At 41.3% G+C, this 106,686-nt stretch overlaps 2 protein-coding genes across 6 annotated transcripts in view; both read left to right on the top strand.

The window, feature by feature from the left end:
- CHMP5 (charged multivesicular body protein 5) overlaps positions 1 to 10,673 on the top strand; it is a 14,409-nt gene extending 3,736 nt beyond the window's left edge. The window contains exons 4-8 of the mRNA XM_059411503.1: positions 963 to 1,056; positions 1,191 to 1,262; positions 5,172 to 5,280; positions 7,606 to 7,718; positions 9,963 to 10,673. Of these exons, the coding sequence (XP_059267486.1) occupies positions 963 to 1,056; positions 1,191 to 1,262; positions 5,172 to 5,280; positions 7,606 to 7,718; positions 9,963 to 10,013 (439 nt within the window). The 3' untranslated portion in view covers positions 10,014 to 10,673. The remainder of the gene's footprint in view (positions 1 to 962; positions 1,057 to 1,190; positions 1,263 to 5,171; positions 5,281 to 7,605; positions 7,719 to 9,962) is intronic.
- Positions 10,674 to 20,569: 9,896 nt separating this feature from the next.
- NFX1 (nuclear transcription factor, X-box binding 1) lies at positions 20,570 to 102,439 on the top strand. 5 transcript variants are annotated; one of them, XM_059411501.1, is made up of 24 exons: positions 20,570 to 20,663; positions 24,799 to 25,800; positions 37,645 to 37,803; positions 40,904 to 40,981; positions 45,858 to 45,963; positions 47,952 to 48,023; positions 50,166 to 50,305; positions 58,003 to 58,102; positions 58,189 to 58,406; positions 64,140 to 64,237; positions 67,911 to 67,941; positions 71,851 to 71,930; positions 72,843 to 72,951; positions 79,436 to 79,555; positions 82,668 to 82,747; positions 86,313 to 86,543; positions 87,603 to 87,676; positions 89,165 to 89,266; positions 90,205 to 90,246; positions 97,636 to 97,734; positions 98,517 to 98,583; positions 99,750 to 99,895; positions 100,856 to 100,960; positions 102,156 to 102,439. In XM_059411501.1, the coding sequence occupies exons 1-24, from the start codon at positions 20,639 to 20,641 to the stop codon at positions 102,226 to 102,228; spliced, it is 3,357 nt and encodes a 1,118-aa protein (XP_059267484.1). In that variant the 5' UTR covers positions 20,570 to 20,638; the 3' UTR covers positions 102,229 to 102,439. The 5 variants fall into 5 exon arrangements, with proteins under 5 accessions (XP_059267484.1, XP_059267483.1, XP_059267482.1 ...); XM_059411500.1 differs by having other exon boundaries at positions 71,848 to 71,930; XM_059411499.1 differs by having other exon boundaries at positions 67,911 to 67,983.
- The last annotated feature ends 4,247 nt before the right edge of the window (positions 102,440 to 106,686 follow it).

The following is a 106,686-nucleotide window of genomic DNA, read 5'->3' as shown; positions in this document are numbered from 1 at the left end:
ACTTGTGATCTCTCTGTCAAATAAATAAATAAAATCTTTAAAAAAAAAAATTTTTTTTTTGAGCACCACATATTACATCAGGCCAGATGAATTATGGATACAAGATTAATAAAACATAATACCTATCCTCAAGAACTTCAGTCTACTGGAAAACTGGTTTAGTTATATGTATGAAAAGCCTTAAATCTTGTCTTATCCTGGGGCACCTGAGTGGTTCATTCAGTTGAGTGTCTGCCTTTGGCTTGGGTCATGATCTCCGGGGTCCTGGGTTTGATCCCCTCAATGCGCTCCCTGCTCAGCAGAGGGTTCTGCTTCTCCCTTTCCATCTGCCTCTGCCCTTGCTTGTTCTCTCTCTGTATCTCTCTGTCTCAAATGAATAAATAAAATCTTTAAAAAAAAATCATCAAGGCACCTGGGTGGCTCAGTGGGTTAAAGCCTCTGCCTTCAGCTCAGGTCATGATCTCAGGGTTCTGGGATCGAGCCTTGCATCAGGCTCTTTGCTCAGCAGGGAGCCTGCTTCCTCCTCTCTCTCTGCATGCCTTTCTGCCTACTTGTGATCTCTCTGTCAAATAAATAAATAACATCTTTTTAAAAAAATAAAAAATAAAACAAAAATCATCTTACCCTGTGCCCCAAGAATTCCACTTTTGCGGATTGATCATAGGAAATCACTTGAAACATCATTAAGACACAATGAAGTTATATAGTAACATAGATAACAGCAAAGGCTACAATATTAAGTGGAAAATAGTCTCATAATTAAGATACAAAGACAAAAGACTGCCAGGGTACATCAAATGATATTTGTGTTAGAGTGATTGCATTGTTTTTTCTAGTTTTTCTGTATATTTAACTTTTTAAAGTTTTTTTTTTAAAGAAAATTCCTATTTAGTGTTAGAGATACTTTCTTCCTGAGGATTTCTATCTTTCTTACATTTACCATTCTAATTGATTCTAAAAAGGTATGAGCAGCAGCGGGACAATCTTGCCCAACAGTCATTTAACATGGAACAAGCCAATTACACCATCCAGTCATTGAAGGACACCAAGACCACGGTATTTCCATATCATTTTTTCCCATGATTTTATTTTATTTTCTTACTCTTTTGTTTTTTTTCCCACAATATTTAAAAAACAATTTCACGCACATGGCTTCTGAAGACATTTTATTCTTTTTTATCTTTTTTTAGGTTGATGCTATGAAACTGGGAGTAAAGGAAATGAAGAAAGCATACAAGCAAGTGAAAATCGACCAGATTGAGGTGAGTTATATACTGGTTTCTGCAAGAATGTACACGAGTTTGGAAAGAGTCTAAATGAATGTGTATGTGATGTAAATAACACAGAAGACTATTTGAATCTTGGGCTTGCCATTTACTAATAGAGTAACTTTGGGAAAGGGTACCAAATGTCTCTGTTTCCTTGTTAACACAAGGATCCTAATGCCACATATGGTTATTATGAGAATGAAATAAATGAGCTGGTGTGTCTATGCACACAATACCTGGCAAATAATAGACACTCAGTAAATAAACTACCAGTTTCCCATTACTTCTAATTCACTTAATGATTTTGAGTCTGTTTCCTCAGTTGTAAAGTAGTGATGTTGCTGCCCATCCCCCAGGATTGTCACATGTATTAAATTGAAGATGTATATGTCAGGTGTTTGACACAGTTCCTGGAGCAGAGCTAGTTCCCTTTTCTAGTAATTCTCTTTAGATATTTAATAATAATGCCATTATGTTCTTAAAATTAACATGTCTTTTTAGATCATGCTTTACCTGGGAGATGAGCCCAGTGCACTTAGCTCCTCACCTCTGTCAGGTGGACAGCCTAGATGGCAGGCAGGGATAGCAGAGGGAGTGAGCGGGACCGATCAGAGGGAAGAGGCCTTTCTGCCAGAATGGTAGTGGTCTTTACTTTACCACCCTACTCTGGTAGAGTGTCTCTTTTTATGACAGCAGGGACTTGATTTTGTTCACTGTCATGCCTTGAACAATGCCTGGCCATAGCTGGTGCTCAGAAAGTTTTTGATGGATGATGAACAAATGAAAAAGAGACTATTAAAGGAGCTAAAGCATTCCTACCTGATTCAAGTTGTATTTGTTGGTTATTTACTATCTTCCTGGCATTTTACTGCCTCTGAAGAGGTAGTCTCCGAGAGTGCAGATCTAGAAGTGAGGGCATTCCTCCCGTCTTACTTTTTTCAAGCACCCTGCCTTGGACTGCCCATGGCTGTCTTTCTCTAATCCTCCACAAGTCTCTGCTTACACGGAGTTAGCTCAGTGACATGTTCCAAGTACATTTGGTGTACTTGGTGTACAAGTACATTTGTCTTATTTGTACAATACTATTTAATAATATAATGAAACTGAATTTTGTTTTCTGTTTATACGGTTCCTTATGTTTTAATTAGAGCTATTTAATGTCAGCAAGATAGAAATTGTGGTCTTTCTGGGATTTTTGAACGTCTCTCCATCTTTTATCTGTAGTTGTCTGTCTGGTTCTCTATCTAATTATCCTTTTCCTGTCTCCTCGTAGATTTGCCCGTATGGCAGGTAGAGAGCTCCTTTCTCTCTCCCTTTGGGCCTGTGTGTCTGTCTTTGTGTGTCGTCGGATGGGCTATCCCTTTTGAATTTCATTTGTTTTCCTAAAATACTTTATAAAACATTTTCATTATTTTATAATTCTCATGTTTTTGGGTTTTGCCCGTGTTCTCTGTTTCTAGCCTCCCTGTTTTTCAGTTTTTGCACATCAAGTCTGTTGCTTGTGTTTGTTCATACTACTTTTATGTTACTTATCTAATACTGCCTGTTAATTCTTTGTGTGATAAGTGTATGTGTGTGTGTGGGGGGGGGTCTTTCACAGAGTCTGTTGTGAGGAATCATGTCCACAAGGATACTTGTTCTGATGTGTGATAGCATGCAGAAACTGACTTGATTAGCTTACTCTGTGTTTTCACTTCTGTGTGGTTTTGTTTCAGCCGGTGCTTCTCTATACAGCAGAATGTCACATGCGTACAGTGTGGTAGTTTGGCACTTGAAAACACAGAAAAGCATATTGTTTTCTTTTTCTTAAGGGTTTTTCATTTTATTTTCTGTCTTGTCTTCTTTTAAATGGAAAAAACAAACCTCCAATTTGGGGGCAAGGAGGAGTTCTCAGATGTTTTGCATTGCTCTAAATATTCGGATAAAGGGTGCCTATTTGGACTTCTGCATTATCAACACTAGTCTGTTCCCTTTCTGTGGGAATTTAAGTTTATGACAAGCACATTATTACGCTGCATATCCTTTTTTTTTTTTTTTTAAGATTTTGTTTATTTATTTATTTGAGAGAGAGAGAGCGTGAGCAAGAGAGCATGAAAGAGCACAAGCAGAGGGGGAACTGCAGAGAGAGAGGGAGAAGCAGACTCCCTGCTGAGCAGGGAGCCCTACATGGGGCTCAATCCCAGGACTGACCCCAGGATCATGACCTGAGCTGAAGGCAAATGCTTAATCAACTGAGCCACCCAGGCGCCCCTCTCTGCATATCTTTAATACAATGGAAGATATGTAGTATTAAGTGCTTATGTTTTACATTTACTGCAGTAAAGCCTTACAGAACCCTCTGACTTAGGCCTATTAGTAATCTCATTTTACAGATGAGAAAACTGTGGCTTAGGCTTTATTTCTCATTAAGTAAGGCAAAATTTGAGCTTTTATATGACTGATTCCAGAGTCTGTGCTCCTAGCCATTATATTAGCTGCCCTATGTTATGTTGTTGCACTTCTCTGACTGACTTTACATTATTTTTGGCCTTGTAGTCTTCCAATTAATCATGGGTAGATCATTCACAGATGACTTAGGCTCTCAGTCAGATATTTTCACCAGCCTGGTTTCTGATATCAAGCCTGTCCTGATTCCATTTCTGTTTCTCCAACCAGGGTGGGCCCAGGCTTAGTAGAACTTTTAGTACCACCCAGTTGTTTCCACTACTGTATTTTTCCCCTGTACAGTGTAGTCAGTCTTTAGCTGACTTGAGATGAATTTGCTTGTTTCTATTACCTGCTTTTCTCCATAAACTGGAAACATGTTGATAGTGTAGATGTTGCTGGAGTTAACGTTCTAGGTAAACTTTCTGTAATGACAAAGTGCTGATACGCATCTGTTCTTGCAATAGGACTTTGGATTTCCATGAGGCACCTTAAATTCAAATACAAGAGCACCAATTTAATTATTTTTCTTAAGTTTATTTATGTTTTTGTACTCATCTCTATACCTAGGTTGGTGTTCAGACACCTGAGTGGTGTTCAGACCCAAAACCCCAAGATCAAAGACCCACATGCTCTTTGAGCCAGCCAGGTCCCCCAATTTAATTCTTTTTCTTTTTTTTTTGAGTTTACATTTTTATTACCAAAAAAGGAGGATTATTAGCAAAAAGGGGTGCCTCGGTGGCTCAGTGGGTTAAGCCTCTGCCTTCAGCTCAGATTGTGGTCTCAGGGTCCTGGGATCAAGCCCTGCATCGGGTTCTCTACTTGGCGGGGAGCCTGCTTCCCCCCCTCTCTCTGCCTGCCTCTCTGCCTACTTGTGATTTCTCTCTCTGTGTCAAATAAATAAATAAAAAATTTTTAAAAAGGTTTATGTGGATTATTGGCATTCACAGTTATTTTTAGGGGAATCTTCAGTTTTATGATTTTTTATATAGAGCTTTTATTAAGCTCTCATGTACTTTTAATTGGAAAGGACTTTCAGGAGTTACTGAGACCCATCCTTTAGAGGAACACGTGCTCCATTGTTGACTAAAAAGAATCAGTAGGCAAGGACTGGAGTAAGGGAAGGGAAGTAATAATTATTAAGAACTGATATGTACTCAGCATTTTATGCACATTATCTTTTTAAAAATTGTTTCTAAGATTCAGAGGAAAGAATAGGGTGGAGGGATAGTTAGAGGAAAATAGTAAGAAATGAACAGAAGGGGGCGCCTGGGTGGCTCAGTCAGTTAAGCGGCTGCTTTCCGCTCAGTTCATGGTCCCAGGGTCCTGGGATTGAGCCCCACATCGGGTTCCCTGCTGAGCAGGGAGTCTGCTTCTCCCTCTCACTCTCCCTCTGTGCTTTCTCTCTCTTAAATAAATAAATAAAATCTTTAAAAAAAAAAAAAAAGAAATGAAAGTTGTCATATGTATTTCTATAAGGATTTACAAGACCAGCTAGAAGACATGATGGAAGATGCCAATGAAATCCAAGAAGCGCTGAGCCGTAGTTATGGCACCCCAGAATTAGATGAAGATGACCTGGAAGCAGGTATGTTGTGGGAAAAGCAATTAGGGGGGAAACGTTTCAGAGTCTGAAAGGAATGACTTCCTGGGACCTTTTCCCAAATGCTAGAGAAAATTCCTGTGATGGTTCTGTGAGAGTTAGTTTATGGCACAGTCTCTGGGCAAAGAGCTTGGGAGGCAGGCCTGTCAGATTTGCGTGACTCACCAACAACTCCAGGAAGAAAAAGCTACAGAAGTAGGGTGGGGCAAAGGTCTCTGCTGACCTGGTTCTTGATATCTAAATACTGCCTTTCCCTGCCATTTTTCTTTGGATTTTATTCTCCCTCTTATTAGAGTCCTCTCCCTTAGAACAGCAAAGCAGATCAAGAAATAGCCACAGGCAAATACTTAGTGTGCATCTACCGAATGCTAGTTACTATGTTAGGTGCTAGGGGGTTAACGTTGAAGAAAGCGGATACGATCCCTGCATTCATGAAGCTTCTCTAGCCAAGGGTAAGAAACTGCTTGTTTCAAGTAATTCATAGCAAGAACACAAACTGTTGGGAAGGAGAATTATGGGGTACTGTGGAGCACATAGCTGGGGAATTTAACCTGATTGGAAGTGGAGACAGGCATGGTCCTGAGGATGAGTAGGGATTAGCAGGAAAAAAATGGGAGGCGATGTTGAGTGGCCTCAGGGAGAGGAATCTTTACCCGGAGAAAACAAAAACACTGATTTGGAAAAATCCATACACCCCTATGTCTACAGCAGCATTATTTTTAATAGCCAAGACATGGAAACAGCCCAAGTAAGTGAAAATAAGTGAAGTAAGTCCAACAGAGAAAGACATATACAATTTCACTTATATGTGGAATTTAAGAAACAAAGAAACAGACTTTTAACTATAGAGAACAAAGTGCTAGAGGGGTGGGTGGGGGGATAGGAGAAATAGGTGAAGGGGATTAAGAGTATACTTACCCGTGATGAGCACTGAGTACTACACTGAGTAATGTGTAGAATTGTTGAATCACTATATTGTATACCTGAAAGTAATATAACAGTTAATTATACTGGAATTTAAAAAGTAACTAAAAATCTGAAAAAATGATAGTGGTTAAGACTAAGTTGGTAATAGCAGAAACAGAAAAGTGAATATGAAAAGAGGGGGAGGTCAAGGATGTATGTCAGTGTCAGCATGAGTAACTAGGTAGATGGCAAAAGCACCTCACACTGATTTTCTGTCACAGGATTGCCGTGTCTCAGTTGTTCTCCTCCTCCTCCTCCTTCTTCTTCCTTTCTTCTTCTTCCTCCTCCTCCTCTCTCTCTCCCACCTTGTTCACCCACCCCATTCCTTCTCTTCCCCAATTCTGTTTTTGCAGTATTTTTTTTCCCCATTGATTTCTTTATTTTCCATCCTGAGTTTGCCCTGATGAATCTCTGTCTGGTATTGTCATTCCTCTTGGTCACTTCCAACTCACTTTACTATAGACGTGTTTTTCTTTTCTTTTTTTTTTTTTTAAGATTTTATTTATTTATTTGACACACAGAGATCACAGTAGGCAGAGAGATGGGGGGGTGGCGGGGTGCGGGTTGCCAAGGAAGCGGGCTCCCTGCTGAGCAGAGAGCCTGATATGGGGCTCAATCCCAGGACCCCGGGATCATGACCCGAGCCTAAGGCAGAGCCACCCAGGCGCCCCTACTGTAGACGTGTTTTTAAAGCCTGATTTCATATGATGGTTATCAGTAGACAACAATCTCTTGCCTCCTTTCACTGCCTCCTTCAAGTTCATTGATAAATGAGAGAGAATTTTATATATTTGTTGTTGTCCAGATGTTCTAATTTGATTTGGCCAAGTGATAGCTATAGAATCTTCTCATGAAGACTAGGACCTTTAAACCTGTGGGGAATGGTTGTTTTGTTTGTTTTATTTTGATTTTTGTTTCTCATAGATTTTACCATATCAGTTCCCTTGAAAGTTTCTTATAATGGTCATCTTTTATTTTTTATTTATTTATTTTTATTATTATTTTTTAAAGATTTTATTTATTTATTTGACAGAGATCATAAGCAGGCAGAGAGGTAGGCAGAAAGAAAGGAAGGGAAGCAGGCTCCCCGCTGAGCAGAGAGCTGGATGCCAGGCTCTATCCCAGGACCCTGGGATCATGACTTGAGCCAAAGGCAGAGGCTTTAACCCACTAAGCCACCCAGGCACCCCAGTCATCTTTTATTTTGAAAACAGAAATTAATAATCCTTTTCCCTTTGTTTTGAAATTTTTATCTTATAGCAAATAATTTGGCTAACTTTCTTAACATTCGCTGCCAGTTTTCTTGTATAAATTTTACTGAAATATTGACTATTTCAATCTCAGAGTTGGATGCCCTGGGTGATGAGCTTCTGGCCGATGAAGACAGCTCTTACTTGGATGAAGCAGCTTCTGCACCTGCAATTCCAGAAGGCGTTCCCACTGACACAAAGAATAAGGTGAAAGCTTTTTCTCTTTCCGTTAGCTCTGCAAAAAGGTAAAGGGTTTGTGCTTGGTCACCAGTCTGGGAATCTGCAAGGTAGTCTTAAGTTAGAACAAGGAAAGACTGTCTCAGTCATCATTTTGGGACCCTTTGCATTAAACTGCGGACCGGCTGTGTACATTGTGTCACTGAGGCCCGGGAGTGTTTTTATACATTAACAATTTGTATAATCAACATAATTACTCTTGTGAGTTTGCACTGGGTTCCATTTATAGGTTTTAGACCGTGTTTCCTGGAAGAATATCACTAACACATGAACCATGCTAGGCAACGGCAAGGAGAGTCTGTTCTCCATACACACTGCTTAGTTGCAGGGTGAAATTTTTAAATTTCAATTTATATGAGGATTAAGAATTTAAATATAAAACTTAATGTAGAAAGGTTCTTATTTAACAAGGTAAAGAATCAGGACACCGGAGTTTAAGTCTCAGCCCCATGACTGACTGACTGTGAGGCCTTGGCAAATCACTGTTTTGAGTTCTTCTGTTCCTTGTATCTCTAAAATGCAGATAATTATAATAATCTCACATAACTGTTGTATAGACCCAAGTTAGACCTTATAATTAAAAGGACTTGGCGAACTGAAAGCCCTGTCCAAAGCTTCATGGTTGTTATTATTATAAACAGATACAATTTTGTTACTTATGAAATCCTGTTCATTCCATCTTAGTTCCTGGTATAAATGTCATTTTTTTCTATTGCCATTTGTCCTGTGTTTGTATTATCTCCCAGTGTGCACACTGAGTGTACAGAATCCTTGAGTGAGAGCCAGTCTCAGCTCTGCCTTTATTCACTGTGTGACTTGGAGCACAAAATATATATAATATATTATATATATTATAATATATATATATTTTGTATATATATATATATTTTGTGCTCAAGTCACACAGTGAATATATTCACTGTATGGATATTTTATATATATGAATATGGATATTATATATTTATATATAATAAACTTATTTATTTATTTATTTATTTATTTATTTATTTGAAAGAGAAAGCGGGGTTGCGGGGGTGGGGGCAGTGCAAAGAGAGAGAGAATCCCGAAGCAGACTCCTCACCACAGACTTGGACAACCCTGAGATCATGTCATGACCTGAGCCGAAACCAGAAGTCAGATGCTCAGCCTCCAACTGAGCCCTGACTTGGAGCAAATTAGAAATTCTTGTTTTCTGTCTGAACCTCATCAGTTTTCCCACCTATGAAATGTGTAGAGCAAAAGGTAGAGAGTAGGTAGTTTCTCAGGTCCCTTCTAGCTAATTTTTATGAATGTGCATCTTCTCCTGCTGTACTCCTCCCTTCTTGAGTCTAGAGTAATCTTACCTTTCTCTACCAGCCATTCTACCCCACCCCACCCCTGCCTCTGACATTTCAAGGTTCCTGGAGCATAGGTTGCTTTTTCTCAACATATCTGAAATAATTTTTGTTAATGCTACCTACCACAACTCAACCTTTTCAATCATTTATATTTCCATCTTCTATTTGTCACAGATTCCGGAGTTAAATGTGCTGTTAAGATGTGATTTCTTAATTGATAGTGGTTTCACTGCCTGTAAGTTTGTAGTAAAGTATGATATGGAAGTAACTGCCTGTCCTAGGGCATTGCTCCCTTAAAGATTGGGAAAGCTACAAAAGGTAGTGGTTCACTTTAGGAATCAGAGTGAAAACGGGAATCTGGAGGCAGGGACTAACTCCTCAGCCTTTCCTCCCAGACCTCCCAAGCCCCTACTTCCCCTTCCTAGGTTTACCTTTTTTTTTTTTAAGATTTTATTTATTTGAGGGAGAGACAGTGAGGGAACACAAGCAGGGGAACAGCAGGCAGAGGGAGAGGGAGAAGCAGGCTCCCTGCTGAGCAAGGAGCCCGATGCAGGGCCTGGGATCATGACCTGAGCCAAAGGCAGGTGCTTAACCAACTGAGCCACCCAGGTGCCCCACCTTGGTTTACTCTTAAGTCTATTTCTCTCTCACTCTTCCTTTACCCTGCAAACAACCACCCATTTTGAGTTTGTCCAGTCTTTCCTTGGTTTAATACTTCCCCCTTTACCTTTCATGAAAATGCTTTTTCATCTTCTTAGGGGTATTTCGGTGTTCATTGGTTAAACACTCAGAAAAGAGTTTTGACTACTAAATATTCATAATCATTTGCTTTATCAGTTGAAAAACAGTGGCACTGAACATTGCTTTCTTTTCACAGGATGGAGTCCTGGTGGATGAATTTGGATTGCCACAGATCCCTGCTTCATAGACTTGCATCATTCAAGTACATCGTGTAAAATAAACACATATTGTGGGACTAGGAAATATTTATCTTTCCAAATTTACCATAACAGATTTAGGTTTCTTTCCTTTCTTCAAAGGAAAGTTTAATTACATTGCTCTTTCATTTTTTTCCGTTAAAAGATTCATTGTTTGGGGGATGCTTTCTTCATACTAAAATTTTATTTCCTTTCTCTTACGAAAGACTAACTTACTTAAAAGTATCAGTGACTATGTATGACTTGTTTTCATTTATTAATAATAATTTGAAATAAAACCAAGGAAAGGGAATCTTTAAATCCTGGGATAGTGTAACTCCACAATCTCAAACTGACCTTACAAATTGATAAGACAAAGATGAGATTCTTAGGATGGTTCATACTATGATTCAAAACCATTTTCTATTGTGGTATTATAGGTTGGTTAAAGTGATAGCCTTTTTTGATGGGTTTTGTTGTGTCTTGTGAGTAATTCATTACTATGTCTGATATTGGAATGGAATTATCACTACTGTATCATGAGTGGATATTTTGATTCTGTGGTTCCCTCAGTATTACAGCCTGACTTGTAATCAATAATGACTATTTCTTGATATTTAATGTATAGGACATTTATTTATACTCAATAAATATTTTTCAAAAGGATATAATTTTAATAATATCACTTCAGCCTAAAACCTCTAGAAAAAAACTTAACATAGTTAAGTTTTAACTTAACTCATAGTTTTAATGTTGATTCACCTAAAAACTCCACTATAGTAATCAAGTTTAAGTGTTAGCATCAGAGGAAGGAACAAAGAACAATCCAGGCCTGGGCCCTGATTTACCATCTAATAACTTCTAAGCAGCCTACACACTTCGTTAAACTTCTTTTTTCTTATTAGTACAATCATGCTTACCTCAGAGGGCTTTTATGAGGAATAATTGAGGTTATGGTCATGAGTACAGTTGACCCTTAAATAACACAGGTTTAAACACAATCCACTTCTACATGGATTTTTTTACAGTACAGGATTGTAAGTGTATTTTCTCTTCTTTGTGATTTTCCTTTTTTTTTTTTTTTAAGATTTTATTTATTTACTTGACAGAGAGAGATCACAAGCAGGCAGAGAGGCAGGCAGAGAGAGAGAGGAGGAAGCAGGCTCCCTGCCCAGCAGAGAGCCTGATGTGGGACTCGATCCCAGGACCCTGAGATCATGACCTGAGCCGAAGGCAGCGGCTTAACCCATTGAGCCGCCCAGGCACCCTTCTTTGTGATTTTCTTAATATATTCTTTTCTGTAGATTAATTTATTGTAAGAATACAGTATATAATACGTATACAAAATATGTGTTAGTTGCTTATGTTATTAGTAAGGCTTTTGGTCAACAGTAGGCCATTAGTAGTTAAGTTTGGGGGGAGTTGAAAGTTATTTGCAGATTTTCAGCTGTGCCCTATTCCCCACGTTGTTCATGTGTTAACTGTATTTTGCAACTTGCTATTCTCATATATAGGCTATTAACAACGACAAAAAAATAGGAGCTTCATTCTTTTCTTGGAAGTTTCCAGAAGTGCTACAGCCAGTGCAAACTCCTGCCCAATTTCAGGGTCTTTAATGATCCATTAGCGGGGACTAATCTCACCCTCGCAAGAAACCTTCCAGTCAGATCGAACATTGTGCTGTTCATCATTAACTTCTTGAAACCTTCCTTGGCTTCTCTACAGTTTCTCACTCAGCTCTTTAAATATTTCTTCCACTATAGTTTCAATCTTGGATTTGAGATATATCAAAAGATATATCCCTGAAATGTATCACACCCAAGATTTTAAATGACTCAAAATAACTGTCACTAGCCTAGACCTCTTCCTTCATTCTTATTTTCAGTCCTGGGCTTTACTAATTAAATGTCCCACCATTATCTAAAATCTGATATCCAGAGGCGCCTTGGTGGCTCAGTGGGTTAAGCCTCTACATTCAGCTGAGGTCATGATCTCAGGGTCCTGGGATTAAGCCCCACATCAGGCTCTCTGCTCAGCAGGGAGCCTGCTTTCCCCAAATCTCTGCCTGACTCTGCCTACTTATAATCTCTCCCTCTGTCAGATAAATAAATAAAATATATATTTTTAAGATTTTATTTATTTATTTGTCAGAGAGAGAGGAGCTAGAGTGAGCACAGGCAGACAGAGTGGCGGGTAGAGGCAGAGGGAGAAGCAGGCTCCCTGCCAAGCAAGGAGCCGGATGTGGGACTCCATCCCAGGACACTGGGATCATGACCTGAGCCGAAGGCAGCTGCTTAACCAACTGAGCCACCCAGGCGTCCCAAATAAATAAAATATTTAAAAAAATTTTTAATTAAAAAAAAAATAAAATCTGGGGGCGCCTGGGTGGCTCAGTGGGTTAAGCCCTCTCTGCTCAGCAGGGGGCCTGCTTCCCTTCCTCTCTCTCTCCCTGCCCCTCTGTCTACTTGTGATCTCTGTCAAATAAATAAATAAAATCTTTAAAAAAATAAAAAATAAAATCTGACATCCAAATTAAGCTTATGATCGTGGGATTCACTCTTAGCAAATATTCCCACTCTATTTCTTACCTTGCTAATGTTATTAGTGTGCCATATATTGCCAGTTGTAATGGATGATATTTAGTCCTCCAACTAGACCTCTTTAGTGCATTGGATACTTGTGAGCAATCATTCTGACAAGATTTCCACTGCCTTGGTTTTTGTTACAACACTCTCTGGTTTTCCTTTTCTTCTATTTTCTCTAAGACTCCTTTCTGAAATCCTCATCTCTCCCAAATCTGTAATGTTAGTGTTCCACAGGATTCTAACTTTTTATTTTATTATTATTATTATTATTATTATTATTTTTAAGATTCTAACTTTTATCCACCATACTTTCTCTGATCACTGATATTTACTGAGCTCACTATTCTCTTGGCTTTAACTTCTGACTTTTTTTTTTTTTTAACTTCTGACTTTTAAATCTATACTTCTATCCCAGATCTTGCCCCTGAGTTTCAGGGTCCTATTCACATGCAGCTATTTGCCTAGCAATTATTTGGAGGTTTCTGAAGCCAACAAACACATGCATTCAAATGGCTAAGACAACTATTATCTTTTCCCTCAGACCTGAACCTCCTCTCCAGTTTTCCCTATCTCAGCTAATGGAACCATTATTCTCCATCATTCAAAACAGAAAGCTCCTGAGTTATCCTTGATGCCTATATTTTGCCTCCACTACACATTCAATTAGTCATCAAACCCTGCTTTTTTGGAATTAATGACTTGCTTTCTCTTCATGCATAGTCTCACTTCCTTGAGTCAATTCATCACATATAGCTATATTTATCTTTTTAAAATACAAATCTGACCTAGTCACTCCTTAAAGTGACTAGGGAACCATAAAAAATGGTTCCCTGACACCTCTAGCAAGACACACAAAGCTTCCTGTGACTTGGCCCCTACCTCTCTGTAATAGTTTATTGCTTAGCCTTTGTAGAACAAGATTCTCTGGGGTGCCTGGCTGGCTCAGTTGGTAAAGAATGTGACTCTTGATCTTGGGGTTGTAAGGTTGAGCCCATGTTTGATGTAGGGATTACTTTAAAAAAAAAAAATCTTGGGCGCCTGGGTGGCTCAGTGGGTTGGGCTGCTGCCTTCGGCTCAGGTCATGATCTCAGGGTCCTGGGATCAAGTCCCGCATCGGGCTTTCTGCTCAGCGGGGAGCCTGCTTCCCTCTCTCTCTCTCTCTGCCTGCCTCTCTGTCTACTTGTGATCTCTCTCTGTCAAATAAATAAATAAAATCTTTAAAAAAAAATCTTAAAAACAAAACAAAACACAATAGGCATCTGGGTAGCTCAATAAGTTGGGCATCCGACTCCTGGTTTCAGCTCAGTTCAGGAGCTCAGGGTCTCAGGAGTGAGCTCCACATTGGGCTCCATGCTCAGTGGGAGTCTGCTTGGATGTTCTCTCCCTCTGCCACTCCCTATTCATTCTCTCTCTCTCTCTCCTCTCTCTCTCTCTCATATGAACAAATCTTTAAAAAAATACATTCACTTTTTAAAGATGGAGATATTTTCTTTTTAATTTTTTATTTATTCATTTAAGGAGTCTCTACACCCAGTGTGGGGCTCAAACTCATGACCCTGAGATCAGGAGTTAAATGCTCTTCTGCCTGAGCCAGCCAGGTGCCCCAACCTTCTCTTTTCTTGTACAGAACTGCCTCTCCAATATAACCACATGATTACTGCAAAAATACCAAATAGAGTAACCCGACCCTTATTCTTCCAGGCCGTGAAAGCAGGCTTGTGACCCAGCTCTGTCTGTTGGAAGTTCTTCCCTTGAATTTTCTAAATGGAAACTTAAGGGAAATAACTTTATTCCCCTACCCCCCAAATTTTTTGTCAGTATGAGAAGCTTAAGATATTGAGGCCAGAGAGGAGACAAGATGAGAGGCCGAATGAAAGAATCCTCATGGCACTGAGGTCGGACTTCTGATCCTTGAGATTCCCAGAGGGCTCCAAGTCTTGGCAACTCTTCCTTTAATTCTGTGAACCCTCTGAGAATTCTACTAGCACACCCCTTCTTCTGCTTAAACTAGTCCTGTCACCTGCCAATAAAGGTCAGCAAAATTTCTCTGCAGCCTCTCTCTGTGCTATGTCCCACTTTTCATTGTTATGTTGTACTAATTGCTTCCAGTTCCCCCACTTCCATCATAAAGTCATGATTCCCTGCCTCTAACCATATCTTTCCCTGGAGATTCCTTAACACCTTTATCATTCTGCTAATTCTTGCTGTACTTGGAAAAGACCAAAAGCCAGGCCTTGGTCTGTGTCAGTCTTAGTGAATTTAAGGAAAGTGGAGAAGATGACTCCTGTGATAGAGTCAGTCCCAGACACAGCATAGTCTTTGCTGATCAGTCCTATAGCTGCTACCAGTCAGCATCTCTGAAGCAGAATTGAGTGCAAGTAGTCTCCTTAAGTTGTAATCTGTCAACTTTAGCAAGGGTGGAGATTGGAATGATCCTGTAAGAAAGTAAAAGTTTGGCACTTCAGCCTCTATTCATATCCCATAGCTTTCCTTTTATATTTTCTCTCCCGATAGATTCTAGTATAATAGATCTGAATATGGTGTGAGCACTTGGATTTTTAAAAGCTCCCCAGGCTGTTTTTATGTGTAGCCGGAAATAAGAACCACTGCCCTAGGATGCCTGATCAGTCTGACTCTGTTTTCATGGACAAGGAGTCTGGGCATGTTCCCATCATTTTCTACAAATGGAGAGCTAGGCACTGATTACCCTAAGGCAGTTTTCATCCAGAAACTGAGTTGGGACATACTCCCTTCTCTTCTATTTTTAGGGAGAGTTTGTGAAGGATTGGTGTTAATTCTTTAAATATATATGTGGAATTCACTGGTGAAGCCATCTGAGCCTGGGTTTGGGGGGAAGCTTTTTTTAATTACTAATTAAATCTCTTTACTTGCTATAAGTGTATTCAAAATTTTCTGGGTTGGTTTGTTTTTATTTAGTCCATTTTGGTAGTTTGTATATTTCTAGGAGTTTGTCCATGTCATCTAGGTGATCTAATTTGTTAGCATAAAGTTGTTCATAGGACCCCCTTTTAATTCTTATTTCTTTAAGGTCAATAATAATGTCCCTTCTTTGATTTCTAATTTTAATAATTTGAGTTTTTCTTTTTCTTGTCCGTCTAGCTTAAAGTAAGTCAATTTTGTTCTCGTTATTTAGTGAACCACTTCGTTTTGTTGATTGTTTTCTATTTTTATTTTATTTCTGTTCTAACCTTTATTGTTTCTGTCCTTCTACTTGTTTTGGTTTAGTTTGTTCTTCTTTTTCTACTTTCTTAAGGTGGAAAGATATGCTGTGTCTCCACACATGCACAACCTCCCCCACTATAGACATCCCTCCCCTCAGTGGTACGTTTGTTACAATCCATGAGCTGCACTGACACTTTAGTATCACCCAAAGTCTATAATTTACATAGAGTTTACTTTTGGTGTACATTCTATAGATTTTGACAATGTAACCACCATTGTATCATAAAGAATAGTTTCACTGCCCCCAAAATCCTCTGTGCTCTGCCCATTCATCCTTCCCTTCCCCCTGAGTCCTGGAAGCCACTGAGCTTTTTACTATGTCCATGGTTTGCCTTTTCCACAATGTTATATCATTGGAGTCATATATAATATAGGCTTTTCAGATTGGTTTCTTTCACTTAGTAATATGCATTTATATTTCCTCCATGTGTTATTCATGGCTTGACAGCTCATTTCTTCTTAGTAGCGAATAATATTACAGTGTCTGGACTTTATTTTTATTTGTTTAAAGACTTATTTATTATGGAGAGGTACAGAGGGAGAGGGAGAAAGAATCTTAAGCAGACTCCATGGTGGATGTGGAGCCTGATGATGGGCTCAGTTTCACAACCCTGAGATCATGACCCGAGCTGAAATCAAGAGCTGGGTGCTTAAGCAACTGTGCCATTCAGGCACCTCTGGACTTTTTTTTTTTTTAAGGTTTAAATAGACTTTTTTTTTTCTTCGCATTTCCTTTTTTTTTTTTAATTAACATATAATGTATTATTTGTTTCAAGGTTGCAGGTCTGTGATTCATCAGTCTTACACAATTCACAGCACTAATCGTAGCACATAACCTCCCCAATGTCCATAGCCCAGCCATCCCATCCCTCCCACACTCCTCCCCTCTAGCAACCCTCAGTTTGTTTCCTGGGATTTAGCATCTCACATGGTTTGTCTCTCACTCTGGTTTCATGTTGTTTCATTTTTCCCTCCTTCCTCTATGATCCTCTGTCTTGTTTCTCAAATTCCTGATATCAGTGAGATCATATAATAATTGTCTTTCTCTGATTAACTTATTTTGCTTAGCATAATACCCTCTAGTTCCATCCACATCATTGCAAATTGCAAGATTTTGTGGTTTTTATAGCTGCATAATATTCTATCGTGTGTGTGTGTGTATTTTTCACATGTTCTTGATCCATTCATCTGTTGATGGACATCTGGGCTCTTTCCATAGTTTGGCTATTGTGGACATTGCTGCTATAAACATTGGGGTGCATATACCCCTTCGGATCACTGCCTTTGTATCTTTAGGGCAAGTACCCAGTAGAGCAATTGCTGGGTCATAGGTAGCTCTATTTTCAACTTTTTGAGGAAATTCCATACTATTTTCCAGAATGGCTGCACCAGCTTGCATTCCCACCAACAGCGTAGGAGGGTTTCCCTTTTCTCCACATCCTCACCAACACCTTTCATTTCCTGACTTGTTAATTTTAGCCATTCTGACTGGTGTGAGGTGGTATCTCGCTGTGGTTTTGATTTGTATTCCTCTGATGCCAAGTGATGTTGAGCAGATGTCTTCTTTGCTGAAATGTCTGTTCATGTCTTCCGCCCGTTTCTTGATTGGATTATTTGTTCTTTGGGTGTTGAGTTTTATAAGTTCTTTATAGATTTTGGATATTAGCCCTTTATCTGATATGTCATTTGCAAATATCCTCTCCCATTCTATCAGTTGTCTTTCAGTTTTGTTGACTGTTTCCTTTCCTATGCAAAAGCTTTTTATCTTGATGACGTTCCAATGGTTCATTTTTGCCCTTGCTTCCCTTGGTTTAAATAGACTTTATTGGGGTGCCAGGGTGGCTCGATCATTAAGTGGCTGCCTTCCGCTCAAGTCATGATCCCAGGGTCCTGGATCAAGCGCCGCATTGGGCTCCCTGCTTGGTGGGAAGCCTGCTTCTTCCTCTCCCGCTCCCTGTGTTCCCTCTCTTGCTGTGTCTCTGTCAAATAAATAAAAATAAAATCTAAAAAAAAAAAAAAAAGACTTTATTGTTACAAGGAGAGCCCTAACGAGTAGGGCCTTATACACCAATATATGTGGTCTGAGGATGTGACCATGGAGAAATTGAGAGTTCATGATTGCAGAAGAGATCACTGTAATTGAAAGACATGATCCAGGGATGGCTGGCCAGGAATTCAGTAGACGGGATCAGGAGAGGGCAGGGGTGATAGGGTGAGGGTGAAGACAGGGCGAGGGACAGGACACCCCCATTCACTTCTGCTTCTTGTAGCACTCCAGATGTGACAGGACCCAACCTGATGGCAGGAGGAAAACGGAAGCAGGCAGTGATCCTAATGGTGACATCCATGGTCCCGAGCTCCTCCCGCAGTGGCTTGGAATGGATCTGGGCATGCTGTAGGGGGGCAGCTAGGTGAAGCCTGTGAGGTCCCTCACCAGCTTCGGTGTAGGCACAGACATGGCCACACAGAATGGCTGCAGACAGTGACCAGCAGTAGTAGTCTAAGGTCGGGAAGCCAAAATGGCCACACTGGCCAGAAATTCTGGTGCCAGGGGAGCCCCTGCACTTGTTTTCCAATGCAAGTATATCATAAGTTTTGGTATATTGTATGAAGTACTGTTTGTATAGGAAAGACAGGATAAATGTTTGCTTCCAGTTTTTATATGTTTTAAAAAATAATGGGAAGATTCCCTAGTATTCCATTTATGAATATTTCCATTGTTCCAAATTTATGCTTTTTGCCTGCTCTGTGAAATGATTAGCACCCTTTTAAGTTATCTTTTATCAGCTGGCAGATATTAAGATTTGTCAGTAGGGGGCACCAGAGAGATATTGCAGGAGGAAAAGGTTTTGTTTTCCTGTTTCTAGTGTTTCAGTTAGGCAAGCTTTTGGGCTTGGGCAGTTTCTCCAGTATTTGGCTCCTGCAACTTACAGGGCTTCTTCAGGGCCTGGCCTTTTCAGTCTGTGGTGGCGAACAGCCACAAACTTCTCTTGGCACCCTCTTAGGTGGTTTGCAGTAGAATGCCTCTTCTGAGACACCTCCCCAAGAAGGACTTTCCCCTACAGAAATCTACTGCAGCACCACAGCCACTTCCCTACCATCTAGTGAGCCAGGGCCACATGCTCTCTGACAAGGTCTGCACTTCAGCTCTGGGGTGATCTTCATTAGATAGTTTATCTTAACCATAGAGGTAGTGGCTGTTCCTTATATTGCTAATCCTGTTTTATTTGAGTTCATTTTACTTTTTTATTAGTCAATTCCTTAGTTTTTAAAAGATTTTATTTATTTATTTGACAGAGATTACAAGTAGGCAGAGAGGCAGGCAGAGAGAGAGGAGGAAGCAGACTCCCCAAGGAGCAGAGAGCCTGATGTGGGGCTTGATCCCAGGACCCTGGGATCATGACCTGAGCTGAAGGCAGAGGCTTAACCCACTGAGCCACCCAAGCACCCCAACATCTGGTAATTTCTAAAGGTAACTATATGGTTGGTTGGTTGGTTTGGTGAACTGATCTGTCAAAATTAATGATTTATGTTATTTCTTTCACAATGCTAACATAATCTGAAATTATTTAAAACGTATTAATTTATAAATATTAATTACTTAGTTCTTAATCTCCTCTACTAGACAATCCACTTCACGAGGGTGGGGACCATGTTTGTCTTTTTCACCATTTACTTCCAGCACTTAAAGCAATGCCTAGGAGAGTATGCATTAAAACGCATATGAATAAATGAATCTATTTTGTATTTGGGGGGAAGAAGCCTGGACCAGGGAATTAGGTTACAAATACACATGCTTCACGCTTACATGTTGTGCTCTACTTAGTAATGCAATAACAAACTACATACATTCATTTAAAATTTTGTTACTTTTGAGGTGCCTATCTGCCTTTAGCTCAGGTCTCGATCCCGGAGTCCTGGAATCCAATCCCACATAGGGTTCCCTGGTCAGTAGGTGGCCTACTTCTCCCTCTCCCACTCGTGTTCCCTCTCTCGTCATTTCTCTGTCAAATAAAATTTTGTTGCTTTTTCTTAAAGATCTTATTTTATTATTTATTTAAGGGAGAGAACATGAGCAGCGTGAGGAGCAGAGGAAGAGGGAGAAATGCCCGCTGAGCAGCGAGCGTGAGGCGAAGGCCCCTAAAATTTTACTTTATAAATTATTGGTGCCTCCAAAGTTTCCCCCTCACGTTTTTATTTTATTGTCATCTGTCCGTTCAAGTTCTTTACCATTTCTAATCCATGGTTAATCGGGGTTTTTTGTGGGGGGTTTTTTAGGTTCTTTTGACTTAACGTTTTCTGATTTTTAAGCATTCTCCGTATATTAGCCCTTTATCGGGTTTTTGTTTGCGCGTATTTTTACTCAGGTTCCCTTTTGACTACTTAGCGGGGTTTTTTGTTGCTTTCTAACCCCAAAGCCACACTACTCCAGGTAGAAAGTGACGTCTGAGTTAACTGCGGAAGGCCAGGTGAAGTTAGTTGGGTGCCAGAACAAAAGAGCACAGTAGCAAAAAAAAACACCGTGAATCTCAAAACGAAAAACAATGACTACGCAAATTCCTGCCAGCACACAAACGTGATCCTCCCCACCTACAGCCAGCCTCTAATCTCCTCCTCCAGGCCAGCGCCTGGCGCTTATGTCTGACGTCACGGACGCACCTCCCAATTCTCTTAGGCCGCGCAACCTCCGTGGCCATCCACCCCGCGCGCAGATGCGAATATTCTTGCGGCGCCGGAAGTCGAGGACACGTGACCGGGTGACAGCCCTCTCTAGGTTGCAGGGCTCGCTTTAGGTGTTGCGGCACGGGATGGCGGAGGCGCCTCCTGTCTCAGGTACTGTCCCGGCCCGCGCGGGACTGGGCCCCTCTCGGGGAGCGGAAGTTGGGTCAGTGGCGAGTCCTAGGGCTCCGGCCATTCATACCGCGAGAGTGGCGGTCGGGATAGTGAGAACCAGGGCTCGGGATAGTGGAAACCAGGGCTCGGGATAGTGGCTCGGAAGGGCCAAGCCACGCGCGTCGTGGGTACCGAGACCTCGACCGTCCTCCACTGGGTTGTGAAGCCCCGCAGCTGGGTTTCCAGGGAGAGCGGGTTTGTCCCGGCGCCCAGTGAATCGATGTGGGCGTCCCGCCTTCAGCCCAGCTCTCCTGGGGCAGAGGCCGCACTAATCTCCAACAGGCGGGCGTCGGCGGAGTCACCGCCCGTGACGCCCGTGACGGTGGCGGGCTCTCGATGCGTGGCGGGGTGGCGCGTCCTGGGGCAGCAGAGCGAGCGCGAGCCGAACACCAGTGGTTTCTATTCTCAGAGTGCCACGCAGTGTGGCTGAGTCTCAGTTTCCTCATCCATCGGCTGGGGGTGAATAAGTAAATTCCTGTGAAGGCTCCCGCCCTGTACAGTACCTGTTCCGTAATTGTTAGCTCACTTATCTTGGGGTTGGTTCTGTGTGTAGACAGCTTCGTTTGGCTGTTCATGTAGCATCCATTTCCATTTCCTTCAAGGTGTACTTTAGGTCTTTGTTCTCCAAACTTTTGGGCAGACACCAAAAAGAAACATTTTACATCTGATTTAGTGCACATATGTGTATAATATAAAAAAGAACCGGAAGTTTTAGGAGGTAATCCTTTTTCTTACTAATTGCAATACACTCTATTTTCTCTTTTCTTTGAAGAAATACTTGTCACAACCCACTACATTGATTTCATTTCAGGACCCACTCTTTCTGGAAAAACAGGACAGCGGTTTGCAGCATGTGGTTTGTAAACATTGATTTTAGTCTTAGTTCTGCCACTTACCGGTGTTGGGGCACCAAGAAGAGTATATGTATGTTTGTGTTCTGGGTGGCCACTAAAATGTACTTGTTACTTTGGGTCTTGGTCAGAAAAGTTGCATTTGTCAAACCCTAGTCCTGATTTAGGTTTTAAATCTTGCTGGATGGGAACCTTTTAGGTTAGTGTGGTGTTTTATTATTCTCCCACCCATTTTTCACCCCAGATCTTCTAAACTGGATCCATTGATCTTCCCATCCTCAGGCTCCCTTCTGGCCCATTTGAGGCAGGAATGGGTGAGGCCGGTTGTGAGGTACAGTTTTGGCCTTCCTTGTTGTGTCCCAGGTTTGAGCTACCCACCCCCACATCTACTATGGCATATTTTCCTAGTCCAGAGACCTCTCCAGTCCCTCTCCTGTTCCTTAGTTTACTTTTTTCTTTTCTTTTTTAAAGATTTTATTTACTTATTTGTCAGAGAGAGAGCCCAAGTGAGAGACTGAGTGAGCACAAGTGGGGGGAGCAGTAGGCAGAGGGAGAAGCAGGCTCCCCTTTGAGCAGGGAGCCCCACACGGGGCTCAATCCCAGGGTCCTGGGATCACGACCTGAACCAAAGGCAGACACTTAACCAACTGGTTAAGTGTCTGCCTTTGGTTCTACTCCATGCTCTTAATTCAGCATCATCTTTAGCCCACACCTCCCATCTCCACTCAGGGTTTAGTTCTCTTGCCCACTCCTGTCCTCAGTAACAGGTTCAGGTATGTCTTTCTGCCCATGGGCAGATTCTCCAATGCCAGCTTTGTTTCTTGACTTCATAATCTCTTGGATTTCCCCTTATTCTTCTCCTCTCACCTATTGGACACTTACTATGCTGCTGTGTTATCTTTGATCTAGGGTACCACTTATATTCTATTTACTGAGTAACTTCCAGCTACTTAAAATACTGAGGAGAAAAAGAAGGTATCTCACATCTTTGTGTCTCAGGTGCAGATTCCTGGTTTTTGTGCTCTTTTTTCCCCTTCCTCCTATCTCTCAAGGGTCTTTCTGAAGGCATTACCAACTACCTCATGTCTAGTGGAACCATACTGTGTTTGAATAGTGCTTCCCTGTTTAGACTCCCTAGTTGCATCGACTCCTTCTTGGTTAGCGTGGAACACGTTCTTCCCATCCTTTACTAGGCTGTTCAGACAACTTAACTGACTTTTCTTCTGCCTCTTTCCAACTTTGTTTCTTCAAGAAGGAGCGGACTGTATGACACCCACTTGATCTAATCTACCCATTCCCACCTTTATGTTCTCTCTTAATGTTTCTGGAACATCTCCTTTGCCACCTTCTGAATCTTTATAATCCTCTTTGTTTTGTAAGGCTTTCCACCCAATCCCCAGAATTGCCTTTGTGAATGCTTTCAGGACACATCCTGAATTGAGTGAGAGGTTACCCTATGACCTTTATGATCTCGTTCAGTTCTTCAGTATATGTTTCTATGGTACCCACCTCCCAGCCTCTGACAGTGCAGTGTAAGAGTGTGGTACCTAGGGCCATGTAGCCTGGGGTGGAATCCTGAGTCTGCTTTGGAACACCTCTGTGGCCTTTGGCAAGTAAATTTCTCAGTGTCACCTTTCTCCTCAGGAATGTAAGGATTAAATAGGTTAACAGATACAAAGTATTTAGAATAGTGCCTGGCACATGTTAATTACCTAATAAGTGTTAACATTTATTATTAAACCTGAAACCCACACTCTGCACTGCACCCATCTGAGGTCAGGTCTGTGTTTTAGATAGCCTGTAGTCCTAACTGCAAAAATAAAGCACCATTTTAACCACTTTATGTATGTTACTAATTTGCTTTATTCTTCATAGCAACATGTAGGGATTGTTAATTTCTCCATTCCTTATAAGAAAATTTGGGTTAAGTAATTTGCATAAAGACACAAGTGATGGCAAGGTCATAAACCCATGTCTTCCAAGCCCCACTGATTCGTAGTGTAGTTGACCCTTAAACATCGCATGATGATTTATGATTCCCCAGAAACTTAACAAATAACAGCCTACTATTGACTAGAAACCTTACCAGTAACATAAACAGTCAAGTAACACATATTTTGCATGATATATGTATTATATACTGTACTCTTACAATGAAGTAAGCTAGAGTAAACAAAATGTTATCAAGAAAATCAAAAGGAAGAGAAAATACGTTTACAGTACTGTAAAAAATTGACATATAAGTGGACTTGTATAGTTCAAAACTTGTGTTGTTCAGAGGTCAACTGTATAATCCATATTTTACACATAATTCTGACTTTTCTACTAACTAGTGTTGTGTCCTTAGGCAAATCATTTACTCTTTGGGCTTCAGGGGAAAAAAATTACATTGGGGGAAGGAATTGAGTGGGTTGAAAAGGCATATACTTAATTTTTGAGACTCGTATTCTGGACTATATTATAAAGGTTATATATGGAAAACCTAAAATATATTCCTGGGTTGGGGGAAGAGATGAGAACTAATATACTCATTATGTTAAGTACTATCTATATGAAGTTTTACTTAAACTTCACAATAGCCTTTTGAAATAGTATCATCTTCTGTTAAGGATGAGGAAATGAAGGCTAAAAGCAATCAAATGATATTCCTAAACTCCTATCATAAATTGGAGAGCCAGACTTCAAACTGATTTTGGCTGACTTCAAAACCTGTTTACTTGATATTACACAATGCTACCTCAAGAGTTTTGAAAGACCACATGGAATCTGCTCATTTGATTCTCACCCCCAAATTGTTTGCTGACTTGAATTTTTTGATAAAGTAACTAGATACATAAATCATGCCTCATCAGGATGCCTGACTGGCTCAGTCGGCACAGCATGTGACTCTGGATCTTGGGGTTGTGATTTCAAGCCCCATATAGAGCATGGAGCTTACATTTAAAATGCTAATAATAATAATAATGCTTGGTCACCCAGGTGAGGAGTTTTAGTTAGTAGTTCTTAGCAGTGGCTATTGGTGAGGTTACTGGACATGGAATGGTCAGTGTTCCACAAGCATCTTGAACCCATCATATTCACAGGAAACCTAGGCCTCACTAAGAGCCTGTTGTATTTATACAAGTCTTTAGGAAAGTAATGTTTAGATAATGACTTAGAGTCTTCTGGGTTTCATGGGTGATAATTTATTTCTTCACTGACATGTCTATTTTTTTATGTCCTAGGTACTTTTAAATTCAACACAGATGCTGCTGAGTTTATTCCTCAGGAGAGAAAAAATTCTGGTCTAAGTTGTGGGAGTCAAAGGAGACTAGATTCTAATAGGATTGGTAGAAGAAATTATAGTTCACCACCTCCCTGTCCCCTTTCCAGGCAAGTCCCTTATGATGACATCTCTGCTGTTCATCAGCATGGTTATCCTTTGGGAAGCAAACCTAAAAGTCAGCAGATTTCTTTTCAGTCCTCTGCTTGTAACAAATCACTCAAGAACCATGGCCTTCAGAACCAACCTTGGCAGAAATTGAGGAGTGAAAAACAGCATATCAAAGTCAAGAAAGTACAGAATCTCACTGAGCAGACCTCAGATGCAGCTGGCTTAGAAAGTGTGGGTAGGTCAGAGAGTGGGACAAACCCCAGAGAACACAGCCCTTCTGAGAATGAGAAGGAAATTGTTGGTGCAGATCCCAGGGGAGCAAAACCCAAAAAAGCAGCCCAATTTGTGTACAGTTATGGTAGAGGACCAAAAGTCAAGGGAAAACTCAAATGTGAGTGGGGTAACAGAATGATTCCAAAATCCGAGGATGCTGGACCTGAAAATCCCAAACCTGTGGGGGTTATGCACCCTGACTCTTTGGATACATCCTTTAAAAAAGGAGTATTGGATGGATATGTAGCCAGACGCAATGAGCAGAGAAGATACCCACAGAAAAGGCCTCCCTGGGAAGTGGAAGGGGCCAGGCCACGACCAGGCAGGAATCCACCAAAACAAGAGGGCCAACGACTTACAAATGCCGGACCCAGGAACAACATGGCCCCCATTCCAAAGGATAATCCTAATGAAAGACCAGCTAAATCTGCCTGTGACAATGGGAACTTGGCAGTCGTCAACAAGTCTTCCAGAAGGATTGACCCAGAAAAATGTGCTGTAAGGAGGCAGGATCCTCAAGTAACATCTTTCCCCCGAGGCAAACAGAACCATGTGCTAAAGAATGTGGAAACACACACAGGTAAATCTATCTGGAAATGTTTTGTTTTGTTTTATTTTTAATAGATAATAAATTCACACAGTTGAGGAACCAGAAATCACAGTGAAACAGCTCTTTCTATCCTTGTTCATTATCTGCCTGGGTCCTGCCACCACTCGCTCCTCACCCTAGTAGGTAACCACTTAGTTTATATATATCATAAGCAAATACAAATAGGGAACTTTTTTTCTTAACAGACAAGAAATTTAGTAAGGGTTTTTTAAAATGCAGATATGGGTCCTACAGATGTTTGGTTACAAGATTTTTTATTTCTAATCATGAAAGCACAAGTAGGGGATGATGACATCTCCACTACCTCTCCTCGTTCCAGCCTGCAAGGAACTTGTCTCTTGTCTGCTTATCTGCAGGAGGTCCTGACCACTCTTGCCATCTTCAGTTTCTTTCTCTTAGTTGATCTGTCACACTACATCAGGAGAGGGTAGAGAGAGGTAGAGGGAGAGAATCCCAAGCAAACTCCCAGCTGAGCACAGAGCCAAATGCGGGGCTCGATCTCACGACCCCAAGATCATGTCCAGATCCAAAATCAGGAGTCCCACATTTAACCAGCTGAGCACCCGGACACACCTCTTTCTTCATTTTTATATCCTGTTGCTTAACATAGCTCTTAGAACATAATAAGTACTCAGCTCTGGCTGTTGGAAAGTTCTTCCTTACATTAAACTGAAAACTTCTTTCCAGTAAATACTTTCTATGCCCTGGTTCAAGTTCTGCCCTCTGAAGCAACACAGCAACCAGTCTCTCTCCTCACAGTTCCCCTCCCCCTAATTGCAGATCAACTTTTTTGCGGTATTTGAAGACACTTCTCATTTTCCCTAGGTATGTATTTCATCTAGGCTAACCACCTTTATTCCAGTAGCTTTTCCTCATGGACCTTCACCATCTGGTCTCTCTCCAGTTCAGTGTACATAGCCCAGCCCAACACATGAAGTTACCTCCTGCCTTGGTCTGTTTTCACACTGGCTTAATAGTTCTAGTTCTCATTTGCTTCATTAGGCACTTCTTCCTCTGGGACATCAACCTGTATGTGAACCAAAGTAATGATATACTAGACTTGTTTTTGAATTCGTAAGGCTGGTTAATAGTTTCCTTTCGCTTTATAACAAATTGCCACAAGTGTAGTGGCTTAAGAGAACACATTTATTATATCAGTTTCTTTGGGTCAGGAGTCTGGTTAGGGGTTAGCCAAGTTCTCTAATCAGAGCTTCCCAGGACTAGAATTTGGCCAGGGAGGCAACTCATCTGAGTCATAAGATTCTCTTCTCCTCTCACTGGTTGTTGGTAAGATATAGTTCCTTATGGGTGTAGAATGAGGCCCCCATATTCTTGCTGGCTATTGGCTGGGGGGCGGTCACTGAGCTTTTAGAGGTTACCTGCAATTTCCTACCACATGGCCCTCTACACAACATGGTAATTTTCTATTTCAAGGTCTTTAAGAACACATGTGTTACAGATTGTTCAAATCTCTCTGACTTCTATCTTTGATCCCTAGACTCTTTTGAAAGGGTTCACCTGATTAGATCAGCCCCACCCGTACTCAAGGGGAGAAGATTATACAGGGCACACACACCTGTATGCATATGGGAATCTTAGAGGCCATCTTAAGAGTTCTGCCTAAGAAATCTCTCTTGACCTCACATACCCACATATTTTTGAGAATATTTTATTCACATTTATTGAATAAATATTTATGTATAAGCACTATTCTCAATACTGGGGGTACAGTACTGGTGAAATTCACATTCTGGTAGGGAAGGCAGGCAGAAAGTTCTTAAACCAAAATTTAATATGCCAGGTGATGGGTAAGGGCTAACGAGAATATAAATCTGGTTAAAAGGACAGTAACAGCAGCATTTGTCTAACTAGGTTTGTCTGTTTGAGGAGACACTTGAATAGAGACCAGAAGGAAATGCAGCAGCGCACCATGTGGCTCTCTGAAGAATATCCAAGCAGAGGGAGAATCAAGTTTAGATTCGGGTGGAGGGGAGACATTGTGAGCAACGGAAGAGGCGGGCAGTAGAGGAGGTCAGAGAAGTCACAAGGACTGGATCATGTGAAGCCCTTGGACTTGGTTCTGATTAAGAATATGAGAAGCAGGGGCGCCTGGGTGGCTCAGTGGGTTAAGCCGCTGCCTTCGGCTCAGGTCATGATCTCAGGGTCCTGGGATCGAGTCCCACATCGGGCTCTCTGCTCAGCAGGGAGCCTGCTTCCCTTCCTCTCTCTCTGCCTACTTGTGATCTCTCTCTCTCTCTCTGTCAAATAAATAAATAAATCTTAAAAAAAAAAAGAATATGAGAAGCAGCTCAGGGTTTTAGGGAAAAAGGATGACATGATATTACTAGCATTCTAAAACAATCACTCACCCTGCTGTTTGGAGAATTGGCTCTTAAGTAAGCAAGGGGACAAGTTAGGAGGCTGTTGCGGTAATTCACATAGTTGATGATAGAGACTTGGACTAGGGTAGTAGTGTTGGAAGAGGTAAGAGCGTTACACTTTGGATGTATTTGGAAGATAAAACTCTTAGGATTTGCAAATAGACAAGATGTTGGCTGCAAGAGAGAATGAGAGGGGTCAAGGACCAAGCCAAGGCTTTTGTGTCTGAGTAATGTAAAATTAGAATTGCTGGGGCACCTGGCTGGCTCAGTCCGTGGAGCATGTGACTCTGATCTCTGGGTTATAGGTTCGAGCTCCACATTAGCTATGGAGATTATTTTAAAAATAAAACCTTTTAAAAAAAAAAAAAAACAGAATTGCCAGATACTGAAGTGGTAAAACTGCTGGGAGAGAAAAGGTGTTGTTTGTTTTGAAAACTCTTCAGTTTGAGATAATTTTAATTTATAGAAAAGTTACAAAGATAGTACTGGGAATTCCCATAGATCCTTCACCCAGCTTTGTCTAATGTTAATATCTTATATAACCAACTCTGGCCTTTGGTCAAAACTAAGAAATTAACAGTAATATAAACTAAACTGTAGACTTCATTTGGACTTTGCCATTTTTTCCCACTGCCATCCTTTTTTGTCCCAACATCCAGTCCAGGATACCAGGTTGACATTAGTCACCCATCATGTCTCCTTGGTCTCCTCTCAGTCTTTCTTAGTCTTTTTGTTGGAAAGGTTTTCTTGGTCTTCCCTTGTTGGAAAAGATGCTTTGGGATATGTTTTGTTTTGTCTACTCCTTGTTTAGAAAATTAAGAGAATTAGGGAGTTAAAAATTCAGGCAGAGATCTGGACTGGAGATTTAAATTTGGGAACTTTCAGCACTGAGTCCTCTAACAGACTAGAGGTCTCCTAAGGTGTGAGTGTAGTTAGAGAAGAAAGATTGGAGGGTAGAGCCTTTCTATACCTCAGTGTTTCAAGGTTAGAAGATAGGGACCCATCAAAAGAGATGGGGAATGAGTAGGAATTGAACTAGGAAGTGAACCATGTTTTTGTTTGTTTAAAGTATTTATTTATTTATTTGAGAGAGAAAACATAAACAGGAGGAATGGCAGAGGGAGAGGGAGAGGTAGGTTGTCCTCTGAGCAGGGAGCCCAATACAGGGCTTGACCCCAGGATCCTGTGTTCATGACCAGAGCCAAAGGCAGACACTTAACCGAGCCACCCAGGCATCACAGAAGTGAACCATGTTTTGTTTTGTTTAAAGGTTTATTTATTTACTTATTTGACAGAGATCATGAGTAGGCAGAGAGGCAGTCAGGAAGAGAGGGAAAAGCAGGCTCCCCGCTGAGCGGGCCTGATGTGGGGCTCAATCCCAGGACCAGTGATCATGACCTGAGCCGAAGGAAGAGGCTTTAACCCACTGAGCCACCCAGGTGCCCCAAAGGCTTTATTTAATTATTTGACAGACAGAGAGAGATCACAAGTAGGCAGAGAGGCAGGCAGAGAGAAAGAGGGGGAAGCAAGCTCCCCGCTGAGCAGAGAGCCCAATGTGGGCCTCGATCCCAGGACCCTAAGCTGAAGGCAGAGGCCTAACCCTCTGAGCCACCTGGGTGCCCAGAAGTTAACCATGTTTTAAACACCAAACTGAAAAAAAAGAGCTCAAGGAGAAGGATCAGTTGTGCCAAATGCTGTTGATGAATCCAGCAAGAGGACAACTTCATATTGATTGTTGGATTTGGTGGTGTGAAGGTTATTGGTCTTGATAAGAGCAGTTTTGGTAGAGTAGTGGAGGTGAAAGCGTGATTAGAATGGAAAGAGAGGGTGACCCCAGATAAAAGTCTCCCTGGCTGCTTGAGAGTGGTCTTTGCTTATTCTTGTTCTATACCGAGAGAAACTAGCACTGCTCCTGTTCTCCCAAACTGTCTGGATCCCTCTTTCTCTGGTAATAGGATCCCCTATATCCTTAGTCCATTTCTGCTCTGCTCCTGCTTTTAATTAATCTGTGGCCTTCTCAAGCTCACCCCTTTCCGGGCAGCCTGTTTAGAGCATTCTCTTTTCCTTTATCCCACTTGCCTTAGTTTCGGGAAGACGGGAAGAGCCTGCTCCTTTCTCAGTGTCCTTTCTGAACCCCATTATATTTCTACCTTGTTTCAGAATCCCTGCTCCGGTACATCACTTTTTGGCTACATCACCTCCCATGTCTCTTTATCTTTGTCATGTTTTAGCCCTAGTGTCATTTATTAATGCCTCCTGCCTATATCTTTCCTCTTCCAAAGTGATTCTCAAAGTATAGTTACAGACCAGCAGCTGAAAAGCATATTCTTGGGTCTCACCTCCGTCTTAACAAACAGAAATTCTGGGAGTAGGGCCCAGTAGTCTTATTTTTTATCAAGCCTCCAGGTGACTCTGATTTGAGAACCACTGATTTACCATAAATCCTGCTATTACTCTGCAAGACTTTAGTGATCATATGGATTATACCATTCTCACGTCCTTTGATCTTCTCAGCCACAGTGACCTTCATCTTCATTATCTCTCCATACCCACTACTACTTTCTGACCATAACCTCCTGTCCTCTGGCACTCTGGAGTCTATTCCACCCACTAACTGTATCATCAGCTGTTTCTCATTCTTTATTCCCTCCTCAGGCTGAGCCTTAATGTAATTTTAAAGTATTATCCTTCTGCCAAACCATTTGGCAGAACGCCCACCCTGGGTTGATACTGCAGTCTACCTTTTCTGCTCCATCTGACTAACAGAATGCTGTTCCAGGAAATCATATGATAGTACAGATTTGGTGCTGCTGCAGACTCACCCTCTCAGGGAAGTCTTCCTGATCACCCTCTTTAGAACTCAAGTATTTCCCCCACCACCAGCATTCCCTATCCTTTACTGGTTTATTTTTCTCCGTAGCACTTATCACTATTCAATGATGAATTGAAATTCATACTGTCTATGGTTATGCGTTTTCATATAATTTTAATAACTTTTCATTATTTATTGTTTCCCTTCCCCTACTGGGTAGTAACTTCCTAAGGGCAGTAGATTTTTGTCTGGTTGTTTACCATGTATTCTTAGTGTTTAAACAATGCCTGGCACACAGTAGGTTCTCAGTAAACATTTTTGATTGTGATTCTCCAACTTCAGTTGACTTTCAGTACTGCACATTTCCCCTTATATGGCCTTGGTTAGCTGCCCTTCTCATTTTCATCCAAGACTACTCCAAACCTTTTCCAGGCTTACTCAGACCTTCTTGCCATTCGTCTCCCTCAAACTCAGTGGACCTCCTTGCCTCTTCACAGACAAAGGGGAGATCATCAGGCATAATTTTCTCAGCTTTTTGCTCCCTTTAATGCAAACTCGAGACATCTGTGCCTAGCTTCCTTTTCTTTCACCCATTCTAAAATCTTTGTTTTCTTTCAGCAGCCTTTTCACACATACCATTCCAAGTTTTCAGCCTGAAGCTGTCTTCCCAAGTCTGCACACACTCTGAAAGAAAAAACTTCCCTTGTCATATGCCCCCCTCGCTGTCCCCCACCTCCACCCCGTGTTTCCTTCCATTCTAGTCTAATCAAGAATCACCACTTTATTTCCTTTTACCTATTTTGGTTCACTTCTCAGACTTCTGCCATCACCACCACTTGACTCACAGCTACTGGTAAGTCTTTAATGCCTTTCTATTTGTCACACCCATCAGACAGATGTATTTCAGCCTTTATCCTGGGCTTCCCTTTGAGTTTTAGGCAAAGGGTCTGTTGAAATGTTACTTCCTTGATATTACACATTTCTGATCCTCCTCGTTCTCCTTGGCTATTCCTGCTTATGTCCTTCAAGTTTCTCTTCCTCCACCTCTTTTTTTTTTTTTTTAAGATTTTATTTATTTATTTGACACAGAGATCACAAGTAGGCAGAGAGAGGTGGGGAAGCAGGCTCCCTGCTGAGCAGAGAGCCCAACGTGGGTCTTGATCCCAAGACTCTAGGATTATGACCCAAGCCAAAGGCAGAGGCTTTAACTCACTGAGCCACCCAGGTGCCCCTCCACCTCTTTCTTAAATGTTGGTGTTTCCTAGGGCTTTATCTTAGCCCTCTGTTGTTCTTACTTGATTAAGGTCTCATTGGAAGATTACAGATGGTTCCATTTCTTTCAGCCACTGCCTCTGTGCTGTGCTGACTTCTAAACTTTTACCTCCAGTCCCTAAGCTCTGCCACAAGCTTTGGACTCATATAAATAAATGTGGTATCTGACGAATGCTTCATACTCAACAAAACAATCTTTTTTTTTTTTTTTTTAAGATTTTGTTTATTTATTTGTCAGAGAGAGAGAGAACAAGCAGGGAGAACAGGCAGGCAGAGGGAGAAGCAGGCTCCCTAGTGAGCAAGGAGCCAGATGCAGGACTTGATCCCAGGACTCCAGGATCGTGACCTGAACAGAGGGCAGATGCTTAACCAACTGAGCCACCCAGGAGTCTCTCAGCATAACCATCTTGAACATGTTTACCATATTTATATTGTATTAGCTTCTTTTTTTTTTTTTAAGATTTTATTTATTTGACAGAGATCACAAGTAGGCAGAGAGAGAGAGGAAGGGAAGCAGGCTCCCCACTGAGCAGAGAGCCCAATGCGGGGCTGGATCCCAGGACCCTGAGATCATGACCTGAGCCGAAAGCAGAGGCTTTAACCCACTGAGCCACCCAGGCGCCCCCTTTTTTTTTTAAGATTTTTTTTTTTTTTTTACTTGGCAGGTGCCAAGCAGCTTAAGCAGCTGCCTTTGGCTCAGGTCATGATCCCAGAGTCCTGGGATCGAGCCCCACATCAGGCTCCCTGCTCCATGGGAAGCCTGCTTCCTTCTCCCACTCCCCACACTTGTGTTCCTCTCTCTCTCTGTGTCTCTCAAATAAATCGATAAAATCTTTAAAAAAAAAAAAGATTTATTTATTTACTTTTAGAGAGAGAGAGAGTGAGCACATGGGCAAGAGGGGCAGAGGGAGAAAGAATCTCAAGCAAATTTCGCACTGAGCATGGAGCCCATGTATTAGCTTTTTAAAAACAGCTGCCTCGCGTTAAATGAGGTAACTTAATAAAGTCAGTTTAGTAGGTAACTCACCTTTAGTCCCACCATCCAGATAGAACCAGCTTTAACCTTTTGTTCTGTTTTCTTATAGAATTTTCCAATGCTCAGTTTTACATTGTTGAAATCATGTAATATAAACGTGTTCATCTTTTTGCTTATGTTATATATTTTTCTGCTCATTAAGAAATCCTTGCACTTTATTCTAAACATATAATATGCAATTAAAAATAGATAAGCATTAATATTTGAACAATCTCCCTTTTTTTTTTTTAAAGATTTTATTTATTTAGTTGACAGAGAGGCAGAGCACAAATAGGCAGAATGGCAGGCAGAGGGAGAAAGAGAAGCAGGGGCTTGATCCCAGGACCCTGGGATCCTGACACAAGCCGAAGGTAGCCACTCAACCCACTGAGCCACCCAGGCGCCCCACAGTCTCCCATTTTTTAATCTATTTTTTATTTTTGCTGATTTTAAACTAAATTCCAGATACCAGATTAGTTTTAGTGTACATCTGTTTTTTTTAATGGCTCTTTCTTTCTTTTCAACTTAATCACAGTGTTTTCTTTGATTATTCAAAGCAGGATTGCTTTTGGGTTTTTTTTAACAGTTATTTATTGGTACATCTGAGAAGTCTGTAGTCAGTTAACACTTCACTCCATTCTCTTCTGATTATTTCAGTGGACATATCACCCTCTTTACTGACATGCTTTCAAAGTAGAAGTATAGAGTAGACATTGTTGTGACTGAGTAATTATGGAGAAACCCTAATCAAAGAGAATTTAAGATTGAAGAAAAGCCAGTAGTCAGGAAAGGGCTGGCAGCCAGCAGACAAGTGTCTTGGGCCTGAAATGTGATAGTTTACCAGGACAGAGCTATTCTGGATAAAACTGAAGTATTATTGGTGAAAGGATTATATTGTTTCTCTTCCTGGGTCTTTCTGGAATTTTTGCTATATTTTTATTTCTTTTTATTCATCCATTCATACAAGTATCATTGAGTACCCACTATGTCCCAACCAGCAGTAGTTAAAAACCTCAGCCATCAGGGAGTGTACATTCAAAAAAAAAAGGAGTGTACATTCTATGTATAGAGTTAGGAAATAAGATTAAAAAAGTAAAATACATGCTATAAAAGAGAGGATATATAAGTGGTGTGGAGAAAATAAATGATCTATAAGATTCAAGTGGTGTGGAGGAAAATACATACGGGAAAGTGATAGGGAATGATGAGGGAGCGGGTTGCAATTTTTTAAAATATGGCCAAGGCCAGTCTTCTCATTGAGAAGATCACATTTTGAGTAAACACCTGAAGATGGTAAGGAACTGAGCTATGCCAATGTCTAGGGAGTAGCATTGGGCAGAGGGAGCAACAAGTTATAAAGACCCTCACGCAGAAATCTGCCTGCCAGTCTGGGACCAGGAAGGAGGCCAGTGTGTTCTTAGAGTAGTGACTTAGGGAAAGAGAAATAGGTGGAGACTGGAAGTGATGAAGGCCATTGTGAGGACTTTGGCTTTTATAGACATGTGAAGTCAGAACCATTGGCAAGTTCTGGACTTGAGTTGCATTATCTAATTTGCATTTTAACAGGCTCCCTCTGGCTGCTGTGGTGAGAATAGACTGAAGTAGGGCAAGGGCAGAAGTAGGAAGACTAGTTAGGAGGCCATTTTAATAATCCAGGTGAATAGATAGTGGCTTGAGCCACAGTAATAGCAGCAGGGGTTGGATTCTGGATGAATTCTGAATATAGTACTAGGATTTACTGTCAGATTCAAAATGGGATGTGAGAGAAACAGCCTTTGGAGAAGGCTTAGAGCTTTGTGGGTTATTCAAAGTTGGCAGTTGTTCCCACTTTGCTATATGTATGTGCATTCTAGTGGTCAGTTTCACTGTGACTAGATTTAGAAACATCACATATAAAACAATAATTATTAATATGTTATTAATATAATTATTAACAAGCCAAAACTTAATGAGTAAGAGAAACAATAAAATAAAAAGACAACCTTCAGGGCAAAAATCAAAACAGTAGTCAATCATAGGGTTCTCGTGTATGTTCCCAACCTCACTTACTTTTTTGTGTCCTTCACTTCTCACTTCTGTCCTAAAATAGTCAATAGGCACTTTCCACAAAATTTATTCCAAATGTAATTCTCACAGACTGTTCCTCTGCACAGTCAGGCTCTTGTATGTAGATGACTTACTCATAATCTTACTCTTTAATGAGCTCTCTCTTACTTACCCCTTCAGAATCTTTCATATGTAGCATACTAAATGGTAGGAGTGTAATTAACTTTGTTATTCAGAGACATTAACCAATGCAGAGTAGGGTGTCCCTGCTTTTAAGAAAGAATCTATGTCTGGTTTTTTAGTTTTTTTAATATAATTCAGTTTTTTCTTTTTTAAAGGTTTTATTTATTTATTTGACAGACAGAGATCACAAGTAGGCACAGAGGCAGGCAGAGAGAGAGGAGGAAGCAGGCTTCCTGCTGAGCAGAGAGCAGATTCAGGGCTCAATCCTAGGACTCTGAGATCATGAGCTGAGCCAGAGGTTAAAGGCAGAGGCTTTAACCCACAGAGCCACCCAGGTGCCCCAGTATAATTCAGTTTTTTGATGTGTTTATCATTTACCTAAAGCAAGTAGATTTCTCTTTATCAACCACACAAATCTTTATTCCAGGCTTTTGTCCGAACAAAAGAGCTATTTCAGAAACTACTGGTGCCTGGGGTACCTGGGTGGTTCAGTCGTTAATCGGCTGCCTTGGGCTCGGGTCATGATCTCAGGGTCCTGGGATTGAGTCCCGCATGGGGCCCCCTGCTCAGTGGGGAGCCTGCTTCTCCCCCTCCCTCTGCCACTCCCCCCTTCTCATGCTTCTTCTCTCTCTCTGCGTCAAATAAATAAGTAGATAGATAGAAACTACTGAAGCCTGAAACTTTCAAGGGAGAGAGCTGATACTCATTTATTTCTTCATCCATTCATTTAATAAATATTTACTGAGCACCTGCTAATGGCTAGGCACTGGAAATACAACAGTGAGCAAGGCAGACAAGGCCCTGACCCTGTCTCACAGACTTTATAGTTCTTGTGTTTTGTATTTCTTTTGCCATTAAATTAGACAAACAGAAAGTAATCTTATGAAAGCTAATATTCTAAAATGATTAAAATGTGAGCTTTGTGACCTTAGGTAAGTGATTGAACTACTTTGAGCCTCAGTTTCTTCATCTATAAAATGGTACCTATATTACAGCCTTTTTACAAAAATTAAATATATGTAAAGTGCATAAGCATAGCACTTGGCATGATATATTTAAGGTTAATTAGTTTATTCTTAAAACCTATTTGGACCCAATAACAAATAAAATAGTATTATGAAGTAAATGCTGTAAGTATAGACTGAAAGAGGCGCCTGGGTGGCTTAATAAATTAAGCGTCTGCCTTTAGCTCAGGTCATAATTTTGGGGTCCTGGGATTGAGCCCCATGTCAGGCTCCCTGCTCAGAAGAAATTCTCTCTGTCTTTCTCTCTCTCTCTCTTTTTAAAACACACACACACACACACACACACACACACACACACACACATACATCTGAGAGTACCTGACTCTACTTCGAATCTAAAAAGGCTTTGTTGAGATCGTGTTTGAGGAAAAATCTGGAAGTCAGCGAAGGTAATAAGGAATCCAGCTGGGAGGATTCCTAATGATGCTGATCTCCTTCACCAGATGCTGGGCTTCTGGAACCAGGGTCTGTGTCTCCTTCAGTCTAGTAACCCTACCATGGCATTATAAGAACATCTTTTTTGAGTAGATCAACTAAAGACTTCCATGGAAACTACTAGAAGAAATGAGACTTCTTTTTTTTTTGAGATGAGACTTTCATGGCAACTACTAGAAAGGAGGTAACCCACCCTGGGTTGTTGGAACCTATCCAGGCTTAGGTTTCTTTCGGTTGACCACTGCAGTTTTGTGAGCTTTTTCCAAGCCTGACTTCACGGATCTGGATCAGATTCATAGGAGGTAGGACAGGTGCTACAGTTGTTGCTTCTGAGGAACAGAAGCAACTTGCTGTGTTATAAGGGGCATTTGGCTATTCTGGGCAATTCCTGGGCAGTTTCCGGGGACTGTTTCCTCAATTGTGCAAATCCCCACCTGAATGTCCACTTCCTAAGTCTTCTTCCTCAGCATACTCCTGTTCTTCTTCGCCCCAAACACTGAACAGCCACCTTACTCAGAATTAGACATACTTAAAACCTTTGTGTTTGGAGATTTCCCTTAAATGCCTTGCTGATCCTTGGCTGACTAAAGTAAGGAATGTTTTTCTGTGTTTGAATTAATTTGTTTGTTTGTTTTTTTAAAACAGGTTCTCTAATTGAACAGCTTACTACAGAAAAATATGAGTGCATGGTGTGCTGTGAATTGGTTCGTGTCACAGCGCCAGTGTGGAGCTGTCAGAGCTGTTATCATGTGTTTCATTTGAACTGCATAAAGAAATGGGCAAGGTCTCCAGCATCTCAAGCAGGTCAGTTGTTTCTCTCTTCTGAATAGTTATTCTCACTCATTTGATATGTTCAGGTTTTAAACTTAGCTTTTTTTTTTAAAGATTTTATTTTATTTCTTTTATTTCTTTTTATTTGTCAGGGAGGACGCATGCACAAGCAGGGGGAGTGGCAGGCAGAGGGAGAAGCAGGCTTCCAGCTGAGCAAAGAGCCCAATGTGGGACTCAGTCCGAGGGCTCTGGGATCATGACCTGAGCCAAAGGCAGATGCTTAACCAACTGAGCCACCCAGACATCCCTAAGGTTTTATTTTTAAATATACCCAGTGTGGGGCTCCAACTTACAACCCTGAGATCAAGTCACATGTTCCACTGACTGAGCCATCCAGGCACTCCTTAAACTTAGATTTAAAAATAACTAATTCCTTGGGGTGCCTGCGTGGCTCAGTCATCTAAGTGTCTGCCTTCAGCTCAGATCATGTTTGCAGCGTCCTGGGATCAAGCCCCACATCGGGTTCCCTGCTCAGCAAGAAGCCTGCTTCTCCTTCTCCCACTCCCCCTGCTTGGGTTCCTTCTCTTGCTGTGTCTCTCTCTGTCAAATAAATAAATAAAATCTTTAAGAATAATAAAAATAACCAATTCCTCTTGAATATTTTATCTGTTCTGTTTCCTTGAACACATGTTTCAGATGACTGGTATGAAGCTGTAGATATTGAATAAAGAACTAAGGGGCACCTGATTGGCTCAGTTGGTAGAGCATGTAACTCTTGATCTCAGTGGTATGAGTTCAAGTCCCATGTTGAGCATAGAGCTTAAAAAGTGAAAATAAAATAATTTTTTTTAAAGATTTTATTTATTTGAGAGAGAGAGAGAGCATGAGAAGAGGGAGGATCAGAGGTAGAAGCAGACTGCCTGCCAAGGCAGGGAGCCTCATGTGGGACTCAATCCTAGGACTCCAGGATCATGACCTGAGCCAAAGGCAGTTGCTTAACCAACTGAGCCAGCCGGGCACCCCAAAATAAAATTTTTTAAAGAAAGAAATTTATGTATGTATTTATTTATTAAAGATTTTATTTATTTGAGAGAGGGAATGAGAGAGCATGAGAGAGGAGAGGTCAGAGGGAGAAGCAGACTCCCCGCTGAGCAGGGAGTCCAATGTGGGACTCAGTCCCGAGATTCCAGGATCATGATCCGAGCTGAAGGCAGTTGCCCAACCAACTGAGCCACCCAGGCAACCCTAAAGAAGGAAATTTTTAAAAACAGCTTAACCTAACAATACCAAAGTATATTTGGAATACAAAAAATCAGTCACATTTATTGAAAATGGTAACTTTCATCCAGGTATCAGTTACAGAAAACATTTCCTGTATAGTTTGCTTTAGAAATTTATAGAAAGCAGTTGCTGGGGAGCCTGGTCGACTCATTTGGTTAAACAGGCAACTTGTGGTTTCGGCTCAGGTCGTGATCTCATGGGTTATGAGATCTGAGCCCTGAAGAGCTGAGCCTCTGTGCTCAGTGTGGAGTCTGGATGAAAGATTATCTCGCTGCCACTCTGGCCCCCTTTGTGTTTCCTCCCACCTCCCCTGCCCCCAGCTCCGCAAGCTCATGCTCTCTCTCTCTCTTTCTCTAAAATAAATAAATAAAATAGGGGCACTTGGGTAGCGCATTCTGTTAAGCCTCAGACTTTGGCTGGGGTCATGATCTCAGGATCCTGGAATGTTGCCCTGCCTTAGGCACTCCGCTTAGCCAGGAGTCTGCTTGTTCCTCTCCCTCTCCGCTTGCTCCTGCACACACACACACTCTCTAGTGAATAATAAAAGCTTTTTAAATAAATAAATAAAACCTTTTAAAATTTCCTTTTAAGAAAAAATAACATATGTTTTCTGATCTGTGACTCTTCTAATTTAAAACATCTGAGGGCACCTGGCTGGCTCGGTCGGTAGAGCATACGACTCTTGATCTCTGAGTTGTGGGTTTGAGCCCTGTGTTGGGTGTAGAGACGACTTAAAGTCTTAAAAAAAGAAGACATCTGGGTTTTCCTGAATGTACTCAAATTATTTTTTTGGAAGATTTTATTTATTTATTTGACAGAGATCACAAGTAGGCAGAGAGGCAGGCAGAGAGAGGAGGAAGCAGGCTGTTCGCGGAGCAGAGAGCCTGATGCAGGGCTTAATCCCAGGACCCTGGGATCATGATCTGAGCTGAAGGCAGAGGCATTAACCCACTGAGCTACCCAGGCACCCCTGTACTCAAATATTTTATCCGTTTGTTTTTTCAAGCCAAGATTTAGTTCAGTGTTTACCTCAATACTAGAACCACATAATAAATTGATAATCATGTGAGGGGATTGAGGTGTTAGCTAATGTGACTGTGATAATCTTATTATAGTATAATAAATGTATCAAGCCAGCATGTTGCACACCTTAGTGTTATATGTCAGTTATATCTCAGCTGACATTTAAAAAATGGGTACCTGTTTGATTACTATATTTAAAGCCCTTATAAATATAAGCCCAAATGTAATATTTAAGCAGAGCATTCAGTATTGTGAATTTGTTTCTTAATATCCTGATATCCTTGAGGTGCTTGGGTAGCTCAGTGGTTTAGGCCTCTGCCTTCAGCTCAGGTCATGATCTCTGGGTCCTGGGATTGAGCCCTGCATTGAGCTCTCCACTCAGCAGGGAGCCTGCTTCCCCCTCTCTCTCTGCTTGCTTTCTGCCTACATATGATCTCTGTTGGTCAAATAAATAAATAAAATCTTAAAAAAAAAATCCTGATATCCTTAATATCTGATTTTTTATCATAAAATGACTACTGTTGGGGCGCCTGGGTGGCTCAGTGGGTTAAGCCGCTGCCTTTGGCTCAGGTCATGATCTCAGGGTCCTGGGATCGAGTCCCGCATCGGGCTCTCTGCTCAGCAGGGAGCCTGCTTCCTCCTCTCTCTCTCTGCCTGCCTCTCTGCCTACTTGTAATCTCTCTGTCAAATAAATAAATAAAATCTTTAAAAAAGAAAAAAATGACTACTGTTGCTTAAATATTAAGGCTTCTTTTAGGTTTAAATTTTTAAAAATTACATGTGCTTTTGTAAGGAAATTATTTTGGTTTCTTCTTGTTTTTCTTGACAGATGGCCAAAGTGGTTGGAGATGCCCTGCCTGTCAGAATGTCTCTGCACATGTTCCTAATACTTACACTTGTTTCTGTGGTGAGTTTTTTGCTTTCACTTGAGTCTCTTCCACTTCATGGATTGTAACCCATTTTCTAGCACAGAAGGCGTGATGCGCCAGGCATGTTTTAGAAGTTCCTAATAAGACTTAAAAGTTCAGGAGTCTACCGACACCATCTGCCTGTGGTCCATCACACAGCCAGAGTCACAAGCCTTTATGCTCTTGGCAAGCTGTTCTGGACCTGGCCTTCTCATCATCCCCACCAGGCTAATGCAACTTCTGAGCTGTGGTTCTGGTCTCCTTGATCTTACCTTTAGACCAGAACTGACCAGATGGTGGAGGCAGGCATAGACATGGGCTCTTTCTTACCCTTAACTGTTAACAGTTTTGATACTTCAGATTTGAGCAGTATGAGGAAAGAGTGGTGTTGAAAAATACTTTATTTTTACCTGGAAAATCAGTCATTGGGGTCTTTAAAATAAAGAAAAATTTTCTTTTTACATTTTTACATTACAAACTCTTATCTTCCCTCTTTATGGAATACTTCTTCCTGTTTTTGAAAAACTCAATTCCCCTATGTGTTAGGGAGAACTTTCTGCAGTCTAGATGCCCATTCTTGCTGCTAGTCTGTTATCTGCATGTCTTTTCTTTTACACGTATTTTTTTTTTCTTTCCTGCCTTTTAATGGCTAACCTTCATATAGGTCTTGATTTTTTTCAAATTTTGCTTCTCAACCATCTGTCACCCTTCTTGACCATTGCATTTTTGCTTCTGTCCTCCTCACCTTGCTGAACCTGTTTTCAGAAGTCATCAGTGGTCCCTTCCTGACAAATCCAGGGCTGATTTATAAGTTCTTAACCTTTTTGGCAGCACAGTAGCTCTTGGAGCTTTCAGCCATTCCTTTCTTGAAATGACTAGCTCTTCCTGTTTATTTCTGTAAACTTTAATTTGCTCCTATTTCTTCTTTCCCATTACTTAACTAGCAGTTTTCACAAAAGTTGGTCATGAAGTCTTCAATTTCTAGACTCTGTGTCTTGGTGAACTCAACTGTCTAGAATGTTCTTTCCCATCTTTAAATCTCTGTCACTGACTCATCCGTTCAACATCAGACCCCAAACATTGTTTTCCAAAGGAAGCCTCCCTTTCTTTTTTTTTTTTTTTTTTTTTTTTTAAAGATTTTATTTATTTATTTGACAGAGAGAGATCACAAGTAGGCAGAGAGGCAGGCAGAGAGAGAGGAGGAAGCAGGCTCCCTGCTGAGCAGAGAGCCCGATGCGGGACTCGATCCCAGGACCCTGAGATCATGACCTGAGCCGAAGGCAGCGGCTTAACCCACTGAGCCACCCAGGCGCCCGGAAGCCTCCCTTTCTTATCCCCTCTCCCACTTTAGCCACTCTTTTATTTGGAATTTGCTGATCTTTTATGCCTGATCTTTTATTGCCAAATAAATCTGATCTTTTATTGCCAAAATCTGAGCCTTAAAAGATACTAAAGTAATATTTGTTGAAGGGATGAGTATTTTGGAGGGTACTGTTGGTAATTTTTTTTAAAAGATTTATTTATTTATTTAACACAGAGAGAGATTGAGAGAGAGGTCACAAGTAGATGGAGAGGCAGGCAGAGAGAGAGAGGGAAGCAGGCTCCCCGCTGAGCAGAGAGCCCGATGCGGGACTTGATCCCAGGACCCTGGGATCATGACCCGAGCCGAAGGCAGTGGCTTAACCCACTGAGCCACCCAGGCGCCCCTGGAATGTACTGTTGGAAAGGCAACATGAAGCTGGGAGCAAGAAATCCATATAAATCTATACAAATTGGACCAATACCAAGGCTTAATTACCTTATTTTAAAGGATTTTTAAACATAAAAGCTCCACAATGGAATTAAAAATCTTGTTAAAGCCTTTACTGACAAATTAGATATGAGGCCTTAAGAAGGTAGAAGAATGAGGGCTGAAGGTCAAGATGATCTGAGTAAGGTAAAATGGTGTAGGAGTGCAAATAATGGTCCTATATTGACCTAATGACTTTGCGTCTCTTTGTTCTTTTGGGAGACCATTAATATAATATACTTTATTGAGAACTTAGTAGCAGACATCATGAAGAAACAGGGGAATAAGACTGCTTTTGACTTCCCAGAGCTTACAGTCTAAGAGCTAAGACACAATTAACTTGATGTTCTGTAAGTCCAAAGAACTGTGGGAGATCTTTGGGGTGAATTCTCATTTCGGGCTAGATGATTTAGGGAATCCTTAAAAAAGGAGATACAATTCAACTGAGCTTGAAAACTAGGTAAAATCTTGGTAGGGGAAAGATTTGTTGAGGAGAGTAGCATAAGCAGAAGTTTAAAAATAAGAAGGCTTGGGATCTTTTAGGAGAACGAGAGTCGTTGGTTATGGAGCCCAGGATCTGTAAAGGTGAAGGCATGGGAAATGACTAAAAAGGCAGGGCCAACTGGTTTTTTGTTTCTTTGTTTTGTTTTGTTTTTTGGGAGAGAGAGAGATCCCGTGTGCGCATACAAGGGCAGCAGGGTGGCAGAAACAGAGGGAAAGAGAATCTTAAGCAGACTCTACAGCCAGCACAGAGTCCATTGTGGGGCTGGATCTTAAAACCCTGAGGTTATAACCTGAGCCGAAATCGAGAGTCAGATGGTTAACCAACCAAGCCACCCTGGCGCCCCAGGGCTGACTTCTTGTTGCCAGGCTTAGATGCAGGGACTTCATTTGGCAGGCTGTGGGAAGCCACTGAAGGTGTCAGTGTGATTTTTTATAAAGATTAGTCTGGTGGGAGGGAATAGAGTGTTTGGGGGCCTAAACATTTGGGGGTTTTGTAAGAATCCAGGTGGAAAATAATAAAAGTCTATAATGGGTATTAGAGTGGGAGAGAAAGGAAGGGGGTACCAGATTTCAAAGGTAAATAGGAATTAATAACAGTGGGAAAGGGAAGAACCCAAATGTGGCTCCAAAGTTTCATGCTTTTGAAAATGATGATACCAAGGACAGAAAAAGGCAGGTCAAGAGCAGCAGGACTGATGGGGACAGTGAGTTCAATTTATAAACATTGAATGGGATGAGTGAACAAGGCCTCCAGTAAGAGGTGGTGTTAGGAAAATTTAAAGTTTGGTTTTTTTTTTTAATTACTTCTTGAAAGAGGAAGCATGAGCTGGGGGAGAAGCAGATGTAGAAAGAGAAGCAGACTCCCCACTAAGCAGGGAGCCTGATACGGGGCTTGATCCCAAGACCCTGAGATCATGACCCCAGCTGAAGGCAGACACTTAACTGACTGTGCCACCCAGGTTCCCTGGGAGTTAGGAATATTTAAAGAGAGATGAGGACTTAGGGATGATAGTTGTTGAGAGTAGTGGATAGAAGGGAAAGGAGTGAAAAGAGTCTAATACAGAACCCTGGCAGAAATAAGAAAAACAAAACATCATTTAGAGTCAGGGAAAAAAGATGGAGCCATTGAAAGATGGTCGGGAGAAACCAGGGCACTGTATTAAAGCAAGAAAGCACAGAAGCAGGGAAGTTTTTCTTTTTCTTTTTCTTTTTTTTTTTTTTAAGATTTTACTAATTTACTTGACAGACAGAGTTCACAAGTAGGCAGAGAGAGAGAGGGAAGTGGGATCCCTGCTGAGCAGAGAGCCCGATGCGGGACTCAGTCCCAGGACCCTGAGATCATGACCTGAGCCGAAGGCAGAGGCTTATTAACCCACTGAGCAACCCAGGCACCCTGCAGGGAAGTTTTTCTAATAGACTGGAGATGAGTCTGGCAAATAGACAAGAGTAAAAGTAGCAAGGTGTGAGATACACTGTGTAGGGAAACTAAGAAAATTTGGTGATTAAGTAGATTATGGAAAGAAAAAGAGGAGTTGGGAATGACTCTAGTTTTTAAGTCTGTGACTCTAACAGTGATGGTATTGCTGACAGAAATAGGGAACACTGAAGAAGGAGGGGCTTCAGAGAGAGGATACTAACTTTGACTATAAATGTAGACAGTTTGGGGTGACTGTGACACCTCACACAGAGATGTTCAGCAGATGTTTGGACAGAGAGGGCCGGAACTGAGGATTCAGGGCAGTGCAGAAAGTGTAAATTTGGTGAGGGTGGGGGGAGGAAAAAGAAAAAAATGTAGATTTGGGACTCATAGGCCTTTAGGAATAACAAACCTCTCAACATGAATAAAGCTTCTGAAAGAAACAAGATAGAGCAGCAGAGGCCAAACATTGGGGACTGGCCATCATTTGGATGTAAATTGCCCAAGTAAAGATGAGTTCCTCAAGGGCATGGAGGAGTCCCGTGCCTCAGTTTTACACTTCCTGCCTCTGTGCTAAGTTCATAGAAGTCACTAAAGATTTCCAGATACACACTAATTATAAAATTATAGCCCTCTTATGCCTACTTCATAGCTTTAGATTTGGCAAATTCCTACTGTGTGGGGGATTTTTGTCCTTTCCATCTCTTAGTGCTGCCCCGTCTCCCACCCCATTGTTCTCTTCCCTTCTTTCTTCGTTCTTCTCCCCCGACCTTACTACTTCTCTCAAATCCTTATGGCAGATGTTCCCATATCTGTTCACGGGTCCATTTACAAAAGTTGTGGGGTTTTTTGTTTTAGATTAAATATGTCTGTTAGTCAAAGTTAGTCAAAGTAAAAATGACTTATTTCTCTTTTCCAGGTAATCCAGAATTTAGGATTTATCATACTCAGTGAAGCTTTTGATTTTTGTTTTTTTGTTTTCAGTGAAGCTTTTGATGAGTAGCATTACAGTCATCTTTTTATTTTAGGATGTGGGGTGATATGTTTGTCACACTAATGAAAACCACACTAAAGTTCACGTTGTCTAGCTGTATTGTGTTGTTTATTAAAGTCTAAGATGCAGTTGAAGTTTATACTATTGACTCTCTGATCTGATATGTTTTAGGCAAGGTGAAGAATCCTGAATGGAGCAGAAATGAAATTCCACATAGTTGTGGTGAGGTTTGTAGAAAGAAACAGCCTGGCCAGGACTGCCCGCATTCCTGTAACCTGTAAGTTGGAACACTAGACCGCTGGGGATTCCTGGTAGACACACTTTGCTCATGGCTCTGAGTACCTTTATCTTTTGGTTAGTGTGTAGCAGGATGGGGTGAAGGGCGGTATGGTACCATTTACTGAACACTTAACACTGGGCCAGGTACTCTGCAAGAGTTAACTCATTGAGGGGCGCCTGGGTGGCTCAGTGGGTCAAGCCTCTGCCTTCAGCTCAGGTCATGATCCCGGGATCCTGGGATCGAGCCCCACATCGGGCTCTCTGCTCAACAGAGGCTGCTTCCTCCTCTTTCTCTGCGTGCTTCTCTGCCTACTAGTGATCTCTGTCTGTCAAATAAATAAATAAAATCTTTCAAAAAAAAAAAGTTAACTCATTGAATCCTTACAACACCCTGGTTATGTATAAATATTTATCATCTCCATTTTACCAATGAAGCTCAGAAAGGCCAAGTATCTTGCCCAAAGTCATAGTGCTAGGACATGGTAAAAATGGGATTTCCATGACACTATACTGCTGGCTTTTAAGAATAAATATCCTCCAGTGATATCCAGGTTCAAAAGAGGGAATAAGACAGACTTCTGTCTGTGAAAAGGCAATTGTGGTAGGGTTAAACCAATGTTTAACTCCTGGGGTCAAGTCACTTAACAGTTGTGTGACCTTGGGCTAGTTACTTAACTTCTCTAAGCCTCACTTTCTGCATCTGTAAAATAATAATGATATGAGCATCAGTACTTACAGAGTTCTATGAATATTAATTTAATGCATCTAAGAGGCTTGGTATAGAATCTGGCATATGGTAAATGGTCAAGTAATTGTAACTTGTTTTTATTACCCAAATCTAAAAGTAAAACAGACATCAGAGTGTTACCTTGGTGCTTCTGCTGCTCAGAGCAGGGGTAAATGTTTGGCCAGAGGCCTTGTGGGTCAGGATGTGGGGGGAGGTGCTAGGGAATTGCCTGTGATAGGAGAGCTGCCCAGACAGGGTTACACAGCCTGGCCTGCTGCCTGCTCTTTTACTCCTTCCATGGGTCCTTCCTTAAAACCCAGGGACTCATCTGTTTAAACTTTTCCTTCCTTCAGTTGGCATTTTAGGTAGATTCAATAATAAATTATCCCTGTGCATGAGCCCTCTTTCTGAACTCTTTTGCAGAAATGGCCTCTTGTCATGACTACCAGAGAACGTCTAAAGTTATGCAGATTAGGTGGTCAACACCATGTCTGAAGGGAAAGGAGGCCCTAAAATGTCTCACTAAATGAGCTAAGACCATATTTGGAAATGTCATCTTTGAATGTCAGAACCAAATAAAACCAGTATTTTGACTTGGGCTGTATTTTTCTGGTTAAATATTCTTTTTTTTTTAAGATTTTATTTATTTATTTGACAGAGATCACAAGTAGGCAGAGAGGCAGGCCAAGGCCAGAGGGGGAAGCAGGCTCACCACTGAGCAGAGAGCCCAATGCGGGCCTCAATCCCAGGACCCTGAGATCATGACCTGAGCTGAAGGCAGAGGCTTAACCCATTGAGCCACCCAGGCACCCCCTGGTTAAATATTCTAAGATGACAATTCCACCAATTCTTCCTATATGAAAGCATTGTTGATATTTCCATTTATTTTATTTATTATTTTCTTTAAAGATTTATTTATTTATTTATTTATTTGACAGACAGAGATCACCAGTAGGCAGAGAGGCAGGCAAAGAGAGAGGGAAGAAGTAGGCTCCCCAAGGAGGAGAGAGCCCGATGTGGGGCTTGATCCCAGGACCCTGAGATCATGACCTGAGCCAAAGGCAGAAGTTTTAACCCACTGAGCCACCCAGGTGCCCCTGATATTTCCATTTAAATAGCTTAATCAACTTTAGGCAAATACTAAAACATTCATGGTAGGTTTATTTGTTGGCACATTCCCAATAAGACCCAGTAGGAGCAACTTTGTTCAGGTTTGGATACATGAGTATGATTTACTAATCTAAGCCTTTCTCTTTTAGTCTCTGCCATCCTGGACCTTGCCCACCCTGCCCTGCCTTTATGACTAAAACATGCGAATGTGGACGAACCAGGTAAAGTTAGAACTGCTCTCTAAAGACTTCAGTTTTCAAATTGATGATTTATGTGTGAATTTCTAAAGTAAGAATTAGTAGGAAGATATAAATAAGTGGTAGGCATAAATAGTACTTTTTTTTTAAGATTTTATTTATTCATTTGAGAGAGAGAGCACAAATGTGAAGAGGCAGAGGGATAGGAAGAAGCAGACTCCCCACTGAACTGGGAACCTGACATGGGACTCAGTCCCAAGACCTGGAGATCACAACCCAAGCGGAAGACAGATGCCCAACCATCTGAGCCACCTACGCACTCTTAAATAGTACTTTTTTGTAAATATTAGTTTGCTCTGCTGCCCTAGTCCTTTGCAGTCTTATAAGTGATTAAGAAGTTATTTGCATAGTGAGATTACCCATTTTAGTTGAATGCCAACATGTCAGGGACTTTTTTCTCAACTTGTCTGTGGATGAAAGAATCAGGATTAAACCCAGACCTGTTGGGTGCCTGGGTGGCTCTGTGGGTTAAGCCTCTGCCTTTGGCTCAGGTCATGATCTTGGGGTCCTGGGATCGAGGCCCGCATCAGGCTCTCTGCTCAGCAGGGAGCCTGCTTCCCGCTCTCGATCTGCCTGCCTCTCTGTTTACTTGTGACCTCTCTATCTCAAATAAATAAGTAAAATCTTTAAAAATAATAATAAAACAATAAACCCAGACCTATTAAGGTTCAGGAGACAGGGACCATTTACTTATACCTAGCATTATATCTGGCACCAACAAGGTTTTCTGTGAATATTGTTAAATGAACAAATAAGTAACCCCAGAGCCCATCCTCTTTTTGTTATAATACAAGTTCTCCGTCATCAGGGCAAGGATCACTGATAGTTATGGAATTTTCTGAGGCCCAGTAAGACCCATATGATTTCTGAACCACAAGACAAAATGGGATTCAGCCAATTATCAGTGAATCACATTTGTCTGAACTTAAAAGGATAGTAGTGTGGCCTGAGAATCACATGTAAGGGCTCTGAGTCAGAAAGACCAGGTTGTATCTGGGCTGTGCCACTAATTAGCTGTTGACCTCGGCAAGTTGCTTGGTCTCATTGAGCCTCATTTTTCTTTCTTTCTTTTTTTTTTTTAAGATTATATTTATTTATTTGACAGAGAGAGAGAGAAATCACAAGTAGGCAGAGAGACAGACAGATAGAGAGGGAGAAGCAGGCTCTCCGCTGAGCAGAGAGCCCAGTGTGGGGCTCGACCCCAGGACTCCAAGATCATGACCTGAGCCGAAGGCAGATGCTCAACCCATGGAGCCACCCAGGCACCCAAGCCTCATTTTTTAAATCACAGAATAGAAGTAATAGTGTACACCTCCAGGGGTTGATGTTAGCCATGATGCTAAGCACTGGAAACATCATCTGTGTATGTAACAATGACTTTTTAAAACAAAATACATAGTTGAGATGAAAGTAGGGGATAGAATAAAACTCTTCTTATAGGAGAATAGACTCCAAGCTCTAAACCACTACCTTGGAGAGAAACCTGATGATAGTTGTCCAAAAACCTTCTCTAGCCAATAAGTCAGCAAAATTAAATTAGGATGCTTATTCGAACAAAGCCAGAATGATTTTCCCATCCTGAATCAAAGTCATATACAGTATAGTTCTTAAGTATTATAACTACACAAAATGCTGGAGTACCAAATCCCAGGAGATTGCTGTTGTACTTCCAGTCTTAGTGTATACATTAAAACTAACCCTTCACCACTCCACCCCGCCCCCGGCTTTCCTACTTCCATCTATAAGATACTGTGGGAGCTCCCGGCTCTTTCCCCTCCTGTATGCTACTTGATGGGAACTCAGTGAAGAAATCTACAGAGAGGAACTTCACTTCTTCACTGGTCAGAATATAGGGAGAGAGAAAGTCAGGATGGGAAATAAGGAAAGCAAAGCAGGAGAAAAAAGAGTGGAGGGGAGAAGAGTTATTAAGGAAATAAAGGAAATAAAGATTAAAGGAGGTAAAGAGAAAAGTGAGGGAAATGGGGTCAAGAGAAAGGTTTCATAGTTTTGGGAGGTAAACTTTGGGCTTCATTGTTAGTTTAGCTATCCAGTGAAAACTTGTCCAGCATCAGACCAACACTGTCTATACATCTGTTTTCTTTCCAGGCACACAGTTCGCTGTGGTCAGGCTGCCTCAGTCCACTGTTCCAATCCATGTGAGAATCTTTTGAATTGTGGTCAGCATCACTGTGCTGAGCTGTGCCATGGGGGTCAATGCCAGCCTTGTCGGATCATATTGAACCAGGGTAAGTGGTGGGCACACTAGCCAGCAATATTTGTGTATTTTCTAGAACCTTATTTATAGTTTTCTTGATGACATAGATTGACCTCAAGCCTATAGTTACAAGGCCTCTAGTAGCACTATACCCTGGGTAGAGAAAAGTAAGATACATTAATGTATCTTAAAAAATAATAATAATCTCAGGACCCTGCTCCTCAGTTAGCCTGCTTCCTCCTCTCTCTCTGCCTTGCCTCTCTGCCTATTTGTGATCTCTGTCAAATAAATAAATAAAATCTTTAAAAAAAAAAAAATCTAAAAAACTAAAACTAAAAGTAAGTGTTTGGAAAATTATTTTAAAGAGAAACTTCTTTAAAAGGATCTAGAGGGGTGCCTGGATAGCTCAGTTGGTTTAGTGTTTGACTCTTTTTTGTTTTTAAGATTTTATTTATTTGACAGCAAGAGAGGGAACACAAGCACGGGGAGTGGGTGAGGGAGAAGCAGGCTATCCACCTAGCAGGGAGCCCAGTGTGGAGCTCAGTCCCAGGAACCTGAGTTCATGACTTAAGCCAAAGGTAGATGCTTAATGACTGAGCCACCCAGGCACCCCTAGTGTTGATCTCGGCTCAGGTCTTGATCTCGGGGTTGAGAGAGAGCCTGTGTTAGTCTCCATAGTGGGCACGAAGCCTACTTTAAAAAAAAGAAGAAGAAAAAAGGATCTAGAAAGGCCAAAAAAATCTTGAGAAAGAATGAAGTTGAAAGACTTAAACTGTCTGATTTCAAGACTTAAAAAGTTACAGTAATCATGACAGTGCAGTTATTGGTGTTATTGTTATCTCACTAGATAAATGTAAGAAAATAAAGTCCAGAAATAGACCCACATATGTATAATCAGTTGATTTTCAACCACAGTGTTATTCAGTGGGAAAAGGAGAGTCTTTTTACAGATGTTGCTAGAACAACTGGATGTATACATAAGAAAAAACAAATGTCTTGGGGCACCTAGGTGGTTAAGTCTTTAAGCATCTGCCTTCAGCTCAGATCATGTCACGATCCCAGGGTACTAGGATCAAGCCCCACATCGGGCTCCCTGCTTGGCGGGAAGCCTGTTTCTCCCTTTCCCACTCCCCCTGCTTATGTTCCCTCTCTCACTGTCTCTCTCTCTCTCTCTGTCAATTAAATAACTAAAAACAAACAGAAAAAAGCCCTCAACCTCTGTCTTATTCTTTACACAAAAATGAATTCTATGTGGATCACAGACTGAAATGTAAAAACCCAGAAACACAAAGCTTCCAGAATAAACTATAAGAGAATATTTTCACATGTGTTAGGTAAAGATTTCTTGGACAGAGCAACAAAAATACTAACCATAAAAGAAAAATACTGGTACATTGAACTTTTTTTTTTTTTTTTTAATTTTATTTGACGGAGAGAGCAAAAGAGGGAAAATAAGCAGAGAGTGGGAGAGGGAGAAGCAGGCTTTCTGCTGAGCAAGGAGCCTGATGTGATGCTTGATCCCAGGACCCTGGGATGATGACCTGAGCTGAAGGCAGATGCTTAATGACTGAGTCAACCAGGGATCCCGATACATTGAGCTTTAATCAAAATTTAAAATTTCTATTCATCAAAAGATACCATTGGGGTACCTGGGTGGCTCAGTGGGTTAAGCCGCTGCCTTCGGCTCAGGTCATGATCTCAGGGTCCTGGGATTGAGTCCCACATCGGGCTCTCTGCTCAGCAGGGAGCCTGCTTCCTTCTCTCTCTCTCTGCCTGCCTCTCTGCCTACTTGTGATTTCTCTCTGTCAAACAAATAAATAAAATCTTTAAAAAAAAAAAAAAGATACCATTAACAAAATGAACAGATCACTTGCAGATTTTATCCAGAATATTTGAATTATTACTATGAAACAACAAAAAAAATAGGAACAACTTAAACAATGAACAAAGACTTGAACAGAAACGTCTCAAAAGAAAACATATAGGGGCGCCTTGGGGGCTCAGTCAGTTAAGCGTCTGCCTTCAGCTCAGGTCATGATCTCGGGGTCCTAGGATTGAGACCCACACTGGGCTCCCTGCTCAGCGGGGAGTCTGTGTCTCCCTCTCTCTGTACCCTTCCCCCAGCTCGTGCTCTCTGTCTCTCTGTGAAATAAGTAAAATTTTTAAATATATATATATATATATATGTTATATATGTATATATACATATAACTAATAGACATGTGAAAGTTGCTTAAAACCTTTAAATACTAAGGAAATGTAAATTAAAACCACAATAGGATAATATAGTATAACCACTTTAGAAAACAGTCTGGTAGTTTCTTAAAAGGTTCAGTGTAGAATTTTACCATATGACCCAGCATTTCTACTCCTAGTCATATAACCAAAAGGGGAGAGTATGCATCCGTACAAAACTTGTAAATAAATGCATGTGTATAGCAGTACTGTTCATCATAATCAAAATGTGGAAACAATTCAGATGTCTATCACCTGGGGCGCCTGGGTGGCTCCATGGGTGAAGTTTCTGCCTTTGGGTCAGGTCATGACCCCTGGGGTTCTGGTATTGAGCCCGATGTCAGGTCCCTATTCAGCAGGGAGTCTGCTTCTCCCTCTCCCTCTGTGCTCATGCTCTTCTCTCATTATCTCTGTCATTCTTTCAAATAAATAAAATCTTAAAACAGGACCAAAAAAATGTCTCTCACCTGATGAATGGATAAACAAATGTAACCATAAGGCAGATTATTATTCAGCCATGAAAAGGAATGTAATATTGATACATGCTATGAAGTGGGTGAATCTCTAAAACGTAATGCTGTGTGAGAGAAGTGAGCCACAAAGAAACACATACTCTGTGATTCTTCTGTTTTTACAATAGCCCCTGATCTGCAGGGATCGTGGGCTACCATGTATTGGTACCCTGTAGAGTTTTATTTTACTAAATTTTACTTTGGTGTGATGCTGTTGATCTATGTTGGCAGTTAAAATAATTAACAGCTCTATGAAATGTTTTATGTTGTGTACTATGAGGATTTCATGTGAGGAACTGTGCTGTATATTACTTAACTGTCCTCTTTATGGGTCCTCTTGGGAGAAATTCCTGTCTGGCCTTAGTTCCAAAACTAGTTGTTCTTCCTCAAAGATGATTTATTTTTTTATCTTGGGAACCCTGGGTAACAGACCTAATGTTTGTCTTTGTGGTATACTTTTTTTAGCCATAATTTACTCTATATCTCTGCCATTGTTCTACTTTTCACATCTTTAAATTTATATTCCTTTGTTATATTTCATATATCCTTATATGCTACCCCAGATCCATTTGAGATAAAGCAGGAGTGAAGTATATACTGTCTATTTGGTCTTACCAGTATAGACTATGGTGTGGGAGAGTCCCTTTGTGGACCATATTTAGCACTTTTTTTTTTAAAGATTTTATTTATTTATTTGACAGAGAGGAGATCACAAGTAGGCAGAGAGGCAGGCAGAGAGAGAGGGAAGCAGGCTTCCCGCTGAGCAAAGAGCCCAATGTTGGGCTTCATCTCAGGACCCTGAGATCATGACCTGAGCTGAAGGCAGGGGCTTAACCCACTGAGCCACCCAGGTGCCCCCATATTTAGCTCTTGATGTATATTGTGCTTTTTCTCAGCTAACTCACCCAGGTCTTTTTTGTACGAATTTGTATGGATCCCAGTCTCTGCCTTTTCTGTTTTTGTGTAGGTGATTTTTCAAACCCAGTTGAAAACTTTTTTTTTGTCTGCAGTAAATATCTGGGAGACTGTTATTAGGGCCACAAGTATACTTATTTATCTTCATTTGTAATTCTTCTTGGATCCCTTTCAGCCTTATCTAGAGATTTTTTTTTTTTTTTAAAGATTTTATTTATTTACTTGAGAGAGAGACAGTGAGAGAGAGCATGAGCGAGGAGAAGGTCAGAGAGCGAAGCAGACTCCCCATGAGCTGGGAGCCCGATGTGGGACTCGATCCCGGGACTCCGGGAGTCCCGGGATCATGACCTGAGCCGAAGGCAGTCGTCCAACCAACTGAGCCACCCAGGCGTCCCCTTATCTAGAGATTTAATAAGCATTCCTCCCAGGGGTTCATTCATTTGTTGACAGAAATGCTGAATAGGCTAAAGCTGGCAGCAGAGACCTTCTTCCAGACTGCCTTTGATTCTCTAATAATCTTCAACCAGCAGTGACCAACCAACTCTTCTGTCACCAGCTCATATTGCTGTCTCTTGTGCCTTGGCATACATAACAGGGTTTAATGTTGTACCCAGGTTATTTCCTGATTGATCAGGGGCTCAATTTTGGTTTTATTGTCACAATTTTCTGATCCTTGATTATTTTTTCTATTTTACTGAGCTGAATTAAAAGCATTACATTAGTTTGAGGTGTATAGCATATTGATTTGACAACTCTATACATTACTGAGTGCTCACCACAGTAAGTATAGACTGTCACCATATATTGTTATTGTAGTAGTATTATTGACTATATTCTCTGTGCTGTCCTTTTCATCTCCATGACTTATTTTTAACTGGAAATTTGTACCTTTTAATCCCCTTCACCTGGTTCATCCATCCCCCTACCCCCTTCCCCTGTGGCATCCACCAGTTTGTCCTCTGTATTTAATAAGAGTCTGTTTTTTGCTTGCTTGTTGATTAATTTGTTTTGTTCTTTCAATTCCACATAAAAGTGAAATCATACGGTATTTGCCTTTCTCTGTCAGACTTACTTCACTTAGCACAATACCCTCTAGGTCTATCCATATAGTTACAAATGGTAAGGTGTCATTATTTTTTCTTTCTTTCTTTCTTTCTTTTTTTTTTTTTTTTAAGAATTTTATTTATTTATTTGAGAGAGAGAGGATGTGATGGGGGGAGGGTCAGAGAGAGTAGACGACTCCCCACTGACCAGGGAGCCCATTCATCTGTTTGGACTCTTGAGTTGTTTCCATATCTTGGCTGTTGTAAATAATGCTGCAACAAGCTTAGGGTGCATGTATCTTTGGAATTAGTGTTTTTCTTTTCTTTGGGTAAAGACCTAGTTGTAGAATTGCTCGATCATGGTATTTCTGCTTTTAATTTTTTGAGGAACCTCCATACAGTTTTCCACAGTAGTTGTACCAATTTATATTCCCACCAGCGGTGTACAAGGGTTCCTTTTTCTCCATATTCTCACCAACACTTGTTAGTCCTTATCTTCTTTTTTTTTTTTTCCTTTCAAGATTTTATTTCTTTATTTATTTTAGAGAGGTGGGGGGAGGGAGAAATAGCCAGAGAGAAAGCATGAGCGGGGAGGAGAAGGAGAAGCAAAGCTCCCCATGAGCAGGGAGCCAATGTGGGGCTCAATCCCAGGATCATGACCTGACCAGAAGACAGACGCCCAACAGGCTGAGCCACCCAGGTACCCCATCCTAACCTTTCTGATACTAGGCATTCTAACTGGCATGAGGTGATATTGTGGTTTTGATTTACATTTCCCTGATGATGAATGATGTTGTGTATCTGTCAGCAATGTGTATGGCTTCTGACCCATTTTTAATTGGATTGTGTTTTTGGTGTTGAAGTACATAAGTTCTTTATATATTTTGGATATTAACCCCTCATAGACATCTCATTTTCAGATATCTTTTCCTATTTATTAGGTAGCCTTTTTGTTTTGGTGATGGTTTCCTTTGCTGTGTAAGAGCTTCTTATTTTGGTGTAGTCCCAATGGTTTATGTTTGCTTTTATTTCCCTTGCCTGGGGAGACATATCCATAAATATGTTGCTAAGGGGAATGGCCAAGAGATTATTGCCTATGTTTACTTTTAGGAGTTTAATGGTTTCAGGTCTCTCATATATGCCTTTAATTCATTCTGAGGATATTTTTGTGTATGGTGTAAGAAAATGGTCTAGTTTCATTCTTTTACCTGTAGCTGTTAATTTTTTCTAGCACCATTTACTGAAAAGACTCTTTCCCCCATTGTATATTCTTGCCTCCTTTGTCATAGATTAATGACCATATGGGTGTGGGTTTCTTTCTTTTTTTTTTTTTTTTTTAAGATTTTATTTATTTATTTGACAGACAGAGATCACAGGTAGGCAGAGAGGCAGGCGGGGGGCGCGGGGAAGCAGGGTCCCTGCTGAGCAGAGAGCCCAGTGCAGGGCTTGCTCCCAGGACCCTGGGATCATGACTTGAGCTGAAGGCAGAGGCTTAACCCACTGAGCCACCCAGGCACCCCTGGGTGTGGGTTTATTTCTGACCCTCAATTCTTTTGTTCACAGCTGTCTGCTCATACCCCCCGCCAAAAAAAAAAAGTGCTTTTCTTCTGTCTGAGCAGAAACTTAACAAAGAAAAGCCTCCTTGCAGAAATTCCCAGTTACTAAGATTTATTTACCGGTTTGTTGATACCATAAATATCCGTTGTATTTCCTACATCTGTATTCACTCAGTAAATCTTTATTGAATGAATGAATCAGTTTCAGGACAGGAGATAAAATTGCAAATGTACTTACTGGAAGATGGAATGTGGATTTTAAAGCATCTAGGTCTTTATTGATTTGAGACTTTCCTGCTTCTCGTGTCTTATTGAAAGTTTTTGGTCTGTTCACAACAGTGTTTTACTTATAAACATTTCTAATGTTTGAAGTTAGAAGTATTCTATTTTATTTTTTACTAATATGTGATTTTAAGATGTCATTTATTTTGATACTGATTTTCTGTCCAAGTAGATATCTAAGTTACACTGAGAAAGAGGAAGAGCATCATTAAGTCTGCAAGATTTCAATTAGTTTCTACTCTTTTGGTTTGCATCTATTATGTGGGCCAACTATATTTGCACAGATTGATTTTTAACAAGATAAATTTTTTATTATCAATTGAAAATGTGAATGACACTTAGAAAAAACTATATAAATTGATGAAAATTAATTATCACACCTTGTTACATATTAATACATCAGAAACCTAACTCCTTAAATATAACACATATTTCTTGCTAACATTAAGAAATAAAGGAACTAAAAAAAAAAAAGAAAGAAAGGAACTCATTATTTCTTGAACCCACAGGACGATCTATAGATGTTGGATGGGGTTCTTTATCTAGCAAATAAAAGTCTTTTCTTTATCTAGCAAATAAAAGCTTTCTACTCAGTGTGAATACTCAAACATGATTACTTCAAATTCAATGGTAGTAGAATACAGATTATTAAGGATTTTATATTACGCTGATTTTTCTTACTCCTTTTTAGCAACAGAAAGCTTTTCTGAGCATTTTAAATGTACCCCAATATATAAAGTACTAAATCTGTGCTGCTTGGGTTGGAGTGAAGATTGTGGGGATCCAGTCCTCACTCCACTCACTCCACGACTGTCCCCAGCTTAGCTTCCATTTCCTGTAACCAGAGGACCCCAGGGAGCCTGAGGGTGGATGGTTCTCAGCCATGGCCTTATGAGCCAGATAGTCTCTTAATTTAGAAGGTTGCTTCACTTTAATGATGTTTTGGGGATGTGCTGCAGAGGCACTAGGGGATACCAACAGACTTACAAGGCCTTTTTTACTTCTTCCTATGATAAAGCCTCTTAGCTGGTCCTTAGAGCTGCTGTAGAAGCCACACTTGTTTCTGCATCAGGTCTGATCAACACGAATGAGTAGCATTTTGTGCTAGGTTCTTATAGATTGTTTGGAATATTTTAAGAACCCATACAGTTTACTAACCTTTGTTTTTGAAATTGTGTCCTCAAGTATGCTACTGTGGCAGCACTTCCCGAGATGTGTTATGTGGAACAGATGTAGGAAAGTCTGATGGATTTGGCGACTTTGGCTGTTTAAAGATATGTGGCAAGTAAGGTTTTATGTTTTTCTCAGATAGAATAGAGCCATGTTTTATGCAACAGTTATATAATAATAGTCTGTTGTTTTTCTTAACAGGGACTTGAAATGTGGGAACCATACATGTTCTCAAGTGTGCCACCCTCAGCCCTGCCAGCCATGCCCACGGCTCCCCCAGCTGGTGCGATGTTGCCCCTGTGGCCAAACTCCTCTCAGCCAATTGCTAGAACTTGGAAGTAGTGGTCGGAAAACTTGCATGGATCCTGTCCCTTCATGTGGAAAAGTGTGTGGCAAGCCTCTGCCATGTGGTTCCCTAGGTAACCAATAGGCATAAAGCTGTTTTTAACAATGTGAATGGAAATGTTTGGCAGCAGTGACTATATAAGCAGAATAGTGTTAAATTTCAGTTATAATATCAGAGGCTTTTGAAAATATTAATGATCAAATTTGTGTGTGCATTTTTCCTTTCTTCCTCAAAGTATACTTGTAAGAGCTCAAATATGCCCAAGTGAGCTCTCCTTCTGCTTCGGGTATTTTATTACTAACTCAGGACAGTTGTGAGATACTATCCCATGTGGGGTGGCAGGGTGGGGTAGGGGTGGGTGGGTTATAATTTCTCTTAGTAGCCTGCCATAGTATGAACACCACATATCGATATCTTTTACCAATCCAGGGGTCGGTGAGTGTTTAAAGGCATTTTCTTTTTTTTTTTTTTTTTTTTTTTAAGATTTATTTATTTATTTGACAGAGAGAAATCACAAGTAGATGGAGAGGCAGGCAGAGAGAGAGAGGGAAGCAGGCTCCCTGCTGAGCAGAGAGCCGGATGCGGGACTCGATCCCAGGACCCTGAGATCATGACCTGAGCCGAAGGCAGCGGCTTAACCCACTGAGCCACCCAGGCGCCCCTAAAGGCATTTTCATATAATAAGAACATGTTAAATTACTGTGGGTGAGATATTTAAGAATTAAAATGCTAATAAGTACAATAAAACTTTAGCCATTTGGAGTACTCAAGAAATACTTCCTCTATAGGTAAGTTTCTCATCTAGTTGGGGGAAAAGACCTCCTGAACATCATTTTGGAAGAGTGGTTCATTTTCTTTAAACAGAGATTACTGAAGATAATTTCTTTCTTCCTTATTGACCCAGAGTAATCATTTTCCTGAACCTCAGTTACTGGGTACAGTGATGCCCTTAGGGCCTGCTGAGGTTTCTCAGGCAATTTCCCTACACCAATGTGCCTTTTGAATTGCTTTATCTACTAGGTAAAGTTTTTGGTTGTTTATTTTCCTGTCATTGCTTTTAGTATGTCTGTGTGCCTACCATTAGTGACTCTCCCTTTTTTCTGACTTGTGGCTTCTGATTACTTGGATATAGAAACCAAAAAAAGTTTGTTGGAATTAGCCTTAAAGTAATAGTCTGAATTCTGAGACCTTCTGAAGCAGTCCTTGGGGAATATACCTGTATATTTTTACAATGACTTGGCACCTTCTCTCTTGGGTGAGTGTTCAAAGGCTGTGTAAAATGGACATGGGCAATGGAGTTTATATAAGAGAGGTGTTCCTATAACTAATTAGCGAAGCTAAAATCTTTAGGTTTGGTTTCCATGTTTATTGAAAAGAGGGATTTCGTACTTTTTCCAGAAACAGCAAAAACTGGTAGGTACGCCCTAATTATTTTTTTCAGTGTGATTTTAAAATTAAGTATAGAGGATAAATGCTCTTTTCTTATATTTTAATACATATTTTTACTGCATTGGGAAAATCAGTTGTGTGTTGGTTCTCTCTGCCTACTATAAAAATGTATCTTCAGATAATCTCTGTAAAATGGAGATCAAATGGCTTCAAAATCAAGGATGGTAAGGGTCTTCCCTTTTCAGAAAGCTCATGGGTCAGTTTTGTAATGATTTCATATATGATGACCAGAAATCCCACTGTGGGGCTAAGATATGTTGGCAATGAGAGAAAGAGGAAATGTAAATTGGTAGTGCATGGGGACTTGACCAAGAGAAAGATAGTAATTGTCTGTATAAACAGGCCCAGAGGTGGGACAAGACCAGATGAAGGGGTTTGAGGTTAACCACTGTACCTCAGCAAGTTTTTAATCATGGAAAATTTGTAAGGAATTAGGCTGAGTTGGATTAAGAAGCTCAAAGATAAGCCTATGGCTAGTGAAAACAATGAATGTCAAGTTTATTCAGATCTGGTTTATCTGTAGAAAGCTTGCAGAGATCTTTTAGTAGATCACTCAATAGGAATTTCTATCCTAGACAGATCACTTTAATACAAGACACTAGGGAGAGTTTTGCTTTCAGGATGGGAACATGAGCTACATGGACGCACTCCCCAGCAAAACAGGCAAAGCTAGGGAAAGTTATTACAAAGCAGTCATTTAAAGTTTCTGGAAATTGTCCTATGAGCGTACATCAAATGAAGAAGTATTTATTAAAGAAAATCTAAAATTCAGTAAGAACAGCAAGAGTCAGTGTCGTTTAAGTCATAGTCCACTTCCTTCCTTCCTCCCCGAGCTCAACTTAACAAAAGCTCTACTCAGGATAGGTGTGCCAGGAAGATGAGGCTGCCTCTACCCCTAAGCTCCCAGTCCAGGGTTACCATATCTCACTGGGAAGAGCAAACTGCCAGCATTTTTCATCCCCTCTAACTCTAAGTTGAAGAGGCTAAATTTCTGGTAAGCACAGCTGAGAGGTCGGGGGCTCCTTTCCATACAGCCCTACCCATAAGTCAGTTCTTACCCCAGTCACAACAGGCTAGACTGTTGGGGCCCCAGTCATCTTCAGCACAGCTCACTTTTTAGAGCAGATGTTCCACGCTGGAAAAACAAGTCAAGAAAACCAGAGGCTACTGTCCCACTCGGCACCAAGAGTAAGTGACTGAGACTTTTTCTAAAAGTCTACAAAGTAGTCCCCCAAAGGAATGGACCTTGATTTGAAACACTGTGGAGAAGTTGAGACCTTAAGGACTTTTAAAAAATAATACCTCTTTTTATTTAAGGGCAGTAAGCTAAAATGTAAGCCAGCTAGTTCAGCAGAAAGAACCAGGGATAGATAAGATAGCTAAGAGGAGCCCTTCTGAGGTCAGAACAAACTTCGCAGACTTGACTCAAAGACTACCCCTACCCACACTTCATTGGATCAGAGCACTGAGCAATTTATGCCCAACAGAGAGAAAATAGAATGAAGAAAAGTGAATGGCACCTCATACAAATGCAGTGCACTTTTAAGCCCGTAAGCATATGTATAGGGGAAAATCACAATGGTAGAAAGCAAAAGAAGTATTGGAATAACTGAAAACTTTTCAAGTTTATTGAAAACCATTAATCTCTGTATCCAAGAAGCTCAACTTACCTAATAAGATAAATTCCAAGAGATTCACACCTAGACATAAGTAAAAAGCTGAAAGCCAAGGACAAGGAGAAAATCTTGAAAGCAAGAGAAATAGGATTCCTCACATACAAGAGAACCCCCTGTAAGATTACAGCAGACTTCTCATCAGAATCAGTGGAGAATACTACATCACAATAAGAAGACACTGGAATGAACTATTCAAATGCTGGAGGAAGGGGTGCGCGGGGAACTGCCAGCCGGGAAGCTTCTGTCCAGCAGAACTGTCTTGCAAAAATGAAAATAAAAGCAGAGAATTTATTGCTAGTAGATCACTTCATAATAAGTACTAAAGGCAGTTCTTCAGGATAAAAGCAAATAAACCCAGATTTAAATTTGTATGAAAAATCAAAAAGTAACAGTAATTTTGTAATTTTAAAGAACAGTGTAAATGCATATTCTCTTTGCAACTGACTTAAGAAGCAGTTGTATAAGATAATGTATAATTATATTGTTAGGCTTATAAGATGTGGAAATATATTTGACAGTAAGAGCACAAAGGGTGTGGATGGGACCACACTTACTGCACTGGAGGAAGGAAGTAGAACCAGGTGGTACCTCAGATCAGTAGGAACAAATGAAGAAAGCCAGAAATGGTAGATAAGATGATCAATACAACAAACAATGAATATATGCTTGTTTTCCTTTTCTTAGCTTTAATAGAAATTATAGAAAGTAATCTAAATGTATTTGTGGGTTTATAACATGTAGACATATACAATAATAAAGCATAAAAGAAGCGAGAATAGAGCTACCTAGGCAGAAGTCTCCTATATCTCACTGGAATTAATTTGTATAAATCTGAAATAGATTCTGATAAGATGTGTATGGTAAGCCCTAGAACAACTATTCATAAAATAATCCCCCTAGAAACCTCCTGCACTGTTGGTGGGAATCCAAGCTGGTGCAGCCAGTCTGGAAAACAGCATGGAGGTTCCTCAAAAAGTTGAAAATAGAGCTACCCTACAACCCAGCAATCCCACTCTTGGGTATTTACTCTAAAGATACAAATGTAGTGATCCGAAGAGGCACGTGCATCCAAATGTTTATAGCAGCAGCATCCACAATAGCCAAACTATGGAGAGAACCTCGATGTCTATCAACAGATTAATGGATAAAGAAGATATACATACATACACACACACACACACACACACATTGGAATACTCTGCAGCCATCAAAAGAAATGATATCTTGCCATTTGCAATGACGTGGATGGAACTAGAGGGTATTAGGCTGAGCGAAATAAGTCAATCAGAGAAAGACGATTTTTTTTTTAAAGGTTTATTTATTTATTTATTTGACAGAGATCACAAGTAGGCAGAGAGGCAGGCAGAGAGAGAGGGGGAAGCAGGCTCCCTGCTAAGCAGAGAGCCCAACTCGGGGCTCCATCCCAGGACCCTGAGACCATGACTTGAGCTGAAGGCAGAGGCATAACCCACTGAGCCACCCAGGCACCCCCATCAATCAGAGAAAGTTATCATATGATCTCTCTGATATGAGGAAATTGAGAGGCAGGGCGGGGGTTTGAGGGGTAGGGAAGGAAAAAACGAAACAAGATGGGATCGGGAGGGAGACAAACTGTAAGAGACTCTTAATCTCACAAAACAAACTGAGGGTTCCTGGAGGGTGGGGGAGTTAGGGAGAGACGGTTGGGTTATGGATATTGGGAAGGGTATGTGCTATGGTGAGTGCTGTGAATTGTGTAAGCCTGATGATTCACAGACCTGTACCCCTGGGGCAAATAATACATTATATGTTAATAAAAATAATTTTAAAAAATCTAAAAAAAAAACCTTTAAAATAGTGAAAAATAACCATTAAAGGAGAAAAAATGTTATATTAGAAAATATTAACTTAATGCCAAAGAAAGCAGTAAAGGAGGATTAGAGTAACAAAAACGACATGTGGCGTACAGAAAAGTAAAAGTTAAATGGCAGATATAATCCAACTGTGTCAATAATAACATTAGTGTCAATGGATTAAACTACTAAAAAGCAGAGGCTATCCAACCAAAAATGTTTTTAAAAGCACAAGATCCTACTATGTGGTATCTTTGAAAACTGACTTTAGAGTTAAAAATAAAACTAGGCCGAAAAATAAAAGGATGGAAAGAAACACATTTAAATAGCAGCCATAGAGACTGTGTCTGATCCCCAAGGGGTCCTTGAAACAGGATTTGTCCTAAACCTAATTTAGCAGAATGAATGGTGGGCCTCTTACCATCAGATAGTCGCAGAGCTGGAGTCAGTGAGGTTATGGATCATGGTTTCTGATTGTTTATGATCCCCAGATTTTCAGAGTCAAGAGTACTTCAGTAAAGTTATCCATGGCTCTAATTTTAAGGATATTCTCAAGTCTAGTCTTGAGGCTTGAGGCCTAAAGAAAGTCAGAACTGATTTTGAACTTAGGCAAAGCATTATGCTTTTTATTCCAGTGACTAATTCTGAGCACTGCCTTTGCTGTAAAAGGCCCAGCCTGCCAGATGAAGGAAAGATAAGGGAAAAGGCATCGAACACATTCTTCTTCCCTCAACTCTGATTCTGGAGTTGCAGGGCATAGAATTAGAAGACTAATGTGGCTAGTGAACTTGAGAGTCTGAAAATGAGTACTTGCAGTGTTCATTCCTAGGTCTTTTCATTTTTTTAAAGATTTCATTCATACCTGCGAAAAACTCTGCCATGAAGGAGACTGTGGACCATGCTCTCGTACATCAGTTATTTCCTGCAGATGCTCTTTCAGAACAAAGGTAAATCATAAACAATGTTAGAGTTACCACCCATACCTTTTAAATTAGTGATGATGGGATGGGAGGAATCAATATAACATCATAATGTTTTATTCCTATCATACTATGTATGATTCATTCAGTCCAGCCAGTATATGCTGACAGCAACCAGGGGCCAGTTGTAGGGTAGGTATTGGGGGTAGAGGGAAGTAGCATTCCAGGCTCAGAGACCAGTAATGGGGCTAAGCAAGCATACAGATAGCTCTACCAAATACAAGTGGTGATAATGCTAGATGCTGGTATAGAGCAAAAGCACTACTACAAGAAGTTAGCTAAATAACTAAGAAGTTGGAGAGAACACAGTCCACAAGATCACCCTCATTTATAATACCCACTGCAAGAGTTTAGACAACTGCTGAATTAGAATAGTCCACAAGACCACCCTAAATTCTGATACTAACTGCAAGTCCAGTGTCCACAAGACCACTCTCAGGGTTTGATAATTCACTAAAAGGACTCAGCAGAATTCATTGAAAGCTGTTATAATCATGCTTACAGTTTATTATGGGAGAAGGTTACAGATTAATAATCACCCAAAGGAAGAAACATGCAGGGCAGAGTCCAAGAAATAGCAAGTATGAAGCTTTTAATTGTCCTCTCCCTGTGGAGTTGGAACAATGTTACTTTCTCAACATCAGTTGGTAATAATATGCATGGAGTTTTGCCAACCAGGAAAGGTCACCCGAGCCTGGGTGTGCAGTTTTTACTTAGGCTGCATTGTGTACACATGGTTGACTGCCCATGTGGCTGGTATCAATCTTCAGTGTCACCAGAGGTCTACAGTCACTGTGTGACCCAAAGTCCTACCCTGAAGTACATCATTCGTCTTTGTGGTGTAGCCATTCCCCACCTTAAGATTTTTCAGTATAGCCAGCCTGTACCCTAAATTATGTTACACTGTGTGATGACCCAAGGCTTCAGGCAAACAGTGCCACTCCTCTGTCAGGCATGATATTCCAAGGGTTTAGAGATTACCTCCCTGAAGCCAATGGCAAAGGCCGGCCATCCTTTGAGGAAGGTTAATTCTTAACTATACAACTGTTTTGTCAATTTCTACTTAATGCCCAGGGCAGTTTTTATTGGCCCCTTGGTTAGAAAAGGGACATCTTACCATTTTTACGATTCCTTTGCTTGTAACCAAAGGCAGGAGCCTTGCTGTGGAAGTCTTTGGGTAATCTAACTTGGAGAACATACCAAGTATAAGTCTGTCATTTCTGACCCACTTTCAGTGCATAGTCACTGCTACCAAGCCCAAGGTCTGGGTAGCTGCTGACTTGCAAATGATTCTGAGAATATAATCCATAAACTGGGAGCTAGCTTATTAGGTAAGCTTTAGAATAAAAATGTAAAAATAACGTGGTTTACATGTGGCAAAAGTTGTGTGCATTTCTTTTTTTTTTAATAAAGATTTATTCATGACAGATAGTGAGAGAGGGAACACAAGCACAGGGGAGCTGGAGAGGGAGAAGCAGGCTCCCTGCTGAGCAGGGAGCCCATATGAGGCTCAATCCCAGGACCCTGGGATCATGACTGAGCCAGAGGCAGAAGCTTAATTGACTGAGCCACCCAGGCACCCCGTGTGTTTCTTTTCTGAAAGAAACTGCAGAGTACATGGGGCAGTAGAGATATTTTGAATGTCAGCTACAGCGCCTTGAAGACTGTGAAGTACAGTGATGTAGTAATCACAATTTTAGTAATGCGCAGAGGTGCTCTTTGTGACCAAGAGGTACAGGCAGGGTTGGAGTGTGTGAGCTAGCAATGGGTACGGTCATTTTGCTTCTTTCTCCCCTGCAATCTCATTTCTCTGCTTTTTTGCTTCTGATTCACTGTCCTTCCTCACTCCCTCTAATAGTGGATCCCATGGCAGTGAGTGTACTCATGAAAAGCTGTGTGTAAATGGAATTTTTTTTTAAAGATTTATTTATTTGACAGATCAAAAGTAGGCAGGGAAGCAGGCTCCCTGCTGAGCAGAGAGCCTGATTCGGGGCTCGATCCTATGACCCTGGGATGATGACCTGAGCCGAAGGCAGAGGCTTTAACCTACTGAGCCACCCAGGCGCCCCATGTAAACTTTTGCAAATAAGTTTTATTCTAAAATTGCTGGAGCCACTCACTATCAGTATGAATTCTGTTGAAACATTTTGACAAAGTGAAAAATCTCTTTGAAACTGTTGATCATCACCATGTTGTTTAGCCAAATTTTTCATGAAATGTCTTTTGTAATGGAATGGGCTTTTCTATTAGAAGTAAGTTTTCTTTTTTCCTTTTTTTTAAACTAAGATTTTATTTATTTGAGAGAGAAAGAGCGAGAGAAGGCATGGGTAGGGGAGAGACGGAGGGAGAGGGTGAAGCAGGATCCCCACTGAGCAGGGAACTCAACTCCAGGGCTCTTGCCCAGGACCCTGAGATCATGATCCGAGCCAAACAAGGGCAGACGCTTAACTGACTAGGCCACCTTCAGCCCCTGGAAGTGAGTTCTCTAGATAAATAAAACTTACTTCTTAAAGCTTCGGTGGTGGTTTTCTTTTAATCACTTTGGTGGGGGTCTTTGAAAAATGTATGCTACATCTTACTACCTCTTAACAAAAAGTACTGTATTTAAGTTTTTGTTGGTAATTCATTCTGATTTTAAGAATCTATAGGAGCTCTGCCTTTCCCTGCAATTATAGATACCACTCTAGCATGTCATTTCTACTCTATAATCCAGTGTTTGCATTAACTGGAACATTCACTCAAGCAATTTACATGAGGCTACTCAGGATTCTGGAAAACATATGGGGAACTTTTTTTTATCATCCAACCTAGCCAACGAATTTATCTAAAACATCTTTCTAGCCAGAATCTTCCATTTCTTAGACCTTTTTTACCTCTCTTTTCAACTCTAGCAGCTGCCTCTTTTTTTCAGGGTCATTTTCACTAAGAAAGCATATTTTTATCATTTTGCTAGTTTCTGAGTACATAGCAACCTGTGAGTAACATCAAAGAGAAATTCAGCTGTAGATGGTAGGCAGCCAGGCTCCCTGTCCCCCAGATGACTGGCTTGCTCCCACACAGCTGCCTCTCCACACCTGTTACTTGGGATCGTGCCTCAGCAAGTTACGTGTGATCTTTGGGGTCGTTCATGTATAATTACTTTATTAATATTTTGAATACTGGACGACTACTGTATTCTTCTTTGCTACATTTCAGCAATGTCAGGGGCTGTTCTCAAGTGTGTTGAGCTATTTGCTTCTAGTACTACATTATTACATATTGTCACATTTTCTGCTTTTTATGGCTTTTTCTGTCTACCCTTGCCATGCAATTATTTTTCTTTGCTTTGTATACCTTTAGCAGCCACTCTTTCCATTCAGATTTTATAATTCCTTGTCTACTTTAAATTAGTAGGAGGCCAGACCACAAAGATTGTACAATTATATTATGAAGTGTCAGTAAACCTGGAGCCCTGTTGTGAGTAAAGCATATTAATACAGAGACTGAGCTAACCTAGTTCCAGACAGATAGTCAATAAGTGACTTCCAGGGAAGTACAGGATATTTAGGATATACATGCTACATTTAGCACTATACTATAGTTGTGTCGTTTCATTTATTCCTAAAGGAGTTACTATTACCTTTTTTTCCTTTTTCCATAGGAGCTTCCATGTACCAGTCTCAAAAGTGAAGGTATGATTGGGAAGGGACAAGAGGAAACATTCTGGGATAAAAGTAATTGTTCTCTATCTTGAAAGGGGTTTGGGTTATGTATTTGTCATAGCTTAGTAAAGGTACACTTAAGATTTGTGCATTTCATTATATATAACTTTTACCTCAAAAGAAAAGTAAAAATCATAAATTGAATTCTAGTTAATGAAATGCTAAAATTAGGGGAGGGTAAGTGTACTCATATCTGCAGCTGACTTTTGAAATGCATCAAATATTAAGATAAATAGAATGGTAGATACGTGAAAAAGTAGTGATAGAATCTCAGTAATGGGCATGTGGATAGTCACTGTAAAGTTGTTTCAACTTCTTTTTATGTTTGAAAATTTTCATAATAAAATGGTAGTAGGGGTGAAGGTGAATAATACCTAATACAGTAAACTTCTTACACACTAACTCTGATGTTTGATTCCCATAAGGCTTGATATGACTGTTGCATACCTGGAACAGATACTCAGCCAGCGGCCTTCTTAGCCTTGAGGACTACCATTTTCTTTCTTCCTCTGTCCTTGATCTGACATTCCATACTATTATGATTCTGTCCTTTGCTAACCATCTCATAGTCTTTTGTTTAAGCCACCTGAAAACCTTCTTGGAAAAGTGATGGAAGTTAAATGTGTACAAAATAAAAGCTGTTATTCTGGCCAGGAAGAAGGCTGTATTGCGTTAAGATGCTTTTGTTTGCAGGTACTGAAAACCCAGGGAAAAGTAACATCAGCAGTAAGGGAGTTTACTATTTCACATAATAGGAAGTATGGAGGCAGAACAAGTCCAGGCTTGGGTAGTTCCAGCCTCATGATTCCAGGACAGAAAGTCAGCCTCTGATTTTTTTGGTTTTCTCCTCATGGGTGTAAGTTAGCTACAGCAAATCCACATATCTTACCCAAAAATATCTAAAGGAAAGAGATTCTTAAGCTTCCCTTTCTTCGTTTTTTCCCCCCAAAAGAGAGCAAGTGAGGTGGGAAAAGAGAATCTTAAGCTGGCTCCCCACTGACTACAGAGCTCAACTTGAGGCTTGATCTCACAACCCTGAGATCATGACTGGAGCCAAAATCAAGAGTCTGATGTGTAATTGAGCCACCCAGGTGCCCCAAGCTTCCCTTCCTTCTTACCAGCAAGGAAAACAGTCCTGAGAGGCTCTTAGTATATTCTGTATCACATGTTCCTGCCTAAACCAGATATTAACAAGGGGAATGGAATTAACAGGGTAGATAGACTATTCTACAGTCAACCTTGAACTGAGGAGCACATGGGCACCCAATTTCTGAACAAAATTAAGGCTCTATTAGCCTTAAGGAGGCGGGGAGTGGCTATTTGGGAGGGGACTAGAAATACCCGCCTTAAGCCCACAATCAAAATTCTGGTTATTAAAGACATAATTTGAAAAAATAACACTAATACACTTTTAAAGTAAAAAAGCAAAAACAATATAAAGTAAAAAGTGAAAATATACCCTAACCCAATTTTCCCCTCCTAGTTTCACTTCCCTGATGAAAAAGTTACTGGTTTCTTGGGTATGGGTCTAGATCTTTTTCTCTATTCTTTTTTTTTTTTTAAGATTTTATTTATTTATTTGACAGAGATCACAGGTTGGCAGAGAGGCAGGCAGAGAGAGAGGAAGGGAAGCAGGCCCCCTGCCAAACAGAGAGCCCGATGCAGGGCTTGATCCCAGGTTAACTTAACCTTAAGTGGGTTAAGTTAACCTACTTAACCTTAACCCTAAGTGCCCATCCAGGTGCCCCTTCTCTATTCATTTAGATGTATACACAGACCCATTAGTTTTGTTTTTTCCTCTAAACTTAGGTTTATACTAAACATGCTGTTTTCACCTTGGGTTTTTTCCCTCAGTAATATATCAAAGACATTTTTCCATGTCAGTGTATATAGCTCTCCCTCTCAGTATTCTGTATGTGGGGATGTCGTTCTGTAGTAGTTCACCATTGCCCTTTGGGTGGTCATTCAGGTTGTCTGCAGTTTTTCCCCATTACAGATAATGCAGTAGCCATCTTGTCTGATGTTTTGAAATTTCAATCATAAGTGAGAGTAGGAAGATTAGTATCATAAACCCCTACTATACTATTATTAGTATAATAAACCTGTCACCCATCATCCGTTATCAGCATTTTTCCTTTTTTGTTTTACCCATCCCTCCCTTCTCTACTTTTTATTTTCACTAGAGTACTTTGAAAACAAATCTCGAACATTATTTCACCCCAAAACACTTAAGTACCTAGCCCATTTTTAAAAATTGAGATAAAATTCACGTAACATAGAACAGAACGTTTTAAAGTATACAATTCAGTGGCATGTAGTAAATTCACAGTGTTGTGTGCAGCCATCATCTCTGTCTAGTTCCAAAACATTTTCATCACCCCAGGAGGAAACCCTGTTTTCATTAAGTTTTCACTCCTCACTCTCATCCCTCAAACCCCTGGGAACCACTAATCTGCTTTCTGTCTCTGGGTTTACCTATTCTGAGTACTTCATATAAATGGACTCATATAATATGTAACCTTCTATACCTAGCTTCTTTCACTTAAGCATGTTTTCAAGATTCATCCATGCTATAGCACATATCAGAACTTCGTTCCTCTTTATGGCTGAATAATATTTCATTGTGTGAATATATCACAATTATTTATCCATTCATCTGTTGACAAACATTTGGGTGGTTTTGATCTTTCGGCTTTTACGATTAGTGCTACTGTGAACATTTGTACACAAGTTTTGGTTAAAATATCTGTTTGGGGCGCCTGGGTGGCTTAATGGGTTAAAACCTCTGCCTTCCACTCAGGTCATGATCTCAGGGTCCTAGGATTGAGCCCTGCATCGGGCTCTCTGCTCAGCAAGGAACCTGCTTCCTCCTCTCTCTGCCTGCCTCTTTGCCTACTTGTGATCTCTGTCAAATAAATAAATAAAATCTTTAAAAATAAATAAATAAAATAAAATATCTATTTAAAAATTTTTTGGATATGTACCTACATGTGGAATTGCTGGATCATATGGTAATTCTCTGTGTAATTTTTTGGAGAACTGCCACAGCAGTTTTCCGTAGCAGCTACATCATTTTACATTCCCCTCAACAATGTCTGAGGGTTTCAGTTTTTCCACATTCTCTCCAACGCTTATTTTTTGTTTTGTTTTGGTTTTGGTTTTTATGTTTGTTTGTTTTTTTATTATAGCTTCCCTAAATATATATAAAGTGATATATCATTATGGTTTTCATTTGTTCCTTAGTGACGTTGAACCTTTTTTTAGGTACTTTGCCATTTATAATCTTTGGAAAATAGTCTTTTTAAGTCCTTTGCCAGTCTTTTAATTGGGTAGTTTCTCTTTGAGTTGTAAGAATTTTTATGTATTTTGGATCCTGGGCCTGTATAGATAGATTATTTGCAAATCTTTTCACCTGTTATGTGGGATGTCTTTTCACTTTCTTAATGGTGTCCTTGGTTCACAAAATCTTTTAATTTCGATCTATCCCAATTTGTTTTTATTTTTCTTTTGTTGCTTGTGCTTTTGGTGCTCTAGCCACTTTTTTTTTAGCCACTTTTGAAAGTATATATGTAGGAATGATTCCTTAAGATAGAATTTCCACTGAAATTTTTGATGGATACCATGTACACCAAAACTTTATACTCCTATCCACTGAGTGTGCTTTGTTCTCTATACCTTCACCCATAATGAATATTACTCAGTCTTCCATTGTCTTTTTTTGACAGACTGACAAATGTATTTTTTTATATGTATTTTCACCATAACTAACTTATTTACATTATTACATTTTTATTTCTTCAGCTTGTAGTCACTCAAATATTTGCTGAATGAATGTTCATATCCTTACCCTTTTTTTTTCTTTTTAATTGGCCACAGCAGATGCTACATTTATGTGTGATAAGCGGTGTAACAAGAAACGGTTGTGTGGACGGCATAAATGTAATGAGATCTGCTGTGTGGTAAGTGGACCTATCATTAGGTATAGTCAGATTGCATTCATCCAAGGACTGGGCATCTAGAAGCCTCAGCCATCTGGAATGTAGCCCAGATTTAGAAATCACTGGGAGGAGCCCCTGGGCAGCAGTAAGAGAGTTGCCTAAAGAGACAGGCCATTTTAGGTCCTAGCCAGGTCAGCCTGTGGCAAGATGGGAGAAAGACAGAAAGAAGAAAGACAGAAGGCCTCAGGCTCCAGAACTCAAGATCACCAGATGAGCATACAGTCCTCCACAGGAGATTATGTGCTGTCCCAACATACAGACTGGGCTGGTCTTAGCAAGTCAGGCTTTGGGTTTCACATACAATATGGATCAGGTCAGTAGGCAAAATGAGTAGAGCAGTCTGAAAGGAGCCTGTTTCAGTTATCTGAATAATTGACTTATATGGAACTAAATAAAGCACTGCCCAGCAGTAATGTGTTACCATGTTGTACATGTGTGTTTTATGTATAAACAAGGCAACAGTGCCAGTACCAAAGTAGCACATGTGTACACTCATCTATATATGTATCTTGTATATAATTGTTATTTTTAAAGTTGACATATTAACAAGATATAGAGTGATAAAATTGCACAACGTAACAAGACTTACTTATAAATCAGTATTTGAAGGCTTAAAGACTTCCTCTTATTAAAAATTTCAAACATATACAAAAGCAGAGAGTCTCACATATCCAACATCCTACTTTAGTAATGACCAGCTCTTAACTAATCTTATTTCATCCACATCCAAACCTACTCCCTCTGATTATTTTGAGGCTAATTCCAAACATCATTTCACCATAAATGTGGAGAGCCTTTTTTATTACTCTTCTTGTTGTTTGTGGAAAGTATAAATGGAGATAATTTTACAAACAAATATGAATCTCTTTGTAGGATAAGGAGCACAAGTGTCCTTTGATTTGTGGGAGGAAACTCCGTTGTGGCCTTCATAGATGTGAAGAACCTTGTCATCGCGGGAACTGCCAGTCATGCTGGCAAGCCAGTGAGTGTCTTCACTGTATGCTTTATTGTAAGAGTTTTCCAGAAGTTCAGGCATAGTGGGTATATATATATATATATATTTTTTTTTTTTTTTTACAATTTTATTTATTTATTTATTTGACAGACAGAGATCACAAGTAGGCAGAGGGGCAGACAGAGAGAGGAGGAGGCAGTTTCCCAGCTGAGCAGAGAGCCCGATGTGGGGCTCAATCCCAGGACTCTGGGATCATGACCTGAGCCAAAGGCAGAGGCTTTAACCCACTGAGCCACCCAGGCGCCCCCAGGCATAGTATATTTTGAAGGAATGATTTACTTAACTTGGTATGGGATGCTGAACTAAGCCTAAGTATCTCAGATATGTTGAGATGTTAAAAAAAAGTTATTTTAGTGCTGTATTGTCTTCCCTGAATGTACAAAACTTGGGATACAGCAACAATGCTAAGATGAGATCTGGTTCATTACTGGGTTACTCTTAAATATCATTGACAGTTTCTGTCCTCAGTAGTCTTCTTTCTCTATATTGTTAGCAGCTGCTTGGAAACTTGGTTTTAGGACTCATTTGCATTCTTAAAAATTATCAAGGACCCTCACAGGGCACCTAGGTGGCTCAGTCGTTGAGCATCTGCCTTTGACTCAGGAACAAGCGTGCCCATGCCGCCCACACACCCCTAATCCCTGGTCAGGTTTCTTGCTCAGCAGGGAACCTGCTTCTACCTCTCCCACTCCCCCTGCTTGTGTCCCCTCTCTCTCTGTCTCTCTCTGTGTCAAATAAATAAATAAAATTTTTTTAAAGATTTTATTTATTTGACAGAGATCACAAGTAGGCAGAGAGGCAGGCAGAGAGACTACGAAGCAGGCTCCCAGCTGAGCAGAGAGCCCGATGTGGGGCTGGATCCCAGGACCCTGGGATCGTGACCTGAGCCAAAAGCAGAGGCTTTAACCCACTGAGTCACCCAGGCACCCCAATAAATAAAATCTTTAAAAAAAATATATATCAAGGGCGCCTGGGTGGCTCAGTGGATTAAGCCGCTGCCTTCGGCTCAGGTCATGATCTCAGGGTCCTGGGATCGAGTCCCGCATCGGGCTCTCTGTTCAGCAGGGAGCCTGCTTCCTCCTCTCTCTCTGCCTACTTGTAATCTCTCTCTGTCAAATAAATAAATAAGATCTTAAAAATAAAAAAAAAAAAAATATATATATATATCAAGGACCCTCAAAGAGCTCTTTTTATGTGATTTATATCTGTTTACCATATTAGAAATTAAAACTGAGAAATTTTTTTAAGGGTTTTATTTATCCTGCTTCTCCCTCTGTCCCTCCCCCCACTCATCCTCTCTTTCTCAAATAAATAAAATCTTTTTAAAAATAGTAATATAGGGGGACGCCTGGGTGGCTCAGTTGGTTAAGCAGCTGCCTTCGGCTCAGGTCATGATCCTAGGGTTCTGGGATCGAGTCCCGCATCGGGCTCCTTGATCGGCAGGGAGCCTGCTTCTCCCTCTGCCTCTGCCTGCCTCTCTGTCTGCCTGTGTTCACTCGCTCTCTCTCCCTCTGTCTGTCTGACAAGTAAATAAATAAAATCTTTAAAAAAATATATAAGATATAAAAAAAAAAAAAAAATAGTAATATAGGGACACCTGGGTGGCTCAGTGGGTTAAAGCCTCTACCTTTGGCTTGGGTCATGATCCCAGGGTCCTGGGATCGAGCCTCGCCTCGGGCTCTTCAGCAGGGAGCCTGCTTCCCTTCCTCTCTCTCTGCCTGCCTCTCTGCCTACTTGTGATCTCTGTCAAAATAAATAAATAAAATCTTTTTAAAAAAGGAAAGATGGTGGGCCAGGAGGCAGTCCTAAACAAATATTTAAGGGGAAAAAACAAAAAAGGTAATATGGGGGGCGCCTGGGTGCCTCAGTGAGTTAAGCCTCTGCCTTCGGCTCAGATCATGATCTCAGGGTCCTGGGATCGAGTCCTGCATCGGGCTCCTGGCTCAGTGGGGAGCCTGCTTTTCCTGCTGCCTGCAGCTCTCCCTGCTTGTTTTCTCTCTCTCTCTGACAAATAAATAAATAAAAATCATTAAAAAAAAAAAAAAGGTAATATACTCATTGCATATTAACATAAATGACTTTTTTTTTTTTTTTAAAGATTTTATTTATTTGAGAGAGAGCATGAGTCATCGGGGAGGGGCCGAGGGGGAAGCAAACTCCCCACTGAGGAGGGAGCCCAGTGTGGGTGGGCCTCAGTCCCAGGACCCTAGGATCATGACCTGAGCTGAAGGCAGGTGCTTAATCAACTGAGACACCCAGACACCCTTAAGTGACATATTTTTAAAACTTTTTTTTTTAACTAGAAGAATAGATACTTGATTTAATAAAAGATAGTTGGAGTCTCATATCTGTTTATACATTAATCTGTTGCAGTATGGAGTTGAAAGAAATGAAATAATCTGGCCTCACATATAGTGGAAAAAGAAGGTGTAATAATGGTGAATATTCTTTTTTTTGAAATTACACCAAACCTGAGCCTCATTTCAGAAAGGACTTGAGTCAGGGTTTTAGTTTTTGTTCTCTGTCACATTAAAATTCATTGGTTTTTCTTGTATTTCGAATGGATCTTTTACCCATGCACAATTTGATAGCATCATATATTGATCATTTGGAAATGAATTATTCACTGTGTTATGCAAATTTTTGAATTAGTGAAAAATTTTATATTACAGTATTAAAAATGTACATTTATTAATGTATCTACCAATCTAACCAGAAAGGTCTTGGTCTTAGGAAAAGTATTAGGAAGTTGTCAAGCTCACAGTGGTAAATACATACTTCCAAAATTCTGTTTTCACTTGAAAGCTTGAAAGCTTTTATCACTAGCAGCAAAGTTGGCTTTCCTGAAATGATAGGCTCACTTGGGTACTTTTTGATAAAAGTATTCCAAATGCCTAAGTCTAAATAACCATAGCTTGTAAGTAATTATTTTGAGTAAAAAGGGCATTCTAGCTTACAACTCCAACAAGTACAGTTCTTTGAAACAACTAGTTATATTTTAATATGCAACAAAAGTGCTTTATGCAGATTTCCCACTCTGTTTCACAGATAATGGAAAAGACATATATTTAAGAGCTAGGTTTTTTTTTTTCTTTACTGCTTCAACAAGGACTTTCTTTTTTTCAAGATTTTTATTTATTTGACACACAGAGAGAGATCACAAGTAGGCAGAGAGGCAGGCAGAGAGAGAGGGGGAAGCAGACTCCCTGCTGAGCAGAGAGCCTGATTCGGGACTTGATGCCAGGACCCTGAGATCATGACCTGACCTGAAGGCAGAGGCTTAACCCACTGAGCCACCCAGGTGCCCCATCAAGGACTTGCTTAAGTGAAACTAGCATTTTTTATTTATTCTAAGTGCTTGGCAGTGAAAAATACCATGATTATAGTTTGGCACTACTGCCTTGATCTGTGCTAAAGCCATGGCAGTTTTTTGTTTTATTTTGTTTAGGATTTTATTTATTTACTTGTCAGAGAGAGACAGCACAAGCGAGCACAGGCAGAGGCAGAGGGAGAAGCAGGCTTCCTGCCAAGCTAGGAGCCCAATGTGGGACTCGATCCCAGGACACTGGGATCATGACCTGAGCCGAAGGCAGCTGCTTAACCAACTGAGCCACCCAGTCGTCCCAAGCCATGGTAGTTTTACTAACCATTGCTTTTGTACCATCAATGCAAATGTCAGCATAGTGGGGAAAAAAAATCTTAGTCTTATTAGGTACCCCTTGGGACACCTGGGTGGCTTGGTCATTAAGTGACTGTGCCCCAAGGGGTACCTAATAAAACTAAGATTTTTTTTTCCCCACTATGCTGACGTGGGCTCCTGGCTCCACGGGACGCCTGCTTCTCCCTCTCCCACTACTCCTGCTTGTGGTCCTGCTCTCACCATCTCTCTGTCCAATAAATAAAATCTTAAAAAAAATAATAATAGGGACGCCTGGGTGGCTCAGTTGGTTAAGCAGCTGCCTTTGGCTCAGGTCATGATCCCAGTGCCCTGGGATCCAATCCCGCATCGGGCTCCTTGCTCCGGAGGGAGCCTGCTTCTCCCTCTGACTGCCTGCCACCCTGTCTGCCTGTGCTCCCTCTCGCTCTCTCACGCTCTCTCTCTGACAAATAAATAAAATCCTAAAAAAAAAAAATCTTAAAAAAATAATAATAATAATAATAATTTTGGCCTTATGGATTCCCTGAAAAGAGCTCAGGGACCCTTAGGAATCAACAGCACATTTAGAGAACTGCTACATTAAAAGATTGGCTTAGATCAAGACTTCCCAAAATGTCTTTGCTAGAATGCTAGGCCTACTTCATTTTCAAGAAGAGTTGTGTCAGTGTTTTAATAAAAATCACACACGTGGGGGCACCTGGGTGGCTTAGTCGGTTAGGCATCTACCTTCAGCTCAGGTCATGATCTCAGGGTCCTGGGGTTGAGCCCCACATCAGACTCCTTGCTCAGTGGAGAATCTGCCTCTCCCTCTCCCTCTGCTGCTCCCTCTCTCTCTGTGTCAAATAATCTTTTAAAAATAAATAAATAAATCACACACATGGATTCCATGAAAACAACTTACATAGCCCCATTCCCTTTACATAGCTACTTCTCATAATAAGCTTGTTGAGTGGATAAGCCACCTCACCAATAAAAAGTTGAGAACGGTTAAATTACCAGCCCACACTGGGGCACCTGGGTGGCTGAGTCCTTAAGCATCTGCCTTCGGCTCAGATTATGATCCCAGGTTCCAAGCCCCAAATCGGGATCCCTGCTCAGTGGGCAACCTGCTTCTCTCTCTCTTACTCCCCCTACTTGTGTTCCCTCTCTCGTTGTCTCTCTCTCTGTCAAATAAATGAAATCTTAAAAAAAAAATTATCAGCTTACAATTACTTAGCAGGTAAGTAGTAGGTCTAGGACTTGAAGCCAAAGTCTCTTGATTGTATTTATAGGGCTCTTTCTGCCACATTGTGTAGCCTCTGAAGGGTTTGGTGGAAAGAGTACTGACTGGAGAAGAACAGTGGGTTCGGAATTAGGAGAGCTCTTGAGGTGGGCTGCTTGTTGGAACTGTCCAGTGTGAGTCGTCATTTTGATTTACCTTGGGAACTGTGCATCATGAACTCGAATGCAGCTCTGTGCTTCATTTCAACTTCATACCTTTTTTTTTTTTTTTTTTTTAAGAATTATTTATTTATTTATTTATTTGACAGAGAGAGAGCTCACAAGTAGGCAGAGAGGCAGACAGACAGAGATGGGGAAGCAGGCTTCCTGCTGAGCAGAGAGCCCGATGTGGGCCTCGATCCCAGGACCCTGAGACCCTGAGACCATGACCTGAACCGAAGGCAGAGGCTCAACCCACTAAGCCACCCAGGCACCCTCAACTTCATATTTCTAACATGATACATGTTGATTATACCTATAAGAATTTTGTGGCAGGGTGGCGCCAGGATGGTTTATTCAGTTAAGCATCTGCCTTCAGCTCAGGTCATGATCTTGCAGTCCTGGGATCAAACCCCACATCAGGCTCCCTGCTCAACAGGGAACCTGCTTCTTCTTCTGCTCCTCTCCACTTTCATTCTCTCTCTAATAAATAAATAAAATCTTTAAATTAAAAAAAAAAATTTTTTTTAATGGCTTCAGTGTCTCTCTGAGGTTTCTATTCAAATGCATATTTTTGTATGTTTGCTAATTATCTGTGGCTTTCATAATCCCTATCCATTTTTCTAACCAAGAGTTTGAAAATAAAAAAACAAAAACAATACTATACTTTAGTAGAAGTCTCCTATTTTCTTAAAAGAGATGGTTTAGGGGCGCCTGAGTGGCTCAGTGGGTTAAAGCCTTGGCCTTCGGCTCAGGTCATGATCCCAGGGTCCTGGGATCGAGCCCCGCATCATGCTCTCTGCTCCGTGGGGAGCCTGCTTCCCCCGCTCTCTCTGCCTACTTGTCATCTCTGTCAAATAAATAAAATCTTTAAAAAAAAAAAAAAGATGGTTTATAGATCTATTGTCTATAAAATACATGCGAAAGTGTCCTGGGTTACTCATGGACTTAAAGTTTGTTGCAAGTAACATACCTTTCTGCTCCTTTGGCACCAGCTCAACTTTAATTTAAAAAAACCTTTTGGGCGCCTGGGTGGCTCAGTGGGTTAAGCCGCTGCCTTCGGCTCAGGTCATGATCTCAGAGTCCTGGGATCGAGTCCCGCATCGGGCTCTCTGCTCAGCGGAGAGCCTGCTTCCCTCTCTCTCTCTCTCTGGCTGCCTCTCCGTCTACTTGTGATTTCTCTCTGTCAAATTAATAAATAAAATCTTTAAAAAAATAAATAAATAAATAAATAAACCTTTTGTGAAAAAAGCTGTCTCCTAAAAAAAAAAAAAAAAAAAGCCAAAATAAAAGTGTGTGTGGTTTGTGTTTGTGTGAATATGTGTAGGCACATCCCAAACTCTGGTTGTTTTGTTTCACCCACCTCTCCATCAGGTTTTGATGAACTAACCTGCCACTGTGGTGCATCAGTGATCTACCCGCCAGTTCCCTGTGGTACCAGACCCCCTGAGTGTACCCAGACCTGCGCCAGAGTCCATGAATGTGACCATCCAGGTGGGTCCCAGCTCCTTTGCACCTCACAGCCTGCTCGCACTGTGTCATTTCCAAGGTAGCATGACTGTCTTCACTGCTCTGAGGCCATGTTGTGATTGCCACCCCTTGTTCCCTGTTCTCAGGGGCTGCTGCTGTGAAGGTGAGTGTGTGATCTGGGCCACAGCTAGGAATCACAGTGCCCTCCATATCTGTACTCTGTGGATGTCACACACTCCCGAAAAGCTGGGAGAATCTCCATCTGGTCTTACCTTTCGGGAACTTTTCTTCTTTTCTCATTGCCTCCAATCTGGATGTATATTTCATGGTTGAGCATCTTTTTGCAAAATTGAAAGCTACTTGTTTTTTGTTGTTGCTATTGTTATGGAAGTAATGTGTGTTTATTGTAGAAAAAGAAAGAGAGTGAGATAAAGTCAATAAAGTCAAAAGATTGGAATTAAACAATCTATTTTCCCACCTTGCAGGAATTACACCTTACTATATACTAGTATTTTTTGGTGCTTTTTTTCCGTGGGCAAAATATATATTTGCATTTTTTTCCTTTGCATAAAATAAAAGTGAAATCCCACTGAATTTATTTTAACTAGATTTTCTCCTCTTACTATATTTTGAATCTCTTTTCTCACCAGTGAATATTTTTCTACAACATAGGTTTTTTTTTCAAGATTTATTTATTTGAGAGGGCGCGCATGAGTAAGTGGGGCAGAGGGAGAGGGAGAATCTTTTTTTTTTTTTTTTAAGATTTTATTTATCTACCTGACAGAGATCACAAGTAGGCAGAGAGGCAGGCAGAGCGAGAGGAGGAAGCAGGCTCCCCGCCAAGCAGAGAGCCTGATGTGGGGCTCAATCCCAGGACCCTGGGACCATGACCTGAGCCGATGCCACTGAGCCACTCAGGCACCCCGGGGAGGGAGAATCTTAAGCAGACTCCCTGCTTACACGAGCCCGATGCGATGCAGGGATCAATCTCAACCCAGAACCAAGAGTTGACTCTCAACCAAGTGGGCCATCCAGGTGCCCCTCTATAGTATAGATTTTTAATAGTTAAGGGGGTGCGCTGTTACATGGATGGGCCATAACTTAGTCTTATGTTGCTGGACAATTAAGTTGTTTTCAAATCTTCTCTCATAAACTGCTGGAGATACCAGGCCTGTAGCTACTTAACATCATCCATTTTCTGTCCAGTCTAGTTCCTGGCTTTCCTCTGGGACCATTTTGGGCTCATCATTTCATTTTACCAAGTCCCAGAGGCAAACCTGAAATAACTCCAGTCACCAGATTCCATATGAATCAGACTGACAAATAGGCTACCAGTTCTCACTTTTTTTTGTTTTTGTTTTTGTTTTTTTAAAGATTTTATTTATTTATCAGAGAGAGAGAGAGGGAGAGCGAGCATAGGCAGACAGAATGGCAGGCAGAGGCAGAGGGAGAAGCAGGCTCTCCGCCGAGCAAGGAGCCTGATGTGGGACTCGATCCCAGGACGCTGGGATCATGACCTGAGCCGAAGGCAGCCGCCCAACCAACTGAGCCACCCAGGCGTCCCTCAGTTCTCAGTTTTTTAAGTTAATAGAGTAAAATAGAATTTTAAGTGAATTCTTCATGAAAAAGTCCCTCCTTTCCTGGGGACCTTAGGATGGCCCTCCCAGCTTAGTCTGCAAGCCCTTACTTCAGTGTTCACACCAGCATGAATTAAGTGCCCAAGCCAGTACTTACCCCCTTCCTCCTTTATACTCACTTGCAGATGATACAGATGAAGTCCACATCCTGGTGGTTAATGTCCATAGTGAGAACTTAACCATTTATGAGGTGTGTTGTTTTAGCCTGCATTTGTTCAACATTCGTTTAACTGGTCTTTGAGTGTTGTATATCCAACATGGCATCAGACACAGAGGTTCAGAGGAAGAAAAAAGTAGCCGATGACCTAGGAATTCTTACATTCTTCCCAAGAGGAAGAGGGTGGTAGTTACATGCCCATGACACAACCAACCATTACATGAAAATGGACCAGATAATATGGTAGCAAATCATCTGTAAAAGATCTCAGACATCAGGGAGTATAAGAGAGCTCAGGGTCAGGTATGGTCAGCCAAGGAAGGCTTTGTTGTAGGAGATGAGTTCAGATGAACTCTTTTTTTTTAAGATTTTATTTATTTATTTGACAGAGAGCTAGAACACAAGTAAGCAGAGAGGCAGGCAGAGGGAGCGAGAGAAGCAGGCTCTCCGCTGAGCAGGGAGCCCAACATGGGGCTCAATCGCAGGATCTGGGATCATGACCATGAGCCACCCAGGCGCCCCCAGATGAACTGTCTCTTACAGGCAGCAGGGAAATTGAGAGAAATCGGGATCATGTCAGATGGAATGAGTAGTAAAGATAGCTAAGCAAAAGTGAGCAATTGCCATGTAAGGTAGGGCCAAAAGAATGATTGAGTAGAATGGACAGACCAGAGGCTGTGCCGAAGGAGATGAGTTGAGAAACTGCCTCCCTTTCTGCTTCCCTGTTCATGTGTCTGTCCTGCCTCAGTGGAGGTTTCTTTTTCTTACTCATGCTCATCCTTCAACACTTTAAAGCACCTACTTTTTACTTTCCTGTTTTCCATTTTGAAAAGTACTCCCAGGGGCACCTGGATGGCTCAGTTGGTTAAGCATCTGCCTTCAGCTCAGGACAGGATCCCAGGATCCTGGAATTGAGCCCCACATTAGGCTTTTATTCCTCTGCCCCTCCCCCTCCGCTCTAATGCTGTCTGTGTCTTTCTCTCAAATACATAAATAAATAAATAAATAAATAAAATCTTTAATAAAATAAAACAGCTTCTAAACTTTAAAGCTCCATGTTATATATCATTATAACATATATAATAATTTACATGGCTTTATTATTTTTTTAAAGATTTATTTATTTGAGAGAAGGAGAAAGTGCGTGCACAACCGGGGTTGGAGGGGAGGGACAGACTCTCCACTGAGCAGGGAGCCTGACGTGGGCCCCAATCCCTGAGATCATGACCTGAGCCGAAGTCAGATGCTTAACCAATTGAGCCACTGAGGTTCCCCAGTTTATGTGGCTTTATTTGAACATTATTCCTAAATATAATTCCTAATTTCCTTTCTCTTTTAACAGTGTATCATTCTTGTCATAGTGAAGAGAAGTGTCCCCCTTGTACTTTCCTAACTCAGAAATGGTGCATGGGAAAACACGAGGTAAGTTTTCTCTCTCAAGTGTTTATTGTTCCAGCTAGAGATTTATAATTGAATTACTTTTGGAATTGTTAGTCTTATTGATTCTCAAAGTAAAAATACACTCCAAGAAGTAGAGTTTTGCTTTTGCCACTTTTTTCTTTATTTTTTAAAATTAAGATATAATTTGCATAAAATAAAATTTATCTACCACCACACTGTGGCTAAATGCTGGTTGAAGAAATAGAAGAATCCAGGACCCCTAGGTGGCTCAGTTGAGCGTCCAGTTCTTGGTTTCAGTTCAGGTCATGATCTCTTAGAGTCATGAGATCGAGCCTTGCATCAGGCTCCGCACTCAGCATAGAGTCTACTTCTCTCTCTCTCCGCCACCCCCCCACCCCCGCCGCCAACTGCCCTACCCTCACTTGCATGCTCTGGCTCTCTCTGTCTTTCCCTAAAATAAACAAATCTAAAAAAAATGAAGACTTACTCTTTTAAGTGTTCAGGTCCTTGAATTTTGACAAAAACTTTAGTATAGTCATGGATTTGCCACCACAGTCAAGATGTAGAATAGTTCATGCACCTCCAAATATTCCTTCATGTCTCTGTAGTTCTTTTGCTCTCTGTCTCCAGGCCCTGGCAACCAGTGATCTGTCTGTCCCAGTAGTTTTGCCTTTTCTGGAATGTCACATGAATGAAATCATACAGTGGGCAGTATTTTGAGCCTCTTTGCTATCATTTTGACTCTGGTTGCAATCAAGTGAAAGTCAGTGGCCTTGAAAATGTGGGCTGTGTTCAGAGACAACTTTTAGGTTAACTAGCATGGAAGAGGTTGCTAGCCTGGGTAAAGGTGTTACAGTGAGAGCACCCATGGAGGTGGTCTCTCCACCACCTGCCACTGTTCTTCCTCTATGCCCTGTGCAGCTTCCTGTCCCGGCCACTGGATCAAAACACCTTCCTCCAGGTTCATCTGTGCCTCTGCAATGCCACTACTATGAAGGACTTTCATCCTCATTCTCAACTTGTAAGCTTATTTGGCACCATTGACTATAGACCCTTGGAAGCACTTTTAAAAATTCTTTATTTTAAAAAATGCATATTCACTGTAGGCAATTAAGAATATACAATTCTGGGGGCTCCTGGATGGCTCAGTGTGTTGAGCCTCTGCCTTGGGCTCAGATCATGATCTCAGGCTCCTGGGATCGAGCCCCGCATGGGGCTCTCTGCTCAGCGGGAAGCCTGCTTCCCCCTCTCTCTCTGTTAAATAAATAAATAAAATCTTTAAAAAAAGAAAGAATATACAATTCTGCAGTCCAGAAAGAAATACTCTTAACATTCTTGTGCCTAGATTATCAGGCATATGTGACACATACTTTCTCATACTCTATTAAGTTCATATGGTTTTTATGGGGTGTCTAGGTGGCTTATTCACTCAAGTGTCCAACTCTTGATCTAAGCTCAGGTTTTGATTTCAGGGTTGTGAGTTCCAAGACCCATGCCCACAAAGGAGCCCACGTTTAAAAAAAAAAAAGATTATAGGGGATGCCTGGGTGGCTCAGTTGGTTAAGCGGCTGCCTTTGGCTCAGGTCATGATCTCAGGGTCCTGGGATCGAGTCCCACATCGGGCTCCGCAGGGAGCCTGCTTCTCCCTCTGCCTCTACCTGCCACTCTCCCTGCCTGTACTCTCTATCTCTCTGACAAATAAATAAATAAAATCTTTAAAAAACAAAAAAATTATACTATTTGTAACCTTTTTTTTTTTAAGATTTTATTTATTTATTTGACAGAGAGAGAGGGAGAGATCACAAGTAGGCAGAGAGACAGGCAGAGAGAGAGGAGGAAGCAGGCTCCCTGCTGAGCAAAGAGCCCCAATGCGGGGCTCGATTCCAGGACCCTGAGATCATGACCTGAGCCGAAGGCAGACGCTTAACCCACTGAGCCACCCAGGAGCCCCTATTTGTAACCTTTTTACTTCATAACATGTTAGTCAACATTTTTGGAAACTCTTAATATCTATGACAACATGCTTTCAGTATCTTTATCTTGATGGACATATTTTTTCCCCTTATCTCCTGTGAGTGGTTCTCAAGTCATAGTCCTTATAAATCTTATAGTCCTTATAAATCTCTATAAATCTCACTTTTTTTGAGAGTACCCGTTTTAAGACATCCATGTATTATCTTTGTGTTGATGGCTCATTTGGACTTCATGTGATAAATATTTATTGCATACCTACTAAGTGCTAGATGTAACAGGCCTGGTGCAAGTGATTCAGAAGAGAACAAGATAGGTGTGACTCCTGTCCTTGTAGAGCCTTCTCTGTGGGTCAGGAGGCAGGTGTTTAAACAGTCAATTATAAGTGCAGTGGCAGGGGAAGTAAAAGTACTGAGCAGGATGGAAGGATCCCACACCCAGGGAAGGTGTTTGTAGAGAAAGTGACCTCCTAAAAGATAATGAGAAGATAGGCAAGTGATGAGGGGAGGGGACAACAGAGGATAGAGCGTGTGCAAAAATTATCTCTAGGGGCGCCTGGGTGGCTCAGTGGGTTAAAGCCTCTGCCTTCGGCTCAGGTCATGATCCCGAGGTCCTGGGATCAAGCCCCGCATCGGGCTCTTTGCTCAGCAAGGAGCCTGCCTCCCATTCTCTCTCTGCCTGCCTCTCTGCCTACTTGTGATCTCTGTCTGTCAAAAATAAATAAAATCTTCAAAAAAAAAAAGTTATCTCTAGGCCCTGGCAGTAGTGTAAGTAGGTTTTTAGTAATTGGGAACTACAGTCTACCAAAATACTTCTAAAATGGTTCTAAAGCAATTAGAAGCATGTATGTCCTAGACTTTGGACGCCTCTTCAAGAGTAAAAGGTATGTGTCCCTAGAGTCAAAATATATTCCTCATTTTGAGGGTTCTCAAAAGAATTTGAGTGAATGTATAAGAGTAAGCTTTGGTCCCACAGAAATAAAATTCCAGCATCTTTTTCCTGGAGGAAGGAATCCTGGAAGATTTAAAAAATGAGTTTGGGGTTTCATGGCATGTTGCCCCTTAATTTTTTAAGTGACAAAGCTGCTTAAAGCTATGGAGACCATGAGTCAAGAGATGTGAGGAGAGTTGATGATGTATTTATATAAAATAGTCCTGCCAACAGTCTTAAAACCTTGGGTCAAGGGTGTCCCCAGCCCTCAGGGTTCATGTGTCCGCTCACTGCTCTAGCTGTTTGCACAGAGTTGCGGGGAGGTTCAGGGGGTAGGAGTGGGCGGGGATCATCTGATCCTCTCAGTTGGTCATAGCATTTTCAGATATTCCCTATAGTACATGACACATCCCAAGTACATGTCATGTACTTGTTACCCACCCTGGAAAGTGTATATCTTAAGTCACACTTAGTTTCTAGCACAAATTCTTTTGGATCATAAGTATTATTAAATAAGGTTCAGATTTGTTTATTTTCAAGCTAACCTTTCAAATTTTGAATATCAGCCTAATTTTTTTCAAATAAAAGTAACTTTCTGAAAATTCAGAAATGTTTAAATACGAAGTTAAAACTCATCTCAAATCCCACGTGGAGATAAGAATCTGGCTACTTCTGTTTCTCCTAGTTACGAAGCAACATCCCCTGTCACCTGGCTGATATCTCTTGCGGATTACCCTGCAGTGCCACGCTACCATGTGGGATGCACAAGTGTCAGAGACTCTGTCACAAAGGAGAATGTCTTGTGGACGAAGCCTGCAAGCAGCCGTGCACCACCCCCAGAGCTGACTGTGGCCACCCGTGTATGGCGCCCTGCCACCCCAGCTCACCCTGCCCCATGACTGCTTGTAAAGCCAAGGTGCGTATTTCTGGCTCCAGATAGGGCGTTGACTGTGCTTTTAGGGCTGCTAGTGAGTCCAGGACTGCTTGCAGAGGCACCTGGGCCCACATTCTAATCAGAAGTCACTGGTTGCAAGGTACCTCAAGTTAAGTTAGCAATAGGAAGGTGGAATAAATTACACAGATTTCTGTGCCCAGCTTGAAATGGCCTTTTAGTTCAGGAGGTACCCAGTGCCACTTGACCTGGTCTCTCTGTCTTAGAGCAGATTCTGAAGAGAGACTCAGATTGCCTGCTCTGTTTATTCAACAAATATATAAGTATTTTGTGCAAGATGTTTTGCTAGGTGCTGGAGCTATACCAGTAAACCGGAAACACACGCTCGCTTCCGTGAGTTGGGACAGACACTGCCTACTTACTCAGATAACGAATTATGACTGTGGTGAACAAGAAATTGCACCTTTGTAGAGGGCGCTGTAAGAACATGGGAGTGGGCAATTTAGTCTGTTCTGAGGGATCTAAGCAAGGCCTCCCTGAGGAGATGAAAGCAGATGGATGAGGTGGACTTGATTAGGCTTTGGATGGTCCTGGCCAGGTTCAGTGGTAAAAACCTCATTCTAGGCCTGCCCCTTCAGGTAGGGTTAAGTAAGGCCAGTAGTAATTCCCAGAAGGAGTCATCGTAGAATGAACCATTCCCTCCTAGCATGTCAACTACCACATCAGTTTGCATGCATGGTTAGCTTCCTCCATCCTGAAGGGTAGACACTCATTGTATCCTCTGCCATGGTTTGATTTGAGAGAGGCTTTAAAAGTGAGACCTGCCAGGTGCTTGGGTGGCTCAGTTGGTTAAACAACTGCCTTCAGCTCAGGTCATGATCCCAGAGTCCTGGGATCAAGTCCCACATCACGCTCCCAGCTCCATGGAGAGCCTGCTTCTCCCTCTGACCTTCTCCCCTCTCACGCTGTCTCTCTCTCTCTCTCAAATAAATAAATAAAATCTTCTAAAAAAATAAAAGTGAAACCTGCCTATTCCTATGGTTTCCATGTGCTAAAAGTCCCTCCATGTTAATCTTATTGCAGATAGAGCTGCATTGTGAATGTGGACGAAGAAAAGAGATGATGATTTGCTCTGAAGCTTCCAGTACTTATCAAAGGTTAGTAGTGCTCCTTAAATGTTAACTAACAGTGGTGGATCTCAGTTTACAAAAGGTACACATGTGTATACATATGTTTATTGTCGAGTCCTTGGAACTTTTGTCAAGTTTGGAAAGTTTTTTCTTTTTTTTAGAAAGAGCTTGTGCAGGGGCGCCTGGTTAGCTCAGTCGATTAAGTGTCCAACTCCTGGTTTCAGCTGAGATCGTGATTTAGTGGTCATGGGATAGAGCCCTGAGTCAGGCTCTGCACTCAGCGTGGAGTCTGCTTCAGATTCTCTCTCCTTCTCCCTCCCTCTTACGTGTTCCTTAGCGCGCTCTCTCTCAAATAAATAAATAAATAAATATTTTTAAATGGAAAAGAAAATTTGTGCACAAGCTGGGGGTAGTGGGAGATAATCTTTTTTTTTTTTTTTTAAAGATTTTATTTATTTATTTGACAGAGAGAGAGTGAGAGATCACAAGCAGGCAGGCAGAGAGGGCGAAGCAGGCTTCCTGCCGAGCAGAGAGCCTGATGTCGGGCTTAATCCCAGGACTCGGAGATCATGACCTGAGCTGAAGGCAGAGGCTTAACCCTCTGAGCCACCCAGGCACCCCAGGGAGAGAGACTCTTAAGCAGACTCACCACTGAGTGCAGAGGCCTGACACAGGACTCAATCCCATGACCCTGAGATCACAGCCTGAGCCGAAATCAAGAATCAGATGCTTAACTGACTGAGCCATTTAGGTGCCCCCTGAAACGTTGTTTAAAATAAAGTTTTCTAAAAATAATTAATTAATGAAGTAAAATTTCCTGAATCTAGTTTTTCTGGTTCAAAGAAAAAAGTACTGCTTTGTGTCCCTTTCCTTCCCTAACTTTCATTTGTAAAATATCTTTTTTCTTTTTCCTCCTCTTTCCTTGTCTCTCTCCCTTCTGGTCTTATTACGCCATGGGGTCAGAAGGGAAGATGTCCTGAAGTTTCATGAATTGCTTGAACATCCCGCCACTTGTGGTGGCGCAGCCAGGAAAAGTCCTGTGCTCCTCTTCTGTAGCGGGGGTTTCTGACTATTCTCTGAATTGTCTTTGTAGCCTCCTTAAATCCTGGGACTGGGTGGCCAGAAAGGGATCTCAGTAAGGAGGTGAAGGTGTTAGGGAGGGTGGTTGTATGTGTCTCTGATTACATGCAGAGATGTGTCATGGAGATAGGATTTTTGGACTAAGAAGAATACATCAGAGTGGCTCTGACATTAGTGCGTTTGAATACTGACTGAATGCCAGGCATTGGCCTGGATATGCAAGAGGGATTGAATAGACTGTCTCATTGCTTCTAATGGAGCTACTTAGAATTTAAGGAGATAGGACAGAAGCGTGTGGGTAGTTCATAGTATGTAGGTTTCTGAGGCCCACAAATTGTCCAGCATAGATTCGATTTGAAGTCTTCTATATACCTAGTATTAGGACGCTCCTGTGAAACTGCAATGCCTTTTCTTCCTTTCTTTTTTATACTTCAGAATAGCTGCTATTTCCATGGCCTCTAAAATAACAGACATGCAGCTTGGCGATTCAGTGGAAATCAGCAAGTTAATTACTAAGAAGGAAATTCACCAAGCCAGGTAATTTTTAAAATGTATGTGTTGTGTTAGAATTAATTTCCAGGGGCACCTGGGTGGCTCAGTAGGTTAAGCATCTGCCTTCGGCTTGGGTCATGGATCTCAGGGTCCTGGGATCGAGCCCCACATTGTGTTCTCTGCTCAGTGGGGAGCCTGCTTCCCCCTCTCTTTCTGCCTGCCTCTCTGCCTACTTGTGATGTCTGTCAAATAAATAAATAAAATCTTAAAAAAAAAAAAAAGAATTAATTTCCAGAGGGTAGGAACCATTCATTTGTCTATCTCCCACAGCAAAGCCTTGCACAGATAGGTGTTTCAACAGACATTTGATGTTAAAAGACCACACTCAGTCCATTGCCACAAATCTTACTCAGGATATAGTTATGACTAGAAGAGACTTTTCTAGGCCTCTCTTCAAACAATAGCCAGGGGGAGCAGAGACCTGGATGTGTCCAGCCAAACCCAAGAGAACCAGCTGTGTCAAGAGAGGGAGGTAGGGATGCCTGGGTGGCTCAGCGGGTAGAACCTCTGCCTTCGGCTCAGGTCATGATCTCAGAGTCCTGGAATTGAGTCCCACATCGGGCTTTCTCCTGAGCGGAGAGCCTGCTTCCCCCTCTCTCTCTGCCTGCCTCTCTGCCTACTTGTACTCTCTCTCTGTCAAATACATACATAAAATCTATAAAAAGGCGGGAGGGGGGAAGAGCTGGGGCTGTCAGGGGGTCATTAGGAGTGTTTTGGAGACCCTTTGAGGCCCTTCTGAGGACTCCTACTAGATTCGAGTCCCATAACCCAGAGGCCCCCCAACCTGTTCTTGAGAGGGACCTCATGTAACCATGTTTTTGGCCAGAGTCTACTCTGTTCCCAGGTTGACAAAGAACTTACTGCTGGGTAGGAGTTGTGAAAAATCTGTGCCCTGACTTTATCTGTTTCATTTGTTTCTCAAGGCTGGAGTGTGATGAGGAGTGTTTAGCCTTGGAAAGGAAAAAGTAAGTCATTTCCTGCTTTTTATCTACTTGTTCTTGAGCTCTGTGAAATTAATAGGAAGGAGCAACCATTCAAGCATTCACTCAGCACCTGCTCTGAGTCTTTTGCTGCTGTTGGAGATCAAGAGAAATTCAATCATCAGGAACTGAAATATAAGTATCTAAGGATAAACCACTTAGGTGATTTCAGCATATTTCTGAAACATGGGCTTGTTGGTTTGGGGCATAGTATAAACATCACATGCCACAGCATACTTACTCACTGACTGGAGACTTCCTGATTCCAATGGAGATAAGAAGCTTAAAATTTTTTGGGGCGCCTGGGTGGCTCAGTGGGTTAAGCCGCTGCCTTCAGCTCAGGTCATGATCTCAGGGTCCTGGGATCGAGTCCCGCATCGGGCTCTCTGCTCAGCAGGGAGCCTGCTTCCCTCTCTCTCTCTCTCTGCCTGCCTCTCCGTCTACTTGTGATTTCTCTCTGTCAAATAAATAAATAAAAACTTAAAAAAAAAAAAAAAAAGAAGCTTAAAATTTTTTTAATGACCTTTTATGTTAAAGTATAACATACATATAGAAAGATTGGAAATGTACAGATCAGTGAGTCATCACAAAGTAAATACAGTGGTGTAATCAGCACCCAGGTCAAGAAATAGAAAATTACCAGAATACTTTCCTATACTTCACCAAGTTAAAATGTCTATCCTGACTTCTAACATTTTGGATTAGTTTTGTCTATTTTGAACTTTATATAAATGAAGAAATCTTACAGTTTGCATTTTTGTCTGGCTTTTATGACATTTGTGATATTCCTCTTGTTGCATGTAGCAGTACTTTGTTCATTTGCATTCCTCCATGATATTTTATTGTATTAAGATAATATAATTTATCATTCTGCCATTAATAGGTATGTGTGTGGTTATCACTATTGGGCTGTTACAAATAATGCTCTTTTAAGAATATCAGTATGTTCCCTTTGCTGTATATACATACTCATTTCTGTTAGTTTTAAACTTAGGAGCAGAATTACTGATTTAACAGGGTATTCATACGTTCAACTTTAGTCAGCTCTATGCAACAGTATCCAAAATGATTGTGTCACATTATACTTCTACCACCAGGGTAATAGTTCCCATTGCTCTACACTTTTATTAGCTGTTAGAATTGTTAGTCTTTTTAATTTTAATCTATTCTTGTGAATGTATACCCAGATATCATTGAGCTTTTAGTTTCTATTTCCCTGATGACTAATGAGGTTGAATACTTTATGTTTATTGCAATTTGGATATCCCTTTTTGTGAATTACCTATTCAGCTCTTTTGCTTATTTTGTAATTGTGTTCTCTTTTTTATATTGATTAGTAGGAGTTCTTTATATTTTTTGGATGTGAATCCTTTACTGGTTTTATATAGTATATTTTCCTGTACTTCATGCTTTCAATTTTTACTCTCTTAATGGTATCTTTTGATAAGCAGAAGTTTCTAATTTTAATGAGTCCAGTTTATTAGTCTTTTCCTTAGAGACTGATGTTTTTTATGTTTAGAGCTACAGTTGACTGATTTTTTTGAACATGGTTTAAGGAGAGTTCACAATTCAGTTTTCTTCCATATGCATGTTCATGTGACCAGTACTGTCATCAAGATGTCCTTTTCATGTCCTGAGGTCATGATAATACTCTGTTATTGTCTAGAAGCTGTATCATTTTACTTGTCACATTTAGAGCTACCGTTGACTGATTTTTTTGAACATGGTTTAAGGAGAGTTCACAATTTAGTTTTCTTCCATATGCATGTTCATGTGACCAATACTGTCATCAAGATGTCCTTTTCCCAGTCTTTCCAATGCCATTTGTCTTTTTTTTTTTAATAGTTTATTTATTTGACAGATGGAGATCACAAGTAAGCAGAGAGGCAAACAGAAAGAGAGTGGGAAGCAGGCTCCCTACTGAACAGAGAGCCCAATGCGGGGCTCAATCTCAGGACCCTGGGATCATGACCTGAGCCGAAGGCAGAGGCTTTAACCCACTGAGCCATCCAGGTGCCCCAGTGCCATTTGTCTTAAATCACATATTCATACTTTTTTTTTCTACGTATTCATACTATTGCTGAACTCCTTATCCTCCATCACACTAGTATCACACTCTCTTAATTGTTGTACCTTTATAACAATAAAGGTCTTAATATCTGATAGTATGTCTCTTCAAGCATGGTTCTTCTTCTAGATTAACTTGGCTATTCATGAGCATTTGTATTTCCTTTTAAACTTTAGAGTTAGCTTATCAGTATCTGCCCAAAAAAACTACTAAGATTTTTATTGAATTGGTATTTCATTTATAGATCAGTTGGGGAAGATTTGACGTTTTTATAGTGTTAAGTCTCTTAATCCGTAAGCAAAGTATATCCTTCCAGTTATTCCTGCCTTCTTTGATTTCTCTCAATAATACTCTATAGTTTTCTGTATACAGATTTTGTACAACTTGCAGTAGATTTGCCCCTTGCTATTTGATATTGACACTTTTTTAAATGGTAATTTTTCTTGTATCACTTCTTTTTTAGCTCAGCTACCTCCTTTCCTCTCCCTTCCTGTATCACTTCTAAAATTTAATTTTCTTTAAAAAAACTAATTTTCTGGGGTGCCTGGGTGGCTCAGTGGGTTAAGCCTCTGCCTTCGGCTCAGGTCATGATCTCAGTGTCCTGGGATCGAGCCCCGCATGGGGCTCTCTGCTCAGCAGGTAGCCTGCTTCCCCCCTCTCTCTCTGCCTGCCTCTCTGCCTACTTGTGATCTCTCTCTCTCTCTCTCTGTCAAATAAATAAATAAATAAAAACTAATTTTCTAATTGCCTGTTGCTGCTATATAGAAATTGAATTGGTGTTTATAGACCTGTATTCACAACCTTGCTAAATTCACTTACTGTTTCATGCCCTCATCCAACAATAGTAGTTTTATTTCTTTACAGTTCTTAACTTTTTTCTTTTTCTTGCCTTTTTGCACTGGCTAGAGCCTCCAGTACAGTGTTGAGTAGGAGGTAGTGATAATCGACATTACTGATATCAGACAGCTTTGAATGTTTCACCACTAAATATGATGTTTTCTGTTAGTCATTTGAGGATGTTCTTTATTAGATTAAGGGGCATTTATTCAGTGACCAGCAGACTTTCTGGTTCTAACAGATTGATTAAAAGGTATAGCCCTCTAAATGTTAACAGTTGGAGAATTTAGGTGAACTGGTATATAGACAGTCCCCAACTTATAGTGACTTAACGATTTTTCAGATTCACAGTGGTGCAAAAACAATATACGTTTAGTAGAAACCATGCCTCAAATTTTGAATTTTGATCTTTTCTCAGGCTAGCAATATGCAGTATAGTGCTCTCTTATGATACTGGGCAGTGACAGCAAACTACAGCTCCCAGTCATCCATGCAATCACAAGGGTAAACAATCCATACACTTACAGCCATTCTGTACCCATATAGCCATCGTGTTTTTCACTTTCCATACAGTGTTCAGTAAATTACATGAGATGTTCAGCACTTAATTATAAAATAGGCTTTGTGGAGTGCCTGGGTAGCTCAGTCATTTGAGCGTCTGACTCTTGGTTTCATCTCAAGTCATGATCTCAGGGTCGTGAGGCTGAGCCCTATGTCAGGCTCTACAGTGAGTGGGGTGTTGATTTGAGACTGTCTCCCTCTCCCTCTGTCCCCACTCTCGCATTTCCATGAGCACTCTCTCAAATAAATAAATAAAATCTTAAAAAATAAATGAGCTTTGTGTAAGATGATTTTGCCCAACTGTAACCTAAGGCAGATGTTCTGAGGACATTTAAGGTAGACTAGGCCAAGCCATGATGTTTGGTAGGTTAGATGTATTAAATGCATTTTTGACTTAAAATATTTTGAATTTACAATAGTTTTATCATTATAAAATAATACTTTGTCACTTTGAAAATTTCTCATATTAAACAAAAACAGACAAGTGCAGACAAAGTACAGTCCTGTTTTATCTTGAAATTTGACTTTCCACTATTGTTAACAGTACCTCTTTAAGTGGCTAAATGCATAGGAAGTATATAATAAATAATAGTGCTGCCCAAATTTCCCTTGGTTTGACCCTTATGGTGAACTCTGTAATAACTGCTGTTCAAACTCTTGACCTTTAGGAACCATCAGTCAAAGTGTTCTCAGTAACAAAATATGAACTGAGTCATGAGTATTCAGAAATGCTGTAGTGAATACACAGAAGGCCTCTAAAGCGTAGAAATGCACCTTTGTGTAGTTCGAGACAGTTTATATAGTAGACTAGAGTCGGATTGCCTGAATTTGAATCCTGCCTTCACAAATCACTTAGCTATGTAACCTTCGGCAAGTCATGTTCTCTTTTGAAGCTTTAGTTTTCTTAAAAATCTGTGGAAACAGTGACAATATGTACCTTCCACAGTTGTTGTGAGGATTAAATTAGTTATTAGTTATCCTCAGTAATTAGTTATTGATTAGAGCTGTCTCTTTCAGGGTGCCTGGGTGGCTCAGTCAGTTAAGCGTCTGCCTTAGGCTTAGGTCATGATCCCAGGATCCTGGGATCATGCCCCATACTGGGATCCAGGGAGCCTGCCTCTCGCTCTCCCCAACTTGTGCTTTCTTTCTGCCTCTCTCTCTCTCTCAAATAAATAAAATCTTTTTAAGAAAAATAACTGGCTCTCTGTTTTTGAATTTCTCCTCCGTTTTAGAATAATGACCTATAATGGTCCTCACTATATAGAGATTCTTTCTTAATACCCACTGACCTAGGAGAAAAAGAAATGCCAATTTAAAAAAATACATGGGGTGCCCGACTGGCTCCATCAGTAGAGCATGCAACTCTTGATCTCAGTGTTATGAATTTGAGCCCCATGTTGGGTGTAGAGATTATTTTTTAAAAATTAAAAATCTTGGGCACCTGGGTGGCTCAGTTGTTAAGCAGCTGCCTTCAGCTCAGGTCATGATCCCAGGGTCCTGGGATCGAGGCCCACACCAGGCTTCCTGCTCAGGAGGAAGCCTGCTTCTCCCTCTTCCGCTCCCTCTGCTTCTGTTCCTTCTCTCTCTGTGTCTCTCTCTGTCAAATAAATAAATAAAATCTGGGGCGCCTGGGTGGCTCAGTGGGTTAAAGCCAGGACATGGTCTCAGGGTCCTGGGATCGAGCCCTGCATTGGGCTGTCTGCTCGGCAGGGAGCCTGCTTCCTCCTCTTTCTCTGCTTGCCTCTCTGCCTACTTGTGATTGGTCAAATAAATAAATAAAATCTTAAAAAAAAAAAATCTTAAAAAAAATTTAAAAATCTTGGGGCGCCTGGGTGATTCAGTGGGTTAAGGCTCTGCCTTTGGCTCAGGTCATGGTCTCAGGGTCCTGGAATCAAGCCCCACATCGGGCTCTCTGCTCAACAGGGAGCCTGCTCCCTCCTCTCTCTCTGCCTGCTGCTCTGCGTACTTATGATCTCTCTGTCAAATAAATAAATAAAATCTTTAAAAAAAAAATTTTAAATCTTAGGGACACCTGGGTGGCTCAGTCAGTGAAGCGTCTGCCTTCACCTCAGTTCATGATCTCAGGGTCCTGGGATTGAGCCCCTCATTAGCTGCTTGCTTCTCCCTCTCCCCTCTGCCTGCTGCTCCCTACTTGTGCTCTCTCTGTTAAATCAATAAATAAAATCTTCAAAAAAATTAAAATTAAAAAATTAACTCTTAAAAAAATACCATCTCAAGTTGCAAGCATATATTCTGTTGCAGAAATGAAAAACTGGCAGGCCAAATTCAGCCCACTGATATGTTTTATTGGTGTTTAAATTTTAATTCTTGGCTGACTAATCACAACATCAAAACTCTCGAAAATTTCTCTTGAAATTTTTAGAATTAAGCTTAAATCAGATTCATATGTATGGGCATTAAATGTGCAAGAGACCCCTATTTCAGTGTAAACAAAAATTGTACTAAGTGCTAACCTGAATTTTATCTCTCTTTACAAAAGAAAGACATAACTGGGTATTGCTGAGATGCCATGAGATTCGTTCACTGGCAGTCAGAACACAAGTGGGCAGCTGTGGAAAGCTCTCAGACTGTGTTACTCATAGTCTGACCATCTTATCTAGTAATCCCACACCTGGAAATATTTTCCAGAGAAATAACCCTAAAAGTTTTTTGCCTAGTGATATCATGTCACTTAAAATATTCAGAAACTGGGGAACTATTAAAGAAACTAGGGAATGTTTAGGTAAATTCTGGTAAATACATAATTAGAAGATTATGCATCTATTAAAACAGTAAATGTGAAAAACAAATGTAATATGAGAAATGCCAATCATATAATGATAGGTGAAAAAAAGGTGCCAAATTGGGATTTTTTTAGTTTTGTTCCTTTAAGATTTTATTTCTTTTTTAAGATTTATTTATTTAGGGGCGCCTGGGTGGCTCAGTGGTTAAGCCGCTGCCTTCGGCTCAGGTCATGATCTCAGGGTCCTGGGATCGAGTCCCGCGTCGGGCTCTCTGCTCAGCGGGGAGCCTGCTTCCTCCTCTCTCTCTCTCTGCCTGCCTCTCTGCCTACTTGTGATTTATCTCTGTCAAATAAATAAATAAAATCTTAAAGAAAAAAAAAAAAAAAGATTTATTTATTTATTTGAGAGTGATAAAGGGAGAGCACAAGCAGGGGCAGAGGCAGAGGGAGAAGCAGGCTCCCCACCAAGCAGGGAGCCTGACACGGGACTCGATCCCAGGACCAAAACCTGAGCTGAAGGCAGATGCCCATCTGACTGAGCCATCCAGGCGCCCTCAGATTTTATTTTAAGTAATCTCTTCACCCACTGTGGGACTTGAATTTATAACCCAGATATCCCAAGTCACATGCTCCACTGACTGGGCCCGCCAAGTGCCCCAGATGCCAAGTTTTATAAACACTAATTGCGATGACTTAAAGGGAAAAAAATCTGAAAGGAAGTGTACTGAAATTTTTTGCTTAGGTTGTTAGTGGAATTCTTCTCTTTATTTTCCACATTTTCTGTAAGATGATTCTAGTTTTAATGTGTACATGTCTGCCTTATGTATGTATGTATGTGATATTTAGGTAAAACCTCAGAGACTGCCATGCCCCACTGCACTCCCAGTGCTCTCATTTCCTGCCCCCCTTCTCTTCACCAGATAACCCAAGTTGCCAGTATCAGCCCATTTGGTTCACTCAGACCCACCTAGATTTGTCTTATTTTCTTCTAGGAAGACAAAATCATATCTTCTCCCAAGTTGTTGCTATTCCTTCCTTAGTAATTGTGTTTGCTGAAATGGCATCGTTAGTACCTTAAGAACTTAAGACATGGTGGGCTGTCCTGTGTTACTGTAAAGTTTTCATGCCCTTTTCCTTTTATTACTTACTTCTCTCTTATTTTCAGGCGGTTAGCAGAGGCGTTTCATATTACTGAGGATTCTGATCCTTTCAATGTACGTTCTTCAGGGTCAAAATTCAGTGACAGTTTAAAAGAGGATGCCAGGTATGTAACTTGTTACCAGCTTGCTTGCTTGCTTTCTTGCTTGCTTGCTTGCTTTTTTAAGATCTTATTTATGTATTTGACGGAGAGAGACAGTGAGGGGAGTGGAGAAGGAGAAAGAGGCTTCCTGCTGATGAGGGAGCCCAATGTGGGGCTCAATCCTAAGACCCTGGGATCGTGACCTGAGGCAAAGGCAAACGCTTAACAACTGAGCCACCTAAGCTCCCCTGTTACCAGCTTTCTTAAGTGTGGTTTGCAAGAGTATTTGCTCTTTTAAGATGTAGGAACTAATAAATACTCCTCTGTGATTGAGCCATTTGAAGTTTATACATATAAGAGATTATGATGTTTAATAAAAATCCTTTCTTGATTTCTCACAATTGTCGCCTTGAAGAATTATGCATGGGTTGTGGGGGCTGTGGGTGTATGGACCATGTAGTAGAAGTTTGGGCCTGCCTAGGGCCTGGTTGGACTAGCCTGAACTGAGTGATGGGCTGCCAACGTGGGCCCTCACTTGGGCAATAACAGCTCTTATTTTCTTCCTGTTCCCTGGTCCTTCAGACAGCTCTTTCTCCTTCTGTCTTCTCCTCTCCCATACTTGTTTTCTCTTTTTCTCTTCCTTTGTTAGTCACAGTCAGCCTTCTGTTAGCTGATAGTTCTTGCCCTTTGCCATTTTTCTGCCCACATTATTCATTGTCTGCAGATAATGGGCAGAGAATGTGGGTGGAAGGGATTCTCAAAGAGCAGAAACAGATGAAATTAACTGTGATGATTTCTCATTTCAGGAAGGATTTAAAGTTTGTCAGTGACATTGAAAAAGAAATGGAAGCCCTTGTGGAGGCCGTGAATAAGGTTGAAGTCAAAACATCCAACTGGACATATCTCTAAGGCCAGCTTGATAAAAAATCAAGTCCCAGAAACACCATCAGTGTAGAGTAGTTATAGGAAAAAGTCACAGCTTCTTGATGATCCCTATCTTCCCCAAAAGCCCAGCCATTATAACATCCATGGAAGCCTTGTCCTGGTTCAGCAAAGATATTCTCGATCAAATTTAGCATAAATAAAAAAATCTTAGCTCAGTGGCTAAGATTGGGTGAAGAAGCTCTGGACAACAGGGGGCATTTAGTAGTGACAGCTGAATGACTGTGGAGACTTAGGAAGACGTGATCTCTGAGGGGCTATTTTATGAGAAGGCACACTTGTTCTTTATTACCTCCAAGGCAGGCTAAAAGCCCTTGGGTAAAGATCAAAAGTTGAATGACTAGAGCTGAAGAGTAGTGAGATAGACTCCCTCAAGATAGTGAAACCCTTGTCCTGGAGGTAGCTTTAAGGAGAAAAGTCTCAAATTTAGTCAGAAGCAGCCAACCCCAGGATGGCTCTCTCTTTATTCTGTGGAGACTATCATCTACAGGATGAGATGCCTGTATTAGCTCCATATCTAATGAAGGTGGAGTTCCTTCCCGCCATCTCCCTTAGCCCCTCCCATTCCTCTCTCTCTTCCTTCTGTTCCCATTTCCCGGGATCCTGACATGAAGGAGAAAATGGAATCCTTGTTCCTCTCCTAACTAGCAAACATACACTAATGTATTTCCCTGCTTTCCAGTGTATGTGCACATTAAAAATTTTTAGCGTAGAACGTATTTTTGTAAGAAATGAGACTGTCTTATTTTATGTCTTCTATTTATTTAGTCATTTCTTCTGTATATCACTTACTCCCCAGTTACCAGCCCATTAGGAGAAACCATTATACTGTCCTCTTAGGTTCTTTTCACTTCCCCTGATCCCTAATCCCGGCCAGCTGCTGCTGTTGTGACTCACAGAATAGATAAAGGAAGTGCATCAGACCTCATCCTCCCAAACTCCTTGGCTTGCTTAGCAGCCAGCAGAATACCCTGTGCTCTAAAACTCAGCCACCTCTTTGTCAGCCCAGCTGTTTTGGTGTGGTGGGAAGGACCTTTGTAAGTATATTCTGATTTCAGGATGATTTTATCAATCCGTCATCTTTTCCCTCAATACAGGGAAAGAATAGTAAGAAGAGCCACTGCTTCCCTCCCATGAACAGAGACCATCGCCGGATCATCCATGACCTGGCCCAAGTGTATGGCCTGGAGAGTGTGAGCTATGACAGTGAACCAAAGCGCAATGTCGTGGTCACTGCAGTCAGGTGGGTTGATCTTTCTATCACAGGAAGAACTGCTCATTGCAGCAAACTGGACCTCGGAAGCAAGGTCTATGATCATTTGCTTGCCTTACTTCCTCTCCTAGAAGAATAGATAGAAAATCTGCTTCTGGGCTAGCCTTTCTGATATGATCAAAAGGTCTGATCTAAAGGTCTTGAGCCAGGGAGCACCTGGGTGGCTCAGTCGATTAAGCAACTGCCTTCAGCTCAGGTCATTATCCCAGGGTCCTAGGATTGAAACCCGCCTTTGGGCTCCTTGCTCAGCGGGGAGCCTGCTTCTCCCTCTCCCTCTGCCTACTACTCTGCCTGCTTATGCTTGCTGTCTGTCAAATAAATAAAATCTCTAAAAAATAAAAAAACAAAAAAATAAAGCTCTGAAACAGAGAGCAAAGCCCATATTTCAGTCCACAGGACAGACATGCCTAAAGACATTCAAGCCTCTTGTCTGCCCAATTTATGAGCAACACAGGAGGTAGCGTTTCACCAGGCACAGGGAACAGACCCTAAGGACCTGGGTTGAGTGCCTGGCCATCGCATCTATCTATCCCTTTTTCCCTTGTCCTTCTGGCATGATGAAATCAAAAAATGCTGGACTCTGATTCAGGGCATCCCCCGTAAACAGTGTTTGCCATTAGAGGAAACTAAGGCTGTAGTGTGAGCTGGTGTGATAGAGAGGATCTAGGATCACTGTCAGAACTTGACAGAGTTGGTCCTTACCAATGAAGAAAACTTAAGTGCGGGACCAGAGGGAGCAGATAACAGGCCCAGGGAGAGGTGGGTGGAAGGATGAGGGTTAAATGACGGTGACCATGCCTGAGAGGAGATGGGTCACATCAGAGCGCTCAGCAGCAGCCCGTTTGAAAGTCCTGACTGGATTTCCAGCGGTCTGCCTATCTCCACAAACAAGTCTCATTTTTCAATACTTTGTGTTCTGACTTTTATCAGAGGGAAGTCCATTTGTCCTCCTACCACGCTGACAGGTGTCCTTGAAAGGGAAATGCAGTCACGGCCTCCACCACCAATTCCTCACCACAGACATCAGACCGACAAGTAAGGATCCTTCAGCTGCTTTCCAAACGCCCTGTATTCAGAGGAGACAGCAGGGGCTGAACTGTCCGGGACTCCACTAGCCATTGGCTGCCTCTTGGGCCTGACCTTGGGGTGCTTGGTTCAAATAAGTCAGGTTTGACTGGAATGTCAGACCTTTGTTCATGTCAGAGAGCTCCCAAGTTTGATGTTTGTAGTGCCCACTGTCCCTCTGGGGAAAAAATCACTGGACATAACTTCTGTGGTGTAGGTGGTGACACTGGGAAGTAGATTCAGTCTGTCACACCAGAGCATTTAGGAACATGACATGGTTCACTAAGTTATTCTGGAGGTGAAAGTCAGATAGTGGGTCAGGGTTGCAGTGTAGGTGGATACTTTTGTGTTTTGATCTGTCATCTATATGGTTTGAATAATTTTTACAACAAAAACATGTATTCATAATTTAAAGAGAAAAGAAAACCACATTGGCAAGCAGCAGGTTTCAGGAGCAGGGATGGAGCACCATCCCTTTTTCCCTTACTGTGACTGAGGCAGCATTGCCGAAAGTTGCTCTGAAACCATGCAGGATCCCCCAATGCTATTCTGGCCTTCCGCACAGCAGCCCTACCAGAACCTCTTATACAAAACCTATGGGAGGGTGGAAAGGGCAGTTCTACAGGGTCACCATGGTGGCCTTGGCAGTCGTGTTCCCGAGGACTGGACAGGACAGTTAGGTGTTGCCCACTGGGTATAACCTTGGCAGGGATTGTCTAGATTAACGTAGTTCCCCAGAACCAGCCCTGCTTCACCCCTGGAGAGCAGACGGCATGGATTCTAGTCAGCTCAGCTCCATATCCACATGGGCAGTGGGGAAACATGAAGGTATTCCACATGTTGTTCCACAGCTGTGTCCAGTACCACTTCATCATAACCATGTGGGATCTTTGGCCTGTTCATGCCATGCTTTTTTCCCCCTTTATTTGCTTTATTTTAGTATAAAACTTTATTGTGGAAAACTTTTCAGAGTAGAGAAATAGTGTTAATAGAGTGAACCCCTGTGTGCCCATCACCAAATTTTAAATAGTTCCCTGCTCATGTGGGCCCCAGTGTCTTATCAAAGCTTTGCAAATGGTAAATCAGCAGATCCTTAACTTTCTGTAGGCTTCAGTCTATTTCCCCCAAACAAGAAAAGATTGACTATTCTTTGTTTGCTTTTCAGAAATCCTGCAAGCAGTAATTTACAGAAAATAGCCAAGGAACCAGTAATTGACTACTTTGATGTCCAGGACTGAGAAGATCAAGATGCACTTAGATAAAAGAATGATTAGGTGTGATGGAGACTCGTTTGCCAGCAGATAAATCATGCTTGTTCCCAGTTAACTGCCTGGTGGACTCACACACAGTCTCATATACTGTCTTGTACTGATACGTCCAAAGCATGAGTGTGTCAGAAATCTCCTTGTCCTCTATTCTGTGTGTATAAAGTGTTTCAGTACGGCCAGATCTCTGACTTGATGGTCACTGGTGTATTTGCAGAGCCTCCACCATCACTGTGATTGCTCAGAGGGCCGGGGGAACATTGGGTTTGATTTGAACAAACCAGAATTTTAGCCTAAAAGTGGTATTTACTCATAGACTCAGTTGTCCCAATTCTCCATACTCTTCTTAAAAATGCAACATCAGCTGCACCTCACTTTTTGGATTAATCCAAACTGATCACAATCTTCGGAAGAGCACAAGTGAACTTCTTAGTCCAAAATACCAGATACATCCAGAATCACACGTGTTGTGATTAACCAAAAAAAATGTGTCTTTAACCAAAAACTCTCATAGGTCTGTCTGGCCGAATTTATCTTGGGGGTTCTTAATGCCATCAGTTCTAGACCTAGGAAAGGAGTCAGGGTGCTTTACAGAATTCCATTTTCTGGAGCTCAGAGGCGTGGCTCATACTACATCACTGGGCCTATCCTGTGACAGTTTAACTAGATATGCCACGATGGTAGAGGACAGAGAGCACGCTCCTCCTGCCTGGTTCACACTGTGGCCTCTGTGTACTGGCCAGTTAGCCCTAACTCCTTTTTGGTTGAGAAAGGGTTTCAGGTGGATTGACCTTTCCTGTGTTGCTTTCTCCCAGTCCAGGAGCAGCTGTACTGGCTCTCCTTGTCTCCGAGCTCTGAACTTCGGTTTAAGTAATCACAGAAATATGTGGATGGTCCAGGACTTTTCCCAGCAGCCCTCTGGAGATAATCTTGAGTCTTTGTTAAGGCAAGTGCATTGACAGTTAACATTAGTTTGGCCATCTCTGCCTTGGCACCCCTCGGCTTGGAGGGCAGACTTCCAACAACTTCTTTGTCCAGAGCAAGCCTGAGCCCCAGAGCAACAGATTTCAGAAATGACATCCCAAAACTGGCACTTGGTTTTCATAGGAAGAGCAGGGTCACTCTTTGATCCTGACCCAGATAGTCTACTTTGAAGGCAGCAGGTACAGGAGCAGGAAGCAGCAACTGGAGGGAGGAGATGGAAAACTGAAAACCACTTCTCTCTGGACCCATTTAGCACAGGGTCAGTGGCCGTGAAGACAGCAAGAAGCCCCCGAGCATCTGTTACATCTTTGAAGCAGTGGTTCTCTGGATGAACTGCTCATGAAGAACATCTCAGAATTCAGGAGGCAGGAGACTGATTCTAGTTGCCAACTCTGCCACATACATAGCTTGCCACTTGGTAGAATGGAGGTATCACCTGCCTCGTAAGGATTAAATGAGTTGCGATACATGTAGGTTCCTGATGTGTCATGAGTGCTGAAAGTTTATATAAATGATACTTGGGGGCACCTAACTGGCTCAGCTGGCAGAGCATCTGACTCTCAATCTTGGGGTCATGAGTTCAAGCCCCATGTTGAATGTAGAATTTATTTAAAAAAAAAAAAAATGAGGGGCATCTGGTTAGCTCAGTCCATTAAGCTTCTGACTCTTGATTTCAGTTCAGGTCATGATCTCAGGGTTGTGAGATTGAGCTCTATACTGGGTGTGGAGCCTGCTTTAAGATTCTGCCTCTTCCTCTCCTACCCCTCCTCCACCCACCTCTTCCTGTCTCTCTCCCGCTTCCTCTCTTTAAAAAGAAAAAAAGATACTTAATATCTGGAAAATACATAAGCATCTTCTTCCTTCATACTATTAGCCAAGTTAAGGTACAGAATGCTAAACAGGCCCCTTCTGGTGAATGTGTATATGCCTACCCCATACAGCCCTGTGCTAGGGCTGTGGCCTGTTCTTTCATAGTGAGCCAGCAGAGGACACATAACTGAACAAATAATTATAATAGAATTAGTTGGTCTGGCGCAAATAAGTCCATAGTCTGTCATTAAAAGCTGAGTAGAGCAATGAGAGGCATTTCCTGTGTCATGGTAGGATATGGGATCGCTCTCATGGTTGGGAGAAGGGAAACGGGAGGAAACATTTGGGCTGAGTCTTAATGGCGGTAGACTGCTATTAGAAGAGAAGCAGGCCAAGGAAGGGTAAATAGCATAAGACAAGCCCAGGGATCTGGTTTGTGGTGGAGTTGAGGAAGGGATAGTTGTCCAGAGTGGACAGACAAATGGAAGGACAGGTGATGAGGTTGGACAGGTAGGAAGGAAAACCACAAGGAGCCACTGGAGGGTCCTAAGCAGAGAATGGCATGACTGGATTTTTGATCCAGAGTGGGAATCAGCAAATGTTTCCTGTAAAGGTCCAGACGGCAAATATTTTAGGCTTTGTGAGTCTTAGAGTTTCTGTTGCAGCTATCCAACTCTGCCATCATGCTGTGAAAGTGGCCACAGACAATACATAAGCAAATGAGCATGATTGTCCCAGCAACACCTTATTTTTACAGATACTGAAATGAGAATCTCATACAATTTTTGTGTCACAAAATAATATTTTTTCCAGCTATTAAAAAAATGTAAAAACCATTCTTAGCTCATGGTTTGTACAAAAACAGGCAGCAAGCTGGATTTGGCCAAGGATCTTAGTTTGCCCACCCCCTTCTAGAGCAGTTTCTCAGCAGAGTGTAAAGAAGGAATTGGAGGATTAACTTGGAGGCAAGAGACCCAGCCGAGAGCTAGAGGGAGTGATCCAAGTGAAAGATGAGGTTGGTGGGGGTTAGTACTGCAAAGAGAAGAGATTCAGGAGATTGGATGCTTGGGGACAGCAGGAAGCTAACACCCCTAGGGTCGCTAAAGGGGCCCCAGATTTCTTCAGCAAGGGGAAGCTGCTTCTCAAGGGTTTGGCAGATTCTCCATGAGTAGTGGCCTTGGCAAGACTTTACTTGAGTGGACTAAAAGGAGCCATTCATGGAGGAATCCCGTGGGCACCATGACCCCACATTATTGCTCCCTGAGAATCCGGTGATAGCATCCCTTCCCCTTTCAGTCCTACCCTCCTTCAGGAGATTACGTATGGGGCCAGAGCTTTTCAGAGACCCAAGTTCGTATCTCTGGAATTCCCTCTGGCTTGTCCAGCAGGGCTGTCTCCTTTCAGCGGTGTGCCAGTCTGAGGTGCAGTGGGAGGTTGTCTTCAGGCTTGGAGATGAAAGCAGCCCTCCTGATCTCAGGGTCTGTGTGAAACAGCTCTGGATCCTGTCCTGGACAGGCCAGAGAACAGACCATCGGAGGGGAAGAAAGAATATCAGTCCTTTGGGAGAGGTTCAAAGTTTCAAACAGTGGGTCCTGTGATTAAGGTTTGGGGGAGGGGATCCTTCCAGCATGGTATTAGCCTTCCTGCTTCATGCCTGAAAGCCTGGAGACCTTGTTCTCTGCTAGTGTTGCCTTCTTTCTAAAATTGGGATGTGAATGCCTGGTCACCTTCACAGATCTTTCTTCTTTATTAATCCTCCCATATGCCCTGCCATATCCATAGCAAATTTTTTTCTTTTCAAGCTCCCTACATGATGTTAGCACGGATATCCCAGACAATCTCTCATGGCTTTTTAGAGCCCACAAGTCCCCAGAGAGCTGTAAGCTAGCCCAACCCCTCAGGCTACAAAGGCCTAGAACAGAAGGGACAAGGCTCCATGGTGTCCCTCTGTGAACCAGGCCAAGACTGGAGGCCTGTGAGGCCTCAGGTCTCACAGTCTAGAACTGCCTCTAGGTCAGGAAGTATCTGAGTCCTCAAGGAAAGGGAAACTGTTCCCCAAACAGAATTCCCTTGGGAGTCCTCAGTGGCCCAGGCTACCCTCAGCCTCAGGCTTTATGTAGGTACTCTTCTTAGGCACACCCTTCTGGGAGACCTGGCTGAATATAAGCCAGCCAAATTGCTAGGATGCCTGATTGGCTGCCTCATCTCACTCTAAGAACCCTGGGCAGTTTGCTTCCAGTGTCTGGGCATTGGTTTCCCCATCTGTCACGTCAGTAATAGTTCCTGCCTGTGTGTTGTTCCAAACCACTGGAAGGGCAATGGGAGGATCTGAGAGGCTGGGAGAGTCTCCCAGTGTCATGTGTCATCTCAGTACAATCAAGCCTTCAGTCCATCCCAGGACCGTCTCAGAAGATAGCTTGCTTGGGGGGAAGGAACAGAGCAGTTGTGAAGCTGCTCTGGCAAGAGCTGGCCCTTTCAGTTACCCCAGGCTTGATGTAAGGGTGAGAGAGTCCAAAGTACTCAGCACCCAAAATTGCCCAAGAATCTCTTCTGATAGTGGGTAATAGCTTTTGAGCACTTAATATGCACCGAGCACTGTGATCATCTATTCCTCAAAGATCCTTAAAGTACATATAT

The sequence above is a fragment of the Mustela nigripes genome, chromosome 9 (assembly GCF_022355385.1).
Source record: "Mustela nigripes isolate SB6536 chromosome 9, MUSNIG.SB6536, whole genome shotgun sequence".
NCBI classification, from domain to species: domain Eukaryota; kingdom Metazoa; phylum Chordata; class Mammalia; order Carnivora; family Mustelidae; genus Mustela; species Mustela nigripes.
The sequence above is the reverse complement of the archived record's forward strand: the minus strand, read 5'-3'. Positions and strand labels throughout refer to the sequence as shown.

Bases quoted from the DNA above. Each gene is read 5' to 3' on its own strand.
- NFX1 (XM_059411498.1), top strand. From the start codon at position 20,639: ATGGCGGAGGCGCCTCCTGTCTCAG. The intron at 48,024-50,165 runs GTAAAGTTAGAA...TTTTCTTTCCAG, and splicing joins TGCGAATGTGGACGAACCAG to GCACACAGTTCGCTGTGGTC. The intron at 50,306-58,002 runs GTAAGTGGTGGG...TGTGTCCTCAAG, and splicing joins TCGGATCATATTGAACCAGG to TATGCTACTGTGGCAGCACT.